The sequence below is a fragment of the Patella vulgata genome, chromosome 9 (assembly GCF_932274485.2).
Source record: "Patella vulgata chromosome 9, xgPatVulg1.2, whole genome shotgun sequence".
Taxonomy (NCBI): Eukaryota; Metazoa; Mollusca; class Gastropoda; family Patellidae; genus Patella; species Patella vulgata.
The window spans coordinates 19,062,280-19,165,228 of record NC_065887.2 but is presented as its reverse complement, the minus strand read 5'-3'; the positions used below and the strand labels follow the sequence as shown (position 1 = coordinate 19,165,228).

The 102,949-nt window shown below is 34.6% G+C and overlaps 5 protein-coding genes across 9 annotated transcripts; 2 read left to right on the top strand and 3 right to left on the bottom strand.

Annotated features, from left to right (window-relative positions):
• Positions 1 to 23,790: 23,790 nt before the first annotated feature.
• On the bottom strand, positions 23,791 to 35,924 carry LOC126831552 (dynactin subunit 2). The gene is made up of 13 exons (XM_050562104.2): positions 35,846 to 35,924; positions 32,727 to 32,798; positions 32,423 to 32,519; positions 31,972 to 32,039; positions 31,228 to 31,326; positions 30,601 to 30,761; positions 28,842 to 28,989; positions 28,363 to 28,428; positions 27,418 to 27,456; positions 26,728 to 26,877; positions 26,103 to 26,205; positions 25,661 to 25,752; positions 23,791 to 24,915 (listed from the first exon to the last, which is right to left on the bottom strand). The coding sequence occupies exons 1-13, from the start codon at positions 35,879 to 35,881 to the stop codon at positions 24,826 to 24,828; spliced, it is 1,221 nt and encodes a 406-aa protein (XP_050418061.2). The 5' UTR covers positions 35,882 to 35,924; the 3' UTR covers positions 23,791 to 24,825.
• Positions 35,925 to 36,162: 238 nt separating this feature from the next.
• LOC126831551 (serine/threonine-protein kinase 16) lies at positions 36,163 to 46,072 on the top strand. 3 transcript variants are annotated; one of them, XM_050562101.2, is made up of 8 exons: positions 36,163 to 36,200; positions 39,405 to 39,599; positions 40,515 to 40,755; positions 40,889 to 41,028; positions 41,256 to 41,376; positions 41,723 to 41,818; positions 42,045 to 42,169; positions 42,693 to 46,072. In XM_050562101.2, exons 2-8 carry the CDS (start codon positions 39,490 to 39,492, stop codon positions 42,817 to 42,819), a joined length of 960 nt encoding a protein of 319 aa, XP_050418058.2. In that variant the 5' UTR covers positions 36,163 to 36,200; positions 39,405 to 39,489; the 3' UTR covers positions 42,820 to 46,072. The 3 variants fall into 3 exon arrangements, with proteins under 3 accessions (XP_050418058.2, XP_050418059.2, XP_055959178.1); XM_050562102.2 differs by having other exon boundaries at positions 36,175 to 36,200; positions 39,425 to 39,599; XM_056103203.1 differs by lacking the exon at positions 36,163 to 36,200 and adding an exon at positions 36,761 to 36,834.
• LOC126831550 (uncharacterized) lies at positions 46,043 to 53,193 on the bottom strand. Its single transcript, XM_050562099.2, has 11 exons — positions 53,047 to 53,193; positions 52,445 to 52,548; positions 51,895 to 52,041; positions 51,322 to 51,474; positions 50,834 to 50,934; positions 49,945 to 50,068; positions 48,972 to 49,070; positions 48,341 to 48,409; positions 47,487 to 47,627; positions 46,913 to 46,988; positions 46,043 to 46,213 (listed from the first exon to the last, which is right to left on the bottom strand). The coding sequence occupies exons 1-11, from the start codon at positions 53,087 to 53,089 to the stop codon at positions 46,098 to 46,100; spliced, it is 1,173 nt and encodes a 390-aa protein (XP_050418056.2). The 5' UTR covers positions 53,090 to 53,193; the 3' UTR covers positions 46,043 to 46,097.
• A 5,119-nt stretch (positions 53,194 to 58,312) lies between these two features.
• On the top strand, positions 58,313 to 96,566 carry LOC126807764 (sialin). 3 transcript variants are annotated; one of them, XM_050532554.2, is made up of 11 exons: positions 58,313 to 59,206; positions 60,031 to 60,133; positions 84,637 to 84,920; positions 85,636 to 85,869; positions 87,199 to 87,286; positions 88,543 to 88,638; positions 89,139 to 89,266; positions 90,042 to 90,191; positions 91,205 to 91,337; positions 93,120 to 93,270; positions 94,180 to 96,566. In XM_050532554.2, exons 2-11 carry the CDS (start codon positions 60,106 to 60,108, stop codon positions 94,589 to 94,591), a joined length of 1,704 nt encoding a protein of 567 aa, XP_050388511.2. In that variant the 5' UTR covers positions 58,313 to 59,206; positions 60,031 to 60,105; the 3' UTR covers positions 94,592 to 96,566. The 3 variants fall into 3 exon arrangements, with proteins under 3 accessions (XP_050388511.2, XP_050388510.2, XP_050388512.2); XM_050532553.2 differs by having other exon boundaries at positions 59,980 to 60,133; XM_050532555.2 differs by having other exon boundaries at positions 59,962 to 60,133.
• A 2,423-nt stretch (positions 96,567 to 98,989) lies between these two features.
• LOC126832703 (uncharacterized) lies at positions 98,990 to 100,500 on the bottom strand. Its single transcript, XM_050563571.2, has 3 exons — positions 100,366 to 100,500; positions 99,774 to 99,861; positions 98,990 to 99,003 (listed from the first exon to the last, which is right to left on the bottom strand). The coding sequence occupies exons 1-3, from the start codon at positions 100,498 to 100,500 to the stop codon at positions 98,990 to 98,992; spliced, it is 237 nt and encodes a 78-aa protein (XP_050419528.2).
• Positions 100,501 to 102,949: the final 2,449 nt, after the last annotated feature.

Genomic DNA, 102,949 nt, shown 5'->3' with positions numbered 1-102,949 from the left:
TTAATTGTCTGTTCGTTTATTATAATGATAATAGTATGAAAAGAAGATGAGATCACACGTGTTTGCTAAGTTTAAGCCAATCCTGACCGACTAATCAGCCAGACCTGAACGACCCCCGATGAATATTAATCCTCCCAGAGTTTTCTAATACTGCCTCGTTGCTCAGCACCATCCAAAGAGGGATTGGGCATGGTGATAGACGGCATAAGTATTATGCATTATGCATTATCCCAGCAAGGAAGATTGTATGTATGGTAAATGAAACTGGATTTACGCCCTATTGACTGCCAGCCGGTCTAATGATGACGGGCATACGACATGCAGTGTGCTATGATGGGCTTTTTTGTCTTTTTGAATTCCAATTGCCCAGTGTAAGCTGGACGTCGATTTTTTGTCCAATGTTTCGCCCATTCGTCCTGTACCATTACCAGTGACAAATAATGGCCGCCTACAGTTTGTCTTTCGCGTAATTGTGATGAAATACGCAAAACGTGATAAAAATTCAGAAAAAAGTGCAGTTCAAAATAATATATATATAAAAAAATATAAAGTTTTCAAATTGTGGCCAAGAGTCATATCACTTACTCGTACTATTACATTGAAGTAGTTGTGCTGTGTTGAGGGAGGCTTAGAATCATTGAATGAAGTGGTTTCGATCCCAAGCTCGAAAGTGACAGGGGGTCGTCTGGCCAACCTCGCGGGTTTTCTCACGGTCCAGTAAAGAGCCTTACGCGGGAGAGGTTATCAAAATAAAATTGTACCATATGTTAGACCCGAAATGACCTTGTTTGTATCGAGCAAACGCTAAGCCCAATTTTTTTTTCTCTCTAACTGTGCCATGTGAATGACCAGCAGAAAATGTCACCGTAACATGCAGTTTTATTGAATGGATATGAGCGAGGTGGAGATACTCGGCGATCGTCTTGAATTACGGAGAAAAATGTCAATTATCTAATGACAAATAGCATTTTTGAGAAAAACAAGAAAACATAGAAATGCATACTGGGTTGTATGTGCCCACCTTTGAATCAAAGAACACAACTTTCTTACTCCTAAACAGATTACTTAACTCCCAGAAATCTTTATATTTTTTTCTTTTAAAGTGTTACTATCATTAATGGGGATATTATATAAAGAATACATTATTCAGAATACAAATATGCAATATGACGGAAATGTCACATACAATTTTTATTAATTTTAGGGCGCATCATTATTTGTTGTCAATGACATCAATTTCAAAGTCGGTTGATGATCTTGTAATATACGTGAACAAATTTAAATATATATTAGAAAAATCCTACCAGTTGTTCTTTCTATTTACAGACTAGCTGGATTAATGTTTCGAAATCCAATTTACGCGTGGTTTAATGTTTGGTATTTTAAAAGTAGTATTCTAGTTTGGGTGCAATTAATTATAATTTGACTGTAATTCGGATATAGATTATATCCGTTATTTACACCGGGGTTTATCATCATATTGAGTACCGGTATGAAACACTTTACAGTGTAAACTAATCATTGTTATGATTTATGTGACAGGGAATGCACAATGCACTTGGTTGTTAAATTTATTAAAGGTTTCACATAAAATAATATAGAAGACTTACAAAAGATCAGTATTCATAAAATGCATTGCCTGGGGGCCAATATATTAAATATATTTAAAACGTAATATTAGGTTAGTTGACGAAATATTAGGTTTGCATGGTAGGGGATCTGCGTCTGGTCTTTTTTTTGGGGGGGGGGGGCGGTGATATAAAAAATTGTTTTAGCTCTTTTATGTAGTTTATATCATCTTATAAACCTGTACCGGTAAATCCCTTTCATCTTTGGTGTATATTCTATGCCAGGAATAACTTGAGCTTTGAAAGTCGGGCGTTGGATATATACATGGGAATTTGGGGTTATTCTTCTGAAAGTTTTTCTTTAAACCTGTAACAGGTTATTCTTCCAGGGTAGGATTTTTGTCCATTAGAAAACATGATCGAAATTTTTTCTTATGGGAATTCTGGGATATTCTCATTTTGCGTACATATAAACATAGACGGTTTATAAGCAAGATAAAGTGCTCGATTTCGGTTATGCTGGGGAAGAAAGAGGAAAATAACCAAAGAAAAACCGAGGCCTGCCGGCCGAGGTTTTTTTAGTCCAGGGTTATTTTCTTCAGTCTTTCTTTCCCCAGCATAACCTCAGTCTCGTGCTTTATCCTACATAGAATTTAATGATGTGAAAATAACAATCTACAATCTCCGCCGACCAAACCTTCATCACTACAGGGGGGGTTGGGTGGCCGAATGGTTTCGCGCGTGCGCGTTGTATCATAAGGTCTGTCATTGAGTCAACTGGCGTGGTTTCGATTCCCCGGTTGTACGTGACAAGAAGTAGAATCGAATGTCCAACCTCATGGGTTTTCTCCGGGTTCTCCGGTTTCCTCCTACTGCTAAAAATCCCTACGCGCAAACGAATTATTGAAATGAAATTGAACCGTATGTTAGTCCCCATTTTTCGCCCTCTCTCTCTCTCTCTCTCTCTCTCTCTCTCTCTCATCAGTACATTTAAAGACACTGAAAATCTGCGTGGGCTAAGAATGTCGAAACGTTGAATAAATAGTAAGTTGATAGTGTGAGGGTTTCATGATAAACAGCAAATCTTTAGATCCCCAATAGATAACCCTGTAGCACCCCGGTTGTGTTGTTTGATATTTGCAAGTCATAAAAAAATCCTTACCAGTGTTTGACCAAGTCTTTGGTGTTAATCTACCACGTACTGTATTCTTAAATAAGGTAGCAACTTAAATAAATACTGACGAAGCTTTGTGATTGCACAACTGTTGTTTTTGTATTTCATTCAATAATTAGAAGAGGCTTGAAGTCAATGGTTTTTGAGATGCTGGATTTATGAAAAATACAATTTACATAATTTTTGCCTAATATCATTGGGATCACTGAAATATATTCTGCTCGTCTTTAATATAACGTCAATTTACAACTTAGTGTTTTTGGTTGTTGTCAAATTTTGTTGCTGGTTATCAACCCATAGTCTATTACTGTTACCTAGAACAAGAGCCATTGGAAAACAATAAACAAAACAATGGACTGTGTGCACCGCCTTTCCTCATTTGTGTCTTTCGCCGTTGATCAGTCCACGGTCGTACTTTATTAGTCATGATTATCGGTCTCGCTAAAACTATATACCTGTAATACACTATGGCTCGCATAAACTATCTACCTTTAATGCGGGTACACACAGATAGTATATACGTCTTGTTTGGGGATGGATTATGACAGTTGGACTGGAAGACTCGATACTAACATTGGTTAGTTGGGGACCGCTGTGTACAGGTTTCGTATTATTAACCACCATTGTGTATAGTTTATTTCCAGGTCTAATATTGATCTCTCCTAATCGATGTTGATTGTATAATATGTTAAACACCGACGGTTGGTATGTCAGTGGTCACAGTGTTGAACCACTACTTTTATTGCCGATGAATGGAATCGTCGATTGGTGATATGGTATCATCTATGAATGGTAGTAGCTGATGAATGATATCGTCGATTGGGCATATGGTTGCCGGTGAAAGGTATCGTCTATGAATGGCATTGGCCATGGTATCCTCTATGAAATCATCTATGAATGGTATCGTCAGTGAATAGTTGTCGCCGATAAATGGTGCCGTAGATTGATGGTATTGCCGATGGGTGAACCGTATGTGACGGTGTATAATTCATTTTGATTTGTTATAAACCGAACTCTTAGTTTTGTGTTTAGCCTTGTTTATTCCCCAGTAAAGTCACGCCTCGGCCAATCTGTGACAGTTCTCCCTTATCATGTACCCATCAAATCATGCAGTAAACAGACAAGCGAGGCAAGAAATTGATGTTCGTTCCATTTGTTTTGCTGAATCTTATGAATTAACCATTCTCGGTTGGGTTATTGCATCTGCTCTGCCCAGATTGGCACGCAATCCATGATTCTGGCTGGGCGGACTTTAAATCTTATGTCTCCTAGTCAGTCTCCTAGTGGTCTACAATTCTTACTGTGATATTGTCAGCACATCAACCGAAGACCTTAGTAGTTGGCCAACATCAACTGATAGTCGGGAACCTCAATTAAAAAAGCCCGGTATCGATGACACATGGATTGAGGCAGGTTTATGTGGTCAATCTACAACGAGACAAAGTTTCAAGTGCAGCCACTGTACGAACTTGCTCTGGAACAATTCTTCAAAGATGCCACATCTGAAAAAATGTTAGAGGAAGCCAGTGTCAACACATCGCCTGGATCAAATGATGGCGAAGGGTGCGCCAAGATTTGTATCATAGTGCTTATCATGATGTGAGCACGTCACCATGATGGCGAAGGTCCATTCTCGGGTGGTCGCCGAGAACTCAGGTAGCAACTAGTCCAATGACCAAAAGTATCAGCCTTCTCGGTGCTTCTGTGCTGCTAAAAGTCGACAGAGGTCGCATAGAAAGTCCGACAGCAGCCGGTCCCGATAGACCATGAGTGGGGAGAGCGCATAGAAACAGCAACAGGTTGCGACACCCTATATGACCCAGGGGCAGATAGACGATTTTTCTGCCGGGAAAAAAACCACCTCTAGTGGCCCGAAACATATTCCTCAGCTTGTGATGAGTGGGTGCGGACCTGCTTTTTGAGGAATTGGGCAAATACCGTGGCCCATATAGAGTGTTCCGCCTCGAGTGAACCCATTTGAGGACTTTATGGATCAACATTTTTTTAAGGCAATATTCAGAGAATTGTTGGATATTCTGGACCACACGCTTGAACGATATAGCCTACTCACAGGTAATAAACTAATCCCCACCTCCACACACACACACACTTGTTTGTTACGTTTCAAATAGGATCCGTTTGGGTATCTTATTAAATCGGATTAAACTGTAGGCTTAAAGCTACGCCTGAATCTGATTATAACATTTAATCAAACGTGGTCTGGTTCTATAGGCTAAGAATATTTTCTGTTGTTTCGCTTCTTTAGCATAATAAGGGTCTCGAGGACGTTTATTGGCCCTTTTTAATGATAACATTTTCTACGCGATTATACACAGTGAGAACCAGCAAATCTAAAAGTAGCCAATTTTGAGGACCCATGCTATCTGTGCGCCCAATCAACCTGACTCCGATAGACAATCGCCCGATAGCGTTCCAACAATCAGATCTATAATCAGGGATACACCTTGATGTACGACACAGTGTTGTCAAACAGAATCTCGAGGATTAAAACAACGATTTGGATTCATGGGAGTCACTGTGACGAGTTGTACGGCATAACACATGCATATGTCCCCACAAGATCTTGAATGCTGATAACATTGGTCAGAATGACTAGGACAGAGATAATCCGAAAATATTTGTTATTGACGGTATGTTTCCCTCCAGACGACAGTTAAAGCGCGGTGAAGGATCTAGCCCAGTGTTTCAGTGACATCGGGGTTCAGTGACCTTATTTTTGTTTTCGACACGTAAAAATCACACTCGTTGAAAGCGAAAACAAGAGCGCGGTGACGACAAGGGAAGGCTCCTATACAGTAAAAGATCGCAGATGATACCAACATCACACACATATCATAAATTATGTAATATGGATTTCTTGGTTCAGAAAACATAGGATTCGCATTTTGAATAAAAGCCTGGGATATTTTGAAAACCCAAAATGGCGGCCATACAGGTTTCTATGCAAATACATTGGTTTTCGGATTCCTGATTTCCAAAATGTACTGGTTTGCTAATCTACATAAACTTTGGACGAAGGTTGTTGTATTGACATAGTGAACCTGGTTACAGTTCGTCCAGTCTAATCATTAAACACACAGCTATCTTTATCTTTATCTTTATAGTTAATAATAGCAGCTTCTTAATTTGTTTTGTTCGTATGTCCACTGCTATCACTGATGGGGGACCACGTGGCTAAGTGGGTAAGGCGCTGGATCGCTAGCCTGGAGGTCGGGTGTTCGATCCCTGCATTGGCCGAGAAAGTTCATCCAGATTTTCCGGCGTGGTTCCCCCTTGTCAGTGATGCAGGACGGAGGGCCTGACAAGGACAGCTGTCTAGTCCTTCGGATGAGACGAAAAACCGAGGTCCCGTGTATACATTGGAATGCACGTAAAAGATCCCTTGACAGTTGGAATTCGATATAAGAGTAGGCGATAGTGCCGCTGCCCAGGCAAAAATTCCCTCATAGCACACTGTATGGCGTATGCCCGTCTTCATTAGCCCAGGTTAGGAGCAGAACAGTAGGACGTTAAACCCCATTTCATTTCATTTCTTATATCACTGATACTTTTTATTATCAAAAGTTTTATTATCTATACATTAGTTACAGCTTAAGGATAATATTTACGTCTGTTCTGGTACAAGATTTTGAGTCAATACAGAATACGAGTACAATTTGCTTTAAGTTTTTTCAATTTCCCTGTTTTAAAGCCCGCAGTTTCTTGTTAATAAGAATATAGTATAAATTTAAAAGTTATTTGACATTCACCAATTCTCTTTATAACATTTAATCAAACGTGGTCTGGTTCTATAGGCTAAGAATATTTTTCTGTTGTTTCGCTTCTTTAGCATAATAAGGGTCTCGAGGACGTTTATTGGCCCTTTTTAATGATAACATTTTCTACGCGATTATACACAGTGAGAACCAGCAAATCTAAAAGTAGCCAATTTTGAGGACCCATGCTATCTGTGCGCCCAATCAACCTGACTCCGATAGACAATCGCCCGATTTATAGCGTTCCAACAATCAGATCTATAATCAGGGATACACCTTGATGTACGACACAGTGTTGTCAAACAGAAACTCGAGGTTTAAAACAACGATTTGGATTCATGGGAGTCACTGTGACGAGTTGTACGGCATAACACATGCATATGTCCCCACAAGATCTTGAATGCTGATAACATTGGTCAGAATGACTAGGACAGAGATAATCCGAAAATATTTGTTATTGACGGTATGTTTCCCTCCAGACGACAGTTAAAGCGCGGTGAAGGATCTAGCCCAGTGTTTCAGTGACATCGGGTATCACTGACCTTATTTTTGTTTTCGACACGTAAAAATCACACTCGTTGAAAGCGAAAACAAGAGCGCGGTGACGACAAGGGAAGGCTCCTATACAGTAAAAGATCGCAGATGATACCAACATCACACACATATCATAAATTATGTAATATGGATTTCTTGGTTCAGAAAACATAGGATTCGCATTTTGAATAAAAGCCTGGGATATTTTGAAAACCCAAAATGGCGGCCATACAGGTTTCTATGCAAATACATTGGTTTTCGGATTCCTGATTTCCAAAATGTACTGGTTTGCTAATCTACATAAACTTTGGACGAAAGTTGTTGTATTGACATAGTGAACCTGGCTACAGTTCGTCCAGTCTAATCAATAAACACACAGCTATCTTTATCTTTATCTTTATAGTTAATAATAGCAGCTTCTTAATTTGTTTTGTTCGTATGTCCACTGCTATCACTGATGGGGGACCACGTGGCTAAGTGGGTAAGGCGCTGGCTCGCTAGCCTGGAGGTCGGGTGTTCGATCCCTGCATTGGCCGAGAAAGTTCATCCAGATTTTCCGGCGTGGTTCCCCCTTGTCAGTGATGCAGGACGGAGGGCCTGACAAGGACAGCTGTCTAGTCCTTCGGATGAGACGAAAAACCGAGGTCCCGTGTATACATTGGAATGCACGTTAAAGATCCCTTGGCAGTTGGAATTCGATATAAGAGTAGGCGATAGTGCCGCTGCCCAGGCAAAAATTCCCTCATAGCACACTGTATGGCGTATGCCCGTCTTCATTAGCCCAGGTTAGGAGCAGAACAGTAGGAAGTTAAACCCCATTTCATTTCATTTCTTATATCACTGATACTTTTTATTATCAAAAGTTTTATTATCTATACATTAGTTACAGCTAAAGGATAATATTTACGTCTGTTCTGGTACAAGATTTTGTGTCAATACAGAATACGAGTACAATTTGCTTTAAGTTTGTTTTCAATTTCCCTGTTTTAAAGCCCGCAGTTTCTTGTTAATAAGAATATAGTATAAATTTAAAAGTTATTTGACATTCACCAATTCTCTTTATATTTTCTGAATTTATAATCGGGTGTCTTTACGTTTTTTTCCGATTTATATTCGCATTTTATGTTTTATCAGAACCCAATAAACGAAATTAAGATATAATTTTAATTAGATTGCTCGTGGCATAATCTATGCTTAAATGTATTCAAATTGATTTTGTACCATATATTTAAGAAAGTCTAACACAATTATCAACATTACATATTCTCACGGCATGGGTTCAATCATATTAAGAAGGGGCCATTGATATTTTCAATGCATTACATCTTTGTAAATACTGAACCATTTTTGAACTGATAATTTCTTTTCAAGATCCTCTACCCAACCACCACAAAAAAAAAAAAAAAAGAATTACGATCATCTTCTTTATATTGGACTTTTAATATGTTTAAATAAAGTATTATATTTATTGCTGACAACAAGACAACTTAAAGGCTATCAATGCGAAACTAAATTCAATTTCTTTAAAGGCTCAATACCACTCTTGTTGTAACTGAATAATATGTCCCAATCTTTATTCTGGTCAACAAATTGTACTATTTTAGAATATTTCAATTAATTGATGATACAAATTTCATCTTAACACACCTTATTTAAAATTTTTGAAAAATTCAACATAATGGTTTGAAACGTCTAACGTAAACCTTTTCAAATGAAACTTCGATTTAAAAATATTTTCGAACCCTCTGGACAAGTAAAATAGGATGTAATGTATAATTTACACAACAGGTAGGACACTTAAACATCTAGTACTTAGATAGAGATATTATTTATTTTCTGGAGCTTTCAAGCCAGCAAGAGTGTTATTGTCCCTTTAAAGATATCTTCCAACGTACGAACGTATGTTTAAATAAAGTACTATATTTATTGCTGAAAACAAGACAACTTAAGGGCTATCAATGTGAAACTAAATTCAATTTCTTTAAAGATATCTTCCAACGTACGAACTGGGTGATTTGATGATATATTTGGACCAAAATCATATTCAATCTAATTAATCTATCAAAATTTTGCTTCTAGCCATTCTCAAAACATTGTTTTTGCGAGGGAATACCCCTGCTATAAAAAAAATCTATTAAACGAAGTAATGTTTGTGTCGCGTGACTTGGCCGACGTGGTACAAAGGCATTAGCCTAATAAACACCTAAACTAAGCTTGAACATTCTAGCTCAATTAGGAGAGTCATTGTGTTCCACAAAGTGTTACGGACAGATAGACAGACAGACGGTCGGACAGACCCATTTTGATAGTCCCCTGCTTTTTTTCGAAAGGCGGGGAACAATACTACGTAATTTCATTGATCGTCACCAATGAAACATACACAATAATATATTGTAAACTAGCATGGCTAGCTAGGGCACGTGGTTAACAATATCTCGATGAAATACCAAATTTCTGTTTAATAATAATTAAAGGAAACATAGGTCTTTTTCTGCAGCAAATTTCAATCGCCTTTTTCGATTCACAATTTAGCTTGCGGGTGACGAATTCTTAGCCCAACTTCATCAGGGGTTTTTCATTTGTTTAGGGGTGAGATTGGATAGTAATTTGATTGGATAATATTAAATTGATTTTAGTGCTTAGACAATCAAAATTGCAGTATCTACTAAAATTTGGATTTTATCTTTAGTTAAGATTTTGAGAAACAAGGCCCTGGTATAAACTATTTGACATATAGTCTTCCAGCTCTGATGTTCGGTCTTCTATATGGCGATGCAGATTATAGTTATCAGAATTTCTATTATTCTTAAATCTATTTTCAAGTCTCGAAATTGCATTCTTCCAATTTGGTTTACTATGGAGGTGATGGCATTTACTTATTGAAAGACGGAATGTGCCGTTTTCTAATTTTACTCTCCTTAGTTCTTTGAATGTGATAATTCTGTATAAATTTGACCAGCCAGCATGTCTGATGGTCCCCTAAAGCTTGAATTGGAATGATCTGTCCATTTTACTTTATAAAACATTTTGTTTCCACGTATCGAAAAAAATTGTAATAATAATAATATTCCAGTTAAAGCTATTCTCCGGAGTTCCTGATTTCGAGAAAAAAATCGTTTCAGTTGAAAAATCGTTTCAGTTGAAAAATCGTTCCAATTGAAAAATCATTCCAGTCAAGATCGTTCCAGAATTTTCGTGCTCCAGTAAAAATCTCAGAAAAATAGTTCCAGTTGAAAATTGTTCAAGAATTTCCGTGTTCCGTGAAAAGTCTCAGAAAATCGTTCCAGTTTAATTTATTCCAGTGTTACTGTATTACTGAAAAATCCTTCCAGTGCTAAATTATTCCAGTTAAAACCAATTAACATTGTTCCAGTTTAAAATTTGTTCCAATTAAAAAAAAAACCTGAAGTAATTTTTGGCATTATTCTGTGCGGAAAATTTGTGATTGGTGTGGTCAGCAATAATATTAATTTCATTAGTTATTACAAAAACAAATTGGTGGAAGCCAGTTGATAGAACATTAGAATTAAGAAGACAACATAAGAACAAGTAATTCTAATTAAAGTTAATCCTTTGAATTTTTCTTATATCCAAATTTTTAGTTAAGATTAATCAATTACATCAGGTAGACAGCAAAATTGCCCAAGGACTAATCAATATTCGAATTCACAGTCTGGGTTTTCGTCACGAAATCGTTCGGGTAACTAGAAGTGCCTAACTCGACTGGGTGTGAATCGGACAATGGTGATAATTTTCTCAATCGCCCAAATTGTAAGACTAGTAATACAACTGTTAATACATTATACAGTGGGGTATAATTTTTGTTATGTTAACTCATTGTTAGATTAAGGAGCTGATTTAAGTGTTGTCGATTATAAAATTTTTCCTAAGTTTGGATAAATAATTGATTAAGTCTTTTGATAATAATATTTCTAAAATATCTCCATGAAAGGAATAGTAGCTGTAGAATTCTTTTTAAGTTTTTCTAAATGTATTATAGATAATTTAGGTAATAACAAGATTATTTTGGGAAGTAATTTTTTAACATGCAATCCTATAGTTCTTGATTTTTAAAATAAGCTCTTGTAAACTGAATTTGTTATAGTGAATTATGTAGTGGATATTGTACCTAGACATAATAGTCGCTTTACATGTCTTGCAAAAAATCTAGTCAAATCTGGATGTTTATTGATAACTCCTTTAGATAACCCTAGGATATTTGATGACCAACCTGGTTTAATGATGACTAGTGTGATCACACGGGCTTACAACAATGAAATAATTCTTGAGATAACAAATGAAACAGGTATTAACTATAAACTAGATAAGGAAGAACAGAAAGCAGTGGCTGAAATTATCGATGCAGATAACGACATTGACAATATTTATAGTTCAAATCAAAGTTCATATTTTTAAAATTCTCTCTTCATAACAGGAGAAACCTTTAGCGAACTTGATAAATCTTCTACATATTTCAAGTAAATGAAATGAAATGAAATGGGGTCTAACGTCCTACTGTTCTGCGCCGAACTGGGCTAATGAAGACGGGCATACGCCATATAGTGTGCTGTGAGGGACATTTTGCCCGGACAGCGGCACTACGGCCAACTCCGTCCTGCATCACTGACAAGGGGGAATCACGCCATATTGTTAAACAGTCTAGACTTTTATCAATCTTGAATAAATATTATACATTGTTTGTAACTGATGATATTCATTTAGGGCGAACTGATGTAGTTTAAGCTACTTTAGAGACTGGTGATAATCTACCAATTAGATTAAAACCTTATCGTGTACCATTTACTAGAAAAAAATATCGTTGAAAAAGAAAGTTAAGAAAATGTTAGATGCTGAAATTATTATACCTGGTACAGGGAACTGTTCATTTCCAATTGTTTTGATTTCAAATCCGGACGGAACTCCGAGATTTTGTGTTGTTAAATCAAAATTTGCCGTTAAACACTTACCCATTAGCCCATATAGATGATCTAATTGATTCTTTTTCTGAATCGAACTTTTTTAGTTGTGTAGATTTAAAAAAAAAGAATTTTGGTAGGTTGAGATGGCAGAATAATCGAAAACAGCCTTTACACCTTTTATGGGGTTAATTGAGTTCAATAGACTACCTTATGGGGTCAGTAAACCACCACAATTTTTCAGAACCTTATGGATAAGGTTATGTCTGGATTGTTAAATGAATATGTGAAAGTTGTTATTGATGATATCATTATACACTCCAAAACTTTTGACGAACATCCTCTTCACAGGAAGTTTTTACACGTTTAGAAAAGGCGGGTCTACAATTAAAACCAAACCCTCTAAAACCCCAGTTAAAATATTAGGACATATTATTTCCAAGAATGGTATTCGTCCTGATCCAGACAAAGTTTCGGTAATCCGTAATAAGTCACTACCAACGACTGTTAAGGAGGTACGTTCTTTTATTGATTCTGTTTCTTTTTATCGTAAATATGTACAAGATTTTCGGACATTGTTTATCCTTTAACAGCTTTTCAGTTGTTGAAAACAAAGATACGTGAAGCTTCTTTCTTGGCTTATCATAATCCTAATTTGCGTTATAAAGTATATACTGATGCTTCTGGTCATGCTATTGGTGGTATTCTAACACAAGAGTTTGAAGATGATGAACATGAAAATGTCATTCAATTTATTTCTCATCAAATAGGTAAAGGACAACGGAAATGGCCTACCATTGAAAGAGAAGGTTAATGCTATTATTTATTGTGTTCTAAATGTACGACCTTGTTGGGTTGGGTCCAAGTTTACTATTTATACCGATCTTAAACCTTTACGATATCTGTTTTTTTCGGAAATAAAAAATCCACGCATACAACGTTGGGTTCTTATTTTGGATCAAACGGATTGCAATTTTCAGTTTACTTCCGGTAACAATAATGCCCGTGCAGATAAGCTTAGTCATTTGAACACTCGTTATCATAAAGCTGCAATTGATTTTGCTCTTGATATGATTAACACTGATAACTTGATAGAATCAATACTGATGAAATTCATAAAGACTTGGTTGATTATATCTTGGCTTCTGGGTTAATTTAACATGTTTCTATTCCAACTAGTACAGGCCAAGAAACATGTGGATGAATGTGAATAGAAAACATTATATAGCGTGACATCTGGTATGTTACTATAAATTGACGGGTATTTTACCACTTAAAGCCAAATTTTTCCGTTTTGCCGAAAATACCGACATTAAATTTACTGATAATAATATCCAAGTCAAGAACAGGTGCAGTTATAGTTCTAGAATTTTCTTAATTTAGTATTAGGTCTGGGGTATATATTTTACTTTTATATTTGTTGAAAGTTCCGTTATCATTGATAGGTGTTAAGTTATCAATGTATCGGAAGGTTAGTTTAGACTTTTAACTACTTTGTAATCAGTTTTTCTTTTATGGTCCTGAAAGCAGAATTCATATTAATATAAACGTGCATTTGCCATAAATGGGGTGGGATCAGTTCCCATTGGTAAACCAGCTGTTTGCTGTATTATCTGATCCCCAACCTCAAATATGGCATTGTCAATAAGAAAATGTATAATGTTCCAACATTTTATAATCCATTTAGCATCTTCTGAGTAAATGCCTATCAAGTTACAGCCTTTTCCGAAAGCCCCATTGAAAGCTTTATCCACAAACCAATCCAAATTATCTTTAAGCTCTGAATGTATAACGAATTGTTATATAGCTTTCACGATAACGTTTACAGTGCTCATGCTAATATTGATAAGATGTACTTGTACTCGTTATTTTTGGAAAACTATGTACAAAGATGTAGTCTATTATATTTATATATGTCAGAAATGTAATATATAGAACTTAAAAAAGTTAAAACGTCCATTACAGAAAATGCCTCAAGCTAACTTTCCTTTTAAAATTTTAAGCTCCTAAGAAATCATTATTGTTGGCAAAATATTGGGGGGGGGGGGGGGGTTAATTGGTAAGAATCAATATATGATCACGATTGTGTTGATCATTTTTCCTTGTTGCCGGAAGTTTTTCAAGTTTCTTCAAAAAGTACTGATGAAGTTGCTAGAGTTCTTTTAGAACATATAATTCCTAGGTTTGGTTGTCCTTCCACTTTAATTTCTGATCGTGGAACGGAATATCTTTCATCTCAAATAACTAAACAACTTAATATCACACATTTGAGAGAGAGAGAGAGAGAGAGAGAGAGAGAGAAAGAGAGAGGGGGGGGGAACCACGCCAGTTGGCTCAATGACAGGCTTCATGACACGCGCTAACCATTCGTCCATCCAACCCCCAACTAAAGGTCGTACTGGACGCTTTCATGAATATTTGAATAGTACACAATTTTTAAATATGTAAATTCACATCATAACGACCGGAACACCTTTCTTCCGGGTATCTTATTTAGTTATCGTTCTTCTATGCATAGGATTACTAAGTTTACTCAATTTTTTTAAATTGTATGGACGTGATCAACTCTTACCAATGGATTCTTTACTTCGTCCCCAATTTCGTTATATGGGTGATGATTATGTTCCTGCGATGTTACAACGTTTTAATATGTGTTTTAAGGCGGTTAAAACAAACACTGAAGAAAGTAGGTGAAAAACAAATATTTATATGATCAAGGGGCTATGGTTGGTAATTTTGTACGGAGCCCCTTAAGTGCACAATTCCACTCTTATATAATATTTTCGTCCATAATTCCACTCTTATATATATATTTTTTTAAACGAAATATTAATTCGTTTAAACGAAATATTAACTCGTTTAAACGAAATACTAATTCGTTTAAACAAAATATTAATTCGTTTAAACGAAATATTAATTCGTTTAAACGAAATATGAATTCGTTTAAACGAAATATGAATTAGTTTAAACGAAATATGAATTCGTTTAAACGAAATATTAATTCGTTTAAACGAAATATTAATTCGTTTAAACGAAATATTAATTCGTTTAAACGAAATATTAATTCGTTTAAACGAAATAATTAATTCGTTATAACGAAATGACATAGTTTGTGCCGCGGTTCCAGGGTTACCGCCTCAAGCCGGACCACATTTCGATAAAGATAAAGATCACGATTGTTTTCTTGACATATTTTATTTTCAAATTCAATTAATAAGAGTGGAATCGCGCACTTAAGGTGCTCCGTAATTTTGAAATTGGTGATCCAGTTTTTTATTCTAATCCTGCAAGATCTAAAGAAACCTCGTCTAAATTTTACTTGAAATGGCACCCTTTAAATCGTATTATAAACGTATTAGTATTTTGTTTTAACGAATTAATATTTTGTTTTAACGAATTAATATTTCGTTATTACGGATAAATATTTCGTTATAACGGATAAATATTTCGTTTAAACGAATTAATGCACGGACAAATTATATAACAGTGGAATCGTGCACTTCCGGTGCTTCGTAATTTTGAAACTGGTGATCCGGTTTTATTTTAATCCTGAAAAATCAAAAGAAACCTCGTTTAAATTTCACTTGAAATGGCGCCCTTGTTATCGTATTTTAGTAAATTTTAATATCCGACACCAGATAACAGATAAAACCAAATTAGTACACAATGAGAATTTACAGCCTGCTTATCCCGATGATACCTGGGATATAGAAAACACAGATCCAACATCTGTCTTGAATAAAACGAAAAAACGTCCAAATGTTTCTCGCCAACAACCTGTACGGAATAATAGGATTGTTGGTGAGAACGTCCAACCTCATCTCCGTCTCTGTAATGATAATCCTATGAAGTTTGATGTAGCTCCTGGGGATATTGTTGAATCAGATTCTGATATTGCAGTAGGAATTGACGTAGGTCAACCTTCTGGAAAATAGCAGAATCTGTCCCTAATCTGAATTCTTCCTATGATTCAGATACCGAATCTTGTTCATCAGATTCTTCTTGGAAATCTCATCATAGTTTACCCCTTTTTAAATACGTAACTCATAGGAATAATTCGTCAAATGTAAATTGCACTCGTAAACGACATTTGTCTCCGGAATCGGACTAAACTAAATCTTATACGAGCTCTCTCTGAAATGTTACATTCAACTTGGAATTTTCCAGGAGGAACAAAATTTTAAAAGAGGGGGAGGATTTCAGAGATAAAATATTTTACCTAATCGGAATTTTTAGGAAAATAGGGTTTAATCTCGATTTAGGAGATCGATATTGACCTAATGGGAATTTTTAGGGTAATAAGGATTATCTCTTATATGGATTAACAGGATTTATGAGATCGATATTGACCTAATGCGAATTTTTAGGAAAATAAGGATTATCACTTGGTTAAATGAACCTTGAATGGGAAATGTTATATATTTATCATGTTAAAATTCCTATTTTAAAAGATATTGTTCATTTCTTGTACATGTATATTACTCATACGATATGGTTAGATTGTTATATGTAAGTTCCCTTATAGTTAAGTATATGAAAAATAAATCTGTTGTTTTTCAGAAATGTAGTCGAAGTTTATAATATTGGCTCTAATAACAATGTCAAATGGTCAGAATAAGTCCAAGGAAGGCTTATAGTTTGTTTATTTACAAAGATATTATATTTCTCACAGTAATTGGATTATGAGTTTTCATTTCGATATAAATTACTTTAATATTAAGATAGTAGAAATGCATGAGAATTTGAATGTTCTTAATCATTCCAATCTTTTATTTATATAAATATTTTTTTTAAAATGGAAACATACTTCCGGCTACTATATACAGTTTATTTAGCAAAGATCTTTTCAGAAACAATTAGAAAAAAGTCATAAAACAGATTTCCCAATGTAAATGTCAGTTGGCCTTTTTAGATCATTCTTTTGTGGATTTACATTTACTTTAGATAAATCAATGTTATATTTATTTTGAGTCAAGAAATTGTATAACCATTTATACACTATATTAAACGATCAGTTTAAGTAACTAATTATTATCAATCAAGAATTTACTCTAATATTTCATTGGCTATGATTCATGTTATTATTGAAATTTGAATTTGTCTTGATTATTTATCAGATGAATACAGAACTAAAATCTATCAGTTCACGTTCGGATTTGGACAGACGTGGAAATCGTGATTGAAGATAAGGGGTTTCTTGGTTATTTATGTACTTTATTCCTACGTACTGATCTGGGATCGACAGTTATATGGACTCTATTATATTATTTGAATTATCAGATGATTATGTAGTTGTGAATAAACTTTGGTTTAATATCTTTTAACATTTGTCGTTTGATTCCTAGACGTAAATATCATCACTAGTGTTACATCAGCTATTTTGGAATCATCTACGTGTTCTGTACATTATGTTTGTGGTATAACTTTATCTAACTCTTCGGGATTAAGGTAAATGTCGGAACCTAAATATTCCGTAGGACGACCAGATGGATCGTAATACAATTTCAATTTAGCATCATTGATTAGTGATTTTACCTCTCGGTTGTCTGTTACACGTCGCAGACGATATGTAAAATTATCTTTAGATTCGGTTATATAATATGGTCCTACCCAATGTTTTTTGAAGTTCGGGTACTACTTTATTTTCCCGGTAAATAATTATATCAGCGTATAGTCAGGATAAATTTTTGGTAAATGATGAAGATTGACATTATGTAATGATTGACCCGGATATTTGTTATTTTTTAATAAATTATCGAGAACATTTACAGTATTGAAGCCATATGGGTTATTATTTAAATCACGGTCATTTTTATATTCAAAGGTAAGCGAAGTTAAAGATGATGTACTGAATTTATGTGCGTCGTCTTCAGTTGGTTTCTCATTTACTCCGAGGTATTCCCGTCTGGATATACAATCAGCTGCGACGTTTCTTGTATCTGCAATGTGTTTAATCTTAAAGTTATAACCTTGCAGTCGCAATGCTCAACGCCTTAGTCTACCTGATTTTTGGGTTTTGACATTTGCCAGCCGAATTAGCGCAATATGATCAGTATAAACTATGAAATCGTTTGGCTGTAGATAAATTTTATATTCTTGGATAGCTTCTACTAACGCCAGTCCTTTTTTGTCAGTTATAGGCCAGTTACTTTCAGCCTTCTGCAGTGACCCCCCACCCCACCCCGACCGCCATAAGAAATGGGATGTTCCTTGCCATCATGTATTTGTGATAATTGTGATAAGACATAGGCAATAGAATTGTTTGGTGCATCACAGTAAATAATGAATTATTTATCAATCTTTAGAAAAATGAGGACTGGTGCTGTACCCAGCGCTTTTTTTTACATCTTAATATCTGTTTTCGCATGTTTTGGACCATTCAAACTTTGTATCTTTAGACAGCAAATCGGTTAATGGTGAAAAGGTGAAAATATTATAGATTACCCTTTTATAAACTTCCTGTAATAATTGGTCAAACCAAGAACGTTGCCACTGCAGCGTTTTGGGTTTTTTTTTTTCTTGTCAGTCTGAATTCCCTTGGCGCTAATTATTTGTACAAGATATTGTATCTCTTTTGCTGCAAAATTCAACATTTGGTGTATGGTATACATCACTGGTGATTTACATTCATTAGGTAGCTGATAAAAAGATTTCCTAAGTCAGTGATAAATATTTTTGTTACCGATTAATCATTGTTTCATGATATAATGTCAAACTCAGATATAGTACACATCTACTAGTGCTAGTTCATATGTACTTGGAAATAACTAGATTCAAAGTACACGTGTACTTGCCTAATTATATCAGATTTTGCAATAAACGAGTGAGAGAGAGAGAGAGAGAGAGAGAGAGAGAGAGAGAGAGTTCAATTTTATTTCAATAATTCGCTTGAGCGTAGGAATCTTTAGCCGTAGGAGGAATCCGGTGAACCCGGAAGAAACCCATGAAGTTGGATATGCGACCCTCCTCCTTGTCACGTACAACCAGGGAATCGAAACCACGTCAGTTGACTCAATAACACGCCTTATGATACAACGCGCATGCTCAGCTATTTTTGTGAACTGCTAATCGGTGCAGATATACTCTCCAACAAAGACAAATCAACCCACAAATCTTAATGAAGTAAATGTTTACATAGTTTTGGTCTCCTTTTAGTCTTGAATTTACGTTGTTTGTGATTTGATAAGCAAAGCAGCCTCTGTGGGCTTTGTGCTCAGAATATCTTTTGGAAAGCACCATTTGCAGTTATTTGTTTTTAAATAGTCCGTCGCGGTACACCCTTATACAAAGCACAGTGATTTACAATCATTTCCTAGCGCATACTATGGTTGTTATGGCATTAATGTCAAACTCTTTATTAATATCACCATTCGCCGACAATTATTTCAGCACGTTCTGGAGAGAAATTCGAGTTGAAAGGTTAGTGATAAGCATGATGTAACTTTTTGAAATATTGGACTTTATCCCTAGGCACTCCAACCTGGGAAAAAATCCGAAACAAGCGATTTTTAATTTTTTACGAGGAGGTATGTACATAGTACCCCAAGAAAAAAATCCACTGCCATCTACCTTGGGCAATTTATTTTATAGACGATTTAGTTTTGGTATCCGACCTCAAGATGAATAATCCTTGTAAAAATTTAAATGTATTGTCATAATTGTAAGTAACCATAAACACACTCAACACCTTGATTTTAATACATAAAATTATTACGCACCTATCAATATCCACCATAATCGTCTGATTTGGTGATGAACTGGCATGGAATTGTTTGCTGACGCGGATGGGTGATGGCTCAGTTTTTGTGGAGTTTGTGGTGTTGAGTAGCATTTTTTTTTTTTTGTTAAATGTTGAAAAAAATTGTTTGAAATTCAATTATGGAGGAGATCATGGTCGCAAATATTGAGGTGGCGTTCTTGGTCTGATACGGGTGGTTGGGTAGCCTATGTAATGGAGATACTGATAGCTGTGGGCTTGTTTCCTATGAACTGAAGTTTGGAGTGATTTGATGTTTCTTCTGATAATGACATCTAGAAAGGAAGACTTGTCTCGTTCTCCGCTCACGGTGAACTTAATTTCATTATGCTTTGTGTTGAGATGAACAAGTAAAGGGTGGTGGGAGGAGGGCGTGACCAAATCAACAGCATCATAGGAGACGAACTTACATTGATGTTATTAAAAAAGTCTTTGGTGTCAAGTGAGAATACAAATTTCGAAGGGTTTTGGGCTGTTTTGTAGTAGACAGAATTTCGAGAGCACGCATGTAACCTGGCTTTGGGTGGATTTTGCTGGTGGCAGGCGAGCTTCGGGTGTTTCGTACTTTGATGAGCAGAAATGGGGTCTTTCGTTGGTTTGATTGGACTTGAAGAGTGTTGACAGTGCTGACGTAATCAGGTATATTGATTGTTACAACTGTGGTGATAGCCCTGTTTTTCTCAAGTTCTTTGAGGGCTTTGTGTTCTCTATTGTCACCAGTGGGAAGGCTAAGACTGATAACAGTTTTGGTAATATATTTTTTCTGAGATGTTTTAATAGGCGCTTCGGTTATTTTAGTTGGTTGATCTTATTGGTATGGTTGCATTTCACAAGGATGTATAGTTTGGCATTGACTTCAATCTATTGCGAAGAATGTTATATGTATCAGGGGATAATGTGGGGGTGGGCTGATGACGCTCAACTTCAGATAATTTGAACTGCTTTTCATTCACTAATAACCACAAGGGAATCTACATCGACACCTCGCCAGAAATAAATATCTAGTAACCTGTGATTTATATAATTGTCTTATGTGACATGTCTGAAATGTTCTGTGTAAGGCAATTCATTAGTCACTGAGCAGCTAAAAAGACTAGTATACGTCCTCGTCTTGATCAGAATTGGATTCGTGTGTCAAGGGTTTATGATCCGAATCACTAAGGTCTTCAAGAGATTCGTTCGTTCTCGATATGAAGAGTTACAGTGAGCGCGGTTAGTCAGTTATTGTTGGAAGCGTTCCGCGTGGTAGGGGTACTACATCACTGAAAATGCCTGGCAGTGGCCATTTATTTGTTGGAATATGTTGATGGTTTTCAGATACATTTTGTGTTAGTCATGTGGTAATGTACATTAGCCTTTGGGGTGGAGCAATTCGATTTCTGGCTGGGATACCCCACTATTCGTATGCAACAAGTTTCGTGCCATAAGTAAATGGGCTCATTTGGCTTAGTCTTCGGTGTGGGGAAATAGGAACGTCTGGATATTACCCAACATAATTGAAGTATTGTTAGTTTTCCACAATAATGCGGTCGTATTTCGTAGTGTTTAGTCAGTATTGGTAAATCGCCCAGCTCGGCGGGGATATCCAACCACTGAAAATGTCGGGAGGTGGTCTTTTTTTTTGATACATATGAATTTGCTGAACATTTTGCAACATGTTAGTAAATGAGGTGTAGTGTTGTGGAGTAGGACAATTAGGGACGCCTGACGAGTTTACCCCATCACTGAAAATATCTGACAGTTGTCACTTTTGATGCACGTGACGATGCTGAACATTACGCAACAAAGTTCATGCAGTTAGTAATATAAATGCACTGATCTAGCTTAGCTTTTTGGGTGGGCAGTTATGGATATTTGATTTTGTCGATGGTCTGATAGCGGAAAAGCATTATACTGCACAAATATATGTTCAGCATGCCGAAAAAAGTGACGAAAAGTTATAAGTCGAACGGGTACGAAAACCAAAACGCCTGTAGCTGGATTTTTTTCCTGGCGTTGTACTCAAATAGATCTTTTATCAAAAGCAAGAACCATTTTCCCAGCTCATGTCAATCCGAAGTGCTCCTACCAGACTACCCGTCTTGAATTGTTATACATTATAAAAGTGTGATTTGAAAATATCTTATAGTATGTGGTAAAGAAATCCACCAAAGAAATGAGCGGGGGTGGGGCGGATGTGCTGTGATTTCATCCATTCTCTACCAGCGTCCAGCCTGTGATTTTTCAGTACTTTTTCGGTTATTTGATTGAAATTGGTTGCGCGGAAACCATGTAAGACTATTGTCGAATTTTTGCTCTTTAAATTAATAATAGCATCATATTATAGAGAAGTCATATCTCACGCGGGGGTTGGATGGCCGAATGGTTAGCACGCGCGCGCTCTATCATACGGTCTGTCATTGAGTCAACTGGCGGGGTTTCGATTCGCCGGTTGTACGTGACAAAGAGTAGGGTCCCATGTCCAACCTCGTGGGTTTTCTCCGGGTCCTCCCACAGCTAAAGACCCCTACACGCAAGCGAATTATTGAAATAAAATGGAACCATGTGTTAGTCCCGAAATGAACTAGTTTGTGTCGAGTGGACGTTAAACCCCATTTCTCTCCCGCTCTCTCATATCTCACACACTCAAATTAAAATGAGTGATGTGTTGAAACATAAAAGATTTATAAAACCAAAATATAGCCAATTCTGGGTGAAACAAGAATATCATGTTTATCACTTATAGTAGGAAAGTTGCCATTGCATCATTTGGATTAGTGACCAACCATTATAATTGATTACGTCATATTTGACAATTGGATAACTGAGAGTCGAAACCCAAGGGTAGAAAACCATCGGAGCTCAGGATGATTGGTAGACAGGCGCTAAATTCTCAGTGAGGAGACATGCATTGAGAGAGAGATACCACGGAGGTTCAAATTAAGAGACACCATCTGGGTTGAGTAGACCCCATTTATTCGTAGGAGAGACATATGGTGTAGTGTGTTACCTCAGTAAACTCGATCTACGAATTAGGGGAGCGGGTATTGATGTAATGAAACTATTCACCGAGTCATCACTTCAAATTATTTTATTCCGAAGTCGCGGCCAGTCAAATTGCTGATATCTGTCATAGCTGTCAAGACATTCTCATCTGCGTCAAGTTTGAACATATACCTCCATTAGAAACACAGTTCTAATGTGCCAGAAGATCTGATGCACAGAAACATACGTGGGATCTGCTTAGCATGCACAGACGAGGATTATCATGAAGCTCATTGAAGAAATTCACATAAGGAACATCTGCATGAAGACTGAACAGAGTTGTTCTTGGAGAGACGGACAGCTGCTTAACCTACTATGAAAAGATTAATCGCGAAACTGGGTCAAGACGTTCACCTAACGAGCATCTTCACCAAGTGTGAACATTCTACTTCACTTAGAAGCAGAGTTATCGTGACCCAAAGTCTTGATCAATGAAATTGCTTACATCTGCATATCCCATGCAGCAAATGTGCATTATAGAATGAAGTCAAGGCATTCGTCTATCAATTACACTAAGTTTGAACATTTTATATTATTATGCCACAAAAAGTGTGAAATAAAGACGAACCCATAATAATAATCATGTGTTTGTACGAACGGCGGGGAACAATACTTTATAAAAGTATGTGAAAATAATGATAATTTCTTTCCGAAGGTTACATCTTTGTAGATATAAATTCTATTGTACTAAAACTAAACATAAGCTCTGATTATTTGACAGATGTATAAAGAATACCATGTGCATGAACATTAATTGGTGAATACAACCTGGCGCTGACAAAGAACATCCACCAGAAGTGTTACTTAATGCTTTAGAAATTGCCATTGCAGATTAACCGAAGTAGGTTGAACTTTATCAAATCCCATTGAAATACATGTAGGTACAATTTATAAGATCTCATTTCTGGCTTCCTGGAGCACACTGGCAGTGTCGGCAGTCTGGTTATTATGCAATCACCCTCAAATGAGAAGCTGTATCTGATGTTTTAGAATGAGTAAGTGTACCCCGCTTACATGCAAATGATCAAACCAAAACCATAAATGGATAATAACAGTTTATTAATCAATAAACCTAATAGCAAGATACAAGCAGTAAGTAAGTGAAAGTTCAATTATGTTAAAGGATTGATAGTTTCCAAAATTACCATTTGGGTTCAACTGAATATAATTATCAATTAATGTATGACATTGAAAGGGGATAACCTACAAAAAAAACCAAAAAAAAACCAAGTACATATTCAATAATCCCACTACTTTATGATCCTTCACAAAAATGAGAAGCAAATATATTTATGGCTCATAATGTATAATTTATCATCTATCTAAATTTATAAACTATGTTATGTCTTATTGATCTGCTTACGATTATTTCTCAATCTTGGTCAATAAGGTATGTCCCCCATATACCTTTTGGACTAAATAATACTCCATGTACTACCCAGGCAACAAAGGTAATTTCATTTATTTCTAATATCCCTACACTATTTATTTATAAACTATCTTTTTAATAAATATATCCTCTCCACTGATACAATACTAGTGTATTTAATAACAAAAATAAGGAATTCCCAATGCTTTCTTAACGTTTTCTTTCAGGCTTAAATAAACACCATACCGAGAAATATTCAAAAAAAGGAATTCACAATGCTTCCAGCTTTCCATATTGCCATAGCAACCATAATAAATATAATCAAATGATTTAAACAAAATAATTAAAGAGATTACAAAACTGTTTGAAATAATTTATTTTCCCATTTTCAGACTTAATACCTTCAAAGGTCATAAATAACCTAAAGATAATATCTTGGGTGGCGTATTTGTGCTAGCCACATAAGCCTCCAATGTTGTATGGTTGTTTCTTACTAAGTAGGCAACTTAACACAGAATGTTAAATCATATGCTGATGCTCTTAATCAACTGATTACAATAACATGATTTAAAATTCAACAATTTATTATTGAATACAAATATCTACGATATGACAATAAGACCAAGACACCTTTAAAGGAAAGCATTGCACATAATAAATAGAGATTTCTTATTATATAATTAATTATTTTTATTCCAATGTATCACTTCAAGATTTCTTCAATCCCTTTATTCTAGCATCAAGGCTCTCTGTGTTGGATTTGATCATATCTGTGTTCTGTTTAAATGATCCTTGAAGCTGTAATCAGAACATGAAAAAGTAAAAATATTCAATATTTCAGAAAATTCCACTTAGCTGTTGCTATGACTGGCACACATCATTTGGGTCAAGTTACAGATGCATTGTGTAAGATTTAGATAAAGAGCTGGCCGTTCTTACTATAATAGTTCCAAAATAAATAATTCAAATTTAATATATTATGTTGCCATACTCAGTCACTTTTCTATAACACCCAGTCTGGTTATCAGCGACGCACTTTATTTTTAAAATCACGAATTAACAACTTTAAGATTTCCAAAGTTAATCATAACAATGAAATAATAACATACACATACGTATGGAAATCAAAACATAGTTAAAAATCGAAACAAACAGATAACATTTTTAAATAATCCACCAAAAATAGCTGTTCAACAGAAATCTAGATGCAAGTTAATAGTACCTACAATAAACATAACCAACCTACATTGTTCACATAAACCCATCTAAAAACCGGGTCAATAGCAAACTTATTCAATTAGGTAAGAAAAAATAGTTTTGTTGACAAGAAACATATCCTATTCTTTATCTAAAGAATTTATTTTAACTATAAATAAAATGTAGAATATACCGGTAGTTGACCAACTTACCATGTTCAGCATATCACCTTTAGAATTAAGACAAAATAGTTTTGTTGACAAGAAACATATCATGTTCTTTATCAAAAGGATTTATTTTTTAACTATAAATAAGATGTAAAGTATACCAGTATGACAAAACTTACCGTTTTCAGCATATCACCATGAGAATTAAGACTAGAGGTTATCTCTTGTTGGGCTGTATCTAAATAAGCTAATGCCTGGCTAAACTGTAGAGCTACAAATGCAAACACATCGTTTTTAAATTCTAGTGATATATTTGAGAATAATTCCAAAAATAGTTGATAGAAGAATATAAGATATTACTAATATATTTAAGATTCAATGAGATGGAGGAGAATTTAGCCATGACAGCAGCATTTGTACATGTGTTGACCACAGTTTTTCATACCATCCAACAAGTGGTGGTCTCAGCTCACACTGAACTCGAACCTGTGGCATAGTATTTGAAAACCCATGGTCTCATAAAACACTCAAAAGAAAATATCAATCAGGAAGATTTTGTTTTGTTATTAAAATAATATTAAAAGCCTACATGAAGCCTTCTATCTAGCATATTTTTTTTACCTTGTTCATGTAAATCTTTAAGTGCGGCAAGTCTGTCAATAACTTGAGGTAGTGAATTACCATATGACTCCCATTTCTTTACAATATCATACAACTCTGATACCTGTTCAATTATTCATCAATGTTATCATGTGTTACATATTTTTTTTAGCAGTTAACCAGGGTTTTTTTTCTGTGTTTGCAATTTATATATAATAATGTTGCTATATTTGATGTGAGAAACTCAAATGAAATACCAAGCGCTCTCTTACAAGAGATTATAAAATTATCAAGGTAATCAACAAAGACCGATAGGTGTTTTAAGCTCACTGATAATTGATTGGCGATTGCTTGTTGCTTAACACCCAATGATTGAAGGCCAGATTATCCAATGTTAATTCAATGCAAATCGTTTGACGAGACAGCTGACTGATGTTGTAATTCGGAATATTCAGATTACAGATTATGAAAAAACATTTTTGGTCGAAGTAATAAGGAAATAAATCGGGACATTAAAATGATGACAGATTTCACAGTATGCCGCAGTATTCAGATGTCGGAAATGACAGAGTCCACTGTAGATCACTTTATTTGAGAAAATAACAAAAGAAAAAATATAATAGAGGATTTCAATAGTTTGTTTTACCTTGTTTTGTTTCTCTGTATCTTCCTGTGTTGTTTTTTTCTCTGTAATTTGTCCGAGTTTATGAAGAACACCTTGTAATCTGGCCTCCACTTGTTCTAGGTTAGTTGGTTCTAATAAACTTAATTTAGAGTTCAATACCCCTACTGCTCCCTAAAAGTATACAATATACTAGTATTATTAATATTTCTCATTCCTCCAAAAAGAAACCCCAACCCCACCCAATAAATTCATTCGTTCGTTTGTTTCTAGAGTTTTACGTCCACTTCAACCCAATAAATAAAGATGCTGTGTTTTTATATACATGTGCTTGTATAGATCATTCATCCAGTACAACCAATATGTATTGGTTTATTGATTTTTAAAGCGCATGAGCAAACTTGAGTAGGATATAATTGATCTAAATTGAATTTTGAATGTATGTTTATATAACCTGTCCATACTTTTACTAAATTCTATTTGTTAAATATAATGCATTTGCAATAATAGGTTTTAAAAGTATTAGTGCATAGATCTGTAGTAGGCTGTCAAATAATTTGTAAAGACTAGACATGCGCCCAAATTGTACCAGTGTTCAGCATAGTTTATAAGATTAAGATAGAGAACGTGTTTGTTTGGTTTAGGAACTATCTAAATAAAAGTCAAACTAAATTTCTCAAATAAATTGACAGGCAGAAGGGAGATAAATCTTACCAGCAAACTTTTGTTTTCCGTATCACCTGTCAACACCCCCTGTAAAACAATAGTTACATGTAAATAAAATACTTAGGTGGTACTCAATTGAACAATATCATATTTAGTTGTCTCAATACTGCGAACCGTGACAATCAGTTAACATGACATTATCTAGAAATCATGCACCAATCAAGAAAGGAAATAATTTGACCACAGCAGAAACTTTGGGTTTATTTCTCATTCTCAGCTCAATTCGGTGTCACTACATTGCACATTGCAATTCTGTCTATTTGGAAGTTCCAGTCTCGCAATCGAGCATCCCCTTAATAAGCTATAAATGGCTCATTTAAATAAATCAAAAGATAAATTTGCATACAGTAGCATTTCTGTCTACTCTATATTAAACTTCAAGGAGGTTCTTTTACTGTGTATGCTAACCAGTACATGAACAGATCTTGAATTTTTCTCCCATCTGATCAACTAGACCTTTTTTTTTTTTACCTATGTCAGACTCTCCATCCATGCACCACCGGCCTGTGAAAACCAGATTGGGAAATCCGGAGGAATTTTCTCAGCCAACGAGATCAAACCTGGGACCTCCTTCTGAGTGGATCAGTGCCATACTGACGGAGCAATCGTGGCTCATTTATAGAGAAACCTTTGATTTAGATTTGATATGGTATGTAGAATCTGTTGATATTGTATTACTATTAAATACAGGCACTACTCCACACTTTACTTTTTAGATATCTGCCGAAGTCAAAATACAATAAAGAGAGAGAGAAATGGGGTTTAACGTCCACTCGACACAAACTAGGTCATTTTGGGACTAACATGGTTTAATTTTATTATTCGCTTGCGCGTAGGGAGAAAACCGGAGGACCCAAAGAAAACCCACGAGGTTGGACAGACGACCCTACTCCTTGTCACGCAAAACAACCAGGGCAAAATATAATATCTTACTAGTTTGTCTGGGTTTTGTCCAATAACTGCCTGTAGTCTTTCTATTCTTTCTTCTAAATTAGCCATCTGTAATATAATAGAGGAGTTAAAAACATCTAACCATTTAATCCAATACAAATTGTTATTATTGTAGTTATTCATTTGTATTAGTCGACAAATTGAAATAAGAATCATTACAGTAGATATATTTTAGACAAGCCAGCATTTACCAGCATTATTTAGGAAATCAGAAACAATCAAGCTTTTGTAGATTTCAAAGGGTATACATTGATAAAAGTTAGTTTAAGTATGCAATTCAAATGTCTAAAATCTGAATATCATTTGAGTTAATCATATTGGGTCTTGCAGAATGGGGAAGTTTGGAATTCCATTGGTCAACAATTTTAGTGATCAATAATTGCGATTATCACTTTTTTTCACTAAAATATATCTGGGATAGCCCCTTGAAACTTTAAACAATAAATAAAATACATAATTACCCTTGCATTTTTACTGAACTGAGCTTGTTCTGGTCTATAGTATAAACTGTAGGAGACATGGTCACCAGTAGCTGGAGATTTATCTCCACCTTTATCCCCAGCAGCACCTGTAGTTGTTTTATACGATTCTAACTGAGTTATCAACCGTCTGAAAAGAGGTAAATAATTATTTGTTGCCTCCTTGTAAGTAATATTATAAAACTGTTACTTCACATGAAATATAACTTTCAAACCTAGTTCCTACACTTTTTGGAAAATGAAATGAAATGAAATGGGGTTTAACGTCCTACTGTTCTGCCCAGAACTGGGCTAATGAAGACGGGCATACACCATACAGTGTGCTATGAGGGAAATTTTGCCTGGACAGCAGCACTATGGCCTACTCTTATATCGAATTCCAACTGACAAGGGATCTTTTACACAGGACCTTGGTTTTTCGTCCCATCTGAATGACTAGACAGCTGTTCTTGTCAGGACCTCCATCCTGCATCACTAACAAGGGGGGACCACGCCGGAAAATCTGGATGAAGCACTTTTTGGAAGTTCTGTTAAAGTCTCTAATCAGCATTTGAGAAATTGTGAATCCCTTGTGGAAGTGGTGTCTCTACAATGAATATCACTCCAAAAGTGGTTCAATTTCATTCAATCTGAACAAAACACAGATCCTATTTCGTTTCGTTTTTATAGTTCAAAATTTCGTTTTACTTGTCTTTACTACACTAGGATCTGGAAGAGTTGTTATTTAACTCGTGTTCTGCTTGAAATGAGGGGTCAGCCAACTAAATGGTCTATCGCATCGAGTGCTTGACCTTTTTTGCGAGGAACTGTGGGTAGACATTAGCAGCGATAGAAATCAAAACAAAGCAAAGCATAGCCACTTGCAACATCGATTCTGATTGGTTATTCGAATGACTGATGTTATAGGGTCATATGTCGCTTACTGGACATCTGACGTGAACTCCCACTATAATTTGTTATATCTACATGTAGTGTAGGCCTCGAAAGTATAAAAAACGAAACGAAATATAGATTTGTATTTTAATTAGATTGATTCCGTTCAGTATTTACTAAGATATAATGGACTGAAAATTTGTCAAAATTTGACATCCTCTGCAAACGATAAAAGTGGGATATGGTCAAAAGATGCCAGCGCTACATACAATCTTAGCTAAATTCTTTTGATGGGTCTCTTTTTAATCCAATCAAATCTAAGCCGGGAGATTATCTGCCATGGAAATTTTGTCAATATATGTCCACATAAAAAGGAGCTAAATTGCTAATATTAGGCACCTAGAAATTGACACAAATGGGTCGCAACACATATAATAATGTAATATGAATGTATATAAACTGATTACATTCAGTCGTTTCCATTTTTACTCTAATTTCAAATCAGTTATGTTGGCAAAATATGCGAGAAGTTTCAATCGAATGGCAATCTCTAGCGTCTGTTTATTCCAGCCTACACAGGTAGTATTTATTGGACTTGTGGAATATGTCTAGCCTCATTTTTTGTGTCCTTTGTTACAAATGGCTCGGAAATGCATTCTGGTACTTGATTCATGTACCAATGGTAAAATGTTTACTTTGTCTTAAATATTTTGTCTTAAATTTCCCGGTAAGATCACAACATCAATATTGATTTGAATTGAGCAATAATTCTTGGGTTTTTTTAATGTTGAAGACTGTGGATGATATCGAGTTAAAGACTTAGCTACTTTAACTGTGGCAGTATAAAAAAATAACTAAATACACATACTGTCTAAGTGCTCCTTGTGGATCTGATAAATCAATGGAAGCTTCTGGTCCTAGTAGTTTCTCTAGATGTAGATCTGTTAACTGATGTTGTAAATATTCTAACTGTTTACCCATTGCTACCGGCGATAGCTTCTCTGTAGACTTCTCATCTTTTACACTTTCCTACACAATTTAAAAGTAAAGATATATGGCATCACAGCAGGAGATATGTCATGATAATAAAGGTTTCGCAATTTAAATGTTTTCAGAAGCAAGTATGATGCTGACTCACTAACAATACAGAGGGAGAAAGAAATGGGGTTTAACGTCCACTTAACACAAACTAGGTGATTTAGGGACTAACATATGGTTCAATATTTATTTCAGTAATTCATTTGCGCGTAGGCGTCTTTAGCAGTGAGCGGAAACCAGAGAACCCGCAGAAAACCCAAGGGGTTGGACAGGAGACCCTACTCCTTGGGGACATTTTAATTTCTTCACAACGTAACATAACTGTTCAGCAGATTTTTGATGATAAACTGATTTCAAATGGGATCAAACAAATAAAGATAGGTGCGGTTAATAAATACATTAAAATACAAGACTTAAATCAAAATCAAATCGGTGTTTTCAAATTCCTTAAACCGACCTTTATTTGAGAAACTTCTTCAGCCAATTCTCTCATTTCATGCTGTAATCTCTGATATTTCTGTTGTGGTGTTTCACGAGCAACACCACCTTCTCCTACCTGTAAATATATAGGTCATCTATAATGTACTCTTAAATCATTGACTGAATTAGTAAGCTCATTATAACTAAAATAACAACAAAATCACATCCTAGCAACCAGCAGTTTAAACAATGTGATTAATACTTTTAGATTTGGAACAGAAAGGGATCCCCCCCCCCCCTTCGCAATATATCTGTCAAGTTTATTGTTCTGAGCAGTAAATAGAATTTTCCTGATAATTAGGCATAAGTCGATCTCAAAGAAATATATCTTTATCTAACTTGGAATAAATATTAATTTTGCTGCCTCTGAATTATGAAGCCATATTTCAAAACATAAGCTTGTGTTTTAATAAAGTGGGGACACCTGGAAAACTCGAGAAAACACACCAGATTAGGCAGGTGATCACACTCTTTGTCACAATAAAACTTTGACCCTTGAATCACCGATTGGCCACCGACCCCTCTGTACAAATAAATAAGCCTATGCTGTTTGCTTAATTGCTAACTTTTGATCTCTGATTACCTCTTTCAAACTGTTTCAAGTGTACCAAGGCTGTTGTTTTAATCTGTAAGCATTTATATAACCCTTTTTAAATAAAACAAAAATTTGAAGAATGATTTTTTTTTTTACTTTATGATCCTAATGTGTAAAATAACTTACAATTTCATATTCTGTCTGAGAAACATCATAGCCAGTTTTAGAGGATTTTCCTATACGATCTGAAAAATCTGTAATGAAATTTTTCATAATTGATCACAGGGTTAAATTTCTCCAAAATACATAAACTACAAAATATTTAAAAACATAATAAAATAGTGATCGTACACCAAAAAAAGGTGACAACTGGCCAAAAATATTCATAGACATATAAAACGATTGGTTCCCAAACTTGGGTTTTTGCTTTTATGATGGTACTTCATGCAGCGTCGTAATGCTAAAAGTGTCGTATTAGGCTAATGGGCCAACTGAAGATGGTTTGGTTAAACTCTTGGTACAGGTAGTAGGTAGTGTAAATGGAAACACAAGCTTGGATCGGATATTTCAATACATTTATACATAAGTGATCTTAAACTGTATCGAAACAACTCTCAAATTGGATTCCATTACTTACCAACTCCATCAGATTTCACACCTTTACCTTTAAAGGCACTGTAAGCAGCTTTAGTATCTAATTTAATCTTCTCTATATTGTCATTATCACATTCTTCCTATAATAACAATAATTTTCTATATTAGAATATTCTTCCTATAAAAACAATAACATATATATAGGTACCTCAGGGTTTTCAAAATTACATGTATAACTAGTTTCTGGTTTGCGTACTCAAATCTTGACATTAATAATAGATATCATATGAAATCTGAGACTGTTCCTGTAAGTTAATTATCTGTCTTTGTGATGAAAGAAAACTAACCGCTTCAATCTGTGCTACTTGATCATCTTCGGGTAATTCGCTTGTTTCAAAAACATCTGGGGAATTGGTATCCTGAAATTATAGAGTTTTAACTTTAATTCATTATCTCAGCATAAACTTAGATCTGCATGTGTAACACATACAGGTAGACGCATCCCCTTCAACAAAATAATTATAACTGTCTTTATAGTTACATGGCCCCTCCAAATAGATATATTTTCTTTCCCTCAATCAGGGACTGAGTGGGGATCAAAAAGATTAGATAGAGCCAACTGAACTTATCTAACGGCATAGGCCAATGTATCAATCTTTTAATAACATGCTTTATGATGTTTTCAACAAGGTCTATAAAGTAAAGTAGCTAGTTATTCAATAGAGAAAAATTGAATAACCAGACACTACAGATTGCCATTCGATTGAGACTTCTAACGTATTTCGCCGAACATAACTGATTAGACATTACAGTAAAAACAGAGACGATTGAATGTAAATCAGTTTTTGTACATTCATATTATACTATTATATGCGTTGGCGTTGCGACCCATTTGTGTCAATTTCTTGGTCCCAAATATTAGTGATTTAGATTTTACTACTACTACTGTGTGAACCATTGTAAATTTGAAACGGATTTCTTCGATTATGAACAAACTACTTAACGTTGGTTATTATAAACTTACCTGTGTGTTTGTAATGAACTCCCGTTCGATAAAATCCATTGCACAACTAATTATCACAACGATGAGAACAAGTTCTCTCTTGAAAAATTTGAAAATTTACTTGTAATTTCGACAGAGTCGATGTCAACAATGTCTTCGTGACGTATTGGTCGAATCCAATATACCTGTTGCGGGGGTTGGTTAACATTGAAAGATAGTTTGACAGCGCGATCATTTTGATCGTATATATGGGTTTGGGCGACGAAAAATATCAATTGAAGGCAATTACATAGGAGATTTATATGGAAACCATTGATCGCCAGTCTATCAAATTTTCTTCACAATTAAAATATCACTGATTGCACGGATACTCGTAAAAATAAAGTCATGTATAAACTATAAATATCCTATCTTCTTTATGTTATAAATAATTTAACAAGGATCATGAAGCTTACCTCCGAATTCTCTGAGTGTATTTTTAATTTTATACGCATTCTTTCGATCGAATAATAACCGCTTCAGTAACATCTTTAAGCGTGTTGCGTCAGCCCTCAGCGTGTCTATTGGGTGCCCGGGTGGGTATATAATGCTACTAAGCCTGTATGACCCCGTAAGAAGCAGAACATTAATTCTCGATTCAACAGTTTTGACCGAAGTGTGATAAAGCCCGTAAAACAAATGTATAGTTGTGTTTGTGCGGCATGCGTGTTCAAAAGTAAATAATCCCGTCCGAGTCGCTAATCAAATAATTAGAACAAAATATTTTAAAAAGTAAAGCTATAAAATTTGCAGAGATTTTACTAGAATGTAAAAGACGGTAACTAAATACAGGAATGCGGGTAGTTATGTGTGCGAACGCTCAAACTCAATGCCAATTGTCGTAGGTATCCAGACCTCTCGGACCAAAGACTACTCGGACTAAGACCAGTCGGACCAATTAAATTATATTATAAGGCTAGACAATATGCTATTTATTTATTATTAAATCACAATACAAAGAAGCAAATAATTCTTATACGGAATTCTTATATTTAGAGTTGTTTGGTTCAATTTTGTGTACGGAAAATAAATCAACGATTAGTTTTAAAATTAATTAATAATGGTGCCAAAAAAAAATATCAATCTAATTTTTCTTTACTCTTGCAATGAAACTCGGAATGTACAGACTTTTGACAGTTTCTACATATACGGGTATACTGTTCTTGTCTGATAGCCTAATTTTACTTTTTCCACATTCGCGGTATCCCCAGTGGTTTCATTCCGTTCTACCCCACTAACCCCTGGGTTACTATATATGGGGGGGGGGGGGGAGACACGTTTTCAAGTTATCCGCCCTTGATGCGTTAATATAAACAGCACATAATAATACGAAGACCGGACGTTTATATGCCCCCTTTTAAACGTGACTACAAGTGTGGTTCTCGATATTTTGCAATTTGGAATACAATTATCAATTTATTCAAACAACACGTTATTATTAGTTCGAGTAGTCATATTAAAACACACACAATTAGCAATTTATTCAAATAACACTTTATTATTGGTTCGAGTAGTCATATTAAAATAAACACAATTATCAATTTATTAAAATAACACTTTATTATTGGTTCGAGTAATCATATTAAAACAAACACAATTATCAATTTATTAAAACAACACTTTATTATTGGTCCGAGTCGTCTTTCTGTTGGGTCCGAATAGTCTTCTTGTATGGTCCGAGTAGTCTATTTGTTTGGGCTGAGTGGTCTATCAGTTGGTCCAACTGGTCTTGAACCGAGTGGTCTTTGGTCCGAGTGGTCATGGATTCTTTTTGTAATTGTACTTGAATTTCTGTCACCCCTAATACGAAATGATATCTTCTGCAGAGTGACGTAACCATCTTCCATATTGGTATTTTTCTCTGGGACAAGTTTGTAATATTTCAATTTTTCAAGAGAGAACTTGTTTCCATCGTTGTGATAATTAGTTGTGCAATGGATTTTATCGAACGAGAGTTCATTACAAACACACAGGTAAGTTTATAATAACCAAAGTTAAGTAGTTTGTTCATAATCGAAGAAATCCGTTTAAAATTTACCAAGACTCAGACAGTAGTATTTTTTAGCTCCTTTAATAACAAAAATATATTTTGAGAAACGCACGTTTGCATGGACATCATAGAATTCAAATCTCACATTGTAGTATGTTAAACTGAATTAAACTGAACTGAACTAACTGCATGTGTACAGTGCAAGAGCAAACAGACGATGCGAACGACAGTCGGTTGACATAATATTGTAATTCTGAGTCATGACATTACTGCCCTGGCCGGTCACTCGGGTAATGGATGTCGATGGGTATCTTCCACTTTTAGGTGTGCCATAAAAAATTTCAGGGTAAATACGTGAATAATATTGGCAGTCTAGATGAATATGATGTTAAAAAATAAAAGATGTAATTGATATAAAAAGTAAATATTCTCACAATTCCAGGCAAATTAGCATATTTCGGATCAGCCATTTTCGTAATCTCGTAATACGAGAAATCTCGAGATTGAAAGTTGTGTAAAAACTGTGAAATACGGATTATTATATGGACTTATTGAAAACATTCTAAAGCCTATATATTAGTATGGTTGCCATTTTAAGAATAATTCAAAAGGTTTGCATTTATATTAATCAATTATGAATTATGCCTTGAATATTCTATTTTATCATTGGTGATAATTGATTAATTGTGTACTTCGTTTCACCAACTGCTATCGATTCTCTCGATTTACAATTTATAATTTCCAATATGGCAGGTTTTGTTGTCAGTGTTTAAAGGAAATTAACAAAACGTATGAATCTAACACCTTTTCCACAAATTTATAGGATAAATGTTCAAACATTCTTGATATAACTGATTTTTGAATTCAAACAGAAACGTTTGATTTAGTAAATAATCATTGTCTATCTTTTATGGCTTGTATTCAATGAATAGGAAATAAATACCCGGTATTCGGTAATAATAATCGTCTGCTCAATCCCAACGCGGCCAAAACATTTTACTTGAATAGGCCCATTGTAGTTACTCTAGTAACGAAATATGAGAGTCCTAATACCTGGACTCCAGGTACTAGGACTATCATATTTCGTTACTAAAGTATCTAGGCCCATTGAAACGTTGTCATTTACACGATAAACAGTGAAAGGATTTAAAAGCGACAGTGGCATGGAACCCAGGCCCAAAAGACTTTGTAATGATCGATATCTGATTGACTCGATTCATTATTGAAATTGTACTATTTTGTTATAGTGTTTTGTTGTAGTGAACTTGAAGTCTCTGAAAAAAAAAAAAATACGTACTTATGTAGGTCTAGGATTATAGATATTATAACTGATTTTTGAATTCAAACAGAAACGTTTGATTTAGTAAATAATCATTGTCTATCTTTTATGGCTTGTATTCAATGAATAGGAAATAAATACCCGGTATTCGGTAATAATAATCGTCTGCTCAATCCCAACGCGGCCAAAACATTTTACTTGAATAGGCCCATTGTAGTTACTCTAGTAACGAAATATGAGAGTCCTAATACCTGGACTCCAGGTACTAGGACTATCATATTTCGTTACTAAAGTATCTAGGCCCATTGAAACGTTGTCATTTACACGATAAACCAGTGAAAGGATTTAAAAGCGACAGTGGCATGGAACCCAGGCCCAAAAGACTTTGTAATGATCGATATCTGATTGACTTGATTCATTATTGAAATTGTACTATTTTGTTATAGTGTTTTGTTGTAGTGAACTTGAAGTCTCTGAAAAAAAAAAAAATACGTACTTATGTAGGTCTAGGATTATAGATATTGTGCAGTTTTGTAAATCACATCAGTGGTATTCTCAAACTTAAATTGTTATATAATAAATTAATCAATGGTGATTATTTAAATCGGCTAATCAATATTATTGATAGCATGAAACTGACGAGAGGGGTTCACTAGTGCACTAGTCCACCGCTATAAAAGTCCACTTCATAAGGCGACATCACAACATTTTAATCTGACACTATGACAACACGACATCACAGCATTCTAAAACCTGACAATACAACATTAAAAATTTCGTAATGTAGCGTATAAAATGTCGGGTTGTTGGCCATCTTCCGCGTAATATACAGTTTGATTATGTACACTGATCCTTGTGTTGGTCAAGTAAGTTCCTCTAGATTTTGCATCGTGGTTTCTCCCTTTCGTGGCAAAGAACAGTGTCTAGTTGTGTAGATGGGACAAAAACAAGCCTCTGTGTACACATTGGCATGCACATAAAAGAACCTGTCACAGTTGGAAATCGATGGAGAAATGCCACTGCACCTAGAAAATTTCTGTTATAGGACAATTAAATGAAATGAAATGGGGTTTAATGTCCTACTGTTCTGCTACGATTGGGCTAATGAAGACGGGCATACACCATACAGTGTAATATGAGGGAAACTTTGGCCTGATAGCGGCATTACCGGCCTATTCTTATATTGAATTCAATCAATTCTTGGAGAAATGGTTACATACCTTTGTCAGTATGGGTGCATTGCGTACATATCATTGTCAGGATTGGTGCATTACATTGCATTGTCGGGGTTGGTGTATTACATTTCATTCTCGGTCGGGGTTGGTGCTTTACATTTCATTGTCAATGTGGGTGCGTTACATTTCATTGTCAGGGTGGGTGCATTAGTATTATTGTCAGAGTTTGTTATGGGTGTGCATTTACATGTGATCATCAATCGTAAAAATCGCAATAATAGATATTGGCGGACTAGTACAACCGCGGACTAGTGATCATTCTCCACACTGACATAATTATCTGGGCAACTGGTTACACTCAGAAGGATGAAGAATTGCATTAATTTGAATGCTGTATGTCGTTCTTCTTAGTACCTTCATTTCACATTAAATTTTTGTTGCACTGTCAGCTTATTTGAATTATTATAGTTGTTGGATATTTATATTATTAATAGACACTGTAGTTTTAAAGTTTTTTTTGAGAGATTTATTTGTTATTGTATTGTAGTTAAAAACAAAAATCTAAAAGACAAACCTTTTAGCCATTTCGTCTAATGACATCTGGCCCCATGACCAATCTGATTAAAACACAGATCCTATTTCGTTTCATCTTTTATATTCAAAATTTCGTTTTACTTGTCTTTACTACACTATGATCTGGAAGAGTTCAGGATGATGTGAGGAATTAGCCAATGAAACGGTCTGTTACGACAACCTTTTGGTGTGAGGTGCACGAAACATCAACGCTGATTGGTTAATCAAGTGTCTGATGTCATAGGGTCAAAAGCCACTTGTATCACCTCAGACATGACCTTCCATGCACAGATCTTCATGTAGTAGAGGCCATTGAAAGTATGAAAAAAAAATAACATAATATAGATCTGTATTTTAAACAGATTGCCCCCATGACTAAACACATATTTAATCTAAAATGTCTGATCTGGAGCATGTACTTTTTGCAGACCTAGCTCACTCAGTCAATGACTGTAAAATAGCTTTTTTGATGATTCACTATACCACAGAATCAGAATGATAAAGCCAGGTTTTGTCATTTTGAATGAATGTGCAAGATTCACATGCATTTACTTTTATGATTTAATCAACACTGTATTGTTAGATGATTGAAACATCAAGAGATTTTATGGCTTACAGTGTTATTATGGTCACATTGAATGCTTATTATTCATATATTGTAATTCATTATTTGAATGCTATTTGAAGATGCAATGATAACTGTTAAGACTTTGGGGAAATTTTCAGATTTCTTCAAGCTATAGATTTAAATATTTCAAATCATTACTAATTTACTATTTGATTTGATTGGTTTAAGCAAGTAGCAGTATCTCAAAGGAGATCCAAAACAGATAAAGTTTTGTTAGGTTTAATTGAAAATTGGCACTAAAAATTGTTCAAATAGCCTTGCAAAACTGTTTAGATTCAAATACTTGAATGTACATAGCATGTATCTGTGAGTACTAGAAGTTATTATTATCTTTTTAGATTTTATGGTTATGACTTAGCATATTTGTTGGCCTTTGCAATTAGCCTGCTAAACAAGTTTGATGAAAGATACTGTCAGCATCTGATGAATACTTATGGTATCAGTTTAATATTAAAAATGGGCTGTGTCTGTGGTAAAGAGTCTGTAAATATCAACAATCGTCGTTTTTACACTAGATCAAGAATTGGAGAAGGGTAAATACATAAATATGTTATATCATGCTTATAGTTTCTACTTTCTAACAATGCAAGCTTACTACCATTGCTAAACCAAATGTTTTTAGACTTTAAATTTTAAAATATGTAGGTTATTGTCGTAACTCCCATTTCATTTGCTAGTGTACTGGACACATATTGCCCTTGTATTACGCCTTTTATGAAAATAAACGATTGTTAAATGGCCACCTTTTCACGTGGACGTATTTTGGCTTTGCCCCTGTCCGCCCTCATAATTTTTATCCGATTTTGAAGAAACTTTAGATATTGGCATGTATCGGACCTTAACTTCCTGGGTTATGGCCCATCATTGTACGAAAAATAACATTTTTAGCCGATTATAAACCATTTAAAATCACATTTTTATCCGATTATAAACCATTTAAATATATCACTGTCATACTATAATGAAGATTGAGTTCAAATTTTGGAAAAATTGAAACGAAACTGCCTGACAAAATAGCTGCTCCTTGTACACAAATAGTGTAAAAGTATGTAAAACAAAGCTTTTTGATCCTCTAGAGGTCACAGTTTTTGTCCGATTTTGGTGAAACTTAAAATATATGTTTATATTCAAAGATTTCAGTTTCTTTCGATATTCACTCATTTCAGACCATAACTTACTGCATTGTGGCCACTGATTGTATGAAAAATCACCATTTTTTTTTAGATTGTTCTCTATCCATCTCTTGCAAAATGTGGGCATATATCTTGCATGGCAACTGCTGGTGTTTTATTAATAAAGACTTATTGTTAAACAAAGCTTAAAATTTAAACATAATTTCGAAAATATTTATAAAAAATATGGTGGATTTTGCTTCTAATTATGAAATAGTTATTACTCCCTAATGCAATCAAATAGTTTCATGTGAATGTATGGGGTTAATATTTCAGTGGTTTTAGCTACATTGATCTTGTAGAAGATGCACAAACTCATAAACTGTTGGCACTGAAGAGAATTACTTGTCATTCCAAAGAAGATGAAAAAGTTGCCATGCAGGAAGTAGAAATAATGAAGACATTCCATCATATCAACATTATCCCCCTTGAAGAATCAACATTAAATCCCATAAATCATTATACCAAGGCTGTTGATGTTGTTAGTGAAGTTTTGATAGTCATGCCTTTCTACAGGGTGAGTCTAGATCCATCAAGAAATTAATGTAAATAAGAAATTCATAAAGAAATCAATCCAAATAGTTTTTTTCATTTATGCATTCAATGTCCTTCGTTTATTTTCACTTATGATTTATTTATTCTGGTTTAAGAGAGGTTCAGTAGAAGATATGATGGAGAGATTAAAGAAAAAAGGGGAGAAAATGGCAGAACCCGAACTATGGACCATGTTCTTGGGAATTTGTAATGGATTAAAAGCCATGCATCATTATAATCCACCATATGCTCACAGGTAAAAATGCAGCAAATTCCATTGTATTTTGTTCTGCTCAGGAAATACTGGTATATGTTGTTTATTTGATTTATTAATCGGAGACTTTTACCAACAGGATTAACATGCAATGCATATCCTTATACATTCAGGATAACTGTATTACTATATTATGTGGTATCAGTAATCCAAAATCTGATAGGAAGTAGGTATCTACATAAAATGATAGGAATGTATTATATTTATAGGGATATAAAACCAGCTAATATAATGATAGCAGATGATTCTACACCTATTATAATGGATCTTGGATCAGCAGCTAAAGCCAGAGTAGAAATAAAAACATCAGCTGAAGGTAGAGCTTTGCAGGTAGGCATTTTGAACGACTAATTATCCTTTAGGCAATTGCATTTTAGCCTCACAGCCCCACAGGCAAGCTTGTATCATTAGCACCAAAGTAATGATATTTACTGCGATGTTTATTGGGTTAAACAGGATTATTGAACTGTTCACAATTTCCAGATGTAAATTATGAGATAAATCATACATGCATCATTGAAAGCTACAGGGAAAAAAAATTGGTGGTCTGTATCCGTACTGCCTAATATTGGTACTCACAAATCATTCTGATGAGAGGGTTATGTTAAAGCACACCAATATTTTTTTTATAAAATGCCCTTCATGATCTACAATTTTTGTGTTATTATGTTTATAGGATATAGCAGCTGAACGTTGTTCTATGTTATATAGAGCTCCTGAATTATTTAATGTTGAAACTAACTCTACTGTAGATGAGAGAACAGACATCTGGGTATGTTTGAGATTTCCATTTTTGTGTAATAAATTATTCTTGCTTGTTAAAAGTACTGAATTAGTTATTTGGATCAGTGATGGCACATGATCTTGAGTACATTTTTGTTTTAGAAAATTAAACAGAAGCAGCCTTTTTAACTAATTTCAATTTTGTTGTACACAAGATTGGTTATATTATGTGCCTTAATAAGAATTATCTTAATAATATGTCTCTTTTTTTGCAGTCATTAGGATGTGTATTATATGCCATGGCATTTCTAGAATCACCGTTTGAGAAAGTCTATCAGAGGGGTGATAGTATAGCTTTAGCTGTTCTCGGTAGAAATTTAAAATTTAAAGAAAATTCAGGGTAAGTTTCTGTTTATTACATGTATGTAATACCTACATGATTCTAAAATATATCCATTTAAGTCAAACTTAATGTTGGCAAATGTTGGATTTGTTTGCATGTATATTTTGTTTCAGTTAAAGATGCAATATGTAAGACTTAGATTAAGAGCTGGTCGTTCTTAAGTTAAAAATATATAATGAAACATGAATATGTTGAAAATTTTAATCAAATTATTTTATAGTCTTGGTTGTCAAGTACCATTACTACAATAATAATGAATTCTTGATTATCCATTCTAACATTACATTATTACATGGTCCAGATATTCTAATTCATTTAATATTCCAGTTATCCAATGCTCTAGAGAGTTGATTCTGGGATTCTCATGTGGATAAATAGTACTTCCATAAGAAAATAATGTATTATTTCATAACCTGTATGGGATCATTGAGTGCTTATAAATAACTTGTGAATTGTCTCATATTAGTGTGTGGTATATGACTTGGAATCTGTCAGTTCTTTATATTTATTGTTTTAACAGATTCAGTAATAAGATAGAAGAAACAGTTACCTGGTTGATGTCTGTGAATCCCATGGAGAGACCATTTATTGATGCCGTCATTGATAAAGTAGAAGAACTAGTTCATGCCAGTGAAAATAGAGTGTGATATTAATAATTGATTTTAATTTTAATGTGATTCATATTTAATGACAAGCTCTGTTTCAAAATGCAACTAATCCCATTTACACATTCCTCTTTTTAAAAAAAACATTTTTATGGAGATTAGTCTTGACAAATGGGACATGGTTGTACAAGTACAAATGAAACATGGTTGTAAATTTTGTATTATATGATTTGAATACTTTGCATTATATTTGGGTTTACTCTGGTTGGGCAAAGTTGACCATTATGTTGAAATTCAGTGTTTGCTCCTCCAAAGTTTGTGAAAATCATTTTTGTTAAACTTAGGTTGTGGAGGAACCAAGCTTTTTGGGGTCATTCATAAATGGCAGAATCTGTAGGTGTGTAATTTTAAATGCAGATATGTGTGTGGGCTGACAACTAAATAGGTCAATGATCTAGTCAAATTCAGATACTTTGTGAATCAAGACATACATAATATATACGTTCCAATTTTTCTTTTTATTACAATTATTGAATGTATTGATTGATTCTATACTTAATGCTTTATATAATGTTAAATATTAAGGATGCATTATGTAAGACATAAATAAAGAGCTGACCATTCTTGTATAATAATTCAAAAATAGATATATTGAAAATTTCAAGTTTTGACAAGAAAAGCCTCTATAATATACCATTGCCACAATAATAAATGCTCGATTTTCAGTCCTTTAATCAACAGTCTTACTTTTGTGATTTTGAAGTTCTCAGTTGTAACCCTGCGTAGTTGCTTGTTACTGTTAATATTTTACAATGAACGATATATATCTTTTACATTCAAGAGACTAAATGCACAATCATTGATTGGAAATTAATTAAAGTTACCGAGATAAAAATATATTTGATGCTAAAAACATTATATAACTGTAAGACAACCAGTAGAGTAGAAAAATAGCACAAATTGATATTCAACAGCCAAATTGTGCTTGACAGTTTAATATTTGACTTGAGTTAAAGTAAGACTATATCCTACTCTTGTTTTATTTGTTCTGTTTTGTGTGTTATTGTTGGGCAGTCAGACTGTATTGTGTATTATACAAAGTATACAAGTTCAATTTGTGTAGATTTTATTCCTATCCTAGGTTTAAAGGGTTCTTGGTACATGTATGTAGAGCACATTAAAATTTAAAATGGCATCTTGCAAAAAGTTGTGTTGTTGGGACCAGTTTATGTTCTAATTTATTATAATTCCTAAAAACTTACCATCTCCAGTTTATTATTATCAATGTTTATAAACATCACACTCACCATTTGTGAATTATCAGAGAAAATTTTGCTTTGAATGACTAAATAAACATATACAAGTCATTTTGTAAAAAAAAAAAAAAAAAAGGTTGTAGTATGGGAAACTCTGACATTAATTAAGACTACATATTATGTCAAAACCTATTCAAAAGAGAATTTTTGATTGAATTTTAATTTCTATTAGAACAGAATTATAGGTATTTTTATGTCCATATTACTGGCATTTAAATGTTAGAAGTACATTTTTCTTGAATTGAAGTGCTCAGTTAATATGAGAGCGGATTTTTGATTGAATATTAGTTTTAATTGTTGAATATTTATTCTGACTAAATATGTCATTCAAAATTCATCTGGTCACAATATATTACGAATCAACTATAATAATATGATATAAAATCAACTATAATAAACTATCTATTCATTTTGTTATTATTCCATGACATATTTTGTTTATATTTTCTAGTGCAATACTGTCTGTATGATGATTACATATTATTGGAAATGTCTAATTGCTTTTACAAGTATAATCTATCATATTAGCTTGATGCAACATATTTTAATATGATGTAATTTTTGCTGGAATGACTGTCTTAGTCATTCTGTATTTGGAGAATAGTATGTCTGATAAAATGCTGTTCTCTTAGTTACACTCATATAAGTTTGATTGCTGGAAGTTCTGACTCTGTCCACTGTTGTATAATTGACTATCTGTTTCTATACTTATATTACTGAGTTAAAACCAGCTGTATAAAAATATAAAAGTAGTTATCAGTTAACATTCAAAAGGCATTAGAACTCTTTATCAAGAAAATGCATTTTGTTTCATGTAATATATTTTAAAAAAACCTAAACACACCTAATTATTTAAAATGAGAGATCTTTTTGTTGATCTATTTCCTATATATGAAAAATTCTTTTATCAAAATAGTTCATTGATATACATGTACTCATCACAAGAAAGAATTTTAGTAGTTAGGTAAATCAAGATTAAAATATTTTATTTGTAAGTGAAAGGAATATTGGAGGATTAAATTCTATACCGGTATACATGTATATACCGTATGCTGGTTGTTTAATACTTTATAATGATATATTGTATATATTATATGTTTAATATATTTACAGTTATAAGTATTAAGGTTATTGTAAATAAATCAGGTAGTCTAGATCTATACAGTTGATTTTATGGAGGAGAATAAAATATTTTAGACAGATTCATCAGCACCTTTCTGAATTACATATGTTAACAATGATTTTCTTGTAAATGAAATTGCCATTTGAGACTAATATGATCATTTTAACGTCAATGGTAACGATTTCTGTGTGAAATACAGGTAGCCTTGGAAAATCATATGACAACAATTTATCAGAGACATAAAGTGCCACAAGGTGGGATGAGCTACAGATGTTTTTTGAGATATTTAGGTATAAATATAACATATTTTAGTGTAGTATTTAGCGATCTGCTGGGTAAAAAGGATCATTTGGTTCCTATACTTCAATTAAATGAAATGAAATGAAATGGGGTTTAACGTCCTACTCCAGACTGGGCTAATGAAGACGGGCGTACACCATACAGTGTGCCATGAGGGAAATTTTGCCCGGACAGCAGCACTACGACTTACTCTTATATCAAATTCCAACTGTCAAGGGATCTTTTACGTGCACGCCAATGTGTACACGGGACCTCGGTTTTCCGTCCCATCCGAATGACTAGCACAGCTGTCCTTGTCAGGCCCTCTGTCCTGCATCACTGACAAGGGAGAACCACTCCGGAAAATCTGTATGAACTTTTTCGGCTAATGCAGGGATCAAACACTCGACCTCCAGGCTAGCGAGCCAGCATCTTACCCACTGTGATCCCATATCTTTCAATTAATGTGGAATATTTTATAGCCCTCCTTAATCATTGAGACCAAGAGTTTTATCAAATTTTTCCTTTAAAAAAGAACAACTATGGATTCACCTTTATATATTTTTTTATTTTTACAATTTTTGTACATTTTAAATTTAACATCAATGTTCCATACTTTCTTCCACATCTTCATCATCTGAACTTTGAACGTCATCTAAATCATCATCATGAATCAGAACCCCATCATCTTCTTCTACATCTTGATCATCATTTTCAGCTGTAAAGGATAATGATAGTGGAATTATTATAAATCATCTTGAGCTACACATGTACATTTCTATTGTCATGCATGAGGCAGAGTATGCTTTCTCTTTCTATAACACTAAATATAATTTTTAAGTGGCATTTAGCAATTGGCAAACACATTAAAAGAACACAATTTTTATGGGGAAACAATCGCTTGTCCTGATTATTCATTTAAACCAGTAATTGTTTCTCAAAAAATTGTGTTCTGTTACTAAGTAGGGTAACTGCTCTCTATTTTATATCACTGTGATACATCATGAAGTGGTCAAATCAATTCGTTTTAGAGTACCATATCATGTCTCTACCGCTGGGGTCATGGCCTGAGAAACCCATATTATTAAACACTTGTATTTCAATGGACTTTTTAGCCAAAATGACAGGTGATTTCCCTTTGTCAGAGGTACAGGATGGAAAGTCTGGCAAGAAACCCTGTCTAGTCATTTAGATGACATGAAAAACCAACGTCCCATTCACACGTTTGCATGCACGTAAAAAAAAAATTAACAGTTGGAATTCATTTAAAAGTAGGCCGTGGTAAAGCTGTCCAGACAAAATTTCTCTTAAAGCATACTGTGGGATATTATACCCCATTTCATTTACAGAATGAAAGTATATTTATTGATAACAATGAGTAGTGTTGAAACACTATTTATACATGTATAGACCTTACCTGTAGGTATTTCATTTAATAATTCTTCTATATGTTTTAATAATTCCTCATCTTGATATTTCGTCTTTGCATAAACCTAGAAATAAAAATATTCAATTAAAAAAAAAAAATCTTTATTAGAAAAAAATATTTAAGTCCAAGGTACACTGTAAAATATATTCTACCCCTCTGGTAATTATATATAATCACAGCAAATTCTGCAAATGAAGAAAAGAGACCTCAAGAGGGTTCTCAAGGCAATTGGCTATACCATTAAAAATTGAAACACAACTAATATTGATAGGAGTTGTTCTCACCAAGTTAATTTGAACATTTTTCTTCAAGAACATTTACAAGAATATTCCACAAATTGTTCATTTTGTCTTTACTAGAACAACGATTATAATTTTTCTCAGAGTAACAGAGACATAAAGAACAGTTGTTTTTAAAGATTATAGGATTATGTGCAGAGATTAATGTGACACAATAAGTTATCCACTACTTTGAAGCTTTAAATGCATAGTGAATAAAATTAATAAACAGATTTTCAAAACATGTTTTTGCTTGTTAAATGCAAAGTAATAAAAGTTTAAACCTTCTTTGCTTTCTGAAGATAATATCTGGCATTTCCTTTATAATCATCCCCATGTAGATAGTTAGCCCAACCAATCAAATACCAGACTTGAGGATCTTCATCGTTCTCATCCAATAAACCTTCAGCTACATCTATAGATGTCTAATAAAATAAATATATATTGAATATTATAGTGTGTAGTGTGTATAGTTCATACACTGTTTGACTGATTACATACTTTTCGGATCCAGTGTACTGGAAGCGTACTCTTTTCAAACCACCTATAGAGGGAGGCGTATTCTTTTCAAACCACCTATAGAGGGAGGCGTACTCTTTTCAAAATACCTATGTAGAGAGGTTTATTCTTTTGAAACCATCTATCGAGGGAGGCGTACTCTTTTCAAACCATCTATATAGAGAGGCTTACTCTTTTCAAACCATCTATGTAGAGAGGCTTACTCTTTTCAAACCATCTATGTAGAGAGGCTTACTCTTTTCAAACCATCTATATAGAGAGGCTTACTCTTTTCAGACAACCTATAGAGAGGGGTTGCTTTTTTCAAACCACCTATAGATACTGCTTTCCCAAAGTAATTGTAATTTAATGATTACTGTAGGGAATCTTAAAGTAGTTGCAGCCATCTTTCTGAAAGTAGTGGTAACTGTAATTTAATCATTACAGTTACAGTGTAATGGCCTCATATGTGTGACATGTAGTTTTCTCAGACAACTCTAGGTGATACAAAACCAGTGACCTACATTTAGCAAGGTATCTGACTTGACTAAGTACATACACTTTTACTTTATTTCTAAATAACAGGTACACAAAACATAAGCATAACAAAAGGTTGATGAAAACAATTAGAAATTCTTACCTGATATTCTTCTACTTCTAGTAATATTCTACATGTTGCTATTCTAGTTTCATATGATATTGGCACAGACTGGAAATATTTAAATATAAATATTAATATATTATATAAGTATATGACGAAAAGTGATACATACTCATTCAATACCTGGGTATTTTCTGACTGTAATATTTAACTAATCAATAATAAAATAAAATCGGGTTTAATATCCTACTTAGCTAATGCAAACATTTAACATCCAACTGCACAGCTGCTCTACTGCTACTGTTATTTTGAATTCCAACTGTCAAGGGTTCTTTTACATGCCCACAAATCTTTACACAGGACCTGTGTTTTTCTTCCCATCCGAATGACTAGACACCCTCCATCCTGCACTACTAACAAGGGGAAACCACAGCAGAAAATCCACAAGAACTTTGTTGGCCAATACCGGGATTGAACCGTTTTTCTTCCCATCCGAATGACTAGAACCCTTCGTCCTGCACTACTAACAAGGGGAAACCACAGCAGACAATCCACAGGAATTTTCTTGGCCAATACCAGGATTGAACCGAAGACCTCCAGGTTAGTGAACCAGCACCTTACTCAATAAGCCACAGCGGCTGCGTAAATGGTAATGTTTTGTATTATTTACCTGTACAGGATCAAAATCTTCTTCAGGTAAATCTTCCTCTTTACATTTAGCTTTAGGTAACCATAATGATACACTTTTGTTTATTTCTATTCTAGCATCCTGTCAATATATGATACATAATATTACAATGTCGGGATACATACCATATTAGGTCAAATGAGTGATCGTGTAATCCTAAATCTTGGTAAAATTGTCATTCAAATAAATACACTTGAGAACTTTAACATCATACAGACAAGATTTATATGAAACAGCAATGCACGAAAGTAACAATCAAGTATTGAATATTTTCAAGTGAGTAAACATTATGTGTGCATATTCAATAAAATGCGGGACTTATAACTATAATCAAAGGCAAAAACACTGTTGAGATCAAAAATATTTATCTACTAACAACAGGCATGTGTTAATACCAGCACAGTAGTTTATAAAGTCCTTGACATAATTGTTTCGTTTAATTCAATTGGGACAGCAACTTAGTTATTTAATCACAATTTCCCTGGGAAATGGGTGCCTTTCTCCGCCTTCGGTAAGATTTTAAACAGAGTTTTCACTTCTAAAAATAGCAGTCTTTACTGGTAATTCTAGATATCAGAAATAGGATGATACAACAGAACTTTTATCTGGTATGCAAATGAAAGCTATATAACGGCTAAACAATTTCAATTGGCTGGCACAATTCTTCCAATTACAGCCCGGAATCCACATCAGAACATCATTTTCCAAACCACATGTAATCTCTTCTGATAAATCAGTACCAGTAATAAACTACTAGAAACATTTACTTCTTTAAGTAGCAGTTAGTAATTGCAGACGCAATGCAGAGTAATAGACTAAAATCACTCTGGAATAACAATTACTGCTTTATAAACATTCAACATTGCAACAAGGAGAGTACCATCATCTAAACACTACATCTACACTAGTAATTGTTAATCCATATTAAGTTTAAATGTATATATATTTGTTTTACCTGTTTTTTATCCAAAGACAAGAGAAAACTGGCCTTCTGTTGATAAGCTTCAGGATTATTTGGATCAGCTAAGATGGCACTATCAATGTTTTCTTTACATTTTTCTTCTGCTACTGCTTCAAAACTTTAAAGAACAGATCAAGATGGTATAAGTGGAAGTGTAAATACATGGATCAAAAACCCAGTTAGAATTTGATTATCAGCTTGTGCCCTCTTTTCAGTCTCCAAATGGTAAATGCTTACCAGTAAGTCAAGAAAAGGATTATTATCAATCACTGACATTGTTAGAATGATGTCAAAATAGTGACTGATGTGATAATATTTGTGCATATGCACAAAACTGATAGTTTTTAAAAATATGGGATGTGAAAGATAAATAAACTGTTGATCTTGTAAGCAAATGTGAAAGATTTGAGGTATATTGGCAGTGGAGCCATTCTAAACATTCCACAATAGACATTCTCTTGAGTTGGTTTAGAGACATATTATTCAGAGACCAGCAAGGTGATTAAAGAGCCTCCACAGGAGAAGGATTATAAAGGATCTTCTATATTGCTGAGTAGTAATAATGTGTATCTAATAAAAGCAGCAGCATATGAAAGACAGTGTACTCCATATACAAAAGGGAGGTTACTCTTGTTTCCAATAATATTGGTATTTCTAGTTATTATTGCATACCTTTACAATCTCTCTTTTAAGTGTCTTACATGATTTATATCTAAATGTTTCACTCTTGTATAATGCCTGTTTAATTGAGTATGTATATGGCATGGGCTTTATTATGTTTAATCGAACGGGCACTAACTTTCTACAAAACAGATGAATTAATTGGCAGGTGTATATTGAATAATCATAGATACAGTGAATTAATTAAAATGATAAAACATACCATGAATCTGTCATATATATTTCTGCTATAGAACAATAAGCGTTAGATATATCCGTTTGTGTTATACTTGGTTCTTTTTTTCCACCTTCTGCTCCAGTCACCTTATAAAATAACAAAGCAATAATAATAATAATAATAATAATCACTTTTCAACAAATACAGAGAGAGAGAGAGAGAGAATGAGAGAGAGAGAGAGAGAGAGAGAGAAATGGTGTTTAATATCCACTGGACACAAACATATGGTTCAATTTTATTTCAATAATTCCCTTGCACGTTGGGGTCTTTCGTAGTGGGAAGAAACCAGAGGACCTGGAGAAAACCGACGAGGTTGGACAGGTGACCCTACTCATTGTCACGTACAACCGGAGGGAATCGAAACCAACTGCCCAGCCAGGTTCTTTTACATGCATGCCAATGTGTACACAGGCAGTCAGTGTACACAGGCACCCATTGGACATTGAAAATAAAAGTTCAAAGCTTAAACGTACCGGTTGTTGATCTTCGTTTTGCTTTTGTTTTAACATTAATTCTATTCCTTTCTGGAAACATTTTACTGCATCTAATCCACTGTACATCTGACCTAAATACATATATTTAGCATGGCCATCATCTGGATTGATTTCTATAGCTCTTAAGAAACACTGGAGAAAAAATCAACAAATTTCCTTCAATTACATTATGACAGGAACAAATACACTGGGTTTAACCATAGTCCTGTTGATTTCAGTATAAATCAGGAGTTAAAATGGCTAAAATAAACATAATAGTGAAGCCGTTCTGTATAATATACTTGGGTAAAACCTTTGCACCTTATCATCATTGTGCACGTATAGTGATTTCCTATCCAAGATATTAACACAGGTTGCCAGCAATGAAACCTGAGCTAACCAGTGCCTCACATGTAAGTTCATCTACGAAGCAAAGCCAGTTTCCCAAAGTTTGTGTTACGTAATAACAGTTAATGGTCTTGAATATTTGTAACTAAATATATATGAGTTATCTGTAAATTCAAAACAAAAAAGAAAACATTGTTAACAGTTCTACTACAAAACAAACCAAACCTGTTGAGCTGATTCTGGATCACCCATCTCTAATAACACTGTTCCTGTTAATTCTATGGCTCGAACATTTTCATTGTCCACTTCCAACGCTCTCTGACAAAACTTCTGTGCTAAATCATAATCAAATTGATCTAAAAACTCCTCAGCCTGCAAAAAACATAAAGGACAAACAGTAAGATTGCCCAGCAATGAAGCATATTCTCACGGTAGCTAAGTCGTCTCAGCTGTCCATAATTTAAAGCAGACCTGCTGATACTTTGTCACTAGGACTGCTGTAGGACATTCATAATATTCTACAAAGTAAACAAGGACAATAAAATTTAGCAACAAGAAACAAAAATCCCACAGACTTTATTGGGTTCTTGATTTCCCCAATCTGAACGATGCATATAATTCTAAGCTGATCAGATGATCCACAAGATTCTACAATGTGATCATTGAAAAAAGATAGGAAGCCATCACCAAAAATCACTAAAATTCAGTATGACAGTATGCATCTTTTCCTCAACACTAACAAAATATAAAATTTTAAAAAGACTGTTTATTTTACCTTATCTAAAAGTTGATCTACACTATATGTTGAACTTGTTTTCTTAATGGCTACATTTTCTTTATTTTTCACAGTTTTGCTTTCCTTTGATTTCTTTCTTTCTTCTGGAATTGAAATAAGGGAATATATAGAACAGAATCATAACAGTTAATATATCCAGATAAAGAAGTTTAATATCTATGGTTCTAAGATCTGAACTGGTACAGGGAATTTATTTAAAATGCTAAAACTGGAACAACATTCCATACTTTTCCCATGCTACTATAGGCATGAATATTTAACTCCATTCGCAGATATATTTTGAGATTTACTCCATATGTCGCCCAGGTTTGACTTCTGTATCTCTATTTTGCCTAGTATACCAAACAAGAAGAGTCGGGGTGCCTTTCTCTTACTCCAGCTTTTATAATGGCTATTTGAGATATGGTTGATGTATAGGAGAAAGTTAAAAACAGAAAAAGAGTAGGCCTAGTGCCTAGTATTTTCTTCAAAACAAAATTTGAGAGTGAGACTGAGACTGAGAGAAAAACATTGAACAAGTCATTCAAACATATTTGTTTATTCTATTCTTTGTGGTGATCATTTAAAAGACGAAAACTCACCTAACGTCGTTGTTTCTCGTTTCTTGAATTTATTTTTTCCCATTTCTCTGACAAAGTATTAAGATAACATTATTTAATTTATTTTTTCATAATCATACTATTTCACTTTCCACACGTGTTGTTGTTATTGTGGGGGAGATAACTCTAATATCATGTCGGCTTAGTCTAATATTAAGCCACGGACTTCTTTCGTCTAATATTGCAGTTTGGACCAAGCCATATACAGCAAATGAATGAAATAGAATTTAACGTGCCATTTTTTTGTGTGCACTACTCGAGAAATTAAGACGGCATGTTGTGAGGGAAATTATCAATTGGGTTGGAACTGCCAAGGATGCTTTTACTTTCCAACGTGTACACGAGATCGCGGTTTATTTATGGTCCCATCCGAACGAAGATGTTGTTCCTGTTCCTTGCCAGGCTCTCCGTCATCCACTATGGACAAGAGGAAACCACACTGAAAAGTCCCGGGGAACTGTCTAAGCAATTGCCGGTATCGAATCCCGGATCTCCTGGTTAGTGAACCAGCGCAGAAAAGTGTGACGTTAAACCCCATTTCATTTCATTTCATTTTCTTACTCACTGAGCCACAGAGTTAAATAACTGCATGGGAGGGTTGAGAAATAGATCCACTGTTTAACTACATTCACAACCAGGCCACCAAAAGTATATTTGTCCGAAACACAACGATAGACACGGTGTGGTGTGTTCAAAGCCTGCAATTAATGGAATATCTGTGTATTTCTAAAAATGTCAGTCATTTGTACACAGCAGCGACTTCATGGCGGGGTATAGTTTACATCAATGTATGACGTAATGATCTACACGATAATGACAGGGTAGCTAAAAGATACATTTCCGCGAAAGTATATAGGGTATGGCAAATTTGGTAAATATGGAAAGTATAGAGACATCCATTCCCGAGAAAACGCCGATGGTGAGAGAGAGAGAGATAGGGAGAGAGAAGAGGGAGAGAGAGAGAAGAGGGAGAGAGAGAGGGGGGTCTTTAGCAGTGGGAGCAAACCGGAGGACCCACAGAAAACCCACGAGGCCGGGTAGGCGACCCTATTCCTTGTCACATACAACCGGGGAATGGAAATCACGCCAGTTGACTCAGTGACAGGCCTTATGATAAAGCGAACACGTGCTAATCATTCGGCCATGGTGAGCGCACGTGGCATAAATATAAGGGTATTACAAACTAGTAGCCCGCCGGCTTGTTTCCTGGACGCAACCAGCTCTTGGTAGGTGTTAATCGAATGGCTAGCGGTTGTGAGAATGTTGTGAGAATTAAACGTACGACGGACTCTTGAGAAGGAACAGCGTTAAAAGGTTGGAATATATTTGTGAGTCTTAAAATAAGATAATTTCTTGCGATTAAAATGTTTTGAGATGGATCTGACGTAATTTTTTGATATATACAATGGGTTTGAATATGTGTTTTGTCCAAATATATAATCAAATCACACATGTTATGAAATCGAATTACCTATCGCTAGCGAGAATTAGGAGAGTCTTAAACGTACAACACACTCTGACATTGAACGACAGGAAAACACCGAAAGGCGAAAATAGATTGTACGTCTTGATGTGGTTCCTTGAGATTAAAATGTTTTAAGAGGGATTTGAAGTAAACTTAGTTTGAATATGTTTTATTTCAAATATACGAGAAGACATCATTCTGTAAAACGGTTTATATGGGATACACTATCAGCCCCACCCATTTTCTTTCGATCGATTGGTGCAGAACACAGAGGACCACGCCATGTCATCCCCGTTGTCCAAAAAAATGGCCCCTTTAAAGGAGCTAACGTGTTTGATTTCGGGTTAAATGAAATAAAGTATTGAAGTGGATATGGATTTAGCTCTTGAATAATGCATCCTTAATTAATGAGACTATTGCAGTTTTGAGGCATACCATTTGTTTTATAAATTATGGCGTCGTCAACATCAACTATGTAAATTTTGGAGAAGAAGGTATTCAGCTTATGCTATCTAAAAATCAGACAATCAATTACGCTTCGTTTCATCTTTATTTTGTGTCCAACCTTGTCTAAAACGTTTGATATAATTTATCACTGGGTTCATCTATGATTTCTATTCTTTAAACGCGTAGGATTCATTTTAGAATTTGGACTTTTTGCACATCATCTATTATGTCATATACGCCATTACCATTATCTATACGTTATATACATTGTCTATTGCAGGAAGTTATTAGGAAATTTAATATTTTGATTTGTACCTTTTTTTACCTGCTGTGCTGTGCAGTCTTCCTGCATCATATATTACATTATCTATCACATCATCTATCGCGTTATCTATATCATTATTATCCATATCATTATTTTCTATATCATTTTCTATCACGTTATCTATATCGTTATCTATTATTTAAGACATCGTCTAATGTCTACTTGTTAGGAAATTTTAGTTGATGATTTTAGTCTTAGTGTTTTTATTTATCTATTAAATGATCATTTATTAAACTGGATTTTAATTAGTTCCATAATTAATGATTCGCGTTATCCACTTTAAATCAAATAGGAAAACAATATACAAACAAGTCTGAATTGAAATTATTGTGCACAACAATAAACTTTTGACACGTTTTAAATGTTACTTTTAAGAAACCTTTCTCTCTACGTTCTTTCGAGAATTTAAACAAATTTGTTCAACAAATAAACAAACATGAGTGCTACATATTTAACCGTAAAAAAACAAGACACGTCCTCATTCGACCTACTGAGTTTCTCTTTCTTATAGATTTTTTAACGTTTTAACTAATAATGTCATGGTAACTTGATTGTAGTGTTAACAACAATAAAACGTATCCTCAAGGTTATCTTCTACGCGGTAGCTTTCGACGTCTGAAATCCTGACCCAAAGCATCCGGTATGCACACTCTTTCTATAACATCTGATACCACTTCTCATTGTTGTGCATTTACAATATTGGGCTGGTAATCCTGGGGTTATCTTCTTCCATTCTATCACTCTATTCTTTCCCAAACATATTAGGGAATTATGTAAACCCAGGTTCCCACTGTCGTGCGATGCGTTACGGTAGGATTGTCCCTATTTAAGCCACGATCTGATACGTTCGGATACGTTTCGATACGATCACACGATTGCTACGACTGACCTCAATATATCTTAAGACCTGATACGATCACTACGATTACTCCACGATTAAAACCACGATTTCAATCGTAGCGCGAATCGTAATAGTGGGAACCGAGCATCAAACATTGCGAGAGCAAAAAGGTAAACAAAACCGACAAAAAATTGAGACTTATAGTGATTTTTCCGAGAAACAAAACATGACAAATTCAAGTAACAAGTATAATTTACATTGAAACAGTCTGTGTTATTACTGTTTCCGTTTCATATACTTCCGAATAAGAGATGTAAGAGACGAAAGACAATCAAGCTTGATGCAAGCACATATACTTTTGACATTTTATGTAATAAAGGATATCTGATGGATGGTACATTCTGGGGTTTATAACATTTTATATAATATGAACTCAGTTATAGGCTACAGGTCGAGCAAAGTTAGCAATAATATAAAAGGCAATTAAACTTGATATGTTTTTTTTTTTTACAAAATAAAATTACATGTTAAACTTTTAAATAATTGGCCCACGTTTTTGTTTTTAGTTTTACTTAAAATCAGCCAAACCCGAAGAAGAAAAGAGAGAACGCAAAGAGATGAGAGCGACCATGACCACCATCGTTTCAATATATTGAAGAGAATAAAACGTTATTTGAAACTCTATATTCGCTACATAAACGTGTCCATTTTTTCACATCCTATATTATTTTATGACTTAAAGATTGACCTTGGTACATTATTTGATTATCAGTTAATATGCATTTTTTTCATAGCAGGAGAGTTTCTGTCTAAGATTATTTGAGAATATCGATTATCAGCTAGCGATTAAAGTCTTCGGGCTTTTTAACAGAATGTCAAATCTTATTGTATACGTGGTGATCTTTTGAAGAACAAAATCATTTGGTATAGGGGGTTGGATGGCCGAATGGTTAGCGTGCGCGTTGTATCATAAAGTCTGTCATTGAGTCAATTGGCGTGGTTTCGATTCCCCAGTTGTACGTGGTATGATATTAGATATAAAGTGGAACGCCCCGACCCCCCCCCCCCAAAAAAAAAAAAAAAAAAAAATAAATAAATAAAAATTTAAAATAAATAACACAAGAACCAAACAAAACAAAAACAAATTTGGATTGTGACAGTCACGATTATATGTAGATATTGTGTGTCGTGGTGATCCAACAGAAGCCTTATTAATTTAGGAATTAAAGATATTATTATATACAAAATGGTATGTAGTGACTAACTAACTAACTATCCATTTTTTCTTCTTTTTTGCTCAATCAAGAAGGTATAATGATTTTAAACTTCCTCAATAACGTAGGCTGTCGATTACTATTCGTGTGTATACCTGATGTGTAAAATGGTTCACACCCGTTGTACGAGATTTTACGGACTGCTTAAAGTCGACAGGGCTCTTTAATAAATCGCACTATTTTTGTTACTATCTTTGAATGAAGATTAATGCTCCTCTTTAACCTGGCCATACATTCACCAACGTAGTTAAATCAATGGAAAAAAAATATGATCCAAAAAATTTATATGATTTTTTTTTTTTTTTTTTTTTGTTTGATTTTTTTTTTAAAAATGGGTTTAATTAAAGAGGAGTACACACAATGGCCAGATACAATTGATATAAGACATGCAATTAATTGTCCTTTAACTATAACAGAAGTACAGTAGTCAATTTGAAAACTGAAGATAAAAAGATCAACTTAAAACAACTGAAAAAAAATAAGGATTCTCACGCACGCATTCTTACAACATAAATACAAGCGGAAGGTCAGGACAAAGAATTGTCTGCAGAAATAGACTTTTTAAAAAAAACGGACAATAATAACATAAACCGTAAACATAAACAGAATCAAAAGAAAAACGTAGCTTATTTAAGAACCTTAAATGGCCTACATGATAAATTAATGTAAAGATGTCTTAGTTGTAAAATTCATTATAACCTTGTGACTATTACTGTGTCTGTTGTGTATTATACAATACAGAAAATACAATATTCTTATATTAGCTCTATATATATCAATTAAAACATTACAATATACACAAATTTTCCTAATTGAAAAGATATGCTTCATAGATTAATATAACCGAAAACTAAATTTAAAAATCACCCTTTAAAGCAGAGAAATTTAACGTAGAAGGCCACGGGGATGTTGCGAATTAAGAAATACGCACAAAACAACTTTAAAAGTACAGACATGCCTTGATGATAAAGACTCGTGATGTCAGAGGCTTAACAAGAAAATTTCTTAAATTATTTAGAATTAACACTATTTAACTACAGTTGCGTGGGTGCACGTTTATGGAGTCTATCCCCCAAGGTGTGTGAATTTCAAACGGAGTCAACTAGGAAGTGAACAAGTGAATAGACGGTCAAAATTCTTTAATTTAATTAATTAAATTCAATACCGTAATTGTGGACAAGGGAAGGTGTAGAGTCTACTAAATCTTTCTTTGGAATTATGGAATTTACGATTGTGATCTTTCGATATCGGCCTATAAGGAATTTATAAGGGGGACACCACAATAAGAAACTTATAATGAGGACTACACAGGAATTTATATTGGAGACATTATGACATGCCCATTATAAGGAATTATAACGATAAACGGCGAAACGTCAAAAAGGAATATTTATAATGTTAAACACACAATGAGGAATCTATAACGTGATACGGAAGTTATAAGGATTGTCATTAAATAAGATATTTTACAATAATTACTATTTCTGTCAGCAAATAAAAATGGCCTACCCGAATTAAACGATACTAGTTTCATGAGAATAAAAAAAAAATTAATAGTAATTTTCCACGAAACGTTATTCCGACATTTGAAACTATGGAATTTAGGATTCTACTCTAAGGAATTTATTAAATCGACTCCAAATAAGGATATAAAGCGGTTATAAACAATCTCTAATTCTGTAAATGTCATGGAAATGGAATTGGTGATAACATCACAAAAGCCTTGTTTATGATTAAGGAACTGACCTCAAATGACCAGTACTTTTTCACAAATAGTTAAGGTTATCAAGGTTGGTTTTTTTTTGTTCTACTTTTATTTAAGAAAGTCAAGTTTGACTAACTGCACCAGGACAGTCAACCATAGACTCATATTTTAGTTGTCGAGGTAGAATTTGAATTATCCAAATGTGTTATTGTCAAATTGATTGACACAACATGCCAATGTCGTAGCACAAATATATTTATATCTTTGAGACAAAGAAATTTGTCGAGTTAATTGAATTGTTTTTCAACGCGTAATTGAAAATAAAAAAAAATCTGCAGTGACGTTGCCGTTTTCTAATTTTCTTGTCTATCGTTTTAAGATAGTGAAATTTTATTTTTTACTGGCGGGATTCGGAACACAACCATAAACATTGATTTATCATAGTAAAGCCCAGAGTATATTATTTATAACTTACGCTAAAATCTTAAGGTTTACGTTACGTTTAGAAACATTAGTTAATCATTTTTCAGAAATTTACAGTCCATGAAGTTTTGTTCAAAGTGGATTACCCATGAATGATAATATTAAACTGTAACGTATATACTAGGATTACCCATGAATGGTACTATTAAACTTTAATGTATATTATAATAAATTTAAAGATAGTGCCCTTCTTTTCCACAAATCTGATCATGGGACTTTCATGTTAAGAATTTATGATTAATCATGAGATTTATTAGTTTTAGAATTAATTTACTGATCGCGATCTGACAAAGTTTCAATGTAGATTATATGAGAATGCTGTTTTAGTTGATACGATGTATGTATATATGTTATCAGTGATCATGTCCCTACCAGGTGTTAATACAGATAACAGAGTTATGAAGAGACATTACTTTTTTTTATTAGCCGAGTGGATGTATATATTAAAGTGTGTATATGCTAAAATGTGTTCAAATTAAATCGTCAACTATTTGATATAACATGACGGCAGATATCAAAGATCGGAAAGGTGAGACATATTTTTTTAATAATAAATCACAAATGATGTTTGTGAATTTTTTTCTATTATGATGATATAATTTTTTGGTTTTTTTTAAACAAAGTATACATTTAATTTTACATTACTTTTTGATATCTGGATGCTGTTTAGTGTCTGAGAAACCAAGAATACACCATTACAACAAAGTTTAAAGATACATTATGTAAGATTTAAATAAAGAACTAGCCATTCTTGCTATTATAGTTCGAAGTAGGTGATGTAAAATGAATAATTTGAATATTTCATTCAAATTACTCTATTGCAAGCGAAGATATTAGCCTTTGAAAGTTTGGCAGACGTGTGTAAAAATTTTAACCACCGTACTGGTTGATCGAAGCTAAGTCTCGGTCCTCCATATTTGATTAAATCAAAGTATCGCTGAACCATTCTAATCTATTTAATATCGGAGAAATCTGATGCCATCGAGAGTTGATTAAGGCCTGGATCAGTTAATTAATGTCTAATACTTTAGAAAACATTTCAGGCCCAAAGAAAGACCTGCAATAGGCAGATTTAGCTCTTGCATAATGCATGTTTAATCGGAAGTGTATCAGTTGTTCTAAAAATATGAAGCACTACCTTTGTCTTATCAGATTATTCTCCATATTACAGCCCCAATGACCCAATATCAGCTGTGACCACATCTGATATAAATGATATACGATTGATTTTATTAGTTCGCTTGTTGACTAATTATTATAACCCACACACCTTGGTTTGTTTTTATTTTAGCCCGTAATTCCTATGAACCTATAATTAACATTAAGATTTTCGAAAATGTATAATCCATTTCAATCCGATACGAAATGAAAATGAAATGAAATGAAATTGGCTTTAGCATCCTACTGTTCTGCTCCGACTGGGATAATGAAGAGGGGCATACTAGTCCATGTGACAGGCAGATATTCATTACCAATTTGATGAATTGGTTTAACTATGATTTTCAGTTAGCCTTAGGTCTAAAGTGTCCAAAATGGGTTGATGGACTTCCGGGTCACTTTGCCAAATGTCAGTTTGGCGGCCATCTTTAAAAAAAATGGCCGCCGTTTTTTTTCTTATTTGAAATAGTGCGAGTCGGGGAAGCCTTCATAACTCCTCAACAGTTTCACCTATATGGATATGTAATATATTTCAAAATGTTCATAATATAATTCTGCATCTGCTGGTATATGATATATGTTGTTTAATCAATACTATCAGTTTTAAAATAAAAGATTAATCTGAAAAAAGCAACATTTTCGATTTTTTTTTCATGTCCGTTCGTATGTTTACTAACAAATCGTGTTCAGACCCATATAAGCCAAATTATCTGTTTGGTCAACTTAAGTGATTGAATAGATATCAGATACATTGATCATAAAAAATAATCTCAAATATGAGTGTCCCAGATCCAAGATGGCGGAAATTCAAAATGGCGACAAAAAATTTCCTAAAATGGCCAATATGTCAGATAATATAGTCATTTCATTGTTTGATATGACATGTACTATCCAATGAGCTTACAATTAAAGATTCATTACGTAAGATTTAGATATGAGTGTCCCAGATCCAAGATGGCGGAAATTCAAAATGGCGACAAAATTTCCTAAAATGGCCAATATGTCAGATAATATAGTCATTTCATTGTTTGATATGACATGTACTATCCAATGAGCTTACAATTAAAGATTCATTACGTAAGATTTAGATAAAGAGCTAGCCATTCTTGCTACAATAGTTCGAAAATAGATAATGTAAAATGAATAATTTGACAATTTCATTCAAATTACTCTATTGCGAGCGAAGATATTAGCCTTTGAAGGTTTGACAAGACACGTGCAATAATTTCAACCACTGTACTGGTTGCTCGAAGCTAAGTCTCGCTCCTCCATTTTTAGATTAAATCAAAATATGACTGATACGTTCTAATTTATTTAATATCGGAGAAATCCGATGCCATCGAGAGTTGATTATGGCCTGGGTCAGTTAATTAATGTCTAAATAATAATTTAGAAAACATTTCAGGCCTAAAGAAAGACCTGCAATAGGCAGATTTAGCTCTTGCACAATGTTTGTTTAATCTAAACAAAGAGTTTTAAAAATCCAAGATGGGGAAAATTCAAAATGACGGTCAGAATTTCCATAACATGAATGACTGTTTTATATAGCTTATAATGTCTCTTTTATAAGGTTTTCAGAGTCACTGAACATGAATAAAAACTCAAAAATAATGCTGAAAATGATGTTAATGATACTGCTAAATATGACACATCCTATGTGACCCCCCCCCCCCCCCCACACACACACACACACACACCCCATAAACAATAGAATGGGACATAAAATGGAATTGATTATTTTGTATCTCACAGATCACAAGACATTTCACCAAAATAGTGAGTCATTTTAATTTCATCTACTATGCCTTTGCACCATTTTAAGCCGTATTGAGAATTATTTATGATATATCCAGTTGTTAAGAATTTAAGATCTCTTATTCGTTCAGAAATTGTAATGTGGTCCGTTTTTACATTAACGCCTCTATGCCCGGCAACTTTTTTCATATAGTCTAGTAGGCCTGCAACCAAAGCTTGCTTAGAAACACAGTTCCGCTACAAGGTCCTCCCTATTAAACAAACTATACATATTTGGAAAGCTTATAACACCAGGAACACAAATCCAATTAAAATGTTTTAAGGCCAGATGAAAATTGTGATAATTGTCAAGTAAATGTTATATTTATACTGAAAATTATGAAGTTGACATAAAATTACACATATGATACCTAGGATAGGACAGGCTTATCTTTGCTCCGTGAGGTGAACGACGGGGTTCTCTACAACCAGGCTCGAAATTTCTTTTGAAAAAACTGACTGTAATTTAAATGGTACTTTCTAGAGTATATCCTGGTGTTTTTAGCTTATGCATATATCTTAATAATTCATCAAAAACGACATAAATTCATAACTACGCGAGAACATTGACAAGTTTAGGGACCCCCGAAACTACCATACCCCTTTTGAGTGTCCATCCCTGAAAAGGGAGGCAAAAGATATGATGTTAAAACGATAATTCATATATTATTTTACAGTTATATATATAAAAAAATGTCTCCTTTTTATCCAATGGACAATTTATTGTTAGTTCATGTAGAAAGATATGGTGCTTATAAACGTGTTGCAAATTTCCGTATTACATGGTAGACTTCAACGTATCATATACACAATAGGTATTTATTTTACAAGTATAAAAATGTTTCCGTTTTATCGAATGAACAATTTGTTGTTAATTCGCGTGGAAAGATATGATGTTAAACATGTTACAACTGGTATATTAGTCGAGTATTTTACATTTTACAGAAAGTTTACGTTTAATCGAAAATTCCAATAAACAATTTATTTTTAAGTTAAAGGGAGTGTCCTACAGGGGGTAGACCATATTAAATGCTGCTTGAATGTGTATTTTCATAAACTTTGTATGCATATAGATTATTATACTGAAGGTTCGTCTGGATAGAAAATAAGATTTTGTGTGAAACAGGTGTCCTAGAAAAAATGGGTTCACTAACATCAAATATCTGGTTCTACAAATTGTATTTGTCCCTTCTAAGCTAATACCTGTGCGAAACAAACCTTTCCGTTTCATCGAAAATTCCAATAAATAATTCAATTTTAAATTCAGTGGCTACGAAAACCCTATACATGATATATCACAAGCCCTACCTTGCATGATACTATAATAATAATAATAATAATAATAAAAACTTTATTTAATGAGGCAACGTATTTAGTTTGCAAAAAAACTAATCTTCCATAGGTCCCTCCTAAGCTACAAAGACATATATACATGTAATATCAGGATAAATTTAAAATCATTAGAAATGCAATAGCATTTTAAAGTGGGGAGTTTGATAAGTCACTCCCAAACTTCAAAACATATACATTATACAAGTAGAAAATAGGAAGAACACTATAATTACACACAAAATAAAATAGAATGCAGTTGCAAGTTAAAAATAATAAGTATGTTGTCAGTTGAATATTATGGTTCCTTCAGTGTGCAAAATAAATGACTCTTCAGTTTAATCTTAAAATTTTCAACATTTTTACACATCTTTATATCAAAAGGCAGATTGTTCCATAAAAGACATGCAGAATAATGAAAAGTACGTTTCATGGATTCCGTTTTGCAATTTTGAAGAAAAAGAGATTTACTGGTCTGTGAACGGAGCAAGATATCCGTTTTGGAAACAAGAGATTTTTCAATAAAATAGAAATTTAGATAAAGTGGAGTATTAAATGTAATAATTTTGAATGCTAAGACAATTTTATTGTAAAGAATCCTCTGTGTAAGGGTAAGCCAACCGAGTTTAGTAAATAAAGAGGTGGACGGAGTTTCAATCGGTGCATCAAGAATAGTTCTTGCTGCCCTCTTTTGTAATTTTAAAAGAATGTCTAATCTACTTTTGGTAGCATTTCCCCAAATAATAGAGCAATAATCAAATATTGGTAGTATGTAACTGTTATAAAACAAAATTCCTGTCTCGTAAGGTAAATGATCTTTTATCTTATTTAGGAGAAATATTTTTGATGCAAGTTTTTTTTAGACATATCTGCTTTCTGTGCTTCCCAATTAAGGTCTTGGTCAATTTGAATTCCAAGTAATTTTGCGGTAGTAACCGTCTCAATTTTCTCACCATGGAGTGATAAAGTTAGGTTTTTCTGATTTCTTTTGTGTTTTGATGAAATCGGCATTGATTTTGTTTTCGAAGGATTGATTACCATCCCATTGTTTTTACACCATTTAGCAACCAAATAGAGATAATTTTGGAGATTATTGGCGATGGATTAATATCTTTGTGTGAACAATGCAGGGTACTGTCATCAGCAAACAAATCTATCTGACTTGATTCAATATTGAGTGGGAGATCATTTATAAAAATAAGGAATAGGAGAGGACCCAGGATCGACCCTTGTGGAACCCCGCATTTGACTGTAGTAATTGAGGAGGTAATTGATCCTAAACATACTTTTTGCTTCCGTGAGTCAAGATATGATTCAATCAAAATTTGTGAATTATTATCAAATCGATAAAGATGTAGTTTTTGAATAATAAGCTTATGATCAATGAGATCAAATGCTTTGCTAAAATCAAGATACACTATACCACTCATCGCACCATTATCGATAGCATCAAGCCAATTATCTGTCATTCGGATCGGTGCAGTAGCACATGAATGATTTGATCTAAATCCAGATTGGTAAGCATAAAGAACATTGAAGGTTTCCAAATAAGTTTGAATTTGAGTGCTCAAGTGCCTTTCGAATATCTTTGAAATTGTGGGGAGAATTGAGATTGGCCTATAATTGTTCGGATCATCTTTAGCTCCCTTGCGGTCATTTTGGACATCGGACAGGACCCCAACCGAAAATGACGTCACAGAAGTGACATAATCTCAAAATTGTCTTTAGGGACAAATTTTGACACAGAAACAACCCGTCCCCAAATATCGTTTCGATTGTGACACACTAGCTAAAAGTTCACTAAGTTTGTGCCCTGCCTCGCCGACGTTCAACATTTTAAATTTGACAGTCTACTTACGACTTTTGTTGAGTTTGCGGCCACCGCAGCTGTATAGGGAGGACCACTGGGCGTATTTATTTATGCTAATTGAATAACTTAAGAAGACCACACACATAATTTGGCTAAAATTACTCTGAACAGGATTTGGTAGTAAACTTATAAAATAAATCATGAAAACCTGGGAAAATAAAAATGCCAAAAGGTTGCTTTTTCCAGAATAATCTGTTGATTTGGAAAATATATGATTCATTCAACAACAAGTATCATATAGCACCTGAAGAAGCATTTTCTTGTGAACATTGTGAGCCACATTCCATATCCATAGGTCGATCTTTTCAGGAGTTATGAAGGTTTCCCCGATGGGCTCAATTTCAATGAAATAACGGCGGCCATCTTTAAAGATGGCCGCCAAAATGCAATTTAGCAAAGTAACCCGGAAGTCCATCAACCAAATTTCAACACTTCAGCCACCAGGCTAACTGAAAATCATGGTTGAATTTATTCATCAAATTGGTACTGATGTTCCAAAATCCCAGGTCTGTCACATGTACTATATACCATACAGTGTGCTATGGGGGAAATATTGTTCTGACAGCGGCACTACGGCTTACTCTTAAATAAACTTCCAGCTGCCAAGGCATCTTTTACGTGCATGCCAATGTGTATACGGGACCTCGGGTTTTCGTCCCATCCTAACGACTATACGTTGTCCCTTGCCAGGCCCCCTGTCCTGCATCACTGACAAGGAGGAACACGCCTGAAAATCCTGGTGAACTTCCTCGGCCAACGTAGGGATCGAACACGGGACCTCCAGGTTAGCGAGCAAAGGTATTACTTATGATGTAGCAGAATAGTAAATGTAGCAATAGTTAACGAGCTGATAATGCTCACAACCATTGCTTCACAATTCTTACACGATTTAAAAAAAAACTAGCTTTGAATTATTTATGGAGAATTTGTTTCATTTTGGTGTTAAATGAAATGAAATGAAATGGGGTTTAGCGTCCTACTGTTCTGCTCCTATACTGGGCTAATGAAGACGGGCATACGCCATACAGTGTGCTATGAGGGAAATTTTGCCAGGACAGCGGCACTATCGCCTACTCTTATATCGAATTCCAACTGCCAAGGGATCTTTTACGTGCACGCCAATATGTACACGGGACCTCGGTTTTTCGTCTCATCCGAAGGACTAGACAGCTGTCCTTGTCAGGCCCTCCGTTCTGCACCACTGACAAGGGGAAACCACGTGGGAAAATCAGGATGAACTTTCTCGGCCAATGCAGGGATCGAACACCCGACCTCCAGGCTAGCGAGCTAGCGTCTTAACCCCGTGGCTCCCCATTTTTGGTGTTAAACATCATATTTGACAAGTTGTGTCGTCTATCGAACAGGATATGCTTACCCGTTCTCAAACGAAAACCATGTGCCTCCTTTCAAGTAAAGTTTGTTTTACTATTCGGAAAGTCCATTTACATCTGCAAAATTTTGTCTGATATCGTCAGCATGATTTTGGTTTTGCCTGGTGGTCATAGGTACAGCTGTATCGTAGTCAAGTAAGTTTTTGCATTGTAAATTGATAAGTTTTGGAAATGATGGTTACAACGATCCATTTATAGTCTGTTATACCTCTTATTTCTAATAGAACTTTACAGGCACATCACAGAAAACTTTCGGGCTTTAATTAAAAAATATACTCTGGTAGTTTAGACCTTAAAATGAAGATTTGGAAATGAAATGAAATGAAATAGGGTTTAACGTCCTACTGTTCTGCTCCGAACTGGGCTAATGAAGACGGAATGAAGATTGGGCCATTGATCTTTAATGGTTTGAAAACACCCATCAAAACTTTTGCATGTGCGAAATGTTATGTTGTATTTTCAATAATTGATTAAAAGGTATTTTAAGCTTATAATTTTGAAGATTCTGTCAGCTATATCAAGAGAACATAAAATATCAATCACCACTCAGTTAATGAATGATATAATAATCATATAATGATATATTAATCATAATGTTAATTTTTAGCGAATGAGATAATGTTATTATTATCTAAATGTTCTACATATTATTCGAAAATCTTATCATGATCAAAGGATAAAAATTGAAAGGTTTAATGTTTTGATCAAAGCCTCAATTTAAAAAAAACCCAACACATTATAAGAAGATATTTTACAATTGACAAAATGTTTTGGATTATATTGCATATTTGGGTTCTTTGACAATCGGAAATTTTAATGTTTTCATAAGCAAATAAGAGATACAGAATTGGGGCTAATGTTCACTTGACACCAATTCGGTCAGATATGGTACAAATTCATTTTAATAATTCGTTTGTGCGTAAGAGTCTTTAGCAGTGGGTGGAAACCGGGGGACCCTGATAAAACCCACGAGATTGGACAGGCGACCCAACCACCCCTCCTCACCTCCTGTTGCATGGGTGGTTGAATTTATGAACTTCTGTTAGAGACGACTCAAGACAATTACATTTAGGGCACTCCATCTTTGTGTTTTTTCATTCATATATCCGTTCACTACTCAATTTAAAGTGAGAATTTCATATTTTCTAAGAAAGTCAAAACATAATTATTTCTATGTCTTTTGCTCAATACATGTAGGTTATCAACTCACTATTATACGATCATGGACATTATTTCCCACCTTTAAAAATCATTTACACAGGAAATAATAACACAATTACCTCCCTTGTTTCCTATTGCCTCCAAACGTTTGAATTTGAAGCTGAAAATGATATTTTTGCCAATTTCTGCATGGCAATAGTGAATTATAGGATTAATAGGATAATTCTTTAACAAGGTAGGACTGTTTATGGATACCATCTATTTTAAGGCTTTATTTTAATAAATTTTAAAAATATAACTTAAAAATATGAAATTGTAGCTTTAATTATGAGATAAACACCCTTATTGTTCATTGATACAACCGATATTGCGTTTGACTGATCCCAACAAGAAGTGAACGGACGTACGCAGTTGGATAAGACCGCTGTTGTTATTTATTTGATGGTTCCTTATATCCCAGAAACACCTAAAAGTTTGCTCACGACACTTCATTAATATTTTTCTTTAGCGTTTTCTGAGATTCTATCCGGATTACCGCCCTTGTTAAAATTGCTTGAGGGTCTAACTCATGACGTCAACTGGCAGACTATCACCATTCAAGAGACAACCACTGTCAAGATCGGTCGCATTATTTCTGTTAGTGTTACGTCTTTTTTGTAAATCATTTTTCTTTCGAAAATGAAATGAAATGAAATGGGGTTTAACGTCCTACTGTTATGTTCCCAAACTGGGCTAATGAAGACGGGCATACGCCATACAGTGTGCTATGAGGGAAATTGTGCCCGGGCAGCGGCGCTACGGCCTACTCTTATATCGAATTCCAACTGCCAAGGGATCTTTTACGTGCACGCCAATATGTACACGGGACCTCGGTTTTTCGTCCCATCCGAACAACTAGACAGCTGTCCTTGTCAGGCCCTCCGTCCTGCATCACTGACAAGGGGAAACCACGCCGGAAAATTTGGATGAACTTTCTCGGCCAATGCAGGGATCGAGCCACTTAGCCACGTGATCCCCCTTTTTTCTTTCATTTTGAGTGAAGCCAGTATCATTACAGGCCTGGGTCTATTCACTTGATTTGATATTTGTTGTATATTTCTTGCAATGTCTATGTAATTTGCCTTGTCCGCAGGTTTCTCCTGTCGGTTTTGGTGTAGTGTTGTCTTCCTGTACTTGCTTTTAGAGATGTTTCTGACCATATCGTCGGTGTACTGTTATATTAGAATGTGGTGAAAGTTCAATATCATTGGTTAGTAATGTTAACATAAACGTATTAATCGGTCCGCATGACGAAGTAGATTTTTAGTTTTATCTTTTTGGCCGCCCAAAATACATTTCAACACCTAGTTACAATAACAAAGTTCAATGACAAAGAGTTTTGTTGCTACTGAGCAGGTTACGGTAAAATAGGTCCACCCACACCCAGTATACATTTATTCTCTTTCCCACAGACATATCAGTTTTATTCTCAAAATAAGTAGCTTATACTACGATGATTTGAATGTGGAAGGATTAGAAGAATCAGTAATATTCTAATACAGTATGGATAATTTGGTGATTTAAGGAACATAATTGTGGAGCTATCTGATAAACCCTTTGAAACTAAGAATCATTTGGATGGCCAGTGACTGTCTATTTCTGTTTACTAAAACAACCTCGACACTCAAGTTTCTATGTTTCGGTTAGAGTAGTTTGGTAGTCCAATATCCTTATTTAATATGGATATAGATGTCCACCCTTTACTACGAGTGTCAATAAGTCTTATTCTGCACACAGAGAACTGTCTTCTTTGAGAATATATCTCTGTTTTGAATGACCACCATATTGAAAGGTAAATGAACTGATAAATTAAATGGTTCTAATCCATTTTATGCACACACATGCCAAATAAACAGAGCTAGTAGTTCTCACTATAATAGTTAAAATTTCAGTCAAAAATGATCCACTCTGAACTGAGAATTTAGCGATTGAAATTTCGGCCTAGCCTCGATCATCATTACTAAAGTCGGTACGATAAAAAAAACATAGTCTCGATTATCCATTTCATGATTAAATCACGAATGAAAATTGAGCAGCAAATCGAATCCCAATCCAGTAAATATCGCAGGCTAGCGATGACACCGAGAGTTGATTATGGTCTGGATGAGTTAATTAATGTCTAATTAATAATTCAGATAACATTTCAGGCCTAAAGAAAGACCTGCAATAGGCAGATTTAGCTCTTGCATAATGTATGTTTAAAATGTCAATCACCTAACTTCGTGTTTGTTCTCAAGCGAAGCTAATTGCAGCCAGACAGCGTAACTTTCATATGAAGAGGTCTTTATTGAAGTACAAGGTAGGAAGGTTACCGTACGAGTCAGGAGTGCACAAGTTTACACCTTAGTGAAACATATATTTAAACAAAATACAAAATAAATTCCTTCAAAATATGTCCTTTTGTGGTCATGACTTAGAGAAACATAAGTACAAACTAAATTCCGCAAAAACTTGTCTTTTTTGGCCAGGAGTAGTTGTTCTATAATATTTTCCCAACCGCAAATAATTATATATCTTTTTTTGTTATCTGAAATTTGTGTCCTCTAACCTTGTAATTGAATAACATGGTCATGGATAGATGAAAGACGATTTAATTTTTATTTTTTTCTGCAAGAATTCCTGCCTTCGACATCTTCGGTAAACCGGAAGTTGTCATCTGTGATACACTTAATCTTTAAGTGGCATTTAGCGATTAGGAAACACATTAACAGAACACAATTTGTATGGGAAACAATCACTGGTTTTATTCTAAAAGCACGGCGTTTCAACAAGTATCCTCTTATCGTTATCAAACATTTGTAGGTTGAGTCCACATGCGCCTGTAACATAGAAAATATTTAAAAAATAACATTAAGCTATGACGTTTTTAAACATCACGTGGTCAGCTTTTATACGTCATCGTAGACTCGATTTTCTACCCAAGACCTAGAGAAAATTAGTGAATATTGACAAAGGTTGAGGGAATCTAGAGTAGTGAACTTTGATCCCAGTTATTTAATTACAATTTGTTTCTCATCTTGATATTCTTATATAGACTGGGGGGTTGGATGGCCGAATGGTTATCACGTGCGCGCGGTATCATAAAGCCTGTCATTGAGTCAACTGGCGTGGTTTCGAATCAGCGGTTGTACGTGACAAGGAGTAGGATTGCCTGTCCAACCTCGTGGGTTTTCTCCGGGTCCTCCGGTTTCCTCCCACTGCTAAAGACCCTACGCGCAAGCGAATTATTGAAATAAAATTAAACCACATTTTAGTCCCGAAATGACCTAGTCTGTGTCGAGTGGACGTTAAACCCCATCTCTCTCTCTCTCTCTCTCTCTCTCTCTCTCTCTCTTATATAGATTGAAAGAGAATCGGTTTCAGACGAGTTATTTGCCCCTGAGTTAGACCAGTTATTTGATAATCTCGATTACGAGAGAGAGAGAGAGAGAGAGAAATGGGGTTTAACGTCCACTCGACACAAACTATGTCATTTCGGGACTAACATATGGTTTAATTTTATTTCAAAAATTCGCTTGCGCGTAGGGGTCTTTAGCAGTGGGAGGACCCGGGGAAAACCCACGAGGTTGGACAGGCGACCCTACTCCTTGTCACGTACAACCGAGAATTCGAAACCACGCCAGTTGACTCAATGACAGACTTTATGATACAGCGCGCGCACGCTAACCATTCAGCCATCCAACCCCCCTCGATTACGAACATGGACGTAACAGACTTTAGACCTTATACTAAGTCACAGCTTTGTGGTTGAGTCCAGCGATTAAACATCAGATTATATTATGCGATTTCCGACATAACATCATAGACTGCTGATCAGAAAATTTTTTTTACACATCTTAGCAGATGGTCAAATGTAATTATTTTTAGTGCACAAGCGTGTATGTAATTGGAAATAAAACTGATCTAATAGTTTCGGGTCTCTAATAATTCGGGGTGGTTAACTAGAAATACTTTCGACAGGGTCTAATCATGTATTATGGGATGATATAACCGACAAAATAGCGTACGGTGGTGTAAGAATATTTCACATTGCGGTACATATGATAACCCGTACAACTAAACCTAAAGCACAGGCACTTGAAGGGATTAAAATAAAACTTCTTAATACTTAGTAAGAAGTTTTATTTTAATCCCTTCAAGTGCGTTACGTACTTATGGCTTGTACTAAATATACTTTCTATAAACATCGTCTTAACGTGTTCAGCATGTGGCCAGTTTATTTAATATTTAATATTTATTTTGTCCAGAGATTGAGTAAAGACAAAGGATTATTGTTAGTGTATGTATTGACCACAATATCATTGATATACTACTGTCATTAAGGGTCATAAACCTGTATTCGATATAGGATTAGCAAACCATGAACAAGCACTTACATATACACGGCTCAGACCACTGCCATAAATACATGCAGTAATTCACGATACTGACCACAACATGTCGGAATATGGATATATACGCCTTGGTAAGAATTTTAAATAGACTTATAGCGACCTTTAATTAAACATGCATAGAGCTAAATCTGTCTATTGCAGGTCTTTCTTTGAGGCTGAAATATTATCTAAATTATTATTTGGACATTAATTAACTCACCAAGATCATAATCAACTCCCGATGCCATCGTTAGCTTACGATATTTACTGGATTTGAATACATTTGGTGATGGATAATTTAACGTAAAAATGGATAATGGAGACTTTGTTTGGTATCATACCAACGTCAGTAATAACGACCGAGACTAGCAATTTTGATTTCATTATTTATTTTTTAACTATTTCTGAGAACTATCAACTCTTTATCTAATCTTAACCAATGCCCCTTTAAATATTTCGTGACATTTAAAGTGAATAAAATGCCCTGAATTTTGTATTGATCATTTTGAGATTTGGATGTTACCAGCAGAAATTCCAAATCCCTTTTCAGGAATCAAAATGTGTCCCAGTCAGATTAAAATCCGATGTATATCGATTGATCGTTTTATCAGTTGTTTACTGTAGACCATCAATGAAAAGCAACCTTCCTATTATCACCAAGGCATCGTCCACTGATATATTTATTTATAGACTCATAGAAGTCATGTGCATAACACAATCGACTCTAGAGGGCTGTTCTGGATATAATGATAGACCTTATAGCAAAGAAAATTAGAAATTATAACGAAATAACGATATAATTTTACAGGTAGGACTACAAATTGGTATCTAGGACGTAAAAGTTTAAGGGCAATGTTGCCATTCACCAATTTTACATATGCGATATTTCTGATTGAATAGGTCAAATAGATACAAATATGATTTTAAGTAAACATGTTTGCTGTGGTTAATCCGTGACATTTACGCGCACATTCCGGATGTAACACAAAGGCAGGAGACCAGCTATTGTTACTAACTGAAGTATGGAGCGGCAACAGGTACATGGTCGACTTTCAACTCTCATGTTGTAAAATGGTCCAGTTAGGCAATGCCAATTCGTACCCGAATAAAAACCTGCAAGTACATGTATGTAAACGATCTGATTGATTATCAAAATTATTTATTCTAGTGTCTTTGATTGACAAAACAGATTAAACGTATCAGCCTTGAAGATTTATTTGAAGTTTTAACTGCTTGAACATCTGAAATTTAAAAAAGAGAACCCAAATGATACCAATAAACCAAAAATCTTAAATTCACAAATTAAAAAAAAAAAAAACTTTTTATAAACCTTTATTAACATCCTAAATGTCAACTAACTAATGAAAAAGGAAACTGACCTTTCTCACTATCTGTCTTTTTGTTGGATTTCCGGATAATTCTATTCCATAATTTCTAAAATTGATAAAAGAAAAAGAAGATTTGTTAGTTTAGTGTGGCAAAATTTGCAGATTTTATTGCTAGGGTCCATATTGTACACGAATCAAGCTATTAATATCTAATCAGTCGAGCTTAAAACTTTTCATTTAATTAATAATCGCATGACAAAAAAAATGCGTTTTAATATAACTTCAACATATTAAAATCCCGATGCGCCATTTGTATTTTTCGTTAAATTTCAAATTTCTCACGGCTTGATATGTACCCAGATGGATTATTTAACATTTAATAAATCAAGAAAACAAAATCAAAATTGCTCACGGCTAGATATGTACCCAGATGGATTATTTAACATTTAATTAATCAAGAAAACAAAATCAAAATACCAACTCCAGATAATGTCCAGACTTGGATTCAGTCTGATAAAAATACATTTTTGCGGACGACAAAATTTCTGCGGGTTTATTGAATAGCGAGCAGCATCAATCGATGAAATTTCACATCCACATTTATAAATACTGAACGGGGTTGAATCATTTTTGGGTTGATATTTCTATTAGAGAGTCACAATATTGTGGTATGCAAGTGATTCTATAGCGTTAACATGGCGCATCAAGACTTTAAATATCCAAATGGCACTACTTTTTGAACTAAAAACTCACTATGAGAAAATTCTGCCCTTTCTTGGTTCCAGTTGTTTCATTGTCACCCACTTCTGTCAAACTGTTACTGTTTCCATTTTGACATTTTGAAGTTTCTGAGATTCTACCAAGGCAGCCTTTACATCAGAACAGGTTGTGTTACGCTGTCTGGTGATTCTGGCATATTGTCGTGTGGAAAGAATCAAAATGGCGTTACGTCTGACGAGAAGATCGTTTTGTTGTTGCAGTTTGGTCAGATCAGTTTCTAGTTTATCATTGAGTAGCGTCTTCTTCAAAGTTTCAGATAAATTTCGATCTGTCACCACTGTTTGCAGAATTCTCAGCATTATTCTTCCTGTTACACCTGCCTCTGAACTGTGAGGCTTAGATACCACAGTAACTGATTGCTTCATAGCTACAGGAACAGTGCCGTCTATAGAAGGTATATTAACACTTTCGAGAAGTAAGACTTCTCCACTTACTTTGGTCGTTCTGCAGATCTTAGACATCAGTGCGTTGTGAACCGGTATCCACAGACTTCTGTCGGTTGCAATCCCACGAATGGTCCCACTTAAACTGGGTATAATTTGACCCTCATAGATGATTTGTTCGGCTTTATCAATGGCTTCATTCTTAGATCTATTGAAGGGAATTGTTTTATAAATGATTCCTTCGGTATTCAAGTTTCTGTAAAACGTTCCATCAACAGAAGAGTTATTACTTTCTGGAATGACACCTGTAACAGACTCTTCACCATTCAGCTTTGTGGTTTTACCATCTCCATCACCAATCTTATTTTTCATTTGCTGAGGTAAATAACCGTGAACAGGCCGAACATTTTTCAAGATGCCGTATGTTTTTTTGTCTATTATTCCAGCAGCTAACAGCAGCATAGGAGTCATCCAGAATACTAAAGAACAACGGTTGCATTCTGAAGTCCTCAATGTGAAGTCCAAATTGTCTAGTTTAAATCGAATAGAATAGCGAGGATTGAAATGAAACCCTGGGAATTAGAAGCAATAGAAATGTGTCAATATTTTAGGCAAACTTATTTGTGTAAATCAATTTAATTTTTGCATTTAGCTGAGCTGCTGAATTTGAGACGGAATGGGATAGGGTTTTCACGTCTCATCGAAATTTTACTTTGGTCATTTTGAAACTAATATTTACCTAGTCGTGAGAGTTCTTCCGAAACATATCAAAAGCCGCAGCTTTGCCATAAAGGATTCGGGGTGTAAGGATTTAGAAACTTTCAAAATTTGTAAACTTGATTGGATAAGGAGTGCATCAACTACAGGGCTATACTTTTTAGAAATTTGTTAATGTTTAATGCCGGATGCCTAACAGTCTCGGCTTCGGCGTCTGAAATCCAGTTTATCTATAAATGGATTATAATGTCGAAAGGAAATAAAGCATGAGGGCAATCTATAACAATAACTAATCTCCAGCATTTGTGTCACATCCGGAAATGGCGCAACAAAAATTTTTACTTTAAAATTATACTGTTTCCCACAGGAAAATCCACTGTCCTTTAAGCATAATATACAATAATTACCAAAATATTCATGCATTGAGAAACAATAGTTTATTGTTTAAACATTAAAAGAAATCTTAAATTATGACAAAATCAAATTCAACTGTCTCTCGCGGTAGACAATTTCCACAGATTTCAATAACTATATATATATATATATATATATATATATATATATATATATATATATATATATATATATATACCATAGAAGGCAAAGGAAGAGTTTATTGGTCCCAACAAGAAGACTGACGCACCGATTTTATATCAAGTTCATTCGACTACCTAGATAAAGATATTCAATATTGTACTGTTTCAAATGGATGGAAACATTGTCCTTTAAAATGATACTGTTTAACGCCAGTAAAATCGGTGAACGGCAGAATTGTCCTTTAAACAAAATATAAACCATGAACTACAAAAATAGTCATTCATTCAGAAACAAACCGAGTTTTATGTTATTATTTAAACATTAAACGATATCTTAAATCCTGACCACACCCAATTCACTAATCTCTCGCGGTAGACAATTTCCCCAAATTTCGATACTTATTATAGAAGTCGATGGAGAGATTTATTGGTCGCGCGAATAAGAATGACACCCATTTTATAACCAAGTCAGTCGACCACCTAAATAAACACAAGTTTCGATAATAATAAAAGTCAAATATTTCACACCATCTAGGTTTGAATATAGAAATAGTTGAATCATGCCTCTTAATAAATATGATTATGTGGACACGGCAAAAAAGAAGGATTGCCAGGCAATGAAAAATATCTCCAAATCTATGACTGTGATAGGAAGTTCACAAATCTGATCTAGGACAGTAACCATGTCATCTATTGCTACACGGCGATGTGGTTCCTATTTACAATTAGTTAGACAACCCCGGTTTAATCCCCCCTCACCCCCCCCCCCCCCAACATAACTGATCATAATAACAACGACATGAAGCCAGGCACTAAGCTGATTGACCGACATTTTAATTCCTAAATCGCCGATTTTGATCGAAAACACTGTATATGTATTCGCCGAGCATTTTGGAAGGTATTTATTCCTATTCCATTTAATGGTTTATTATATATTGTGTGTATGGCAGATGTGAAATAGTGAAGAACTGCATTACAAATGTATACTAAATATTTGGATATGGCGGATTATTTTTAACAGAGAGCTATTCTCGATGTGCAGAAAGTTCAAGTCTGTGAGGCGTTTAAAAAAGACATCTCTGAAACTCTGAGCTGTAGAACAATTACCTGGAGTTGGGCGGATGGTCGGATCAGCCCGGACCGACGACAACGGGCGGGGCAAAGACCCAATTTAATGGTACATTATATTAAACTCATAAAGAGAGGTGAATTGTTTGAGACAAAGCGAACGGCAATAAGAACCCGCGAAATCGTTGAATTACTAAATATGAGTATAATTAAACAATTCTAACAAATTGGAAGGACTCCATTTATTTAACAGCATATAAAATATTCAATCATTTATGTACTAATGAGAATGTTCTTTTTTTTCATTTCTATTTTCATTGGTGTAGGAAGTCCGAGATTGGCTCATTTTCGTGAGTTTAGAACGTCCGAAATGAACCTATTATCTTTAGAATGGTTCGGCTCGTGTTCTGTCGAATTTCTCTGTGTATAGTTACAATATGAAAATGATATTGCAATTTATATTTGTATATATATAATTTACAGCAATAATGGCGATGGTATATGTTCATTATAATTGAGTTAGTTGCTTATCAAGACAAGAATGACTTATTACACAGAACAAGGTTCGGTTAAATACAGGGAGTAAAGGCATAAGCGAAATGAACATAAAATACAAGGAATGGTTGTTCTGTGATGTTATCTAATTTCTGATATTTCAGTTGACATGCCATTATATCTCTAAACTATGCTTTTCTATACCATTGAGGTGCGTGAGGCATTAAGCCACACACTAGCTATTTCCAATTTCCGATAGAGATCAAAACACACCCCTCCCGTATGCATGCTTTTAACGCGAGTGGGCTAATACTTTTTAAAAAAAAAATGTTTTTCATCTGCATCAACAGTGTATGCTTTATATCAAATTTATTGTCGTCGAACTGAGCTAGGCATATTGTATGTTTTACACCACCGTGTTGAGGAGGGTTTATTCATATACAAGTGAGTTCAGAAACGCCTGACGACACAATGACATTTATTGTGTATATCAGTAACAAATAACCTCAATATTCACGAACTAGAAATTTTTAAAATTATTTTTCATCATTTATCATGTACATGTTTGAAATCATGCTTGTATCATGTTCTGAAATTCGTTTTTATTTAATATTAGAAAGGGATCATGATGATGCATTATCTTTTTAGCATTTAATTTTTTGCAAAGTCAGCTGTCAAGCTCTAAATTAATATCCCCGTTTCTACCTCGTTTTCGTTGGCAAACACCGAAGATTTCTGTTTCTTCGGCTCCCTTTTGGACATAGTTTGACCAGAAAATCAGTTTAATACGAATAGATAAAACACAAAAATGGCCGGCAGGTGGGGGTAAGTATCCAAGGAGTAAATCGTGATTGACTGTCAATTGTATACGTGAATTTTCATATCTTTTAAGCAATGGATCTCTACACGATAAAACAATTATTATGCGTGTTATAGCATAGAATTCTGTTTTATTCAGGAATAAATAAACAGCGTTAGACACACCTTTCGTTTTGATCTATAAAATAAACAAAACCATTTTTTTCTTGGCTCATTACTTTTCATTTTTCTGCTGTGTCACTTAAACATACATTATGCAAGGGCTCAATCTGCCTATTACAGGTCTTTCTTTAGGCCTGAAATGTTATCTAAATTATTAATTAGACATTAATTAACTTTTCCAGACCATAATCAACTCTCGATGGCATCGCTAGACTGCGATGTTTATTGGATTAGGTTCCGATTTGCTGTTCGACTTCCATTCATAATTAAATCATGAACTGGATAATCGAGCCTATATTTTTTATCCTACCGACTTTAGTAATGATGATCGGCAGCTCTTTATCTAATCTTCCATAAGGTATCCTTAAATACCAGTGTTCACAAATTTGAGATGGTTTGTTTTCTGTTGTACTATGGAAGCCTGTTGCAGTCTTTATATAATCTCGTTTTCTCACAGCGAGAAGGCGAGGAATCGGGAGTGCGAAGTAGAAAGGCGAGGTGCGCGAAGTCAATACGACAAGCATTTTCAAACGCAAAAAAGCAAGAATTTTCTAAGTCGAGGATGAAGGAGCGAAGAGGTTAAGATTGGAAAAAAGGCCGAAACGGGTTCCATAGATTACAGTTAGCCACATTTTGTGTGGTGTAATGGTCGAGAGCGAGACTATGGAAGCCAATATGACAGGTCGCTAATAGCGCAGTGTGTTTATTTTCTAATTTTCGACTTGCATTTTTGTTTGAAACGGAAATTAAATTGTTTATGAAATATGGAACATGGAATCTAAGGCCAGGGATAAATTCTATGGCCGAGAACACTTATGAGAGGAATATTCCTACTGTCCATTTAAGCATGGAAGCCAATCATTATACTTAATTACGTCATATTTGACCAATTAGATAATTGAAAGCCGAAACCCAAAGGTAGAAAACCATCAGAGCTCTGGGCGATTATCAGACACGAGGCAGGTTCTTAGAAGGGAAGATATAGCAATTTCTATCAGCAGACTCGCACTGGCGAGTTTAGATGGGAGTGGGATTGAGAGAATGACTTTATTTTAATCTATGCTTGTAACCTATGTATCCAGTGCTTGATAAAAAATGTAGAAACGAACTGTCGTATTGTTATTCATGTAACCATACTCAGAGTAAGTTGCAAATTCCCAACGTGGGATGTCAGAGTGACATTTAAAGTAAAGACCTAAGAAGAGAATTACAAATATAACCAAAGGCAATACTGAACGATCATAAGGCTAAAAAAATGTGTAGCAAAGGAAAGAGTATGCGTCACACCTCGGATGTGGGAAGTTTTTGGCATAGCACTACATAAAACTGCATATCACTAGATATTTAATTTGGTTGTTGTAAGATTAGGTTACTGTAACCTAGGATCGACTTTTAGGGGGAAGAATTTGTCCAGAAAAAAAACTCGTGGAAGAAAAGAAACCTGTAGCAAAGGAGAGACTGTGCGTCACACGTCAGATGTGGGGAGTTTTTGACAGAGGCTTTCTTTCCACATCTAACCAGCGGCTTATAGTACTGCATGTCACTAAATATTTGATTTGGTTGCCGAACTGAATAGTGCTACACCACAAGCGAATTACTGAAATAAAATTGAATCATATGCTTGTCCCAAAATGACCCTTGCGTTGAATGGATGTAATATAGCACATTCCCCTTTTCAAATTAGTTGAATCAATGTTGTAAGAGGTCGTCATATTAAGGTTACTTACAACAACCCTTTGCCTGATTCAAAGTCCAATATTTTGCCGTCAATTCGAAGAGGATTTATCTATAATATGTATTTTAATTGCCTAACATAGTTAGGTTATATTTCTACCGTATACATTCTTTATCTGATATCCTAACATATTTATTTACCTTTTATGCTATTGTATAATCGTGAGTTGTTTGGGGTTTTTACAATTCGCCTAGATACATCAAACCCATCTTTTAAATCTGTGTAAGATGACTGACTTTAAAGCGAGAATTTCATATTTTCTAAGAAAGTCAAAACATAATTATTTTATGTCTTTTGCTCAATAGGTTGTCAACTCACTATTATACGATCATAGGTATCATTCTCACACTTAAAAATCATTCACCCCGGAAATAATAACACAATTACCTCCCTTGTTTTTCTACCCCCCCCCCCATGCAATAGCTATCTTCAAACGTTTGAATTTGAAGTTGAAAATGATATTTTTGCCAATTTCTCGACTGGCAATAGTGAATTATAGGATTTATAGGATTTTTCTTTAACAAGGTAGGACTGTTTATTTTAATACATTTTAAAAATATAACTTAACAATATGAAATTATCGCTTTAAGTTCACGTGCATTATTGGTCTAATTGCAGAATTGGCTCTCAAGTTAATATTGGTAGCTAATTAACTCGCCCTGATGTCATTCCTATCAGTGATATTTGCGGCCAAGCGAACATGTACTGTTGATCAGTTTGATATTAAACAGAGAAACCGAGGATAGATTATAGTCTCGATCATTCCAGCCAAATTGTCTCCGTTGATTTGGACAAAATATCGTCCAAGCGTAAATGTCATATACGTACATTTACGTTCGTATTACGACTGGTGTGGGGGGGGGGGGAGTACAACTTTCACATTGTGTTGTTACAACGTTGGAAGTATACTGAATGCAGTAATTGTTAACCGGCTGATTGAAGCATTTTCTATAAGCCATTGCTTATATTGTATACAGGCTGGTAACTAAGGGGGGGGGGGGGTGAAGGGTGCAAAAAGTTTCGCATTTACATTTACATTCAGTCGTTTGTGCTTTTACTGTAATTTCTAATCAGCTATGTTCGGCGAAATACGCGATTAGTTATTCTGGTTATTCCAGTCTATACCGATATTATTCCCCATTGGGATATGTTTAGCCTCGTTCATCTAGTCGCTTCATCACAAATGGCGCTCGAAAGCATTTTGGCACGCGATTTATGTGCCAATTTTTAAATGTTCATTTTGTCTTAAATATTAGGTAGCAGAGGTCCATCTTTTCATGGTAACATAACAACATCAATGTTGATTTAAACTGATCAATAAGTCGCGTTTGCAATGTCGAAAACAGTGGATGATATTGAGTTAGCGACTTTCCTCCTTTATAAGGTATAGATCTAGAGGTACCAGTATATACAACATCTTGTCTTAAAACACGAATCTGTCCGCCATAACATTGCGTCATAATTACATACAAAAAGTTGTGACTATAAGGTTAGATATAGCTGTTAGGTTGGGTTTTTTTTAGTAAAGCTAGATGGTGATTTGCGCAAAAGAGTGATGTTTTGAATATACTTTATTTGACTGAGATCAAAGAAAATTCACAAAAACGGATATAAGTTTGGCCTTTGACGCACCAGCAATCTCTCGGTCTTGTATTATACGTAAACTGTACAATGCAGTGTCACTCATTAAAGGTCAGTTTTTTTCCCCAAATTTAAATGCATGTTGTTTACTTTTAGGTAGTTTACGCAGGGTGTGAATAAAGTATTTACAATAAATAACCACATAAACAAATTTGCCCTTTTTGAGTGGTTTCTCCTTATTTTTTTAAAAACAACGAAGTTAAAAAATTCATTTAAGCTATAAAATCTTTCTTTGTGTAAATACGTACTAGGAAGACTTAGTGTTTTTACACCTACGTTAAGCCGCCTCACAATGATTCTAGAGTACCTAAGTCAATTTATTGCGTAGCATTTCTAATTAAAAGTACAAACAAGCCAGATTTTATATTTTCAAATTCAATAATATAAGCTATGTTATTTAATTTAGCACATCCGCTCGATTAAAGGGACAATAACACTCTTGCCGGCTTGAAAGCTCCAGAAAATAAATAATATCTCTATCTAAGTACTAGCTGTTTAAGTGTCCTACCTGTTGTGTAAATTATCCATTACATCCTATTTTACTTGTCCAGAGGGTTCAAAAATATTTTTAAATCGAAGTTTCATTTGAAAAGGTTTACGTTAGACGTTTCAAACCATTGTTTAATTTTTCAAAATTTTTAAATAAGGTGTGTTAAGATGAAATTTGTATCATCAATTAATTGAAATATTCTAAAATAGTACAATTTGTTGACCAGAATAAAGATTGGGACATATTATTCAGTTACAACAAGAGTGGTATTGAGCCTTTAATGTACTCAAATTGATCATTCAAGAGAACAAAAACAGTTAATCTACCGGACTAAAACTATTATATGTCCATAAAAGGATTTACTAAACCATCCGTTTAATTATTACCGCCTAGACGGGGATAACGAAATACATCGGCCTTTAAGGAGGCAACCCGTTTTTACCGTTCGGTAAATTTATGACCTCCATTTGGACATAAAGGTCCAATTTTCAGAATACATTATATGCGAATCTTATAATATGGTATGATGCGCATGTTTTTAGGCTTGCTTATCCATAATATCTTGAATTTGTTTATTTTTGTCGTAATATCCCAACCGACCCTGGATTTAAATCTTTGGTGTGCGCGGGTGTACCTATGTTTCACTAGGGTTAGGGTTAGGGTCTTGTAAACTGACTTTATACGAAAGCCTCGTGTTGGTCTCTATGTCCCCATGATGATTGTCATAAAACGGTAAAAACGTTAACTTATTTTTAGGTTGATTTATTTCGTTATTATTATCCTTTTCTAGGCGGTAATAATATTGGCGCGTTATACTGGTTTGTTTATATCGCCGCACTGTGCAGGATGACGAACGAATGTTTCGAAGTTGTCCCTTCATAATATATTTGTAAATATTGAACGAACCCGACCGTTTTGGGGTGATATTCCTCCTAGAGATTCATCTTTTTTGAAAGCAAGATTACATTATAAACAGTAATTTAAAAGTTCAACCAGGCAAAAATATATTTCGTAACTACAAATTGCTACTTCGCATAGAATTGTTTCAGTTAGAGAATAGCCCACTTAACAGCATTATTGGAGGGTCACGGTGGCTAAGTTGGCAAGACGCTGGTTCCGCTAGCCTGAACGTCGGGTTTCGATCCCTGCATTGGCCAAGGAAGTTCATCCAGATTTTCCGGCGTGATTTCCCCTTGTCAGTGATGCAGGACGGAGGGCCTGGCAAGGACAGCTGTCTATTAGTTTGGATGGGACGAAAAACCGAGGCCCCGTGTACACATTGTCAAAGATCCTTTGACAGTTGGAATTCGATATAAGAGTAGGTCGTAGTGCGCTGTCCGGGCAAAATTTCCCTCATAGCACACTGTATGGCGTATGCCCGTCTTCATTAGCCTAATTCGGAGCAGAACAATAGGACGTTAAACCCCATTTCATTTCCTTTCATTTCTTAACAACCATCATAACAACAGACATTCGTCAAAGAAAGTCAACGGATTTCCCCCTTCTCGCTTTTGCGAATTTTGTACCTTTACAACTTCGTGAAAATACATCCAACAAACCATTTCAAAAATGAGTTATTCTACTTTCCATTCGATGTGTCTTGAAGATTTATAAAGCATGGTCCAGCAATGATTGCATGAATCAGCGACATATCTGATTGATGCGGCCAAATATCTTCAATATCAACAAGGCACACATTTACATAAGAACCCGCCAATATTTATTTTAGTGTAGTTTATCTTACAGAATTCTTTTCTTCGCAGATATCGTACAAAACGGGTTTGGTGTGTTGGATGGCTACCCACAGAATGTTACCGTAATCAGAACCAAGCGAAAGGAATCACTGGGTCAAAAATTTACATCATGTCGCTGGGTAATCGGGTATTTATGCTGTGCTGCAACCTTCAGTCAATCAGCCATCAGGCAGTTGATTGGCATGGCAACAGTATGCATGACTTTACATTCGTCTCTTGAAGATCCCAAGAACGGTACAATCAAGGACAATTTAAACTCTACACAAAACGGCTCATGCCCTTTAACTGACCAGGTATGTTAAACAAGAAGAAGTCACGGTTTTCACTGGGGACCCGAACAACAAACTTTATGTATCTATAGAAATTAAACTTTAATATAAGAAGAAATAACCTAGGGTCTACTTGATCTCCGGTGGGATTACGTAACTCTTTTAGGGAGCTTGCCTCCTGTTTTTCATTTTGTAATATCCTAAACGGAAATGGAACGATACCGTTTGCCAGGAGGTAATAAAATGTAGCAATAAACCGGAAAATTGCATTCCTTGCTGTAACCCCCTCCCCTCTCCCACAAGACATCATAGCGACTAGCTGTCAATTGGCCTTGTTCGTCAAGAGGTTTGTGTAAAAGTCCACCAGATACCTTAGAGTTGGTATTTTATTGGAGAAGTGCAGCTATACAAATATTACCTTGAGACTACCATAATTGACTCCAAGAGCCTTCCCTGAAGTCTTATCCAATGAACTGTATCTGAAGCCCCCACCCCCACCCCGCCTTTAGCCTTTATTAAAAATACATGAGTTTCTTTGGTATGAGAATTCTCATAAATTCTACTCATAAATTTTTTGTTGTATTTTTTTTTTTTTTTTTTTTTTTTTTTTTTTAAGAAATACTTTATTAACTATAAATGAATTGGGCTACTGCAGGCCATCAATGTCATAAATAGCCTATCCTTCGATGAATGTGTATAAAATAATACAGTGGTATTCGTATTTTATTTTTCTGTGTAGGAAGCAGAGTTCACCTGGTCATCTGAATTTGAAGGGACAGTTCTGGCATCTTTTAATTTTGGTTTCATCGCATCCCCAATACTTGGTGGATATGTTGCGGGGTATTTTGGTGGGAAAAGAGTGATTGCCGTAGCCTTGGTCATCGGAGCCCTGTCAACCGTCCTAACACCTGTATCCGTCCGAGCTAACCGGTTACTATTAGTATTTATGAGAGTAACAGCCGGTTTAGTAATGGTAGGACATTGATTTAGTTTTGTGGGCTATAAAAGGGAAAACAAGTACGGGGAAACAAGCGAGAAGGCCATGTCGTCACTACATAATTGGGATCGAAACCTCGAAGATCAATGACAGATGCTAATAACAATGGTGGACACTTTTTACTTTTACTTATTATTCTGATTAACCCTGCCATGCCTTTGAAATTTCTTTGAGGCACTTTAATATTTTGACGTTAAAATATTTGGTCGTCATTTTAGAGACTTTTATTCCCACATCAGTGTAATAATTGAATCTCTGAATGAAATATCAATTTAGTGGTTCAGTTTTGTTCATTATTTTCAAATATATCATGAAATGAAAATTTGTCATCATTCGACATCCTCTACAGACGATAACACAACATCTATAATCTTCGCTCAAGGGCGGATTCAGAGACCATGGATGGGGTGGGGCGCAAGAAGGGAGATTATCTACCGATGATATTTTGATTTTGTTGACTCAATTAAATGTTAAAAATGCATTATGTAAGATTTAGATAATGAGCTGACCGTTCTTATTGTAAGAGTTTAAAAATAGATAAATTAAATATATTAAATGAATATATTAAATTATTTCAATCAAATTACTTTAGTTTGAGCGATGTTTGAAGTTTGACAAGAAATAGCGTAACCAGTCGCCATTGTCATTACGAAAGTAATGTCACGAATTTCCTTTTCAACGTGTAGCGAAGACATATTAGATATTGTCTAATCCACACAATATATCAGCCACCTGATGTTCTAGGGCGTAATTTGTGCCTGTCATGTGAAACAAGACCTGTAATAGGCAGAAATGAAATGAAATGAAATGGGTTTAACGTCCCATTGTTCTGCCCCGACTGGGCTAATGAAGATGGGCATACGCCATGTGTGCTACGAGGGAAATTTTGTCCAAACATCGGCGCTAGAATTCCATCTGCCAAGTTATCTTTTACTTGCACTACAATCTGTACACGGGACCTCGGTTTTTGTCTCACCCGAACGACTAGACAGTTGTCCTTGTCTGACCCACCACCCGGCACCACGTCGGAAAATATAGATGATCCTGCAATAGGCAGATTTATCTCTTACTTAATGCACCTTTAAATAATCAATCGAATTACATCTTTGCCCTAAAAATTTAGATATTCTCCGAAATAGGCAAATGACGACTAGAGACTTTAAAGGCGCGCTTACTCTTTTTGGTCGGCGTGTAATGGAGCGTTTAGACGATGCTGCACATAAGTATGTAATACAAATGACTAAAAACAACACTGTTCAACAAATAATGTAGTAACTCTTTTTCATCTGTTGTTATATTTTGTAGGGAGCAGTAGATCCATCCATTCAGTATTTATGGTCCAAATGGGCACCAATTTATGAAAAAAGCCAGTTGACAGCTTGTTCATTTTCAGGTAATTTTTTTTCCGTTGATCTAAACTTGAATTTTCGAACAATCCTATAACATATACTAGTTTGTGAAAATATTGAGTTTATAGGCTTTCCATTGATACCGTTTCTCCCTGATAATAGTGTCTGGTTAATTGTCACTCGTGGATATATAGCCCCGATTATCCAGGTGATATTTAGTGTCAGGTTTGTAGGAATGAATTCTTTTGGTGGTAATTTTTGTAAGCGGTTATACCTTGCAATTTGCCCGGTAAAGAAATAATAGATACTTTATAAATTAATTTCACTCTTCTGTAAAATTATTATTAATATATCGCAAATTTTGTCAATACACCTTTAATAAACTTATTCAGTTATTAAATAATGTATGATATAAACAAGTGGCTGGCCATCAGATGTAAACTAAATAGACATAATAACCATACCATAACAATACTTATATCCCAACAATTGTGTTATTTCAGGGATTTCCATATGTATTATCTGATGTCCAGGGGTGTCTGTTTATTTATCTGTTCATCTACGTTTAAGCCTACTATAAAAAAGACTTTTGATTTAATAAATGTGCAGGGTAATTCAATCGGTAAACTTGACGATTCGGTTTATTCGAACCCTGCTTGCATTGAATATCACACATTTGTTCTAACACGAATCGATAAACACGATAGTAAATAGAAATACAGGTAGGAGAAATGTCGTCGATGGAGCTAACATATTATCATATTCCTGAAGCAATGGTCCGAGAAATCTCTCTATATAGCCATTGCTATACTGAGAGCGAAATCTTGGGTTTTTGATCGTCCAATCAAATCTTTCCTGAGTACAGTAGAATTTTCACCACTGACCGTTTAACTGGGGTGACCTCTTAAAAATAACCCCTGTGGTTGTTAGTAGGACCACTGATTCAAGTAAAATTGTACGCTTAGGTGCATCGGGTGCAAACATCAACAGTTGCATGGTATTTTTGCAATATTCTCCTATGCACCGGTTAATTGAGCATAATAATTTCGCATGTTGTGATGTAATGCATTCGCGATTGTCATTATATACCATACTTTTATGCTTTTATGCTAACAAAATAGAGCTCTGGTTAATCCCGATTGATTGTTTACGCTGTAATGTATTGGTTGTTGACCGGACAGTTGACCAATCACAATTTGGAACAGATATTTGGGGTGAGATCGCCAGTGTTTAGTGGGATTAGGTCTAACCAAACGAAACACTGCGAGAAGTATAACATTATGATATGAATATATTGCAGGTTTAAGTATAGCTGGTATAACAACATTTCTTGTATCAGGTTATTTATGTACTATACAACTAGATAATGGTTGGCCTTTTATATTCTATGTATTTGGTAAGTACAACATTTGCTCTATTACATGAACATTCCTAAAACACACTATGTTAAGTCCCGACTTTTGGATTTAAGTAAAAATTAATGTTGTTGTACGGTATGTCTGTATTCTTCTTTGCAGTACGTGGCTGGGCGGGGCGGTGTGGGGACTCGGTGTATAAGGCGCTGGCTCGCTAACCTGGAGGTCTTGGGTTCGCTCCCGTGTTGGCCGAGTGAGTTCTTCAGCTTCTTCCGGCGAAGTTTCCCTTTGTCAGCAGCGGATGACAGAAGGCCAGACAAGGAACATAGTCTAATCGATCGGATTGGCATTCACGTAAAAAATACTCTTGACATATGGAATTGGAAAGATAGAGTAGGCCGTAGTGCCGCTGTCCAGGCAAACATGCCCTTTATATCACACTGTATGGTGTATGCTTGTCTTCATTAGAGTCGGTCGGCAAACACAAGAACCGTCCCTGCTTTTCTGCTGATCTATAATTTCATTACACGGTTTATTTCAGGTGGTTTTGCATTATTGCTGTTGGGGCCATGGCTATATTTTGTTTACGATTCACCGGAACAACACCCTAGAATAAAACTAGAGGAAGTAAAATATATCAATCATGGGAAAACGACTAATAGTTCAAAGGTATGGAACTTTAATTTTCTATTATATAGAATATAAATTCCCACCTCCCAAAGATCGCGTAAAGAATATCAGAATATAATTAATACCAAAATGGGTGATTCGGTTAAATATGGCCCGGGGCAGGATATGCCTAGATTTATTAATCGATATCCCAGAAAGTACGGGGACGTCTGAATATACGATGCCATCTTCGTAAGCATCACTGGAGCATGGTTCTAAAGTGATGGGATACATTTGGAAAACTTAGTCCGTATCCCTCGATAATAAGCAATGAGTATATTATGCGATGCCATGGATTTAATCAATTAAAAAATCACCATACCTGTTCAGGTACACGTAATTGTAATACGGAATGCCATGGAGTATTCATACAGACGTCCAGTCCTGGGCCCTGTTTCTCAAAATCTTAACTTAAGATAAAATAAAAATTTTAGTAGATATTTCAATTTTGATTGGCTATGCACGAACATCAATCTATTATTATCCAATCAAATTACTAAAATTTGGATTTTATCTTAGTTAAAATTTCGTGAAACAGGCACCAGCCATAATAGCTAATTTATATATCTATACGTGTCATTTATCGAAAATAATATTCAGTTCCCCAGTCACGTGTACATTATACAACAATTAGCTATAATTTGTTGATTTCTCTCCACACGATTCTGTTAAAAGTAATACAATAGCAACGTAGATTGCGATATTATCTATACTTTTAAGAAACAAACATTGCTATATCGTACTTTGATTTAATTTTTATATCATATTTTTACAGATGAACAAGCCGCCATGGAGTAAAATTATCAAATCAATGCCATTTTGGGCCATCGTCGTTGCTCATATAAATCATGGTTGGACGACGACATGGGTTCTGGCATATTTACCAAAATATCTCAAAAATATTCTACTGTTCAGTGTCCGAGAGGTGATAACATAAAACGATTTATATGTATAACTGAAATGAACTGAAATCTATATACGATGTATCCAATCTGTTTCACAGAGGTATTGCGAGAGAGAGAGAGAGAGAGAGAGAGTTGTCCACGTCATTTCGAGACTAACTTAATTTAATTTTATTTCAATAATCCTCTTTAGCAGTGGGAGGAAACCCCCGGGGGGGGGGGGGCAGATAAAATCAAACGAAGTTGGATAGGCGATCCTACTCCTTGTCACGTACAACCGGAGAATCGAAACCACGCCAATTGACCCAATGACAGACCTTATGATACAACCCGCACGCGCTAACCATTCGGCCATCTCAGTGATATTACCGGCCTAGTGAATATTCGCTGCTGATCAGTGCGCGCTGCGTCACTGCTTCACGCCTAAATGATTGGGTCAAACATAGGGTCACACACGTATCCAGCGAGTAGACACAATTCCTATGCACCAAGGTATAAGGACGGGGATGTGAGGGGTTGGGGCTGCTGAAAACCACGATGGCAAAATTTAAACTAAAATTAGTCGAGTTCCAGTTATATTTTTAAAACAACAATTCAATGACTTGTTCCATCCCTGATCCCAATACCACACCAGATTATTCTGATTCAGTACTTTCTTGACTTAATCCAAGCGGTTTAATTCCCTTGATGTCTTGTTGGATACTATTTGTTAAAACCGTACCTTTTATTTTTCTTCTTTGTTCACTAAATGAGTTGTTTTTCTCGACATCTGAAACAAATCTATAATAATTATAATAATTTTGCGATTACAAAACGGCCAGGAGACTTCCGTTCAGACCGTTATAAAATAGAACGTCACATAGGAATCCATGTTATGCATCTTCTCGGTTTTTGTTTTTTTTTATTTGGGGGGCGGGGGGGTAAAGTCGTTTTCGGTGTTTTATTGGTTTATTGTATTGCTTCTTCTGGGTGAGAGAGGGTGGGGCGGTCGAGTGATATTCCTTTAACTAGTTTCGGTGTATTCTTTTTTTTCTAGGATGGCATCTTGTCGTCAGCAGCTTTTGCGGGGCCTTTATTATCCAGTTTACTGTGTGGTTACAGTTCAGACTGGTTAATCAGAAAAAGGTTCTTCTCAACGGGAACTGTTCGAAAAATTTATCAGGGTATAGGTTAGTAAATAAATATTCTAGTCAAATATGTAAGAATTATTTAGTCACTTAACATGCCTTCATTGCTTAAAAACAGCTATGTTGTGTAAATATTACAAGGTGCGGGTTAAACACACACGACACTCGTCGTGGTAATCACGGGTCGTTTGTATGTCACCTTTCTTAAAATCATCTGCGTCACTAGAATTGTAGCATTAGGCAAGATTATTATTATTATTAAGCATATAGTTTTCTTCTTTAAAGATGCATTATGTAAGATGTAACAGCTAAATCTGCCTATTGCAGGTCATTTTTTTCCAAATGTTATATAAATAATTAATATTAACTAGACATTATTGCATATTACAAGCCCCTAATAAACTCGCTGGACCATGGGGTGGCGGTAATTTTGATGAATTCAAACACAATTCATTGAATTTAATGATTTAACTTGTTGTTTATTAGAGTAGCAATGGTACTTAGTAATCGAGATTATATTGTCAAACGTTCAAACACGCATAACTTCGCTCAGAAAAAAGAACGGTCGGTTCTTTTTCTAAATCTTACATAATGCATCTTTAAGATCCACGGAGTCACCAGAATTGTAGCATTAACAAGATGCCTCAATAAATTATTATTCCAGATACAGCTTTCTACATTATTCATCATATTTATATATTTATACATGTTATACGTCCCTTCGCGCCTCCATGTTAATATGCATGGTATTATAACTTTCATATAATGGCAAATAAGGAGACAATCACCATGTTAGTTTTTGGAATAATTACCCGCTGCTCGGGTAAAATTTCCCTCATATAGCACACTGTATAGCCCGTTTTCAGAACAGTGGGAGCAGAACAGTATTAAGTTAAACCCCATTTAATTGTATTTCTTTTAAATGGAATTGCAGTTTATGCTGTGGACTTTGGAATTAAAAATGTAATAAAGAAGAATACCCAGTTGCATAACAGAATTATTTTAAAAGAAACATTATGGGAGATTAAATAAAGGGCTGACAGTTCTCACTATAGTAGTTAAAAACTAGATAATGTAAAGGGAATTTGCTGAAAATGTCAGTCAAATTGATCCACTCTGAACCGAGATTTTAGCGATTGAATTTTCGGTCTAGCCTCGATCATCATTACTAAAGCCGCAACGATTAAACACATAGTCCCGATTATCCATTTCATGATTAAATTATGAATGGAAGTCGAACAGGAAATCTGAACCTAGTCCGATAAACATGGCAGTCTAGCGATGACATCGAGAGTTGATTATGATCTGGATAAGTTAATTAATGTCTAATTAATAATTTAGATAACATTTCAGGCCTAAAGAAAGACCTGCAATAGGCAGATTTAGCTCTTGCATAATGTATGTTTAATTATATCACTCCGTTTGTTTGCCGAGAAAGTTCCTCGGGCTTTTCCAACGTGGTTTCCTCTTTTCCGTGTACCCATTGGCGTGTACGTAAATGAACCCTTGACAGTTGGAAATCGAAATAAGAGTACGTGTATGCCGTAGCACAATTGTCCGATCACATGTTCCCTTATAGAATACTGTATGGCGTTTAGCCTTCTTGATTAACCCAATCGATGCAGAAAAGTTGGACGATAAACACCATTTCATTTGATTTCATTTATTTTTACTACATTTTTCAAACTGACAAAAATGTAGTTTTATGACGAAATGACCAAGATTAATTTGGGACTTTGATTTTTTGAATTTTACATCCGCTTTTCATTCTACTTCTGTTCGTATCTGAGTCCCTTTTATTTTCAATTTGCTTTATTATTTCAGGGTGTGTCGGGTGTTCAGCTTGTTTTTTTGCCATTAGTTTTCTAGATCACAACAGTCGAGCTCTGGCAGTTGGTCTCCTTATTGTAGCCTTATTTTTCCAACAATTTACCACGGTGGCTTTTCGTATTAACCATTTAGATATCGCACCGAGGTATGAAAGTTTATTTCCACCTTTCTTTCGATTCCATAATGTCCGTTTAATACTAAATACTTTGATTTTATTCTGTAAGGTTCTTTCAGTGGGTTTATGGGGAGGGGTGGGGTTGCAGAATGGTCTAACGTTATAGATCACGAAGTCTGCCCATGAGTCAAGTGGTGTGGTTCGATTCCCCGCCTGTACGTGACAAGGACGACGGGCGCCTGTCCAACTTCGTGAGCCCCCCCCCCCCCCCGCCGCCAACTGCTAAAGACACCTACATGCAAGCGAATTATTATCTCGAAATGACCTAGTTTGTGTCGAGTGAATGCTAAACCCCATTCCTCTCCCTCTGATTAAAATAAATCAGCCTATTTAGTTCTATATATGTCTTCACTGCTATTCGCCCAAACATCTTTTAGGCCTCCCGGGCAATCCGCCCGTCTGTACCACAGTCCGGCGTGAATCTCTAGGGGTAAAGTTATTTTTGGGTCATATTTAAAATGTGTAGACGCCAAATTCTTATTTAACCGATCTGCGAAACCTACTGTAAGAGTTATTGTCCTCGATAGATTGGAATAATTTTGTGGAAGCTCCCAGAGAGGGGGTAAAGTGATCATCTGAATCATTTGGAATTTACTTACGATATTTATGTTCATTAGACAAAGAGTCCTTTTGATTTTCATCAATTACTTTCAGAGCTATTGTACATGCACTTAATAACTTTATTGTAGATTCGTGTCTTGCATTTGTTAAGCACATCCTCGAACCACGATTATTTTACCTTTAATAATCCAACAACTTTTATTAGATTATAATACAGAGATGTGTCTTATTGGAACTAAACATATCACCTAGAGGCCCAGTTTGTCCAATATAGGTGACAATCACAAATCATCAAAACATCTTCATCTATGTTTACAGGTATGCTGGTGTATTAATGGGTATAACGATAACCATCGCCATGTTGGCTGCCTTATCGGCACCTTTTATAACGTCTGCTATTATCACAGACGGCACGCAAATGGAATGGCAGCATGTGTTCTGGATCGTAGCAGCATTGAATGTAATTGGTGGAGTTTTCTACGTTATTTTTGCCAAAGGCGACGTTCAGAGCTGGGCAAATGAAGTTATTATTGAGACTATAGATCCACCAATGAAGGAACCGATTGTAAAAGCAAATGGTATATATGAACAATTAGAATTACCAAGTTATTCTGAAGTCATCGTAGAAAGGGGATTCGACAATCCAAATTTTACAAAAACAGATGAAAAGAAACCGGATTCATTCCACGATGAATCCAGCATTTACGAAGAAAGTAGTACTAAATTATAAAGATGGCCAAACACCAATCTGTCAATCGCATTTAGATGATGCACTGACATACCAGTACCAAGATGGCCGACAGGGCAAGATGATGAAGAAGCCATGCAACTTTAAGGGCCCCAAATATCCCAGTAGCTGCTTTGGGTCAATGCTTTTAGACAAAGTGTATGCACATTATAGTATGCTATGTTTATTGTACATTAATCTAGGCTAGTTGTCTAATTAATCGGAAATAAATCGTTGGCCAATCTCAGCACGGTGACATCTTCACTGCGTTACATATACGCCCGATAATAGTTCATTTCCGAACCCAATTAATGTGAGGTCACAGAAGACTCCTATTGCCAAGACAAAAGTGTTATTTACCCTAAAATATAGTTTGTTACCTTTGTCCATTATTTTCAAACTCGGAAATACACAAGTTAATGAACAATTTATGTAATTTGTGTTCAATCAGAAATATACGTAATTTGAGGGTCATCAAAGGAGTTTTGAAATTTTGATTACCTTTATCAAGACTATATATAACATTGTGAAGATATGGCTGAGATTGGATTGATTTTGGTTTGGAGGTTTAACCAGATACAGTGAGGCCTGACTATAAAATCATACATGCACCAATAATTCTAAAATAAAAGCAGGAAAAGGTGTGATTTATACGGGTCTCTTAACTTTCTAAGTTAGGGTTGATCATGATCTCCAAGACTGAAGGTTTGACATACATATTTTGCTATATAGAAGTCGGCAGTAAAACAAACCACATTTTCGTCTTCAGTTACCAAATGAGGACGCGAAGCCTAAACAGTTGAATTACGAGGATAAACAACTTACTACAATAGTTAGTTACAAACTATTTGATATTGTAATTGTTCAATCAATCCCATTTCCTACTGCATGAATAATTCTTGTTAAATAACAAACCAAAGGACTTTCATAGCAACGCACAAACCAAAACACTGTTAACTTAAAATAGGGCAGTAGTTCTATAGATGCGAGATTTGAATATTTTTCGTTAAAAATTTAAATAGAGTAGCTTAACTTCTAAGTATGTAATACGTTATATAGCAGAGACTTTACGTATAGTATGATGGTTGTTGATAATGTATATCATTGTTTTTGATTTTTGTTATCTCATTGTGAAAATACGACTCATAAAGTATGATTAGGGTCTAATTATTGAATAGTCTCAACCACTTGTTAGGGTATATTGATACCAAAATTATCATATTCAGAAAAAATGTATATGGAAATCATCCTGAACAAGTTAGATTTTGTACAGGGTGACACAAAAAAAACCGTTCATCAATAAAAATCGAATAACTTCCAAAATTTTATTTAGATTAACACAAAAATTCAGCTACATTAGGTTAAGTCTATGTAGCAGACATCTCCAAAGTTTCAAGTCTGTACCACAAAAACTCTTTGTTTAACTGGCGCTCAAAAAATGAGCTATAAATGAGCTCCCGGGTGCTCCTCGATGACCCTCCCACATTCTTCCCATGGGGTCGTTTTATTGCTGCTGTGATTGCTGCCTTCAGATCAGGGATAGTCTGGGGGTTGTTGCCATACACCCTGTCCTTAAGGTATCCCCACAGATAAAAATCTGGGGCGTTCAAGTCCGGTGAATGCGGCGGCCACTCCGGGTCACACCTGATTCGTTTGAGGTGTGGGGGGTGGCACCATCCTGCTGGAACCACTGGAGGTCCCTGACGACCCCCCTTCGTTATTCAAGTTTAGGTGATGAACGCTTTTTTGTGTCACCCGGTATAATTTTGTTGTTGATATGATCATGCTTGACAACGTTAATGAAATAATTTGTTCAGCTCCCAGTTACTCAATAGAAAAATCATTCCTTTGTATTCCACATATTCTATCGTTCCATATATAATTTTGTTAATATTTGTTATTTGTATATTTGTAAATTATGTGTAAAATGATTGCTTTTAAATTGTAGAATTGAACATTAAACATGTAAAACAATTGAACCCCGTTTGATAAGAATATATTTACCTGTTATTGCACGTGAGTTGATATGCTTTCTACTTTCATTTGAAAAATTGTGCGTCTTCCGACCTATACCACTGACAAGGGGGAACCTTGCCGGAAAATCCCAATGAACTTTCTCGGCCAACACAGGGATCGAACGCAGGTTAGCGAGCCAACGTCTTACTCAATGAACCACCGTGGCTCCCATCCCATCATTATATTGCCCGGGCATTAAATCCTACTCATTTCCCTTTGATCATCATTAACCAATTATATTCAGTAATATTATACTTTTCAACAATATTCAACAAATCAATTTGCTAACGATTTAAATGTCAACAATACAGTAGATAATATAATGATCTCGACAATAGAACACAGTAAAATAAACCGCTGGGCAACATCGAACATTTAGATTAAACCATTTATGCATATATTCAACATGTACTACTATCCTGATGAAGGCGACTATATCGGAGATGTAAACACACTAGATCGGCACCTATTCATATTCTCCGGTCATCTTTCTAAATCAAATTTCAAAACATTTCACTACAGAAAACGATACCCCCCCCCCCCCGCACACCGCACACACACACACAGCTGTGGTCATATGTATTCGAAGATCCAAAACTTTACTTTTTGATGGGCTCAAAGAGATGAACTTTAATGTGAATTTAAAAATATAAACACAAACCACAGTCTTGAAATAAAGAAAATGAATTTCAAGATGTTCACAACTTTGACATCTCAAAAAGATATCACCTATCTTTTTTATCTGACGAATATGACCAGAAACATACACTATTATTCCACGAATAAATTTAATTTCATAACGACATTACATTTAATTATATAATTACATTACATTCAAGTACATTACATTAAATTATTACAATACATTTACATTACATTTACTTTTATAATACAATTAAGTTTAATTTATAATTACGTGTATATTACATATAATTTTATTATAACATTACATTTAATTCCATAATTACATTACATTTAAAGATAGTTTCCCAGAAAAGCATTTATCGGGTGTTTATTTCCAATAAAAGTATGGCAATTTTGGTATATACGGACAGTAGAAACATCCAACTTACTAGAAAAATACTGGATTCCATGAAAAACACCCATGGGGTGCATACCGGGAAAAAATGTAAGAGTTTCCCTAACCGGCAACCCGACGATTAGTGATGTCCGCTCGTGGAACGTCAAAGGTAGCACGCGAAGATTGCCTAATCTACCAGCGTTAGTGAGCGATTGATGTATATGTTGATAAACTTGATGGTGCAACCATAGAAATATGGGTGCAACAGTTTCTGAGTTGTTAGGTAACGACAGAGGTAAGTCACGTGACAGAAACATAACCTTTTGGTCGATTATTTATTGCAGGGGTATTCCCTGATAATTACAATGTTTTGAGAAGGATTTGAAGAAAAATTATGTTAAATTAATTAGTTTGAATATGTTTTAAGTCCAAATATATCATCAAATCACCCAAGGGGGAGTGTATCTTTAATTCCATAATTACATTATATTTAATCATTACGTTCTGTAACAAAAAATATGTTTACGTTTGTATGTAAACTATCTTATAGAGTGAATAATCCCCAAGCTGAAATTGTGCTACAATTACATTTAATTTACAATCCCGTTGCATTTAATTTATAAATATGTGTATATCACGTTTAATTGTATAATTACATTTTTAAATTTAATTAAAAAAATAAATGAATTAAAATTCTAAAATTACATGTAATTGTATAATTACATTTAATTTTATACTTACACTATTATTACATTTTACCCCATAATACGTTTACCTTTGTGTGTATACTATCTTATAGGATGATTAAGCCCCGAGTCGAAAATGTATTACAATACCAGATTACATTTAATTTTATATTTACAGTATATTTAATTTATAACAACATTATATTTAATGAATAATAAAATTACATTTAATGAATAATAAAATTACATTTAATTTATAATAAAATTACATTTAATTTATAATAAAATTACATTTTATTTATAATAAAATTACATTTAATTTTAATAAAATTACATTTAATTTATAACAACATTATATTTCATTTATAATAACATTACATTTAATTGATAATAACATTACATTTAATTTATAATAACATTACATTTAATTTATAATAAAATTACATTTAATTTATAATAAAATTACATTTAATTTATAATAAAATTACATTTAATTTATAATAAAATTACATTTAATTTATAATAAAATTACATTTAATTTATAATAAAATTACATTTAATTTATAATAACATTACATTTAACATTTAATTTTATAATTACATTTAATTTGCAATAACATCACATTTTACATTGTACTTATAATTAAATTCAATGTTATTGTTACATTACATTTAATATTATGACAACATTACTGTTAATTATATAATTACATTACATTTAATTTTATGATACAATTACATTTTATTTATAATAAAATCACACTTTATTTATAATTAAATTCAATTTTATTATTAAATTACATTTAATTTTATAATTATATTACATTTAATCATTACATTATGACACAAACAATACGTTTATTTTTGTGCGTATATGGGGTGAAAAAGACCCGCGTCGAAAATGTGCTATAAGACCAAATTTGGTTAAAATATATTAAGCAGTTTAGATGAAATTTTTAAATTTTTACCGTCATTTTCAGATATGTAAACATTCAAAGCAGTTGAAAGGCGAAAAGGGCGGAATTCCAATAAACAGATTAACTTCATTCAAAATAACGATAAATAACTATGATTTAGTACCGGGTTTTTCGTTCCATCTACATCTACATAGCAATAACAATGTCGATGCATTTATTCAGAAAGCTAATTTGTTTTGAAATTGGATCATTTACGGGAGAAAGTTCTATAAATCAAGTTTGTTTAAATATCAGAAATTTCTAGTATAATGGAAATCATTATGGGGCTAAAATATAGAAAGGGGGGTTATACCACGATAAGGGTCTTCCTTATGACCCAGTGGGCAATCTATGAAGAAGAAAAAGGTCACAAAAAATTGTAGACGCCACTAGTAACATCTTTGATCAACGAACCTTCGGATCATCGTCTAGTGAAGGACAATTGCCCCCTTGCGTTTCATTTTTTCGTGCTGTTGTTTCCGTGCTAACAGGGGTTGGGTGTCTACATTTGTTTAATACACTTTTATTTAAAATAAATGACCAAAACAAGAAGATTCCCTGCAGTGAGTTCAGAATAATAGATAGATAATCCAAAACCGGACTGGTAACAACATTTGATAAAATGGCGAATAACCAGAAGCAGCCAGTTACCATGGATAATTTAAAGTAGATGAAGATATTATTTCTGTCTCCGGTTTGTTTACCTCTTTGTTTTACACGATGTATAGAGATCACGGTACACATAAAGAATACGATATTTGATAAAATCACTAATCCCAGAGGTATAATCAAACAATAAAGAACAAGCTGACCAGAAGATAAATAACAAATCTTCCCACCATAACCAATTTTAGCGCCTTCTGATAAAATATAATTGACCACAATATTAGCTACAATTATCAGCATGGGTGTTCCATTGGCATAAATCAAATATATCAACGTTTGTTTAACGTGTTTTGGACTCTCGGTCCTGACCAGTTTGCGTATTACAAAAACTTTTAGCATGTGATATGAACAAACGTTCATCCAAAAGAACATACTTAACCATAAATAATGAATAGTAACACCAAATACCTGACATAAAATAGTATCATTTACTTGATCGACTCCCACCAGCAGCATTAACTGAGCTAAAAGCAAGTTTATTGTCAGAGCCATGTTATTTTGACCTGGTTGGGTTCTGATTTCAGAAACTTTGAAAAATGCTATAAGGGTTATAACCAAGCAAGTCATAGACAATGTGATACAAATCGTACTGAGATACCACTGTATGCCTTTTCCTCCTGTGGGTTCTTCTTCAGAGACATCATACATAACAGTTTCATTATTATAAACAAAACCAGTTTTGTTAAGAAACAGTTGAAAACAAACTCGGAGCTGGTATTTGTAAAGTGAAAATTGACCTTGATCTAAAGTTAGGTTCAGATGAACAATTCGTGCAGTCATGTCTATCAAAACATACTCGTTTATATCGAATTCAATATAAGAGCATCTTAATTGATGAGTGATTGGTTCGTAGTCGTCTTCGTTTATAGTCAGTTTATCTTCCATTGCACAACATAAACCAGTTTCCAAGTCCATAGAAAAGCCTCTATAAGATTCCCTTGAATATGATAACCGTGATAAATCAACACTTGACATAATATGAGCCCCTTGATAGAGACTAAAACCATAAAAATCGTTCTCCATGCCGATAATGCGTTCTTCAAAATCATACAATGAGATATTGTCGGTGACAGTAAACCAAATATCAAGATACATTAAGGAGTCATCACCCTTTATCATTTTATCAGAGGTTGTGATTTGGTAGTGCGAGGATAGCACCTGATAAGACAGAGAAGTCACCAAGCTCTGAAGTGCTTGCTTTAAAACCGGGATTTTAATATCTGGCGTCACGGTTAGCTTATCAAGTAGATGATACGAATTCCCAAGAGCCGTCCTGTTATCATATTCACAATATCCACTTCGTAATATTTTGCCAGTGTAACATCTTATTGGTCGGCATTTCCTCTGAAAAAAATATCCACTCTTAAGAGGAACTCTTGAAAATTACAGCCAGTGATCCATATATGACTATATAATTTTCAGTTTCTAATAGCCCTATTAGTGCTGATCAGAGGCGACAATTTCTACCAATAATCTTTTAGAGGCGTTAATTGGATAGAGCAATAAACAAAAACACATACGCGTGTATGTGTTATTGTTTAATTTCTACCAAATTTCATCCCATGTAAGGAAAAGGGATTTAGGGATGACAGGGATTCCAAAAGTGACTAATATAACCCAGATCGCTGACCTTATCGTGTTTTCAAAATCAGGGAGCGGTGATAGGCGTATAGTAAAGTAATAGCCCAATTAACAGGGTTTATACACGATCTTTGTGGTGTTCTGTGGTTATTTCTTTTGAGTAAAAGGGGTGGGGATGTATAAAATTACTGTATCCACAAGCGAATCCGTTATATTATTCAGCGTGTATACGATTATAAATTAATTTGTGCATGGCCACAAGGGTAGAGGGCCTTGATAACTGCGCCAATTGTAAGGATGGTAGGGGTAAAACGGTATACTTACAACATAAAAATCCATCCAAGCCTCTGCACCATTACATGGTAATTTATAAACCGCCTTTTCAAACTGATCTGCAAATCTTGTTATAGCCTTTATTGGAACTACGCCAGAAGTAAGAATTTCATATATTTCATTTCCATTTAATACAAAACAAAATATATTCCTATAAACAAGACCATATGGAATATAGACAAGGTAAAAATATTTAGCACACTTCTTTTCGTAATCTTCCGCAAATAAACTCGGTGTATTTTGAGAAGGCAGTGAAACGATTGGTTGAGATCTTCTAGCGTCGCAATATCTCAGCTCAGCAAAGGTGGGTGGAATAAGATACGTTTTGCACTCGGGATTTGATACGTTACATTCTGACTGTAGGTTCCAATTTTGACAATCAACTTCGTCATTTAGAAAAGCACAATCCATGTTGATAAAAGTGTCACCCGTGCTGTGGCATGTGGTGGGTAATACAGTATCATTACGGCATCTGGAACGAGTGCCATTATTATCAGTAAAATGGGCTTTCATGAAGTAACCACCCATTGGTTCCATATCCATATCTTTCAGTCTAAATATTGAATTAGGATCTGGTGAAATACATCTATATTCGGATTGCGGATCAAGCCTATGCAGGCCTAGATTTATCATTACATCAATACAACAATCGCTATATTTTATGCAATCTAAATCACACATGCAGTGTACGCACATTGGATCCATAAGAAGACTCTTTGTTTTCTGCGGCTTACACTCCGGGCATTTCCTTAAATAGTCCAATTCATGATCAAGATCTTCAGCAGATGTGTTTGCCGCCTTTGACATCAATAAGACATAATTGGTAACAGCGAAATATATAATTAGCAACATCTGAAATGCAGCATATGATTTATTAGATAAAACCAAGTTAAAGGTGTTTCATGTAAGAGCTAAATTTGCATATTGCAGGCTTTTTTGGGGGGATTCAACTGTTAAATAATTTATTATTTAGAAATTTATTCACATGATAAGTATATAATCAAATCTTTAGAACATCGGCTGGTGAAGATGTAAACGGATTAAAATACGAGAAGCAAGACTGCTGCGATAATAAACAATTTATGTCAAAATTTCAAACAGT

Coding starts and splice junctions, on each gene's coding strand:
- LOC126831550 (XM_050562099.2), bottom strand. CDS start 53,089: ATGGGAAAAAATAAATTCAAGAAACGAGAAACAACGACGTTAG. Junction 52,042..52,444: donor TAGATCAACTTTTAGATAAG/GTAAAATAAACA, acceptor TGTTTTTTGCAG/GCTGAGGAGTTTTTAGATCA. Junction 46,214..46,912: donor ATTAAATGAAATACCTACAG/GTAAGGTCTATA, acceptor TATCCTTTACAG/CTGAAAATGATGATCAAGAT.
- LOC126807764 (XM_050532554.2), top strand. CDS start 60,106: ATGACGGCAGATATCAAAGATCGGAAAG. Junction 84,921..85,635: donor CATGCCCTTTAACTGACCAG/GTATGTTAAACA, acceptor TTTTCTGTGTAG/GAAGCAGAGTTCACCTGGTC. Junction 87,287..88,542: donor GACAGCTTGTTCATTTTCAG/GTAATTTTTTTT, acceptor AATATATTGCAG/GTTTAAGTATAGCTGGTATA.
- LOC126832703 (XM_050563571.2), bottom strand. CDS start 100,500: ATGACTTGCTTGGTTATAACCCTTATAGCATTTTTCAAAGTTTCTGAA. Junction 99,862..100,365: donor TGCTGGTGGGAGTCGATCAA/GTAAATGATACT, acceptor ACCAGTCCGGTT/TTGGATTATCTATCTATTAT.
- LOC126831551 (XM_050562101.2), top strand. CDS start 39,490: ATGAATACTTATGGTATCAGTTTAATATTAAAAATGGGCTGTGTCTGT. Junction 41,029..41,255: donor AATCCACCATATGCTCACAG/GTAAAAATGCAG, acceptor TTATATTTATAG/GGATATAAAACCAGCTAATA. Junction 42,170..42,692: donor AAATTTAAAGAAAATTCAGG/GTAAGTTTCTGT, acceptor TTGTTTTAACAG/ATTCAGTAATAAGATAGAAG.
- LOC126831552 (XM_050562104.2), bottom strand. CDS start 35,881: ATGGCTGATCCGAAATATGCTAATTTGCCTGGAATT. Junction 32,799..35,845: donor ATGCTAATTTGCCTGGAATT/GTGAGAATATTT, acceptor CTATAATTTCAG/GATACCAATTCCCCAGATGT. Junction 27,457..28,362: donor GACAAAACCCAGACAAACTA/GTAAGATATTAT, acceptor ATTGTTTTACAG/GGGGTGTTGACAGGTGATAC.